The 144179-nt window shown below is 48.4% G+C and overlaps 1 protein-coding gene across 2 annotated transcripts; it reads right to left on the bottom strand.

Moving 5' to 3' along the window:
• Positions 1 to 2344: 2344 nt before the first annotated feature.
• Positions 2345 to 60312, bottom strand: trmt9b (tRNA methyltransferase 9B). Of its 2 annotated transcripts, none has more exons than XM_072477014.1 (4): positions 60166 to 60312; positions 14394 to 14604; positions 10636 to 10809; positions 2345 to 3939 (listed from the first exon to the last, which is right to left on the bottom strand). In XM_072477014.1, the coding sequence occupies exons 2-4, from the start codon at positions 14560 to 14562 to the stop codon at positions 2852 to 2854; spliced, it is 1431 nt and encodes a 476-aa protein (XP_072333115.1). In that variant the 5' UTR covers positions 14563 to 14604; positions 60166 to 60312; the 3' UTR covers positions 2345 to 2851. The 2 variants fall into 2 exon arrangements, with proteins under 2 accessions (XP_072333115.1, XP_072333116.1); XM_072477015.1 differs by lacking the exon at positions 60166 to 60312 and adding an exon at positions 20778 to 21003.
• Positions 60313 to 144179: the final 83867 nt, after the last annotated feature.

Genomic DNA, 144179 nt, shown 5'->3' on the forward strand with positions numbered 1-144179 from the left:
GTCAGAGAGTAGCAGGGGCGTGGAATGCCCTGCCTGCAACAGTAGTGGACTCGCCAACATTAAGGGCATTTAAATGGTCATTGGATAAACATATGGATGATAAGGGAATAGTGTAGATGGACTTTAGATTGGTTTCACAGGTCGGCGCAACATCAAGGGCCGAAGGGCCTGTACTGCGCTGTAATGTTCTATTGTCTTGCATAAGCGATTTACATTTCATTCATTTCATTTCAAGGGGAAACCAAAGGACAAGTGATCATTACTGCAAGCTGCAGAGATTAAACCATCTGGCCTCGTCCATTTGTCCAATCCGGGACCAGTAAACCGTCCTCACCTGTTACAGATCATTATGCTTTACTTATTCTGATTGTGCATTTTATTTGAACTATTACTTTGTTACTTCTCAATATATTCCTGTATCCAATGGCAACTTTGAGTAACCTGTGACACCTGGGTCAAATCCTATGACACCAAAAGCCTGAGCTTTCAGTAGTAGGCATTTAACATGTGGAACTGGTCCTACGCTTTGCATGTTTTATCTGCGATACATGTACACAAGTGCACAGGATTCGCTGTGCCCAGATTTCCAGGGCCAGACAAAAGGGTTAATGAATGACTATGGGGACCATGGACATTGGATTGGATTGGATTTGTTTATTGTCACATGTACCGAGGTACAGTGAAAAGTATTTTTCTGTGAGCAGCTCAAACAGGTCATTCAGTCGATGAAAATAAAAAAAGTAAAAAGAAAGTACATAGTCGGGCAACACAAGGTACACAATGTAAATACATAGACACCGGCATCGGGTGAAGCATACAGAAGTGTAGTATTAATCAGGTCAGTCCATAAGAGGGTTGTTTAGGAGGCTGGTAACAGCGGGCAGAAGCTGTTTTTGAATCTGTTTGTGCGTGTTCTCAGACTTTTGTATATCCTTCCCGATGGAAGAAGTTGGAAGAGTGAATAAGTCGGGTGGGAGGGGTCTTTGATTATACTGCCCGCTTTCCCCAGGCAGGTGAGGTGTAGATAGAGTCAATGGATGGGAGGCAGGTTTGTGTGATGGACTAGGCTGTGTTCACGACTCTCTAAAGTTTCTTGTTGTCTTGGGCCGAGCAGTTGCCATACCAGGCTGTGATGCAGCCAGATAGGATGCTTTCACTGGTGCATCTGTAAAAGTTGGTAAGAGTCAGTGTGGACATGCCAAATTTCCTTAGTTTCCTGAGGAAGTATATGCGCTGTTGTGCTTTCTTTTTGGTAGTATCGACCTGGGTGGACCAGGACAGATGTACACCCCTAGGAACTTGAAGCTGTTAACCATCTCTGCCTTGGCCCCGTTGATGCAGACAGGGATGTGTACAGTACTTTACTTCCTGAAGTCAATGACCAGCTCTTTAGTTTTGCTGGCATTGAGGGATGGATTGTTCGTTGCACCACTTCACTAGGTGTGGAGTATGTAACTGGATCAGTAATCCTGAAGTCCTAGACTAATAATCTAGAAATTCTGAATTCAAATTCTAATGTGGCAGTTTGAGAACTTGAACTGAGGTACCAAAAAATGTAAGTAAATAAATGGTAACAATAAAAGTGGCCATGAGCTTTTGGATTGTTATAAAATCCAACTGGTTCATTACCACACTTTTAAAGAAGGCAACAGGCCATCCTTATCCAATTTAGCCTATATTATGACCCCAGGTAGTGCAACACCAATGTGGTTGACTCTTAGTTGCCCTATCAATTATCCTAGCAAGTAATACAATTATGTCAAGCTCTTACAAGTGGTTCAAAAAGACCCACCACCACCTTTTCAGAGTAATTTGGGATAACAATAAATGTTTACCTTGTCACTGATTATCCTGTGAATGATTATGAACCTATTTTACTTTGTAATTAATGGCAAGTATCCCATTTCAAGTGTCAAAAATAGACAAAGCTTAGATCTCGATTTAAAAAATGACACAAAATGGATGTTAATTTGCAGCAGTAACAGGAAGAAAAACAAGTAGGGAATTTCGGGCCTGTACTGCGCTGTAATGTTCTATAATATACAGAAGTCACAACTCTTACTTTGAACAATGCTTTCCTCAAACACCAAATAAAATATTAAAAGTATATTATGACTTTCATAGGTGCCTTAAGTGGTAGGGCTACAGCTGGGTCTTCAGTCAAAAACTTTGATATTTGTTACGAAGATCATCTGTTGATATGAGGAGAAAGTGTTTATTTCACTGGCAGTAAGATTGTGACCAGTCCTGCCTGGAATCCAAGTCTGTAATTAAGCCAGCTTGGAGACAACCTTGTAGAATACTCCAGTCAGTTTGATTAAATGAGGCAGATATTAAACTCTCAGCAAGGCATGTTTCTTTTTAATCCTAGACAATCAGGAATCGACAGTAGGCATATCAACATTAGGCCAGAAACTGTTCTTGCGACCAGATAGAAAAATATGATAATCATTTCAGCTTTAAGATTTTAACATAAGGGCTTGCAGCTCCCATAATAACTTAAAAAAACACCATCTTTCCTGGTTAAATGTATACTTTATTACAGTGTAAAATAATTTAATATGGTTTTGTTATTAGCTTACCATATTAGTAATCCAAAACATTTGAAGGCAATGAAATTCAAATGTTTGAATTAAGAGTGCAATGTTTTATCATTACAATAGTAACATATGGCAGTGCATGTACTGTTCAAGTATTATCACAATCTGCAATCTTAAAGGCACACCAAAGACACACAAATTAAATAAAATCATATGAAAACAATATGCACCAACACCTCTAAAAGATGCACAAATTATTCACACTAATTACTCGCCTTACTCGTAGGGTACAGTTGTGATATGATGTCATTTCAAATTTGGTAAACTCTTACTTTTTCCACAATAACACACCAGTTAGCATGATCATAATATGTTTGAATCACTTGCAGGCCTTCAGTGTACTTTTCTATGAGTTCAATAAGCTCCCCTTGTTTGAAAACATGATAGTATCTGAGACAAGTACTGTTGTAATTAATCTGGCCCTCTTTGTCCTTTGCCGACACCCGAGGCACCAAAGGCCAGTCACTCGAGTCAGTAGTCAGTTTTCTCGGCATTTGTGGATGCACAGTATCAATATTATTCTCACAGGTGGAGTTGGTTCCAGATTTATTTTCACCAGCGCAATTGCGGAGCTCATTTTGAAACAAAGACTGTGAAGAAAGATCAGGTAAGGAAACTTCAGCGCAGCTACGAAATATGCTGGAAGACTGTTGGATTTCAAATCGTCCTGTACGTGGATATTCAAATAATCGTGCGTGTGACTCTGAACTGCTGTAATGGCTAGGTAATTGTGACTTGGAAAGGGCATCAAAAACGCTTTCAGGCTTTTGTCCATAAGAAAACACATTGGAAGCAAACCTGGCCACATGGTCAGTTTTGCTTTGTTCAAAGGATCTTATCATACTATCTGTTTTAAATGAAGTAATAAAATCCCGAAACATCCACAGATCATTGGGGGGTTTTGTTCTGTTACTGCTGCTAAATTGAAGTATAGGATTCAGCGATTGAGAAAATAGCCATAGCTTTAAAGATTTTTCATCGAGTAATGTATTCTCCATTCCTAAAGAGGATGCTTCCTTTCCTTGTGTCTGTTTTTTATGCATATCCAGTTGATTATTTGGCAGCTTACTTGAAATAAAAGGTTTGTCTTTATGAAAAACACCATCATTATTATTGTGTTGGAATGATTCACCTTCTCCATTTAGCATTTTGGACCCTGATGAATTTGAGGGTGGAGGCGCAGGATTCCACGGAACAAAAATATCTTGCTTTTCAAACTTGCGTCTATTTTGTTCCATTGCCCATACATAGATCATAATTTTCCCTCTTACTCGCAAAATCCTTGCCATTTCCTTTATTGCTTGAATACGGCGTTCTTTTGTGGAAAAATGGTGTATCACTAGAACAAAGGAAAATAACAACAATGATATATTTTATTAAATAATATAATACATTTAAATATATTCATGATCTTGATTCTGGCATGAAATCTGCGGGACATCAATTGCATATCTGTTAAATTGGTACACTTCCAAAGTGTTGATTGGCTTAACCAATTGTTACATGCATGTTAACCAGCTGATCCAGAAAAATAATTTTGCATTGTAAATAATGAATGAGCAATTACCACAAACCTCATTAAGTCAAATCTTTAAAATAAGCTTTCTGAGTGGCTAACTTGGTTCTGTTCAAATCCCACAATACCAGAAGGTTTAACTCGATCAGCGGACATAACTAAATACATTTATGTACCATTATAACTCACTTTCACAGCTCTTCTCTTCATTGCCTTTTTCCTCTCATGGGCTGAGGTACTAATTCGTTCCTTTCCTGGAAATACTCCAGTCTACTCCTCTGGCCTGCATTCTTAGAATCCCTACAGTGCAGAAGGAGGCCATTTGGGCCATCAAGTCCACAACAACCCTTTGTAAGAGCACCCTACCTAGGCCAACCCCCCTGTTCTATCCCCTTAATCCCAGAACCCCACCTAACATCTTTGGAAATGAAGGGGCAATTTATCATGGCCAAGCCACATCACCTGCACTTCTTTGGACTGTGGGAGGAAACCGGAAAACCCACGCAGACACGGAGAGAAAGGGCAAACTCCACACAGACAGTCACCCAGGGCCGGAATTGAACCCGGGTCTCTGGCGCTGAGGCAGCAGTGCTAACCACTGTGCCACCATGCCGTGATTTTATTATGCAAAGCCTTTGCCCCTCAGTGCTTATTTTGGATCTTTGGAATTTAACAAAGGCTAAGAAATAGAGACCTGGGGGTGAGTTCCCGATCAGACGGAGATTGAGTGTCAGGCAAAAAAACAAGATTGCCGCCCGATGCTCTGGTCCCCCACCAGCGGTAGCAGCAAGCTACATGCCCCATGCCAGTGGGAGGATGCAAATAGGTCATTTGAATCGACTTGCCTCTGATTAATGGGCTGGAAGCCTGATTCTCCATGCCCCTGTGAAACTCCTACCCTATTGGCTGGGATTAACACAGTCATGGATTGGTGAAAATATTTTCAAATGTGGCCCTGAAACGCTGGAGCACGTGGTGGGTCAAGGGGTTATGTATTTGATGTTGGTTTCCCCAAAGTCCATTGGAGAGGCCCCTCCCCCGCCTGCCTCTCTGCAGCTCCTGTACTGTCCAGTCTTTCTTCTGGCAAGATTGAGAGATGTTTACTTTCCAAGGTCCTGTCTCCAACTGTCCTGGCTTCCAGTTAAAACGAAAAACAAAGGAATTCCTTCCCTCTGGAAAGTGGCCTCCAGTTGCTAAGCAACCCCTGCTAGTTCTATCTATTCTTCACGCTGTAACCTTCTTAAGCACAATAGAATCACAGTTGGAACCGGAACTAAACCCCACACATACAAACACATTTGTCCAGCAGGAATCTAACTATAGATTTTACCCTCCCAGGCACAGAAGCATTAAATTAAACCCACTTAAAACTATACCTTATTTCTAATGTTTACCAATACACATATAAATTCCTTAAACCTACCTTTGTTTTCCTAACAAACATATCAGGAAGAAGATAAGGAAGGCAAGCCAGGCAAGGCACCCACCACAATGATAAATGTGGCATTCATGGAGGGAAAATTAGGGTGTCAAAAACTCAAAACGCCATATTCATATTTCAGTTTTGAAGCAAATGGCAATTTTTAGGCACATGAAGCTATTATATGCCACAAAGTCCCACAAAACAGCAGAGATGAATGAGTAATTAATCTGGTATTACCTAAGGGGGAGATGTTAACTAGGACATTGTGATAACTCTTTGATCCTCTTCAAATGGTAGCAATGACATTTCTAACTTCCATGTCATGTGTCATGGCATTACTAACATCCATCTGAACCACAGGCAAACTGGAACTCTGACAATGCAGAGTAGCACTGGAGTAATAGCTTGGACTATGTGCAAAGCGAAGCGATTAATTTTATCATCCATATACAATGCCACATGGAGATAACTATATGTTACATAATACATTGTGCGCTTCATGATGTCGTTCTCATAATTTTACTTCATTCAAAGCTCTCATCTGGAATACACTGCCTGGAGGGTGGTGGAAACAGCATCAACAGTGAATTGGATATGTACTTGAAAATTAACGATTTGCAAGGTTAGGACAAAAGCAGAGGGGAGTGAGACTATTTGGACAGCTCTTTTAAAAAGCTGACATAGACATACTGGGGCGAATGGTCTCTTTTTTGCTGTAAGAATTTATGATTATAAAACAGCACACCTTCTGAGTTACCATGAGGAATGCCACAAGAGACATTTTATATACACACACGCAAAACTTTCCTTAGATTTCTTATCACTTATCAAATGGTTAGTTTTGGCAGCAAAGTGTGAAATGCAAATCAGAGAACCATGAATATACATCAGAACCTTTCTTTAAGAAGAGGCAATTTTGCAAATCCATTTGTGAAACATGTTCTGCCTGTCACAGCTATATACAGAAATCTAACACTCCTGCTGTGCAATCAGGTTATGAAATGTGTTCAGAATCGACAACTGAGTGATTGACATGAGGGTTATGGAATCTGGCAGCCAAAAGGAGTGATGTAGAAAGCAGAAAAAGACATTTTGAAAACTTGTGTCAGCTTGCAAACCCATTGGTATTTTTCTAAGAAGGCTCCTGGTGTAGTAGTGGATCCCCTTATGTGTCTTTAAAAAAAATATTTTATACTTTCACAGATTGTGGGAGTTGCTGGCTCAGCCAGCATTTATTGCCAATCCTAATTGCCCTTGAGAAGGTGGTAGTGAGCCTCCTTCTTGAACCGCAGCAGGCCATGTGGTGTAGGGACACCAACAGAGCTGTTAGGAAGAGAGTTTCAGGATTTTATCCTAGTGACAGTGAAGGAACAGCGATATACTTTACAAGTTAGGATGGTGAGTAGCTTGGAGGGAAACTTGCAGCTGGTGTTGTTAACATGCATCTGCTGCCTTTGTCCTTCTGGGTAAAGGCGATGGGTTTGGAAAGTGCTGTTGAAGGAGCTTTGGTAAATTGCTGCAAATGCATCATGTAAATGGTACACACTGATGCCACTATGCATCGGTGGTACAGGGAGTGAATACTTAAAGTGGTGGATGGGTGCCATTTTAGTCTGGAAGACAAAAATGCATTGCATGGTTTTAAAACCATTCTAGCTTTTATAGGTTACTTAGAATAAAATATAATTTGCAAATAACTCATCAGAATAAATCTTAATATTTCATGTTTGTAGTTTTCAAGTAGCCATCCTCTTCTCGTCAACCCAAGTGGTGGGAATATCATAAGCTAGGAATTCATACCATTGCATTTTTACCCAGAGGTTTATCCAACAGCAATGTGACACTGGTTGGAAGCACCCTGGGTGGGATTCTCCGGTCAGAATCCAACCCCCTATGTTAATCAATGCATGTCCTCATTCCAAGCTCAGCCCTTCCACCCACATCCTAGTTCACTAATGCCTCCATGCCACGTACTGCCCATACACCCACCCCTATGTATGCTTATGTATGCTTGGCAGAGAGTCACGATTATTATTATATTATCAGAACACCTGCTTCCCAGAGGAAACATTGTTTGATTGATAGCTCAGGCTCTCTGATGTCTACGGTCAGTCTCACTATGTTTGTTGACACAGGATATGTGGTTTCAAGCATTTTGTGGATTTTGAAATCTCGAAAGGCCTGAATGATTGATACTTCAATTTGCTTGGTCCAGACTTTTTTTCCCCAAACATAGACAAAAGTTCTCAATGGATTAATTTTTTTCAAAACCGTTTTCTTAAACATTCCACTGTACAATGTGATGTTCATTGGTTCTAGAAAGTATACAATGGGTCAATTAGCATGAAAGGGCAGAGTTTGGCATAGGGGACCTGAGGGGCCAGAGGAAATGGCTCGGAGGCATGAAGTGGCCTGGATGGGGTATGAAGTAGGATTGTAGGCTGTGAGGGTTAAGGGTTGGGGGTGTGTGTGTTTTTTTTTTCTCCTCAGTGGAATAAAGTCCCACGGCACCGAGGCAGGACCTTTAAACCGCCCACCTCTGTGGCTGCCTTGCGCACTTCTTGCCCAGCTCTACTGACTTGACTCCAGATCGAACCCAGCCCCGAGCAATGAATATCCTGCCTTTGTGGGTATTTTCTCCCAAGGTGGGCTGGCCGAGCCAGGAGTTTTTCCAACTCCCTCTTCCCGCCTCAGTGCCCTCTCCACAGCTGCTGTCTGATCTGCTGAGTATTTCCAGCATTTCTTGTTTTTATTTCAGATTTCCAGTATCTGTAGCATCCCGCTTTTTGAATAGTAACATTTAGCTTTGTTAATCTATCTTGCATCTTCAGCAGTTGGAGTCTGATCTTTTTCTGCTGTAATTCACTGCAACCAACCGTGCTAAAATTAGCCATATAATTTAATTCAAGTATGTAATTAATATATTTAAGATAGCATTATCTGTCATTAATTTTGTAACTTGTACACACAGATTGCATTAAAAAATTCCAAAAATAATAACCTTAAGTACATTTTTAAGTTGTTAACTATGAATCAAAAAGACTGAACTACCTGTTAATCAGGAAGATTGAAATGCTCCCTCTGTATTGGGGTTTGTAAATTTTATTTACAAAGTCCTACTCTCATCTAGTTTACAATTAGATCATATGGGACTCAGGTTTAAACATGTCTGTAGATACATTAGCAAATGAATGGTTCTAAATTAGAACAAATAAGACATTATTCTAATTTTATTTAAATACAGTAGATCATAGATTATCATAGAATTTACAATGCAGAAGGAGGCCATTCGGCCCATCGAGTGTGCACCAGCTCTTGGAAAGAGCACCCTACCCAAGGTCAACACCTCCACCCTATCCCCATAACCCAGTAACCCCACCCAACACTAAGGGCAATTTTGGACACTAAGGGCAATTTATCATGGCCAATCCACCTAACCTGCACATCTTTGGACTGTGGGAGGAACCCGGAGCACCCGGAGGAAACCCACGCACACACGGGGAGGATGTGCAGACTCCGCACAGACAGTGACCCAAGCCGGAATCGAACCTGGGACCCTGGAGCTGTGAAGCAATTGTGCTATCCACAAGGCTACCGTGATCAAGACAGGCAATTCCTGGTTTTGCTCCCAGTCACCTCAGACCCCGAATCAATGTAGCCAACACATGAGAAGTTCTACTGACACCTTGCCAACAGCTAAAAGCCATGTGGATTTGTCCAGGTTGAGACCCAATATGTACTGGCAAACCAAAAACGAGCAAGGAGCGGGATAACGGGGGAGAAGAGGTCGGAAAGGGACACAGGGAAGCCAGGAATAGGGCCGGCACGTGGACGTGATGGAGGGAGGGGGGGTGAGCAAGGGAGGTGATAGTGGTATGGAGGAAAGGGGTGGGAGGGGAGGGTGGAGCAGGGGAAGGGAGAGTGGCAGTGGGTAGAGAGGAGGCAGGTAGCAGGGGGAGATAGGGTGGAGGTAGGGTGACGGAGTGGGGATGCATTTTCAGGCTGGGAATATGGAGGTCCTGCCAAACTTAACTGTAGGGTATCATTAGCATTTGCCTAGCAACGGGACACATTAATAACTATGTTTCAATGCATATTATAAATATTAAACATGTATGATATTAAAATCCAAATCAAAGCTCAGCGAATTGTTAGCAATGTATCTATTCCACGGTCAACACTCATTTACATATTAATATTTGCTGATCCTTAATAGAGTAAAGAATTTGACTGATCCTATTTATGGCTTCTGGCAACTCACCTGACAGGATATGTTAATTTAGGGCCGTTTGAGTCGCCATCGGGTGGTGACAGATGTTGTACATTCTGCAAGTGTCAGTCAGAGGCCCTGAGTCTTATATCATTGAACATTGTGTTTATTGATAATCCAGAACTATGTACATATATACCAGCTAACTCCACGCTTGCTTGTACACCGGTCTCTGCCCAGTCCACAACTAACCCTCCTTGTCTCAGGTCACGTGCCTCTCTACATCATACTGTGAGTGACACTCTTTCCCAGTCCCACATTAACCCTTGCTAGGCCAGATACCGTATACAACAGGATTGAGGTCAGATAGGATCGGAGTGAGCTCTGGTGGGGTCAGAGTGAGGTCAGTGGGATCGGGGTGAGCTCTGTTGAGTTGATGAGATTTCAATACATGAGGATTTGGACAAGTACTCCAGCCCTGAAGGAAAAGGTATTTTGCATCTACCCACCTTTGCTGATCATGGGTCCTACTGAACAATAATGGGGGGTGGGGAAGGACAGGCATCACTGACTAATTTTTTTAATGGCTCCTTCAACAGGCATCAGCCTAACAACTGTTTTAGGTGGTCGCCAAAACAGTGGACCCCAAGAATTTAGCAATGGGGCCAATGCCTGTGCAAACCCAGCACTGCTGTCCCACTGCTTTATTGATATGATTCATGCCCATATGCTCAGAAATGGTAGCAAATCAATCCAATTTCCATGGCAATGTATCTAACCCGTTGTTTCCCTGCATTTATTTTATGTGTGAACAAATGAACAATTACACTCTATATTTTGGTTGATACAGAGAATTAAAGACAGATAGAAGGAATTAATTTCTTACCTGCTATAGATAGAATGGCATCAAAACACTGATCCCGATATGGTAAATGTAAACTGTCACATACCATGGCTTCGTAGCTCTGTTCCCTTGCTGATTCTACCAGAGGCAGACAATAGTCACAACCTACTTTGTAGGCCTGCTTGTTGATGCAAAGGTACTTTCCATTTCCACATCCTAATTTAAGAGAGAGATGTTGTGAAAATAAATCTGAAACAGCACTTGTTTCATTAAATTACAACATGCAAGATAAAAACCAAATGCACCCAGAGGCAGCAGTGCTACCAGTGAGCCACAACTAACACAATAACCATAGGCTGATGGTTCACCGACTATAATAACACATGGAAAGGTCAAGTGGCAGACGAGTTTCAAGTTGAAAGGAGCCTCATGTCGAATTGTTGTAACATAACTCCAGAGATCAAAACCTTTGGGGTAAAATGTCCACTGTGGTTTTCATTGGGTGGCATGGTAGCACAGTTGTTAGCACAGCTGTTTCACAGCTCCAGGGTCCCAGATTAGATTCCGGCTTGGGTCACTGTCTTTGCGGAGTCTGCACGTTCTCACCGTGTCAGCATAGGTTTCCTCCAGGTGCTCCGGTTTCCTCCCACATTCCAAAAATGTGCATGTCAGGTGGATTGGCCATGCTAACTTGACCTTACTGTCCATAAACGTTGGGTGGGGTTGCTGGGTTATGGGGATAGGATGGAGGCGTGGGCTTGGGTAGGGCGTTCTTTCCAAGGGCTGGTGCAGACTCGATGGGCTGAATGGTCTCCTTCTGCACTGTAGATTCTATGATTCACTGAAGACAGGCAGAAACACCTTTTCACAGGCATGTCCACTGATCATCTTGTGAGGTTCTGGTGGGAGATCAGGAGAATACCCCTGGGGGAGTGGTTGTAGAAAAGGACAAAGACACTTGTTTTTTTTCTCCTATTCTCAGGACAGGCCCTTTTCCTGAAGGGGTTCCAATGGGGTAATCCATCTGCCAGTTGGTGATTATTTACCTTCTTTACCCAGGCAGTAAATGCAAATAGACTACTGAACCAAGGCCCAATTTCCCAACACTCATGCTCCACATGGGAAATTTCTAACATCAATCAGAGGACACCAGGCAAGAGGGAGAATCCTGGCTGGTCTTTGCTTTCCCAACAAAAACAGAAAATGCTGGAACATCTCAGCAGATCCGGCAGTTTCTGTGGAGCGAAAAACGGAGTTAACATTTCGAGTCTGTAAGCCTCTTCTTCAGTAGAGTCCCCAGCCTGGGGACATTGAGGCTAATTGGAGTATTCTGACTACTAATTCAGCTGGGAAGGTGGAGGGTTAGCTCATTTGGCTGGACAGTTGTTCATGATATGGAGTGACGCCAACCGCGAAGGTTCAATTCCCGTACCTGCTGAGGTTATTCATGAAGGCCCTGCCTTCTCAACCTTGCCCCTCACCAGAGGTGAGGTGGCCCTCAGGATAAAATCACCAACAGTCAGCTCTCAAAAGGGAAGGCAGCCTATGGTCCTCTGGGACTGTGGCGACATTTACAATTCTGCAGAAACTGGGAATCAAGCTTGCAAAATTCTGCTTCTTATTACTTAGTTCTACAGATGACCAGAAGAGTCTCTGAAAATCTAAAAAAATGAAACCTTCAAAAAGTATTAGACTCTTTTTTACATATACTTTTAATCGCAACATTATGTTGAAATTCTGACAGTGCTCATATGAAACCATGTTTATACCAGCCCACAGCTGGACATGGAACCTTGGGCGGGATTCTCCCCTACCCGGCGGGTCGTGCAGTCCCGGCGCAGAGGAGTGGCGTGAACCACTCAAGCGTCGGGCCGCCCCGAATGTGCGGAATCCTCTGCACCTTCAGGGGCTAGGCCGGCGCCGGAGTGGTTTGCGCCCCGCCGGCCGGCGCGGAAGGAGCTTGGTGCCACGCCAACCTACGGCAAAGAGCCTCCGCCGGCCGGCGCGAGTTGGCGTATGCGCGGGAGCGCCAGCGTGTGCTGGCGTCATCCCAGCGCATGCGCAGGGGGGTTCATCTCCGCGTCGGCCATGGCGGAGGACCACAGACGCTTATGCGGAGGAATAGAGTATCCCCACGGCACAGGTCCGCCCACGGATTGGTGGGCCCCGATCGCGGGCCAGGCCACCTTAGGGGCACCCCCCGGGGCCCGATTCCCCCCGTGCCCCCCCCGAGGCCGCCCGCGCAGCCAGGTCCCGCCAGTAAGTGCCTACACTAATTTACGCCGGCGGGACCAGCCGAAAATGGGCAGCCACTCGCCCCATCGTGGGCCGGAGAATCGCCGGGGGGGCCGCTGCCAGCAGCCGCCGACCGGCGCGGTGCGATTCCCACCCCTGCCAAATCCCTAGCGCGGAGAATTCGGCAGCCGGCGGGGGCGGGATTCACGCCGCCCCCCGGCGATTCTCCGACCCGGCGGGGGGTCGGAGAATCCCACCCCTTATCTTTCAATATTGCTTTGTTTTGGATACAAATCTGTTTTAATAAAATGTTAACAAAAAAATAACATTCTATTTCCTTCTGACTGCACGCAAGGGGATTTCCCTTCCATAGCTATGTGACAAGCAATATCACTTTGATGCTCCCCACTTCCACTCTATATACTTGGTTCAGGTACCGCATTGGAAAATGCTGTTTCAATATTGTCAATGTTTACAGTGCAATGGAACTACCAAAATCATTGACACATCCAATTTACAGCATCTTCACATAAAAAAAAGTCAATACAATTTAACTAGGAGGTAAAGTTGGCGTCAGGGACCCCAAGCAAGAAGAGAAATAAACAAGGGTTAGAGGAAGTGATCAAAATATGATTAGAGACACGTTTTTGAAGGTGGGATGAAAGATATCAAGGTTTGATGAAAGAATCCCAGAATACAAGTGCATGATATTTGAAGCCTCTACCACAGATGGTGAAGAGGGAGAGAGAGGTAGACCAGGCCCAGTAGAGTGCAGAATGTGCGCTTGGAATGCAGGATTGGAAAACATTGCCTAGTCAGGGATGGATAAAGCAATGGAAATATTTGAAAATCAGTTTGAGGATGCTATTGTCATTGCGTTGGGGAGCTTGGGAACGAATGGTGGTCACTGAGAGTGGAGTTGAAAGGAGTATTGCACAAGTTCTCAAAACTGGTATCTGAGGACCGCTGGAGTCCATGGAGACTTTCTGGGGTCCACAAATTGGTTGTGTTTTTTGACACTCACTCCAATTTGAAGGTTGTGCTCCTGGAGCAGGCTCATGCCTGCCAAGAGTATCCCTAAATACAACAGTGTAAATAACATGGTAAATTTAGGGATGCCAGACCAAGTTTACAAGCTGTCAGGTCCTGGTGGGACCATTAGTAAATAACGCTCCTCTGGAGCCCTTAGGCGACCCAATGCTTCTGGGATTTGAACATAAGTCAATTCCTCAGAGGTTTTGGTGTCATTGTGGCTCCAATAGCAGCAAATGTCTTGGTGTTAGGACCGGAAGATCCCAGCCATTATTTTCTGATGGGAGTTGAACAGGATGGTGTTAGCATTGACGGTGAAGATGTTGGCACAGTGGCCTAGTAACCACCCGAGGAAAAAAAATCGATAATTACAGCAGACAGTTTTTACATCACTGCCAAATGGAAATAAACATTTAGAAGAGCTGGGAAATAAAATCCAAATCACTCTCAGCATATAAAATCAAGCAGAAGACATTTTCTGAATCGAACGTTTGATCACTCAAAATAGATTAGCAACCGGACTATATACTAACCAACGTCAGCAATGAGACTGCCCGATTCTTGTTCCAGCAGAAACTGTCGTACTCGGGGCCAGGCCTTATAACGAGTGTCATTGAAGTGAGGGGCAATCTTCTCATAGACACTATGAACATAGTCCTTCTCCAAGCGGCTTGCCTCTTTGTCCATGGCGAAATCATGCATTCTGTCATGAAATTGTTGAAAGCTCCAAAGGCTTGGGGAAAACTGCAAATAAGATATTAAAATATAATTAGAAAAATGCTACACTGCAGTGAGTAATTTTGGACTCGGTAATTGCTCATAAAAATTCAGAATACACTTTAATTGATTAAGGTTCCCATAACACTCATCGATATAAATGTTTTCAAAAGTTTTATTTACCTCATGTCTGGACAGGGTCTTGGCCAACCACATGCCCATGCCCAACCCAACCCAACAAATCCATTTCTCCCCAGCTTGGGCCCTACGCTCATTCTTAATCTGCTGCCATTATCAGCAAGGTGTTTCGCCTTGGCTTGCGCCCTCCTCCCAGCCCATCTCGAACTTAACTCCAAACTGAAGACCAGCCTCAGCCTTCAGCTTGGCCTGCATCCTCTTCCTCTGCTCAGATCCGAATACAGTTGATAATATTAAGGTCACATTTTACTGACTGTGGCAATGAAGTGACTCAGTAAATATCACTAAGCCAGTTGCTTAAGCAATAACAAACATAAAGGGAAATGTCTCGGCTTATTGAAGACCAATCATCACATTCCCAGGGCTCTTAACGACCCTACACTACCTTGGCGACTAATCATCACTGTAATAATCCGCACGAGGCCCACGGGAGACCCTAATCAATCTCCCCGTGGGACTTGTGGAATACAAAATTCCTTGTGATTGGGCAGAGGCTCGCCCAGCTGGGGTTCTTACTAGACAATATAAAAGTTGGTCCGGACAGGGACGGGCATCTTGGTTGCTCTGACAAGGACGACTTGTTATGTGTGCATGCCGCTGAAGCAGCCATTTCCTTTGACCTAAATAAACTTACGTTTACTTGCCTACTTGGGCCTCCTGGATATTTATACTGGCGACGAGGTAAAAGCAGCAATTAAGATTCTGGATGTCCCAGTCGCATCAGGATATTGCTGCGCGCCCGCCTCGCCATGCCTCGTGAGATTTAATGGGATCTCGCGAGACGTCGCAATCTGAATCCTGCCCATTGTGGACGGGATCAGTTTTTGGCAAAATCTGTATATTAGAGTGAGGTAGCTAGTCTCACTCTAATATCCACCCGCCTGATCTACCAAGGCCCTGGGATATAACTCCTACACCTCGGAGACCTTAGGCGAGTCCTGTTCACTACTGGTCCCCACAAATGGGAACTGTTTTGTTACCTGTGTGGTAGGTAACATGTGCTACTCAATCCTTGGTTAGTGATGAGGTATTCTGAATCCCGATGAAGAAGATTTGAACTCTTCCAGTAGTAACAAAAGGTTTATTGAGTAACTACAACAATATTTACATGAGTTTGTTACTTTAACTTTGATACTAGTGATAAGGTTAACAAGATCTAACTATGGTAACTGTACGTAACTCCACTGGCCATCTAAACTAGTCTGCTGTTGCTTTGACCACAGTGCATCCAAGAGAGAGAGAGAGAGAGACCCAATGTGGCTGCCTTTTATACCCCTGTTGGTCCAGCCCTCCAGTATCATGTGGTGCTACTGATTACACATTAACCCCTTGTGTACATGCACACATAGAGATCACTACATCCCCCTTTTTTTCATGTTACATATTTTCTGTATGTTGTAAAGAAAATTGAACAAACATAATGGATGCAGGTTGCAAAGGCATTACATAAAATCAATGAGTTAGTCCGAAAAATGTTAATACATTTAGTCTCTTAAGTGTTTTTTTTTGCTTGTGTGAAATAGGAAGGCAAATGATGTTATGTACAAGTTGTGATGATCTTGATGATTATACAAAGCCAATTAATATTTGAGAGTCCAATCTTAATAATAATTTTTTTAAATTGTGAGTCCATACTTTATGAGTTTGTTCGGTCGAGTTGCTTTCGTCTTCTGTTGTTGAAGTGGTGATGTTGATGCTGTTATGTCTTTGTGAACATCATCAGTGTTCCTGTGTTTAAGTAACCAAGAAGTCATCAATGAGGTATTTGAATGGTCAAAGTACTTTGTTGTCTGATTTATGCTTTTTTTTTTTCTTTCTATGCTTGTGGTAGTGATTCTATGTTGCATCTTTGTTGTCTGACCTGGACTTTTTCTTGTGTTTGTGGTGTTGATTCTGCATGTCATCTTTCTTGACAGCTGGTTTGCTTGTTTGTTGTGGAGCAAATGTGAATTTGTGAGATTTGTTGCCATGCCATGGCATGTTTGTACACTTGCCATTGTTTTGCAGTGTGCAGTGGCATTGTCCTTCATGTGCAGAGTTGTACCATGTTGTACAGGTCATTGTTTCATTGTTGTCGTTTCTGTCATGGTCGTTTTCGTTGTCGTTCTTATTATTGTCGTTCTTGTTGTTGTTTTCGTCATGCTTGTTGTTGTTTTTGTCATGCTTGTTGTTTCTGTTTTTGTTGTTTTCGCTGTTGTTCTTGTTGTTTTTCTTGTCATGCTCGTTGTTTCTGCTTTTGTTATGCTTCTTGTTGTGTTTGTTGTTCTTGTAGTTTTTGTTGTTCTTGTAGTTTTTGATGTTGCTGTCGTTGTTCTTACTTCTGCAGCGCTTCGTGTTGTTGCTCTTGTTGTGCTGCATGTTGTTTTTGTTGTTGCTGTTGCGCTCAATGAGTGTTCCGTTTGGATGATGTGAGTCATTGTCACAGTTATTGGTGTCAGTGTCCTTTGTGGTAGCTGTTACATTGAGTGTTTCTTCTTGAGAATTGTGAGAATGATCTGATGTTGCACTGATGTTGGTGACATCAGTCATTTGTGGTGGATTTGATTGCTCTGCTTTGCTTCCTTGGTACTCCTCTTCCAGAGTCATTTCTGGTTCACTTGAATCATCTGTGATCTCTTTGTGCTCCTCTTTTGGAGTCAAAATCTTCACGATTTCATTTGACGTGGTCTCTCTGGACTCATGAGTAGCTGTCCTCTAATTATTGAGTGCTTCTGTGCAGACGAGCTGAGATATGTCAGTCTTGCTGTGGTCCTGTACATCCTGTATGGGAATTGTGATTTCTTCGTCATTTGTCTCACATACAGTGGGTAGACATTCTTCTTGTTGGTTAAATGAGCTGGGTAGACTTTCATAGTCTTCTTCATGCATGGCGTTCGCTATGGAATGTTTGCTTGCTTCCATTTTTGAGTCTGTCACCGAGCTGTCTGTGGAGGCTTGTGTCGCTCTCTTTGTGGAGTCTTTCATCGCTCGCTCTGTGGAGTCCTTCATCGTTCTCTCTGTGGAGTCCTTCATCGCGCTCTGTGGAGTCGTGCAGTGCTCTCGCTGTAGAGTCGATCTGTGCTCTCTCAACAGAGTCGTTCTGTGCTCTCTGTGTGGCATTGTCTTCTTCTTGGGTATTGCTGTCATCCAATGTATTGACGATCTGCCATGGCATCATGGTATTGGATTCATCTACCATGAGCAGAGTCGTGTTGAGCTTTGCACCCATGTTGCTGCTGCTGTGATCAGTATATGTGAATAATTCAGCCATGTCTGAGTAGTATTGTGTGTATTGTTCGATAGACACATCATCTCTTTTTGTTTCGGAGGTGTTATCGTTCTCTTCATGTTCAATGAATAAATCATCTTCTTTGGTTTCGGATTTTTCATTGTGCTCTTCACTTTGGGCGGTGCAGACTGCTTGTTCCAGGGTGGTGTGAAAGTTATTTTCAACTGCTGGTGTAAGTTCAGGCATAGTTCTGTCTTTTGAGGTAAGAAAATTGGGTTTTGCAGCTTTAAATTTCTTTTTGTTAATTTTCGTGCATTTCCCTTTTAAGTGGGCATAGTCCTGATCCTCTGACATCATGACGTTCGTGATGTCATGCGTAGGACTCGATTGCGCATGCGCAATACGAGTTTTCTTTACTGTGCGCTCTTGGCACAACTGCGCATGCGCGCAAGTGCAGTTTGCCATTTTGAGAAGTGTGCATGTGCTTACTGGCCGGAACGCTCTAGCTCAAGGTGGCTGCCAATCAAAAAGAGCTGTTGCATCGCATGAGATCCTGCGTCTGCCTCGTGGTAGGTTTTGGCGCCATTTTTACCAATTTTGTTTTCTAGGCAGTGATTCTGTGTTTGTAAAGACTAACCGTATTGATTTTGTTTTTGTTCATAAGCAAGGCATTTTTGTATAGCAGTTTCTAGAGTTAGATGTTTATTTTATGATAGTTCTTCCCTCAGGTTTTTATCAGATAGTCCAGAAATTAATTGATTCATTATCACAGTGTCTCTGAAATCAGCACAATCACAGCCTTGTGGTATTAACTTGAGATTTGTAATAAAATCAGTGATAGGCCCTCTGTTTCTCTGGCATTTATGACAATCGTTAAATCTTTCCAGCATCTCACCAGAGTGACTCTTACAGTACTCATCAAATTTTTTGAGTATTACTTCTATTTTGGTGTCATCTTCACCTTCGAAGTAATTAAAGCAATTATAGATTTCTCTAGCTTCATGCCCTCTTATTGAGAGTAGCAGTGCTATTTTTGTTACGTTAGAGACCGTGCTTAAACCATTAGCTGCGATAAATATTTGGAATATCTGTTCAAATCTTTTCCAGTCATAACTTAAATTACTGGTTGTTTCCAGCTGCCCTAGAGGTCCAATGAGTCCCATAGTAAATCGTTGAGGATCCATTTGCTGCGAAGTCTTTCACAGTCGAATGTCCAGTCTTCTCTTTTTCTTCTCTTTTTGTCTAACCTAATCTAACTAGTTCTGTTAAAACCCACTTGATTGGTACCATGTTTTGTACCTGTGTGGTAGGTAACATGTGCTACTCAATCCTTGGTTAGTGATGTGGTATTCTGAATCCCGATGAAGAAGGTTCAAACTCTTCCAGTAGTTTATTGAGTTTTATTGAGTAACTACAACAATATTTACATGAGTTCTTTACTTTAACTTTGATACTAGTGATAAGGTTAACAAGATCTAACTATGATAACTATACATAACTCCACTGGCCATCTAAACTAGTCTGCTGTTGCTTTGATCACAGTGCACCCAGGAGAGAGAGAGAGGGAGATCCAAATTGGCTGCCTTTTATACCCCTGTTGGTTCGGCCCTCTAGTGATCATGTGGTGCTACTGATTACACATTAACCCCTTGTGTACATGCACATATGGAGATCACTACAGGAACCAGATGGAACGGCACCTTGGTGGGGTCTTCCAGGGGATTGGAAGCCCCCAGGAGGTTTCCCTCTGAGTGGGGTGGCACCCTGACACTGTTAGCACCACCCAGGCATCTTGGCACTGCCAAGGTGTCCAAGTGCTCCGGCTACTAGATGCTATATTCACCCATTTGTCACCTGTATATAGTCACTGCACTGTGTACAATCTGCAAGGTACACTTCAGCAACAGAATATTTATGACAATTTGTTCACTGTCATGGATCAATATCTTACAACTCCAAACTTAAAATGGCTGCGGGAGCACCATCACCACTAGGACATAACTGCTTCAAGAAAAGATTTCATCATCACCCTCTCAGGCTAACTAGAGATGGGAAATAAATGTAGGATTGCCAAGATCATCCACTTCCCAAAGTGTTCTCTCTGTTCTTGAACCTGGACCTTTAAAGGGGGCTCCACAGTGGGAGATCAGTGTAGAAACAATAAACTGCATTTATATAGTACTTTGACCACAGGGTGTCCCAATGTGCTTTACAGCCAATTAAGTCCTTTTGAAATGTAGCAAAGTTGGAAACATAGCAAATTTGCGTACAGCAAGGTCCCAGAATTAACAATGTGATGAAGACTGGATAATCTGTTTCTGTGATTTTGAATTAGGGATAAATATTGGCCAGGATATGAAGGATAACTCCCATACTGTTCTAAAGAGTGCCATGGGATCTTTAACATCCACTTGAAGGGGCAGATGGGACCTCAGTTTAACAGATTATCTAAAAGAAAAACAATGATAATTTCTCTCGGATTTCCACTGAAAATACAGTGGGAGATTGGAAAATCCCCACCCAGTATTCAGGAAACTGTAAACTAATATTTGTAGATGCTCTTTTACAGAGCAGGATCCTGGAGATTTCAATCTTTATAGAGGTAGGCCACTTTCTCATTCTGGCAAAAGATTAAAGTTAGCAGAAACCAACAATGGGGTTGTGGACAAATGCTGAGGGGAAGAGCCTCAGCCAGAATTTTGACCAGCAAAGAAAATTAAGCTGCTTTTCTACACGTAACATTTTTAAAGCATTTCAAAACGTAAATAGTGAAAAAATAATCAATAAAACCTACCTAGTCTGCATCTTCAAGTGCAAAGCAAATAGAGCATGAACATTGTAGCAGAGAAATTAGATGAGGAGCTGGATTCTCCGGTTCTCCTATCACGTGTTTCTTGGCAGTGCACTGTTCGCTGGAGGCGGAGTTCAGTCTTCCCGCTGCTTGTCAATGGGATCTCCCATTGAAGCCACCCCACGTCGCTGGAAAGCCCCCGGGTGGGGTGCACTGCCGGCGGCTGAACTGCAATGAGTGTAGAACTGAGATTTTAAAAATTCTTTCATGTGACGTGTGCATCACTGGCAAGACCAGTATTTGTTACTCATTCCCGATTTGCCTCGAGAAAGTGGGGATGACCCGTTCTCTTGAACCACTGCAGTCCATCTTACACCCATCTTATGTAGTTACACCTACCTTACTTTTAGGAAGGGAGATCCAGGGGTTTGACCCCGTGACAGTGAAGGAATGGCGATATATTTCCAAGTAACGATGGTATGTGGTTTGAAGGGGATTTAGCAGGTGGTGTTGTTCCCATCCATGTACTGCCTTTGTCTTTCTGGGTGGGAGAGGTAGCAGGCTTGGAAGGTCCTATCGAAGGAGTCTTGCCGATTTGCTGTACTCCATCTTGTATGTGCTACACACTGCTGCCACTGTGTGGAAGTATTGAATGTTTAAAGTGGTGAATGGGGTGCCACTCAAGTGGGCTGCTTGGTTCTGGATTGTGTCGAGCTTCTTGTTGGAGCTGCACGCACAAAGGCAAGTGGAGAGTATTCCATCATACTCCTGACTTGTATCTTGTAGATGGTGGACAGGTTTTGGTATTTAGGAGATGAAATACTTGCAACAGAATTGACTAAATCTTGTAGCCACAGATTTCATATGGTTAATCCAGTTAAATTTCTAGGCAATGGTGACCCCCCAGGATGTTGATTGTAGGTGATACAGTGATGGTGATTTGATTGATTGATTTATTGTCACATGTATCGACGTACTGAGAAAAGTATTTTTCTGCGGCCAAGGGAACGTACAGTAGACCAAAAGAATAATCGACAAAGTACATTGACAAATAGTGATTGGTTACAGTGCGGAACTGTGGTAGTACCAGGTATTGCGGTACCGGAGAGGCTGATGACCATTGGTTAGACCCAGGAGTCTACCATTGGCTGTATTACGTAGCTCCGCCCTGAAGGCGGGGTATAAGAGATGGTGCCGTCCCAGCAGCCTTCGCTTTCTGTATCGAAGCTGCTGTGGAAAAGGTTCTAGTAGATTAAAGCCTTCAGTTATGAAATCACTTTATCTTGAGTGTAATTGATTGCGCATCACTAACGGCCAAACAAAGCAAATACATGAGCAACAGTAGCGTAGGGTGTTGTGAATAGTGTTTCTACAGAGAACAGATCAGTCTGAGGGAGAGTCGTTGAGGAGTCTAGTAGCTGTGAAGAAGCTGTTACTATGTCTGGATGTACGGGTCCTCAGGCTTCTATATCTCCTGCCTGATGGAAGGGTCTGGATGGGAGGGGTTTCTGACAATGCTGTCTGCCTTTCAGAGGCAGAGGGAGGTGTAGGCAGAATCAATGGGAGGGTGGCAAGCTGGTGTGATGCGTTGGGCTGAGTTCACCACACTCTGCAGTTTCTTGCGATCTAGGGCCAAGCAGTTGCCATACCAGGCTGTGATGCAGCCGGATAGGATGCTCTCTATGGCACATCTGTAGATATTTGTGAGAGTCGACGCAGACATGCTGAATTTCTTTAGCTTCTGTAGGAAGTAGAGACGTTGTTGGGCTTTCCTGACTATTGCATCAACGTGAATGGACCAGGACAGACTGTTGGTGATGGTGACCCCCCAGGAACTTAAAGCTATCGACCATCTCCACTTTGGAGCCACTGATGTAGACGGGGGTCTGTGTCATACTACGCTTCCTGAAGTCGATGATCAGTTCCTTGGTTTTGCTAACATTTAAAGAGTTGTTGTTTTCGGTACACCATGCAACCAAGTGATCCACCGAATGTCAAGGGGAGATGGTTATATTCTCTCTTGCTGGAGATGGCTATTGCCTGTCAATTGTGTGGCATGAATGCTACTTGCCACTTATCAGCCCATCCTAAATGGTGTCTAGGCTTTGCTGCATATGGACACAGACTGCTACAGTATCTCAGGAGCCGCAAATGATCCTGGACACTGCAACCATCAGCGGACATCCCCACTTCTGACCTGATGACGGAGGTTAGGTCATTGATGATGCAACCGAAAGAGGCTGGACCTACGACGCTACCCAAAGGAACTCCTGCAGTAATGTCCTGTGCCTGAGATAATTGGCCTCCAACAACCCCAACCATCTTCCTTTGTACTAGGTAAGACTCCAATAATAATAATAATAATCTTTATTATTGTCACAAGTAGGCTTACATTAACACTGCAATAAAGATACTGTGAAAAGCCTCTAGTCGCCTCATTCAGGTGCCTGTTCGGGTACACAGAGGGAGAATTCAGAATGTCCAAATTACCTAGCAAGCACATCTTTCGGGACTTGTGAGAGGAAACCAGAGCACCCGGAGAAACCCACACAGACACAGGGGGAACGTGCAGACTCTGCACAGACAGTGACCCAAGCCGAGAATCAAACCCGGGTCCCTGGCGTTGTGAAGCAACAGTGATAACCGCTGTGTTACCGTGCCGCCCAATACCGATAGCAGAGAGCTTTTCCTCTGATTCCCATTTTGTTAGGGTTCCTAGGTGCCACATTTTGTCAGATGCTGCCTGATGTCTGCTACAATCGTGCTCACTTGACAGAACCATTATGGTGCTCTGCTTCCTGCTTTAACAAATCTAAAGTACACTCCACCCTCAGCTTTGAAGACAACAACTTTGAAAGTACCTAATACATCAGCATTAAACATAGTCAAAAACATTTCATGCCTGGAATGCTGTAGTATTGTGGTGAATGGAACTACTGTTAATTCACCAGTGCACTGTGATATCGTGTTACTGCTGTATCGTGTTACGTTCTGTGTTTAACCCTGTAGGATCCACCTATGGGCCATTGTACGGCTTCACCCACAGGGGGATATGTCGGGGCATGTATGGGCTCGCCCATGGCTCCACCCCTTACAGGAAGTATAAAGGCAGCTGACCTGCGGGGCCGCATTCATTGTTGTACCAGTCACAGGCAGGCTCAGTTGTAAGCTGATTAAAACCATGGTTTACTTCTCAACGTGTCTCTCAGTGAATTGATGGTCGCATCAAGTATTAACAATGTTAATATTAAAATGAACAAATTAAAATGGGATTTAACTTTCCAGCCTCCTTCTCCTCTGTGGTGATTTGACATCTCTAATTTAACCACTTTGAATACTGGTTACCCCGTCCTATTTGCAATCGCTAACAAATACTGTGCATAACCTTCAAACCGCACTGACAAATAGTTGTTTCTGTTCTAATGACAGAAAACTGTCCGTAATCTATCAGGGAGGAGGAATGAAGCATTTTCTGTTACTTTCTCCATCCTGAAACCCACACAAAGAAACTGTTCAAAAGCGGTAACTACTGTTGGGGGTGGTGAAGGTCTAATTACCCATAAATGCTACCTTCTGATCATCTCTTTCCTCATATCTCTTCTCCATCATCACCTATTCCCCTTTAAATAAGCACCAGTTTACCACCTGGATCCCACCCCTGAGGTTCCGTGAGAACCTCAGCCCTCGTGTCCTCCACACTGACCCTTGGCCATGAGCAATATATCTGTCCCCATTCCATCAAGCAACAACCTCATGCTGTTCTATCCTAATCACTGAGCACCATGCTGGGCTCCACCGGTCTCATCTGTATATGCTCCTACATCCACCACCATACCCACACATCCCCCCCCCCCCCTCCCCCCAAACTAATGCTACTTCAGTGACTATACTTTGGCCACTGTTTTCTTCCGTTCATAGAATTTACAGTGCAGAAGGAGGTCATTCAGCCCATCGAGTCTGCACGGGCTCTTGGAAAGAGCATCCTACCCAAGCCCACAGCCCCACCCTATCCCCATAACCCAGTACCCCACCCAATACTAAAGGCAATTTTGGACTAAGGGCAATTTAGCATAGCCAATCCACCTAACCTGCACATCTTTTGGACTGTGGGAGGAAACCGGAGCACCCGGAGGAAACCCACGCACACAAGGGGAGAACGTACAGACTCCACACAGACAGTGACCCAAGCCGGGAATCGAACCTGGGACCCTGGAGCTGTGAAACAATTGTGCTAACCACCATGATACCGTGCTGCCTCCTCCAAACAGAATGCTTCCCTGTTTCCATAACCCCCTCCACATTCTCCAACCTGAACTCTGCGGTTTCTCTCTGCCTGCCTCCATCCCCGTTCCCCAAGTGTCCCTCATCCATGCCCTTGTCACCTCCCACTTGACTACTCTAATACTCTTCTGGCTGGTCTCCCATCCTCTGCAAACTTGAGGTCATCCAAGATCCCGCTGGTGGTATTGTACCTCACTCCCCCACACTCCTACCAAACTGACTGTAGCTTTGTTTGCCTGTGCCACATCCCATTGGTGACCCCACAGAGGCTCTGTACTCTGACAATCCATTCATAAGCGCCCCCTTGTCTTCGTAGTTCACTGAAGTAAATTTTTAGACAGCCCTTTCTCTCTCCTTCCCTACACATCCTTCACCCTCCAAACAATAATGGGCAACTGCTGGATTAAGCGTTTACATCAAGCTAATTCATTAATTTCATGGATCATTGAAAAAATCAAATCATGCTGGATTTTCTTCCACTTTTCAGTGATTGCATTGTTGGGTTTGATGTACTGCAGTATTTTATCTTCGGTATTACTAATCTCACATTTTAAATCTATTGCACGCAACACAAGATGAATGAATTCCAGCGCCACAGGAGAGCATATGTAAATAGAATATTCATTGTGGAACTGTGAAATTGTACCAGATTTATCATGTAAAATTCTGAAAGGACTTGATCGGCTGGACGTAGAGATTGTTTCCATTGGTCAGGGAATCTAAAACACGGGGGATCAGACTCAGGATAAGGTGCTGATCACTCTGGACTGAGATGATGAGAAATTACTTCACTCAAAGGGTTGTGAATCTTTGTAATTCTCTATCATAGAATGATAGAATTTACAGTGCAGAAGGAGGTCATTCGGCCCATCGAGTCTGCACCAGCCCTTGTAAAGAGCACCCTACTTAAGCCCATGCCTCCACCCTATCCCTGTAATGCAATGACCCCACCTAATCTTTTGGACACTAAGGGACAATTTAGCACAGCCAATCCACCCAACCTGCTGATCATTGGACTGTGAGAGGAAACCTGAGCACCCAGAGGAAACCCATGCAGACACAGAGAGAACGTACATGCTCCACACAGACAGTCACCCAAGGCCAGAATTGAATCCGGGTCCCTGGAGAAGTGAGGTAGCAGTGCTAACCACAGTGCCACCCTGTATCCCAGAGAGGGTTGTGGATGCTCCATCATTGAATACATTTAAGGCTGGGATAGTCAAGGGGCGGAATTCTCCGAGCCTCCGCGGCGCAATCGCGCTCGGCGCGGGGAATGGGCGTTGACGCCGAAATTCGGTGCGACGCCACTCCTGCAATTCTCCGGTGACCGGAGAATCGGCACCAATCACGCGTGGTCGCGGTGCTGGTCTGGGGCCATTGAAAGAGACCCCCGCGGCTATTCTCTACTGGCAACTGGCCGAGTTCCCCTCAGCGTCTTTCCAACATGGTTCCACCCAGCGGGCACCCGGGGTGGCAGCTGTAGACTCAGTCGGGGCGGGGGATCCGTCACTGGGGGGGGCGGGGGGGGGCCTCCAGAAGGGCCAGGCTCGCGATCGGGGACCACCGATCGGTAGGCGAGCGTTTCTGGGGGGGCCTATATTGTGGGGGGCCGTCCGCTGTGTGGGTCCGCCATGTTGTGCGAGGACCCGCAGCGATATCGGCAGCCGGAGCTGCGCGGAGCACTCTGGCGCCGTACTAGCCCCCTGTGGGCTACAGAATCGCTGGGCCAAGGGGCCTGTTAATGCCGGCGTGAAACGCTCCGGTGTTTACGCCGGCGTCAACACTTAGCCGCCATTTTGAAGAATCCCACCCACTTTTTTTGGTCTCTCTGGGAATGAAGGGATATGGGGGGGTCGGTGGTAAAAGAAAGATGAAGCCCAAGATCAGCCATGATCATGTTGAATAGCAGAACAACTGTGGTCTATACCTACTCCTACTTCTAATGTTGTGATGTAACAACGTATTTTGCAGAAATCAAGACTGCCGACATTAAAAAGGACAAGAGATGTAAAATCAAAGAGAATTTTTGATAATTTTCATGTAAGAGCCCCCAGTTCTAATCACCAATAGAAGATGAGCAATTTTGGACATTAAAAAAAAAATTCACGGGATGTGGCTGGGCCCGGCTATCCTCATTGCTCACCCCCAATAGTTTTTGAGAAGGTGATGGTGAGCCGCCTTCTTGAACTGCTGTAGTTTTCCAAGTAACCATGTTGAACATTCAGGTTCCCCTATCTTTTTGTTCCTTTTAAAAAAAATTAATTTAGAGTACCCAATTCATTTTTTTTTACAATTAAGGGGCAATTTAGCGTGACCAATCCACCTAGCCTGCACATCTTTGGGTTGTGGGGGGAGCGAAACCCACGCAAACACGGGGAGAATGTGCAAACTCCACACGGACTGTGACCCAGAGCCGTGATCGAACCTGGGACCTCGGCGCCGTGAGGTAGCAATACTAACCACTGCGCCACCGTGCTGCCCTAGGTTCTCCTATCTGACAGTAAAATCTGATCATGCAATATCGATGCTGTGCAGAATAAAAATTGGATTTGCTTTTGCATCATCTTTCTTTCATGGAGAAGTACAGATCACAACTGAAATGTCAGCTGTCAGTTCTGATGAAGGTTGATAGTGAAAATGTTGGTCTTTCTCTTTGCAGATGCTTACTGGGAATATTGTGTATTTTGTTGCCTTTGAAGAAATAATACAACTTTTTAAAATGGATATTATAAATATATATTTATTTAAACATTTGCTTTTTGATTGACCACAAATAGTACTAAATGTCCCTCTTGAGGAACACTACCGTCTTACTGGATCTATATAAAAACTTATTTAAATCTTTTTTATAGTAGTGATTAGGAGAAACATCTCTCATTTAACAATTTCTTCTTTGACTTGCCTCATTTCCTCCACATAAAAGCTGATGCTATGGGTATCTGTGTGGGCCCTTATAATGTCTGTCTTCTTTGTGGGCTATTTGGAATATTCCTTGTTCCAGTCCTACTTAGGCCTCTTCTCTTAAGTCTTTTTTTGGCACATTGATGACTGTACCAGTGCTGCTTCCTACCCTCAACTGGACTGGAAAATTTTATCAATTTTGCATCCAATATCCACACATCTCTCACCTTTATGTGGTCCATCTCTGACACTTCTCTTCCTTGACTTCTCAGTCTCCATTTCTGGGATTACGTTACTAACATCATCACTAATTATATTAATCTCATAACTAATATTCATTAGAAGCCCACAGAGTCGTACAGCCACCTCTATTACACTTCCTTACATCCTGCTTCCTCTAGGAACTCCATTCCATTTTCTTAGTTGCTCCGTCTCCATCCATTCATTTTTAAAATTTGTTCATGGGATATGGGCGCCGCAGGCTGGGCCAGCATTTATTGCCTGTCCCTGGTTGCCCTTGTAAACAATCTTTATTGTCACAAGTTGGCTTACGTTAATAATAATGATAACCTTTTCTTGTCACAAGTATGAAGTAACTGGGAAAAGCCTCTAGTCGCCACATTCTGGCGCCTGTTCGGGTAAGCTGGTACAGGAATTGAACCCGCGCTGCTGGTCTTGTTTTGCATCACAAACCAGCTGATTAGCCCACTGAGCTAAACCAGACCTACATTAACACTGCAATGAAGTTACTGGGAAACGCCCCTAGTCCCCACATTCCGGCGCCTGTTCGGGTACACAGAGGGAGAATTCCGAATTCTCAGCTGGTGCGGGAATTGAACTCTCGCTACTGGCCTTGTTCTGCATCACAAACCAGCTGTCTAGCCCACTGAGCTAAAGCAGCGGGGACAGTTAAGAGTCAACCACATTGCTGTGGGTCTGGAGTCACATGTAGGGCAGACCAGGTAAGGACAGCAGATTTCCTTCCCTAAAGGACATTCATGCACCAGATGGGTTTTTACAACAATCGACAATGGTGTCAAGGTCATCAGACTTTTCATTCCAGATTTTTATTGAATTCAAATTTCACCATCTGCAGTGGCGGGATTTGAATCTGGATTCCCAGAACATTTCTCTTGTTTACTAGTCCAGTGACAATACCACTACAGCACCACTTCCCTGCTGATGATGCTACCTTCCACAGTGGCGCTTCCAACGCTTCCTTTTTCCTCACCAACGATTGCTTTCACTGTGGTTGACAGGAAACCACATATCTGATCCATTTTCCATACTTCTGCCCTCACCCCTTCCCTCCTCCCAGAACCATGATAGGATTCACCTTGGCTCCACTTTCCACCTCACCAGCCTCCACGTTTCTTCCAACTCCAGTGTGATGCCACCATCAGACACATCTTCCTCTCCACTCTCCTGTCAATATTCTGAAGGGACCATTCCCTCTGTGACACATTGGTCCAATCCGTTATTCCCCAACACCTCTTCCTCTCCCAGAGCACCTTCCCATGCAATTACAGGAGATGGAAACCTAACCTTTTTACCTCCTCTTTCTTCACTGCTCAAGGCCCCTAATACTCCTTCCAGTGATTTACTTGTCCTTCTTTTAATTTAGTTACTGTATTCGCTGCTCTCAATGTGGTCTCTCTTACACTGGGAAGGCTAAACACAGACTGGGTCCGCTTTGCGGGACACCTTTGCTCATTTTAAATGACCCTAACCTTCCGGTTTCTTGCCATTTTGACTCACCATCTTGCTCTCACGCTCATATTTTAGTCCTTAGCTTATTGAAATGTTCCAGTGAAGTTCAACACAACCTTGAGGAACAGCACCTCATCTTCCATTTAGGCACTTTACAGCCTTCTGGACTCAACATTTGAGTTCAACAACTTCAGACTGTGAATTTGGTCCTGCTTTTTACCAGGGGCTGGTCTGTATCTTGTTTTAATGTTTTTGCATTCTGACAGAGCTGTCCTTTATTAGAAGACATGGGCAGCACGGTAGTACAATGGGTAGCACTGTTGCTTCGCAGCTCCAGGGTCCCAGATTCGATTCCCGGCTTTGGTCACTGTCTGTGTGGAGTCTGCACGTTCTCCCCGTGTCTGCATGGGTTCCTTCCGGGTGCTCTGGTTTTCTCCCACAAGTCCCGAAAGACATGCAGTTAGGTAATTTGGACGTTCTGAATTCGCCCTCCGTGTACCCGAACAGGCGCCGGAATGTGGCGACTAGGAGCTTTTCACAGTAACTTCATTGCAGTGTTGATGTAAGCCTACTTGTGACAATAAAGATTTTTTTTTATTAAGAGACCCTTCAGTGGCCCACTTGGACTTTTCATACCACAGCTGGTATTTCACATGCAGCAAATGGGGCACTTCTCTACGTGGAGGGACCATCAGGTATACCCGGGCAGTCTCCTTGCAGGCTCCTATTCAGGCACCCTTAGCCACAAAGCCTCCCTCCCTTCATGGGCAAGGGGCACTCAGCTAAAAGACCATCTCCCCTCGCCAATTCCTACCTGTTTGGCACAAGTAGCGGCGCCTGTTCGGGGACACTGAGGGATACGTGGGGACTTGAATTTCCTCCTCTAAAGAAAGGAAAGCTCTGACTGCAGGCACTTAGTGACTGATGAACATAAAATGCAGTTGGGTGGAAGACGATGGCATAGTGGTAATGTTACTGGTCTACTAATCCAAAAGAGCAGACTAACTTTCTGGGGACATGGGTTCAAATCCGACTTCATCAGCTGCTAGAATTTAAAATCAATTAATAAATCTGGAATTGAAATGTAGTCTCAGTTATATTGACCAGGAGACCATGAAACAAATCATTAATTGCCATAGAAACCCATCTGGTTCCTTCAGAGAAGGAATTCTGCTGTCTTTACCTGGTCTGGCCTACATGTCTAACCCACAGCAATGTGGTTGACTCTTAACTGCTCTCGGGAGTGGCCCAGCAAGCCACTCAGTTCACGGGGAATTGGGGATTGGCAAAAGTGCTGGCCTCCCAGTGGTAGTGTCGCTCCCTCTGTGCCCAAAACTCCAGGTTCAAGTCTCCCACCCGGACATGTTGGCCATGGAAGGATTGTTCTTGACCGTGTTCAATGGGCATGTAGTCATCAAAGATGGCCACCTGCAAAGGATCATGGGAATTATGGCCAGCCCAGGACTCAGATAGCTACAAAGCCTATGTGTCTCTGAAACACAGGTAACCAGGTCTGATCGAAACCCGCCGCTCGTTTGCATTTCAATGGCCCATTTTCCCAGGACAATAGAACTCCAATAAAGCAACCGGTACAACCATAGACTGATCGGCGCCACTCCCTTTACTCAGAAAGCCCAACTGCCAAGGTCAATGACCGCTAAGGACCCGCCCAGCTAACAAGGCACCCGCCCCTTTATTGGCCGAAATCGAAGACAGTGCTCAGAGCCCTGTCGAACTATTGGGTCCAAGGTTAAGGACCACCCTAAAGAGCGCGAAATCCCAGAGGGATAAAAGAGAGCACAGCCCTGTGTTCTGTCTCTTTTGGATCCGGCCTGTTCCAGCCCAATTGCAGCAGGAACAGCCAGCCAAGTTCAAGACCAACGATCGCTACCTGACGGGTGAGCCAGCAGAGACAGAGCCACTTTCTTTGAACCAGCCAAGTGAAATCCAGATAAAGGCCTTATCCATTTGCACAGTGGCCGGTCGCCCTGAAGTTAAGTATAGGTTATTGTAGCCGATAGGTGTAGTTTAACTCGTAGTAGATATTGTGTTTGCATGTCGAGGTAACTCTTGTGTATGTAAATAAACCATCTTTTGAACTAACTAACTGGTTGTGTGGTCATTTGATCGATATAAGGAAGGCTTGTGGTTCACCAACATTATCATTAATATTAGCAACAGTATTGGCGACGCTGTTGGGATCGAAAACGGGCAACAGGCTGATAATCGGCCACAAATCCATTCACCATCTCCCAATATTCCCAAAAATGTGTCTGAAAATTCACGAAAATGCATTGGGGCCTTCATGACTGGCTGAGGCAGACTGGCACCTAACCTTCTGGCTGGTAGACCATCATCCCATAAAATCCTGGCTGTAGACCCCCATCATTAAGATCAGCTAATTTGAATCATTAGGTCAGGACAATTACATGCGATGCTAAAATGGAGTCTCACTACAGTTATGTTTCATGATGAAACAAGTGGTGCCCTACATTCTCATGTTAAATTTTCATTTTACTAATCAATCTAATATGCTGGTTGTACCATCCGATTGTTGATTTTTCCATGTCTCATTCAGTAAACCACTTGTCACAAAAACATGTAACATCCCTCTTTTTAATTAATACATTGTTTGATGTGCTATCCAGAAACAGGGTTCAAAATAACTCTCCCAACGATTACAGGAACCATCCAGCTCAACATCAAGCTCAAAGGGCAATGCTAATTTGAAAGAAGAAACCTAGGGCAGGATTCTCAGATAATGGGGCGTCGTAAACGCCGGAGCTTTTTACGACGGCGTCATCTGGCCCCTATGAGCAGTGATCCTGCACTGCGCAGGGGGCTGGAATGGCACTGGACTGCTTCATGCATCTCCAGCTGCCGATACGGGCGCCAGCACGGGCGGCGCCGATCCGCGCATGCGCGCCACGGCCTGGCCCAGCGCAGAGGAAAATAGGCACCCCCAGAATTAACCCACCCGCCGATCAGTAGCCCATGATCGCGGGCCTGGCCAACGTGAGGGCCCAACACCCCCCCGGAGTCGGATCCCCCTACCAGGACGGCCGCCGCAGCCAGAACGCTGAGATCCCACCGGGTAGGACCACACATGAACGACGCTGGCGGGATTCGGTCGAAGTCAGCCGGAGCGGCGTCGCGGGATTCGCCTCCCCCCCTCCCCCGTCGATTCTCCGACCCGGTGCCTAAAGAGTTCCCTAAACAGTTCCTAAACAGTACTCAGATCCTAACAAGACCCAAACACTTATGTCACAGAAAGACTTCCTTACATTCATAGAATCCTTACAGTGGAGAAGGAGGCCATTCAGAGGTGCCCATCGAATCTGCACCGACCCTTGAAAGAGCACTCTATCTAGGCCCACTCCCATACCCCATCCCTGCAACTTAACTTGCCTATCTTTAGACTGTAGGAGGAAACCGCAGAACCCGGAGGAAACCTACATAGACGCGAGGAGAATATGAAAACTCCACACAGAAGTCACCCAAGGCTGGAATCAAACCTGGGTCCCAGGCGCTGTGAGGCAGCAGTGCTAACCACTGTGCCGCCCAATTTACCTGGTTCAATTCACCTGATAAGATTCCCTGTATAATTCTATTTTTATTTGTTTAAATCTGAAGAGACATGGATCAATCCGGTGAAAATATCTGACTAGGAAGCAATGGAAAGCTTTCTTTCTGCCTCATACAACATTGCCCATAGCGACCATTCAAGGGAGGAATAATCCAAAATTCTTTAATATCAGCTCAACTATAATCCAACACACCTTGCAAATTGTATTCTTCAACTATTCAGTTGGCCTTGGAGAGTCTGCAGAGGAGAAAACATCCTCTTGCAAACGGCCTTAATAGGACAACAAGCAGAGAAAATTAAGTCCAGAGAACAACTTGAATTTATCTAATGCCGTTAATGTAGTAAAACATCCCAAGGCACTTCACAGGAGAATTATAAATCAAAACATGGCACTCAGGCAAGGCGATATTAGGGCAAATAACCATAAACATGGTCAAAGGAAGCTTTTAAGGATCATCTTAGGGGCTGGTTTAGCACAGGGCTAAATAGCTGGCTTTTATAGCAGACCAAAGCAGGCCAGCAGCGCGGTTCAATTCCCGTACCAGCCTCCCTGAACAGGTGCCGGAATGACTCGGGGTTTTTCCACAGCAACTTAATTTGAAGTCTACTTGTGTCAATAAGCTATTTTCATTTTCATTTCATTTCACTTAGGAAAAACAACTTCAAGTGATGGGTGTATCGCTGCCCAAGAGGTCTCTGATTCACTAACCCCGCCGGCAACTTACAAATTCAAGGTTCCAGGTCACCCTTTTTAAAGGCTGCCCCAGCACACAGTGAGCAAACCAGTTGACCCTGGAACCACCCCACTCCAGCACCTGGCACTACCTGGGCACTGCCCAGGAATGACCAGATATCACCCTGGCACTACTGGGCAGGGATCTAACACGACCCTGGCAACCCTTGCCACTGCCCAGGTCTCTTCCTCCTGAGCGCTGCACTCACTTAAGTTCCCCTGGGAGGTCTGCTCATCAGGTGCACCACCATCCGCCACCCCGCCTTCCTCAGAGACCAGTCAGGCTATGCACTTTCATGCCACTGTTTTTTTTGACAGGGCGTTAGGGTGGGGGGGAGGAGATGATTCTGGCATACGGGCCTTAGAATGACATATAAATGTATTCAAATGAGGTTCCCGACATTCGCCCCATCACTTACTGGTTGGGGGGGGTCAATCACGTCATGCGTTCATGGTGACATAAAATGCGACTTTGCACTTGTCACGATATTTCCGATCCACCTGACACAAAAGTCCCCAGCAAAAGAAGGAAAAAGAGATAGTGAAGCGGAAAGGTTTGGGAAAGGAATTCTGGAAGCTGAAGGTAGAACTGCCAACAATGCAGTGATTAAGATCGGGGCAGCCTATCAGTACTCAGAATTGGGGGGGGCACAGATATCTCTGAGTGCTGTGAAGCTGGAGGAGACGAAATATTATTGATTGTTCAAATTCTGCTACAGACTGTATTCAGTGTTCCAGTCCCATGGCACAAAATGACGTTTGGACCATCTTTAAACTGCACATTTCAAAATGCACACCCCAAAGACTTTTTAATTACTTGAATGTTATTACAAGATACATGTACTCATCCTGTCCTGATCTAATTATTCATGCTCTCTTGTTACTTGGCTGTGTATAACATTTTTCCAAATAAACTAAATGCTGTTTATGGAACTGATCCTCCGGCCATGCTGCACTGGAAAAGCATCTTGCCACGGCGCTGTGATGGCCGGTGAAATATGGGAGACCCTGCTCCCGGGATCTACCAGGCTCGCAACGCCTCGTGAGATTTAACGCAATCTCACGAGACATTGCAAGGCGATCACTTGTTAGCAAATCTGCTAAATCTGGAAGTAAGCCTCACTCTAATGTGCAGATTCCCGAGGTACCTGAGGCTTTGGGATCCAATCCCTTTGCTTTGGGGTCCTTGGGCGAGTGTCGTTCAGCACTGGTCCCACAAACGGGGACCAGATGGAACGGCCTTTGTGGGGGTCTCCAAGGAGATTGGAGGCCCCCAGCTGCGTGCCCTTTGGGCACGGTTGGTACCCTGGCAGTGCCAGCCTGGCACCCTGACACTGCCAGCCTGGCACTGTCATGTTGCCCAGGTAGCACTGCCAGGGTGCCAAGCTGGCATTTTTTTGCGCGTGCGATTGGGCCTGGGTTGACCGCCGTGGGTGTTGGGGGGTGGGGGGGAGCGGGCAGGGGATCCTTTCTATTTCGCGCTTGGGCTAGGGGGGGGAAGTCGGGGATCCTTTGCGGGGCCTCGAAGATCTCTCGCTACAACGGGGAATTCCGGCGAGCGGAGTTCCCCATTGTAAAAAACGGGGCTGTGTGTGGCCACAGCCGCGCATTCCCTGTGTAGGCCTCTTATTCAAAGCGAGTTGCATTGAATAGCCATGTGTTTTTGCCACTGAGTGTGCTGGTATACACACGGCGAAATGCGCTCGTTCGGGGACTTTGTTCCCTTTTGGGAAGATCGTGCCCTAAGAGTGTACTTTCACTACTAGTATTGGTGGGAAACATTGAGGTAAGGTACTGAACTGACACGAATGTCAAGTGCTGTAAGGCTCCCTATTTCAGAATAAGGTCAGTCTACAGCAGGCAATTCACACCATACAAATATCAGTGCAAAGTCTTTAAGCCCATTACCTTTAGTCCAAATGCACCCTTCAGAGACTTTGTTCATAATATAAAAGGTCAAATTTCAAATTCTGCCACCCAGCATAATTGAGCCTGAAAACGATTTAAGATTTGCAGCTAAACCTAGAAGGAGCTTTCTGCTGTACAGCAAGAGTGCTCATCTGTTTTAGAGAGTAGGTTCTTTTAAAATTGGGCTCCAACGAGCCTGACTGTAGCCTTGGCAGACAACTGGACAAAGCGTGTGGCACTCCACCCAATTTTACCAGCTCATCCTGCAGACAAGGCACCAAAGCGGTGACCACCAGGTTCCACAAGTATAACATGGTTTTCTATTGGTCTGGGGCTCGGTTCCCAGCTTTCCCTGCTTCCATGACCACCCATATGGACCTGCCATCCTGCTGGTTAGGTAGGTCTCCAAGGAGCTCATTTTATTCCAGTGGCATGGGAGGGAGATTCATCCATCAAAATAACCAGCTCTCCTGCCAGCAGCATCTGGCAGTTTGTCAGTCGACCAGCTGATAAATAAAGTTGATTCTCATATAGTACTTAAAAACATTCGACTGTTTCATAACCACGCTGAACATGTATAAACTTCAACTTTGAAACAGAACACTATTCAAAAAGTTTCAATGAGTTCAATTTACAAAATTGTGATTGCATTTGTCTATATTGCTTGCATTTCAAAAGGAATTCTTTGCAAATTAGATGGATGTCCGGAGGAAGTGGAAGCTACCACTGAAACAAAAAAACGTATTTCTTTCTTACTATTTATTGTAAGAAGTCTTACAACACCAGGTTAAAGTCCAACAGGTTTGTTTCAAACACTAGCTTTTGGAGCGCTGCTCCTTCCTCAGGAGCACTGCTCTTTTATTCACCTGAGGAAGCAGCTGTGCTCCGAAACCTAGTGTTTGAAACAAATCTGTTGGACCTTAACCTGGTGTTGTAAGATTTCTTACTGTGCTCACTGCAGTCCAACGCCGGCATCTCCACATCATTACTATTTATTGTCCTGGCTTCTGTGGTAGCGCAGCCCCTTTAAGGGAGTGGGCTTGACTGACCACCCGACCGGCTTGGGTTCAACGCGAACACCAGCCAATAGGGACGGGACCTTCGGGGCGGAACCACGGGCAGTGTGGACCCCGGAGCCGAAGTGTTGAGACCGGTTATATTGTGTTCTGAGCTTGTTACATAACTGCCTTTGCCTTTCATCAATAAACCCCATTGATAATTACTGGAAGCCTCCAGTGTTTATCACGAGACTCCACAGCTTCTTTCCATCCTCTTATTTTTCTCATGCTGAAATGAATTAGATAAGTTTCAAAAGCTTCTGTCAAACCGGTAGTAACTCCAACCCTATTGTACTATGCATTTCTTTGTGCGCTAAATGCAACTGCATAACCTTTGGAAGTGCTTTGCCCTGTTTGCCAAAGCATTAATGCCAATACAATCACGAGAATACACAAATGTCAACTGAAGCTTTTTTTCAAAATAATTTAAAAGGTTGCCAGATGCTGCTTGCAACAATGCTTTTGCAGAGAAAGTGCAATAAAGAAAGAGCTGTACTATCCTTGCTGGCAGGGGGCCACTGCTCCTGTAGTGATGATGAATAAAAAGGGGCGTGTTTATGGGCCTCATCACGCCGGACTTGGTGATGCAATGAGGCCATTCGTGAGATTCGGGTCTCTCGAAACGCCTTGTGGGATTTAACAAAATCTTGCGAGACATCGATACCTGGATCTCGCTCTCGCTGGGCAAGATCCATATATACATATTTAAATAAGCCAGTAGGCTCGCCTGGGAGACCTCGCCTGTGCATGGCCTATTTAGCACAGGTCCAGACAAACGTGGACCAGCGTAATGGCACCTGGGGTGGGGGATCTCCCAGGCCTTTAGAGACCGCTGGGCGGTCAGACTCTGGGCAGGGTGGTACCCTCGCGCCCTCGCTGACACGCGGGCGCTTCGTCACTGCCAGCCTAGAACCTTGGCGGTGCCACCCTGGCAGTGCCACCCTGGCACTGCCAGGGTGCCTGTGTGGCACAGTCAGACTGGCAGAGGCAGTGCCAGGGTGCCAGGCTAGCAGTGCTAAAGTGCCCATGGTTCCAGGTTACACTTGCAAGGAATCGGGCCTGGGGTGCCTTGCTCTTAAGAGGTGGGGTGAGGGGGGGAGGCTCGAGGACCCCGTAAGAGTTAAGCTGGGTGCAGTTGGGTGTCTAAAGGCCATGGTGTGGTGTCTGAAGGGGAATCAAAGGATAAAAATCATGCCCCACGTGACCTTGACGAAGCATTCATCGCTGAGGCCAAAAAAGGTCAAGTCCCGTTAAATGACGTTCTCGTGCACAAAGTCCTGGACCTTGGAATCATAGAATTTACAGTGCAGAAGGAGGCCATTTGGCCCATCGAGTTTGCACTAGCCCTTGGAAACAGCACCCTACCCAAGTCCACACCTTCACCCTATCCCTGTAACCCAGTAACCTCACCCCACCTTTTTGGACATGAAGGACAATTTAGTCTGGCCAATCTACCTAACCTGCACATCTTTGGATTGTGGGAGGAAAATGGAGCACCCAGAGGAAACCCACGCAGACACGGGGAGAACGTGCAGACTCCGCACAGACAGTGACCCAAGCCGGGAATCGAACCTGGGACCCTGGAGCTGTGAGGCAACTGTGCTAACCACTGTGCTTCCATGTGTGCTGTATGTGTTTGTTCTGCACCACTCAGTTGTGGACAATTCTTTGCACTGGAAGATTAATATGTTTCAGGCATCCCAAAGAGCATCTTTTACCGTGTTGATGATCCTCCAGCAGCAATTGGTGTTTGTCTCGGTGTGTGTCCATGGGAACAGCCCGGAGAGCACAGCGCCCTGCGGCCTGCGTCACAAGAGATGTTCGGGATATACCTCGACATATACCACTGAACCTCCCTCCAGACCTTCTGTGCAAAGGCACATTCCACAAAGAGGTGTGCAACTGTCTTATCCCCCCCGCAGCTGCTTCGAGGACAGCGTGTGGTGCCACTGAGACTTTGGGAGTGCATGAAGGATCTGACTGGGAATGCCCTGCTCACCACCAGGCAAACTAGGTCTTGATGCTTGTTTGAAAGCTCTGGTGATGAGGCGTTCTGCTGGATGAATCTTGACAGTCTGCTCAGGGAACCATCCGACATGATCCACCGCCTACGTTCCCCCAGGAGCCTGACCAGTTGCACAATCTGTAGGTCAAGGAGCCATTTGGATAAATCACAGTTGACATGCACCCAGCACTTTTTAAGTGATTCCAGAGAGGTCCATTCCTTGTACTTGCCTGCAAATGACATGTAGCCAATATGAAGAGTGGGTAGTTCGGATTGCACATCTGATTGATGATAATTAGCAGGCAGCACAAATGTTCTCTCTTGCCTGGGTTAATGCCCACAGGTGTGTGCAGCGCATGGCCCACTCTGCACACCTAGGTTTCCAGGCCAGTGCACTCATTACATGATTTGTGGAACTTATTTTCCACAAAGATATCAGAATAATAGGCCATCATTCAATTTACCCTTGAGACCTTTTAGTCACGAGTCTTGTGATCTTCTGTTCTCATGGCATCCATGAACATTACCTGGAAGTTTTCTGTAATTCTTTTTAATTGAGGCAGCAGCAGGGGACACAAAGTCACACTATAAAGGAATAATTTCCAGAATTAAACACTCAGCTCCAGCAACTTGAAATCAGAGAAAGGCAGTTCGGAAGAAAGGACTATCCGTAATTATTCTAACGTACTTCTCATTTAAATATCTTTCACACACACCAAGCGTACGTACATAACCAGAAACTGGAAATGGGTAATTTTTTAGTTTGCCTGCTTCAAGCACTGCCAGATACATCTGGAATCTTCATGCATTCCAGTAAACGGTGTGGTTTCCCTTTAACCCCTTGGTTTTGGAGTTTTTCATACAGGCTTGTTGAGGTCCAGTTTCCTTTGTCTCGGTCTTCCCTCTGCCTTTCATTTTTCATCTTCTTCATTCACCTCCTTGCCTCACTGCGTACCATTGTGAGCCCTCACCCTCCCCACCCACCATGCACAGTCATCCGTCCACATTTCCCCCCTTGTCTTTGTTAAGTCACACCCCTCCTCACCCTCCAGGCCTCACCTCGCACCCCACCCCCCCCCCTCCAATCGAACTTCGGGCCTTTGCTGGGTCCCGCAGAATGGTGATGTCCAGATAGACAGTGGTGTGCGCCAGCAGGGGGAAGGAGATCTCTGTACTCCCCAATCCCAGGCGCAGTACTGATCTGACTTGGTGACACAGAAGGGTCCGTGGGTCCAGCAGCATGGTCAAGTCCATGAAGACCAGCTCAGCAGAATTCAGTCTGCCCCGACAGAATGGTGGACAGCGCATCAGGAGCAGCGCAGAACTATGTCAAAGAGTTGTTTTACTCACCCTGGAGGCTCTGGAGAACTGAGAAATTCCTGCTGGCATGACGCAAGATTGAAAGGGCTGACAGGATGTGGTGGACAGCAGTTTTGATCAACATTCATGAGATGCAAATGGAGTTTGTTCATGCCATCTGCCAATGGGTAGAGTGATCTGCCATTAACCCGTCATTGGGAGAATTGCAATGGGATTTTACACCGGCAGACTTTTTGGCTCCCAACAGATTCACCTTGCCTGGCCACCTCCAAACCTGCTGTGGGCTGGTTGGGAGCATTCCGCCTCAGAGTGACTTTCTCAGCAGTCCCTTAGGTAGCACTCCTCAGCCCAACACACAACGCAGCTTCATTCATTCCTTCCTCTCTAGCCCCTCCACACTTCCCCATGTGGGCAGCCAATACTCACTCACCCTCATCTCCATCCTATTGCCCTCTCATACCCCCGACCCACAGTCACCCTCCACAAATATTTACTTAAAACTCTTTCATAAGATGAGGGCATCGCTGGCAAGGTCTGCATTTGTTTCCCATCCCTAATTACCCTTAAACTGAGTGGTTTATTTGGCCACATTGCTGTGGGTCTGGAGTCACTTGTCAGCCAGGCTAGGTAAGGGTGGCAGATTTCCTTCCCAAAAAGAAGTGAACCATGGATTTTTACGACAAACAATAATGGTTGCAAGGTCACCCTCTCCGAAACTAGCTTTTCAATTCCAGAATTAATTTATTAAATTTAAATTTCACGAGCTGCCATGGTGGGATTTGAACCCGTATCCCAGAGAATTCACCTGCGCTCCTCGATAACTAGTTCAGTGAAATTACCACTATCCACTTTGTGGCCTAATGTCATCCTTCCTTCTTATACGCAAATCTGCAAATTATACATAAATTATACATAAATCCGCATTCATTACTTCCAGAAAGAGGTAGAGACCTTGGAGTGAGTGCTGGTCCTCCTGTGATAGGCCACTGGTAATGCACATCCGCCTGATCCACTGGAAAGGTGCAGATATCAGCAGTGACCTGTAATGCAAGACTGAACCTCCTGAGTCACTGGCTCTCACACACCAAGTGAGCTGATCCCCTGCCTGTGTTGGGTCACTACCAACCTGATAAAACAGCATACATAAAGACTGAAGCCACAGAAACTAGTTCAGCTAGAAGCGGAAATCCAATGCATGTTGGAGAATCATTTAATTGTGCCGAGCAAGAGTAGCTGGTTGTGTTAGTCCATAAGCCAGGCGGGGCAACCCAGTTACATATAGACTACCTGAAGATCAATGCCATCACCAAAACAGATTTGAATCTGATTCCCAGGTTGGAAGACTGCATCGAGAGGATAGGCAGTGCCTCGTGCCTTTCGAAAATCAATTTGTTCCTTTAATGCTCAGGGATAAAGAGATATCTGCCTTTGTGACTCCAGGGGGATTACATTAGTGTAAAGTGATATCGTGCGGATTTAAAAACGCGGCAGCTATATTTCAATGGCTTAAACATCAAATAGTGGCTCGGGTGCCTAACTGCGTAGTCTATTTGGATGACGTGGTAGTTTACAGTGACACATGGAAGGAGTACGTAAGGAAGTTATTTAAACTACCACAGTTGGCCAATTTAGTCCTCCATTTGGCCAAAAACAAGTTTGCCAAAGCAAAAGTGGCCTACCTAGGACATGTTGTGGGACAGGACGATTGGTACCCAGAACAGCCATGGTAAGGGTGTTACTAGATTTCCCCGTTCCCGAAACAAAACGGGAGATTAAGAAGTTCCTAGGCATGTGCGGGCACTATAGGAAATTTGTACAGAACTTCAGTACTTTTGACAGTACTTTTGACAAATGTACTGCAGAAACAAGCAAAAATTGGTATGGTCCACAGAATGCCAAACAGCTTTTGAGGGCCAGATGGTGAGAGAACCAGTGTTGGCCTCCCTTGATTTTTCTAAACCCTTTAAAATGGCCACAGTGCCAGCGACCTGAGGGAGGGGGCAGTGTTACTACAGGATGACGAGTCAGAAACTGAGTGGCCAATGAGATACTTTGCAAAGAAACTAAATCTGTGCTAAAGAAAATACTCCACCAGTGAGAAGGAAACCTTAGCATTGCTACTAGCCCTTCAGAATTTTAAAGTTTATGTCCAGCATGATAATAATCAAAGCCAACTCTATACTGACAATAATCCCTTTGTATTTGTGGAAAAATTTAAAACTCAGAACGCAAGATCGTTCTGTTGCAGTTTTGCAATCTTTCACCATACAAATTGTGCATATTCCGAGAAAGGACAATATTATTGCAGATGCACTGTCACAAGTTTAAGTGTTGATAAGTGGCAGATATAAGAATTAGGGGAACTTACATAGTGGGAAAGGAAGGATGAATGGATGTATGTTTTATGATTTGTGTCACAGACCTTGGCCGGGATTCTCCCCTACCCGCACCTTTCTCCGCACCTTTAGGGGCCATGCCCTCACCTTGCGGGGCTAGGCCCACACCGGAGTGGTTGGCGCACCGCCGGCCGGCGGGAAAGGCCTTTGGTGCCACGCCAGCCGGGGCCGAAGGGACTTTGCCGGCCGGCTGAAGTCCGCGCATGCGCGGGAGCGTCAGCGGCTGCTGACGTCACCCCCGCGCATGCGCAGGGGGGTCACGTCCGCGTCGGCCATCGCGGTGGGCCCAGATCGCGGGCCAGGCCACCGTGGGGGCACCCCCCGGGGCCAGATCGCTCCGCGCCTCCCCCCCAGGACCCCGGAGCCCGCCCGTGCCGCCAATCCCGCCGGTAGGTAGGTGGCTTGATTCACGCCGGCGGGATCGGCATTACAGCAGCGGGACTTCGGCCCATCGCGGGCCGGAGAATCGGCGGGGGGGTGCCTGCCGACCAGCACAGCGCGATTCTCGCCCCCGCCAAATTTCCGGTGCCGGAGAATTCGGCGGCCAGCGGGGGCAGGTTTCACGCCGCTCCCCGGCGATTCTCTGACCCGGAGGGGGGTCGGAGAATCCCGCCCCAGCTGATGAAATATCCTTGCAAAGACACTTCATCCCTCTAAGGGGGGGGGTGGGTGGTATTAAAAAGTCCTTCCTGTTTATTTCCTTTGTCTCCATTTCTTTCATGTTATTTTATTATTTTGGTCCATGGACCCACACTCGGAATGTGCTTTAAAGCAGAAGGCTCAAAGTTGAGGCAATCTGTTTGTCAGGACACTGTGTTCCCAGGTTTTGTTTTTAGAATGGAGAAGTCAGATTCCTCGGCACTGAGTGGATCTTAGGAACCAGGTTTGGAGGGAGTCAGATCGATTGGTTGGCTGACAATCAGTGGGTCGTCCAGGGACAGTGTTCTGCTTGACAACTGCCAGCGATGGGTTCCTGTGTGATGTTTTCTGAGAGAACTGGGTAAAAGAGTTTAGACTGTGGAAGTGAAAGCAATTCTATCTCTGTCTCTCTCCTGTTTACTGAAGCAAAATAACTGCTTTATTGTTCTGAAAGCAGTGGGTGCGCCCGGCACTTCCGTTCCTGTGAACCTGAAATGACGCTGAGTCTGCAGAGGTGGGCAACCTTGCCAGAGAAAACCATCTCAAGCCTGGAAGGAAGAAGTATTAATACGAAAGATGAACTACAGAAAGGCATTAACTGTTAATCACCCCATGCAAAGGTCTTTATCCATTTATTTTTATCAATATTTCCTTTCCCTTTCCACCACCATTTTCCATCTGTGTTGTTTGACTGTGTGTGTATATAGAGAGTAGGGGTATTGAGAAAAGGAGGTTGGGAAAGGGGTATTAGTAGTCAGTTACATTTTCAGTCCATTTAATTATAATAATGCGCCTAATAAAAGGTTACTCGTGTTAAAGTTACAAACCTGGTGACTGCAGATTATTGGACTCAATCAAGGACCTCAGGTATTTTAAATAAAATCTTATTTCACCTGTGTTGGGCTCCAGTTCAAGTGGGGCTGGAATTGACTGCACTCTAGCCCAGGACACTATCCAGGACATGCAACCAGCTTGATTGGCATTCCATTTATCAACTTCAACACCACTCCCTCTAGCACCGATGCACAGTAGCAGCCGTGTGTACCATCCACAAGATGTCCTGCAGCAACTCGCCAAGGATTCTTCGACAACACCTTACAAACCCACAGCCTTTACCATCTAGAAGGACAAGGGCAGCACACACTTGGGAACACGGCCACCTGGAGAGTCTCCGCCAAGCCCTCACCATCCTGACTTGGAAATATATCACTGTTCCTTCATTATCACTGGGTAGGATTCCTGGAACTCCCATCCTAACAGCACTGTGGATGTACCTACACCACATGGGCTGCAGAGGTTCAAGAAGGCAGTTCACCACCACCTTCTCTAGGGCAATTAAGAACGGGTAATAATTGCCCATAAATTAATAAACACAATTCCCTATTATCCCCTCATTCTTGGGAAAAAGAACTCCGTTAAAAGTGCATGAAGAACAAAGGAAGCTAAATCAAAGTTTGGCATAACTCACGATTTATGTAATAAGCACAACATATGTTAAAATTTGAACAGATTACATTCAATTCGTTCAAGTCTTTTCCTGGTTCTTGAAAGCTGCTTGGGAGATAAGTGTCAAAAAGCAAGCAGGATAGGGCAGCACGGTGGCGCAGTGGTTAGTGCTGCTGCCTCACGGCGCCAAGGTCCCAGGTTCGATCCCGGCTCTGGGTCACTGTCCATGTGGAGTTTGCACATTCTCCCCGTGTTTGCGTGGGTTTCGCCCCCACAATGCAAAGATGTGCAGATTAGGTGGATTGGCCACACTGAATTACCCCTTAATTGGAAAAAATTAATTGGATACCCTAAATTTATTTTTTTAAAAGCAAGCTGGAGAAATACTCTTCCAGTTCAAAGGATATTTTTAGAGAGAGGTACAATGAGCTGAAATTAGATTGCTGAAATGATCACAACTCACTAAAATATGAATGTTTTCGGTACATAAAATTTGCCATGTTGAAACTGTGACATCTCACTGGCTGAGATTTAATGGGCCGACGGGGGTCTCGCCCACTGGTTGGATAACTAGTGGAGAGGAACCGGTCAGTTCAGTGGGGGAGGCCTGTGGAATTAAGTGCCAAGTGCTCGTCAGGCAGTTAACTGGCTACCATCGGGCCTTCGTCAGGACCCAGCTCCCAGGACTAGAAAGCTCAACTGCTGAGAGCTGCCAGCCAATTAGAACCTGGGAATTCCTCATTGCTGTCTGCATCAATGTGGCAGTCACTGGCATTGGGTCAGTAAGACATCCAGGATCAACGAGGGTCCCCAGGCCAAAGGTGAGGGCGTGATAGCCACCCTTCCTAATGCGATGCCCCTTGGAGTGCCTGACAATGAGGGAACCCTCCACTTCCCCATTCTAGGTGTTGCAGACAAATGCTTTGCTGGGGAACCTTTGGGAGTGGCTGGTGAGCTGTGCAGCTCCCATTTAATCCCCGAGTCACAGGGATTGCAGTGGGATCAGGGATAATTTGTTGTCAATTGGCTCGCTAATGAGCCTAATACCATCCTGCCACTGGTAGGCAGGATTCCTGCATAGGGCCTTCCTACCCCCAGCTTAATTGGAGGCAATTTTCCCCACACCAGGAATCGAATGTATGTACTCCCGCCCAATTCACCAGTCTGCCCACGATCACCCTGATGCAGCAGGTTCCATTAAATAACACCCACTAAGTCTTGTGAACAGTAAGAGCATTAATTGTCTGTAATTCCAGGAGTGTTGCCTAACCTGCTGACGCCCATTTCTCAGAATCATATCCCAGAATTTAACCAGCGCTTTGCTTTCTTAACAGAAGTTGTAGAAACCATTTTTTAAAAATAGAAATCACAGGACCGAAGAGGTAATTCAACAGTTTTTCTGAAACGGAAATTAGTTGGTTACAGTACTTTAATGTCCTGGAGGGGAAGGCAGATCGAGGATAAAGAACACAGAGAACATAAATAAAGGAGATGGGCTCACCCATTCAACACTTACATAATGTGAGACTAAAAAGCTGACAAGACCCTAATCCAGACGACCACCAGGAACTTAATCTGATCAAGGACGGAAAAGGAAGTATCCACAGCAACCTGAGATAAATAAGCTTATCTTCATCAAATATATTGACCATTCCATTCCTGGATCCTATCTGCACGGGTAGAGGGAATGGAATTTGCAATAGCTCCAAGAAATAAAATGCCACCAGTAGAAGAAGGAAACAAATCTAGCAGCTTCATCCAATACTCGCTCATGGTGAACTCTCAGTCCCCTCACCTCTGAACAACCTTTATCATTGGATCCACTGATACTCTGCTCCATAAACATCTCCTGGGCTCACATGTCTAGGCCAACTATCTCTGATTCTAAACATTGGTTCATCCACAAGTCATGCTGAGGACACCCTGTCCACAAACTGATCTCATCCCTCACACAACCACTAACTTCAACTTTCGACTCTCCCATTTTCAGCTGAATTGTAAGTGGGAATGGGATGTGGGCTGGCAGGGATGTTTGGTAACATGTTGGAAACCCAGAGGTAAGTGCAGTGCGTCTGTCAGTGGCTTTTTAATCCAGTCACTGAATTAGCACGTCGGCCAGAATTTTCCCATCCCAAAACGGGACAATATGCAGGCAGGACAATCATAGAACCATAGAATTTTTACAGTGCAGAACGAGGCCATTCGATAGTGCCTATCGAGTCTGCACTGGCCCTTGGAAAGAGCACCCAACCTAAGCCCACACCGCCACCCTATCCCCGTAACCCAGTAATTTCACCTAACCTTTTTTTGGACACGAAGGGCAATTTAGCATAGCCAATCCTCCTAACCTGCACATCTTTGTATTGTGAAAGGAAACCGGAGCACCCGGAGGAAACTCATACAGGCACGGGGAGAACGTGTAGACTCTGCACAGGCAGTGACCCAAGCCAGGAATCGAACCTGGGACCCTGGAGCTGTGAAGGAACTGTGCTAACCACTGTGCTGCCCACCAAACAAAATGGCTGAGTGGTCTGGCCAAAAGTGCCACCTCAGTTTCCACACAACATATGGGAGGTGGTGGCATAGTGTTATTGTCGCTGGACTAGTAATCCAGACACCCAGGGTAATGCTCTGAGGATCCGGGTTCGAATCCCACCATGGCAGATGGTGAAATTTGAATTCAATAAGAAAAATCTGGAATTAAAAATCTAATGCTGGCAACAAAATTGTTGTTGAGAAACCCATTTGTTTCGCTATTGCCTATTAAGGAAGTCCCACCTCCAGGCCAATTATATTAGGGATTGCAAAATCATACTCCCGAGTAGCCCAGAGACAGAAAACATGACTCGCACTCAGTCCCAATTCCCGTCTCCCTGTGAAAATCCCAGCCATTATTTACAGGTTTCCAGCTGCTACCAACGATTTGCGTCAATTTCAACTTGAATGTTTAAGCAGACAACGCGAGCTTGAAATTGGATGGATTCTGGAGTTGAGCAGAGCACAAGGAAGTGATAGAATCGAAGGATAAGGCAGCACGTTGCTTTAAGTAAGCTTGCCTGGGTATGATTGGGTGGCTGCAAGGGCCCCTTCGGGCGCCCTACTAACAAGAGGAAGAAGCCTGCCAGTGAAACCAAGAGTGAGAGCAATGGCATGTGTTGAACAGATGGATGGGGGCCTGCAAGGGTCCCACAGGTCAGCTGGATAATGATGATACTCAGCGGAGATCATCACAGGACTCAGGCAGAGCAAGCAGCCACTCAGATACTCACACTTCAGTGATATCAGCTAGGTTGGGACATGAGTTTTCACTGGTCATTCACAGCGTCACAAGTGAAGAAAAAAGCAGAGGCTGCAAGACAGTCCAACCTCTGCTCAGCTGGAATGCGGATGCTGGGACCATCAATGAAAAGGGAATTGTGATGACTACATTGTGTCAGTAAAATAATTGAAATGAAAAATGAAATGAAAATCGCTTATTGTCACAAGTAGGCTTCAAATGAAGTTACTGTGAAAAGCCCCTAGTCGCCACATTCCGGCACCTGTTCGGGGAGGCTGGTACAGGAATTGAACCGTGCTGTTGGTCTGCCTTGGTCTGCTTTCAAAGCCAGCGATTTAGCCCAGTGCTAAACCAGCCCCTTGGACATTGTTACCCAATTGGACATTGGACACTGTACTTTTAAAAAGTAAGCAACTTGGAATAATGGACACTATACACTCTCAAAATAGTTTGTGGAAAGTAAGGTGACTTTGTGGTTTCTGAACAGACAGACAGACTCAGTCAGTGGGATTCTCTGTTTCCGAGACTAAGTGCTGACACTGGGACTGAATCAGTGGCTTTGATAAAGCCAGGGGAGTCCCATGAGCTTCTTAAAAGTCCTTTATTTCAGCAACAGCATCATACATGCACAGGGCCCGGTTACCTTTCACCGGGTCCTCATTCCCTTTTTTTAGCTGGCTCTACAGCTGCCGGCCTTTTATGCTAGTGCTGGGTTAACTCACTCCAATTGAGCACAGGAAACAATCATCCCCAGCTGGATGAGTCCTGTGCAGGTTACTACAGGTTATTATGCACCTCCTCCCTCAAAGTCCAAAACCCTTCGCAAGAACGACCTTTGAGGAGAGGATAGGAGAGGACCAAACGGGTGCAAACCCGTCAGTGGGCAGACAATACACCCCCCGCAAACAAAACAGATTGGTTCGGATAAAGCGCCACTGATATGCCATCAATCGGCACACGACGAGTGGTGAACGTAACTGAGGCTTTAATACACTAAACAGAAAGCCTCCTGGCCTCTGATCCCGAACTGGATCAGAGGCGGAGACCAGCCACCTTTATACATGAGCCCGAGGGGAGCCAGGGCAGAGTCAGCAGGGACAAGCCCAGGCATGTAACAATACAATACAAGACAATACGTGGTTTACCACATTCACCCCCTGTTTAAAAAAAAAAGAGTCCAGTGGGGGTGAAGTGGGCTTAAAGATCAAGTCTGTCGGGGGCCTTGACCTTCCGCCGTGATCGCCTCAGTCCCGGCTGTGGTGTGGGCACCGGTGTCGAGACCTGCGCGCCCTGGAGCGTGTTGTCCTCTTCTTCACCCAGTTGTTGAGTCGGTGGAGGGGGGGGCGGTGTATGGGCGGGGGTGGTGGTGATGGCCGCCGGTGGGCCTGCGGGTGCCAGTTCTTGAGGTAGGTGGGTAGAGGTTGGGGAAGATGGTGTAGGGTCGGGGGTGGTGGTGATGGTCGCTGGGGAACCTGCAGGTGCCAAATCCCTGAAGGGAGACTGTGTCCTGTTGCCCGTCCTGATGTGCCACGTAGGCATATTGTGGATTGGCATGGAGGAGCAGGACCTTCTCGACGAGGGGATCTGATTGATGGCTCCTCGCATGCTTCCAGAGGAGGACGGGCCCTGGGACTGTCAGCTAGGATGGGAGCGAGACCCCGGAGGTGGACTTCCTGGGGAAGGCAAACATACGCTCATTGGTGGCAGTACACAGGAGTGACCGGATGGAGTGGAGCGCAATGGAGAGCACCTCCTGCCAGCGGGAGACTGGGAGACTTTTCAACCGTAGGGCCAGGAGGACGGCCTTCCAGACCATCGCGTTCTCCCTCTTCACCTGTCCATTGCCCCGGGGGTTGTAGCTGGTCATCCTGCCGGAGACGATGCCCTTGCTGAGCAGGAACTGACGCAACTCGTCGTTCATGAAGGAGGAACCCCGATCGCTATGGATGTAGGTGGGGAACCCGAACAAGGTGAAAAGACTGTGCAGGGCCTTGATGACGGTGGCAGAGGTCATGTCAGGGCATGGGGTGGAAAAGGGGAATCTTGAGTGCTCGTCAAAAATGTTGAGGAATGTTACGATCAGTGGAGGGGAGGGGTCCTTTGAAATCGATGCTGAGGCGCTCAAAGGGGCGAGAGGCCTTTACCAGGTGCGCTCTGTCTGGCCGATAGAAGTGCGGTTTGCACTCCGCGCAGACCTGGCAGTCCCTGGTCACGGTCCTTACCTCCTCGATGGAGTAAGGCAGGTTGCGAGCCTTGATAAAGTGAAAATAACGGGTGACCCCCGGGCGACAGAGGTCATTGTGGAGGGCCTGGAGTCAATCAACTTGTGCGCTGGCACATGTACCGTGGGATAGGGGCTGTTTTGCACATGGCTAAATCGCTGGCTTTGAAAGCAGACCAAGGCAGGTCAGCAGCACGGTTCGATTCCCGTAACAGCCTCCCCGAACAGGCGCCGGAATGTGGCGACTAGGGGCTTTTCGCAGTAACTTCACTTGAAGCCTACTTGTGACAATAAGCGATTTTCATTTCATTTCATAGGGCATCTGGGGGCTCATTGAGCTTCCCAGGTCGATACAAGATATCGTAGTTGTAGGTGGAGAGCTCGATCCTCCACCTCAGAATCTTGTCATTCTTGATCTTGCCCCACTGTGTGTTATTGAACATGAAGGCAACCGACCGTTGGTCAGTGAGGAGAGTGAATCGCCTGCCGGCCAGGTAATGCCTCCAATGTCACACAGCTTCCACAATGGCTTGGGCTTCCTTTTCGATGGAGGTGTGTCGAATTTCGGAGGCATGGAGGGTACGGGAGAAGAAAGCCACGGGCCTGCCCGCCTGGTTGAGGTTAGCGGCCAGCGCAAAGTCCGACGCATCCCTCTCCACCTGGAAAGGAATGGACTCGTCCACAGCGTGCATCGCGGCTTTGGCAATATCTGCCTTGATGCGGTTGAAGGCCAGTCGGGCCTCAGCCGTCAGGGGAAAAACGGTGGATTTAATAAGCAGACGGGCCTTGTCCGCATAATTGGGCATAACCCCAGGCATCTCTTCAGGGCCTTGGGGCAGTGCGGGAGGGGGAGTTCCAGGAGGGAGCGCATGCAGTCGGGGTCGGGCCTAGGACTCCGTTTTCCACAACGTAGTCAAGGATGGCTAGGCGGGTCGTGCGGAAAACGCATTTTTCCTTATTGTAAGTGAGGTTCAGGAGTTTGGCAGTGTGGAGGAAGTGCCGGAGGTTTTCGTCATGGTCCTGCTGGTCATAGCCGTAGATGGTGACATTATCTAAATACGGGGAAGTGACCCGCAGCCTGTACTGGTCAACCATTCGGTCCATTTCCCGTTGGAAGACCGAGACCCCATGGGTGACGCCGAAGGGAACCCTGAGGAAGTGGTAGAGGCGGCCATCTGCCTCGAAGGCAGTGCATTGGTGGTCCTCTGGGCGGATAGGGAGCTGGTGGTACGCGGACTTCAAGTCAACTGTGGAGAAGACTCGATACTGTGCAATCTGATTGACCATGTCAGATATGCGGGGGAGGGGTACGCATCGAGCTGCGTGTACCGGTTGATGGTTTGACTGTAGTCGATGACCATCCGGTGCTTCTCCCCAGTCTTGACGACCACCACTTGGGCTCTCCAGGAGCTGGTACTAGACTCAATGATCCCCTCTCATAGGAGTCGCTGGACCTCCGACCTGATAAAGGTCCTATCCCGGGCACAGTATCGCCTGCTGCTTGGAGCGACAGGGTTACAGTCCGGGGTGAGGTTAGCGAAGAGCGAGGGTGGGGCGACCTTAAGGGTCACAAGACTACAGACGGTGAGGGGGGCAGGGGTCCGCCGAACTTTTAAAGTAAGGCTTTGGAGGTGGCACTGGAAGTCGAGCTCCAGTAATAGGGCAGCGCAGAGATTGGGAAGGAAGTAGAGTTTGAAGTTAGTGTACTCTACGCCTTGTACAGTAAGGGTCGCGACACAGTACCCCCGGATTTCTACTGCATGTGATCTGGAAACCAGGGAGATTTTCTGGGTCGTGGGTAAGATTGGGAGGGAGCAGCGCCTTACCGTATCTGGATGTATGAAGCAGTCTGTGCTCCCGGAGTCGAAAAGGCAGGCCGTCTCGTGCCCGTTGATCCGGACAGTCATCGTCGATTTTGTGAGGTGATGAGGCCGGGACTGGTCGAGCGTGATGGAGGCGAGCTTCGGAAGGTGATGGGTAGGCCGGTCGGAGGTAGCGGCGGCCAGCGTATGACCGGGTGAGCAGGGCTCCCGGGAGGCTGCGGAGTGGTCCCAAGATGGCGGCCCCCATGGGTCGCGCGTGGCGGGTGAAGTACAAAATGGCATTAAAGATGGCAGCACCCACGGGTCGCACATGGTGGGTGGCGCGGCAGCTGGGGGCGGCCCCGACAGGCAGCAGGCAGCGCTGCTGGGCCTAGAAGCTTTAGGGAGAGATCGGGCCTGGCAGGCTTTCGCAAAGTGGCTCTTCCTCCCACACCTGTTGCAAGTCGCGTTCCGTGCAGGGCAACGTTGTCTGGGATGATTACCCTGGCCGCAAAAGTAGCACTTGGGCCTTCCGGCGTTGGCGGGCTGCTGCGCGACACAGGCTTGCGCCGCACCCGGGTCGGTTGATGATGGCACCCACGAGGTCCACAAGGGTGCCGCGCGGTCGGAGGTGTAGGCCTCCATGTTCTGGAAAGCCGCACTGTCTCTGGGAGGCCGAGTGTACCCCCTTCTAGCAATCGCTGGCGGACGTAGCTCGAGTTCATGCCCGCGACATAAGCGTCCCTGATCAATAGCTCCGCGTGTTGGGTAGCCGATACCGCCACAGCTCCGGCAGAGTACCCACAAGGCACACAGGAATTCTGCTGGTGACTCCCCAGGGCGTTGTCATCTCGTGGCAAGAAGGTGCCTAGCGTACACCTCGTTCACAGACTTAGCATAATGTCCCTTCAGCAGCATTATCGCCTCCGTATATGAGGTGGCGTCCCTGATGAGAAGAAAGACTTGCGGGCTCAGCCGTGCATGGAGGATCTGCTTTTTTTGGAGTTCGGTGAAGTCTTCGGTGAAGGATCCGAGGTACGCTTCGAAGCAGCTTAGCCAATGCTCGAAAGTTGCAGTGGCGTCGGCTGCCTGTGGGTCCAGCTCCAGGCGATCAGGCTTAAGTGATGAATTCATTTAGATGTTTAGTGTATCAAATTGAGATGCCATCAATGAACACACGACGAGTGGCCAATGTAACTGAAGCTTTAATGCACTAAACAGAAAGCCTCCTGGCCTCTGATCCTGAACTGGCTCAGAGGTGGAGACCAGCCACCTTTACACATGAGCCCGAGGGGAGGAGCCACAGGAGTCAGCCGGGACAAGCCCAGGCATGTAACAATACAATACAATACAGTGGTTTACCACAACCACCGAACGCGGAAGCAGGACGGGCCGGCGGGTACTCCACCAAGCATTACATCTGGCCCAACACCCTCACCTGTCACACAGGGGGCGAAGCTGCCAACAGCCAAACCCGGGGATGGCATGCGCCACGGCACCAGACCCATCAAGCCAAGGCCCAATCGGCATGGCATGCCTTCCAGCCACAGAGGGAACAGGTGGGGGGGGAAACATCGGACAACGTCCCGTAACTCCCAAAAGCCCTTAATTAAAAAAAAAAAATCAGGCACTCTAAAGTTTACCTAAAATTAAAGCACCTACCAAAATGCCCAGGGAGCTGTCGCCCTGACATTCTTACAGTACCTCTACAGTCACGACCAGAATGACGTTCCAAAAGGGCGGCGGAAACTCGAGAACGAACTCCCCGGTGGACCACTGTCAGCATCACAAAACAATGGCAGACAGAGACAGAAGTCACTCAGAAGATACCGCTTCCTGTACTGCCAGACACGTCAGGCTCCATCCAGCAGACACTCACAAGCCGGCAGCAAAACCCAACCCGGCATTCGCCTTCCATGACATCACAGGCTCCGAAAGAAAAAACACAACAAAACGAAAACTCTGTACCGTAGTCCACATGTAAAAAACAAATTCCGGGTAGGTAGCTCAGCCGAACAAGCAGCACGCCAACAGCTCCAATTCATCATCGTCGCCAGTTTGATAAAGCCAGGGGAGTCTCACGAGCTTCTTAAAAGTCCTTTATTTCAGCAACAGCATCATACATACACAGGGCCCGGTTCCCTTTCACCGGGTCCTCATTCCTTTTTAGCTGGCTCTACATCAAATCTGTCAGCACATGACCAAAACAAGGCAGACGCATGGAAAAGCCATGGGGACCAAATTCGCACCCCAATACGCCAACATCTTCATGCACGAGTTTGAACAAGACCTACTCACCGCACAGGACCTTCAACCGACGTTATACACCAGATACATCAATGACATTTTTTTCCTTTCGACCCACGGCGAAGAATCACTGAAACGACTACACGATGACATCAATAAGTTCCATCCAACCATCAGGCTCACCATGGACTACTCTCCAAAATCAGTTGCATTCTTGGACACACTCGTCTCCATCAAGGACGGTCACCTCAGCACTTTGCTTTACCGCAAACCCACGGATAACCTCACGATGCTCCACTTCTCCAGCTTCCTCCCTAAACACATTAAAGAAACCATCCCCTATGGACAAGCTCTCCGTATACACAGGATCTGCTCAGGCGAGGAGGAGCGTAACAGACATCTACAGACGTTGAAAGATGCCCTCGTACGAACGGGATATGGCGCTCGACTCATCAATCGACAGTTCCAACGCACGACAGCAAAAAAACGCACCGACCTCCTCAGAAGACAAATTTGGGACACAACCGACAGAATACCCTTCGTCGTCCAGTACTTTCCCGGAGCGGAGAAACTACAACATCCTCTTCACAGCCTTCAACACGTCATCGATGAAAATGAACATCTTGCCAAGGTCATCCCCATACCCCCACTACTTGCCTTCAAACAACCGCGCAACCTCAAACAAACCATTGTTTGCAGCAAACTACCCAGCCTTCAGAACAGTGACCACGACACCACACAACCCTGCCATGGCAATCTCTGCAAGACGTGCCAGATCATCGACATGGATACCACCATTACAAGTGAGAACACCACCCACCAGGTACGCGGTACATACTCGTGCGACTCGGCCAACGTTGTCTACCTCATACGCTGCAGGAAAGGATGTCCCGAAGCGTGGTACATTGGCGAGACCATGCAGACGCTGCGACAACGAATGAACGGACATCGCGCAACAATTACCAGGCAGGAATGTTCCCTTCCAGTCGAGGAACACTTCAGCAGTCAAGGGCATTCAGCCTCTGATCTCCGGGTAAGCGTTCTCCAAGGCAGCCTTCAGGACGCCCGACAACGCAGAATCGCCGAGCAGAAACTTATAGCCAAATTCCGCACACATGAGTGCGGCCTCAACCGGGACCTGGGATTCATGTCGCATTACATTCATCCCCCACCATCTGGCCTGCGAAATCCTACCAACTATCCTGGCTTGACACAATTCACACCTCTTTAACCTGGGGTTACCCCATCTCTGTATCTGTAAAGATTTAATCACCTGTTAATGCTCGTATTCCAAGCATTGTCTGGCATCTTTGAATCTGTCTATATATATGTTTCTGGAACATACCTCTTCATTCATCTGAGGAAGGAGCAGCGATCCGAAAGCTAGTGACATCGAAACAAACCTGTTGGACTTTAACCTGGTATTGTAAGACTTCTTACTGATCTCACCCCAGTCCAACGCCGGCATCTCCACATCATGGCTACTATTATTAAGAAAGAACCTTGTCCAAATCCTACAGTTAACTCAGCCAGCGAAAAGAGGCAAATTCATTTCACATGCAGGATGACATGGCCGTTAGGTTTCTGTGTCCGCTGGTAGTAAGTTAATTAGTTGATGTTATAAGTGGCTGGATGCTTTCCTGTAAAAGTTGGGCTATTGTCTCTACATAAATTGCAATTGCGAATGATCTGGCGGAAGTTTTTATAGTTCTGCATTAAGGTGCAGGTGGACAGAGATTTACTTTTTCTGTAATTCATGCTTACCTGGAGTGAGTGAGTGAAGTGAAGTTTCATTCTTGCAAGGATTCATTGCCAGTGGGAGTTTATATTAATGCTACCTACTTTTAGAAGTTGAATATAGATGGATGCTGAGGAAGACCATTTTAGTCGAAGTGTGAACAATTAAGTTTCTAGTACAGATGTGCTCACTCCTCGAGTAACAATTAACCACATTCCACAGCATGAGACACGATGATGGGCTTATGGATCATATTCCTTAAAATGTAGCTCTCCAGGAACCAGTGCTAAACAGCCCATCAAACCAAGACAGTATCAGAGGAAATATGTTGATGACCGCTTGCTGAAGTAGTAGTAGATGGAGATGGGTACAAAAGTGTGAGAAATCCAGATGTTTTTGTAATTGTCTGATTAGTATTTAAATAGAATATGTTGAGACGATACCATAAAAATGTATTAATACGCGTGTAGGAGCGGTTTCACGACCTGTGTATTGAGTCAGCTTCCATGTGGGGTTATTCCCTATGGCTCAGCTCAGTACAGAGAGGAACAAACACAACAACCTGGACATAGATGGCTTATTTAATCAAGCTTGTTACATGTACACGGAGAACAGGCTGGATATCGGCCAAGACCTGTTCTGCCGAACAAAGACCCGAACACAGTAATTATACAACGTTCAAAAATCAATAGCCCACCCCAGTTCAACGTGATCCAATCCCTGAAGCTGCTTCTATTAAACTTATCCAATAGAATTGCAAGCAGTGTTTAAACTTCACCCAATAGAGTCGCAAGCAGCACATGATTGATCCTCATCCTGATCCTCATCATTTGCGTACAATCCCAGCAGCTTGCTGACTGTTTGTGATAAGCAGAACAACAGAACCAGCACCCTGAATTGTTTCACAAAGACAAGGGGCGGGATTCTCCCGTACCCGGTGGGGCAGGGGGTCCTGGCAGCATGGAGTGGCGTGAACCACTCCGGTGTCGGGCCGCCCCAAAGGTGCGGAATCCTCTGCACCTTTAGGGGCGAGGCCCGCACCTTTAGGGGCTAGGCCCGCCCTGGAGTGGTTGGCGCCCCGCCGGCTGGCGTAGAAGACCTTTGGCGCCACGCCAGCCGGGGCCGAAGGGACTCCGCCGGCCTCCGCGAGTCCGCACATGCGCGGGAGCGTCAGCAGCTGCTGACGTCATCCCCGCACATGTGCAGGGGGGGGGGGTGTCACCTAAGCGTCGGCCAGGGCGGAGGCTGATGGTCAGCGCGTAGGAAAAGAGTGCCCCCACGGCACAGGCCCGCCCATGGATCGGTGGGTCCCGATCGCGGGCCAGGCCACCGTGGGGGCACCCCCCGGGGCCAGATCGCCTCGCGCCTCCCCCCCCCCAGGACCCCGGAGCCCGCCCGCGCCGCCAGGTCCCGCCAGTAAGGGACCTAATTCAATTTACACCGGCGGGACGGGCATAGTACCAGCGGGACTTCGGCCCATCGCAGGCTGGAGACTCAGCGGGGGGGGGGGGCGATCCGCGATTTCCGCCTGGTGACGCGCGGGAGCGTCATCCCTGCGCATGTGCGGGGGGGGGGGGTGTCACCTAAGCGTCAGCCATGGCGGAGGCTGATGGTCAGCGCGTAGGAAAAGAGTGCCCCCACGGCACAGGCCCGCCCATGGATCGGTGGGCCCCGATCGCGGGCCAGGCCACCGTGGGGGCATTGGCATAGAACCAGCGGGACTTCGGCCCATCGCGGGCCGGAGAATCAGCGGGGGGGGGGGGTTGGCGATCCGCGATTTCCGCCTCCGCCGAATCTCCGGTGCCGGAGAATTCGGTGGCCGGCGGGGGCGGGATTCACGCCGCCCCCAAGCGATTCTCCAACCCGGCGGCGTGTTGGAGAACCCCGCCCCATATGTCAGAAGTAATGTCCTTTTGGTCAAGTTAGCTATGCTAAATCCCATTTGATTACTTATTGCTGCTATGTCCTAAAAATACATGTTTAATGGTTAATAATGATTACTCAGTCCTATAATTCATCTCAACCCTTAATAAAACAACTTATGTAAAACTACTCTAGTGGCATGCTAACGATTCAGTTTTAAGAGGTATCATCGCTGAACCCCCCCCCCCCCCCCCCTTCAAAGCGTTGTGTACAGTGACATTGGTAACAGGCCAGTGAAAAGTTATAAGGCTGATCATGAATATTAAAATGCTTTCTGCATTCACAGAGAATAAGACATTTTCATATACTGGACACATGTTTGTTCACTGATTCACTACGTATGACAGTAACTTAACCACTGAAAGCTCAGTACTATGACCTGAGCAAATATGGTGAGACAGAAGCATGGAGCAAATGTCATGTTTGCTGTAGAATACAGGTTACTTGATTCCGATGCTTTAATTATATTAAATACTGCCAGTTTTACATGAATGCACAATGGTTAGGATGTCATTTAGTGGAAAAATGGGAACATAGAAAATAGGAGCAGGAGTAGTTCATTTGGCCCTCTGAGCCTGCTCCGAATTCAAGGCGATCATTGCTGATCCTCAGCTCCATACTCCAACGCTCTCCCAATACCCTTTGATATCTTTAGAGTCTCGAAATCTACCTGTTTCCTTCTTAGATATATTTAGTGACTTGGCCTCCAGAGCCTTCTGTGGCAGAGAATTCACCACCCTCTGAATTAAGATGTTTCTCCTAACTTCAGTCCGAAATGGCCTACCCCATATCGTGGGACTGTGACCCCTGTATATAGATCCCCCAGCCAGAGGAAACAACATCCCTGCATCCAGTCTATCCAGCCCTATCAGAATTTTATACGATTCAATTAGATCCCCTCACATTCTTCTAAATTTGAGTAAATACAGGGCCAGCTGACCCAATCTCTCCTCATGGCAATCTTGCCATGCCAAGAATGGTTCTGGTGAACCTTTGCTGTACTTCCTCTAGCTAAGTTTTATCCTTTCTTAGATAAGGGAACCAAAACTGCACACAACACTCCAGTGCCCTATCCAGCTGCAGTAAGGTACTCTTTCTCCTGTACTCAAGTGGTCTTGCAATGAAGGCCAACATACCATTTGGCTCCCTAACAGCTTGTTTTACCTGCATGCTTGCATTCAGTGACAGGTGTACTTCACAACTATCCCTGTTATACTGCATCTGCCATGTATTTACCTATTCATGCAACTTGTCGAAAGCCCCTTGAAGCCTCTGAACATTCTTCTCATCATTCACATTCCGGCCACATTTCATGTCATCAGCAAACTTGGAAATATTACTTTTGGTTCCCTCATCCAAATCATTGATATACCTTGTGACAAGGTGGGTCGCCAACACTGATCCCTGAGGGAGCCTGCCACTTCGAAAATGATCCATTCATTCCTACTCTCAGTTTCCTGCTAGCCAAATCTCAATACATGACAATATATTACCACAATCCCATGTGCTTTCATTTTGTACACTAATCTTTTATCTGGGAATTTATCAAAAACTTTCTGAAAATCCAAATACACCACATCCACTGGTTCACCCTTATCTAGTCTACTAGATAAGTCTGCAAGAGAAATTCCAGTAGGTTTGCCAAACATGATTTCCCTTTCATAAATCCATGTTGACTTCGTCTAATCCGGTTGATATTTCCGAAGTGTCCTGTTATTGCACCCTTTGCAATAGACGCTAGCATTTTCCCTAAGACTGATGTCAGGCTAACCAGTCTGTAATTCCGTTTAGTCAAGTACTGAACACACTAACACCATGGGCCCTGAATACAATAGTAGGTCAATGCTCACAGTTAAAAAAAAAGGAACATTTAAAAAAAATTCACCTGTAAGATAAAAAGCACGACTGGATAGAGTCGCGCAGGTTATTAATTTTTATGTTTTAAGATCAGCGTTCGCCGGGTTTTGGAAACCAGACTCAGTTTGGTGTGACTTTCAAACATGAGCGTCGACTGGCTCTGTTTAGCAACAAGTCCATCTCATTGTTCCACAATGGACGTGTGTTTTCAGCTTGCTTTGCCTATTCCCTACACAAGTTTAAATGCAGTTGAGTCACCTTATTTTCCTGAGTGCTCACTCAGAATGTGAACTTTATTGAACAAAACAGCGAGCGGCGTATTAAAACCACAAAGTCCACGTACCTGCTGGAATATGGTGAGTCGATCTGAGGGCTGCTGCTGGAGCGTGTTTGGAACGTTGACCGGAATTGGAACGCGGTCGGTTTCTGTAACTTAGCGACGGCCGCGAACTGTCACACAGAAATCGACAAAACAACCCCTGGCGAGCGCTCATTGGACTGCACTGTCACCTGATTCCAGCAGCTGCTCAGCAACGGCCCAAGTTTGCAACCTCCCCATCATTCAAGAAGTGGAGGTGGCTGAGAGCGAGTACAAAGTTTCAACAATTAGACCGTCGTCTGTTTAACTTCAGCAGCTTTGCGAGAGTTTCTTTAGGAGGAAATAACAAACTGAAGTGAGCTGAAACGGAGGCGGGCAGGAACTCACAGGACTTATCCATTCACCCAGACAGAAAATAGGAATTGTGGATGTCTGATACGTGTCTGGACATGATGTTAATTGTTAAAGTTTAGTTCATATATGCTTTCTGACGACTTGTTTTGTTTTGACTTTATAATGTGTGATTTTGTGATCTTCAAAGAAAAGTCTCATGTTGGCTTTATCAAAGATAAGTAGAAATTTAATCTGTCCCTAATTTTTCTTTAAAAATGCCAGTTTTCTTTGGCAGTCAAGTTATTCAGATGAAAGTTCAGCTTGCTTGCAACAGCTCCTGCAGTAATAAAAGGGCAGAGAGGAGGGAAGTCTGAAGTGTGTTTACGAGAACATCTTTATTTGGCATCATTATTGTGTAAGTACTGAGTTGCAATAACTGGCAACCAGGGACTAACAACGTAAAGGCTGAGATAATACTGAGCAGCTCTTACATGCTATGTGTCTGCCCGTACCTAGGGGAGAACTGTGCTCCTGACAGGTTTCCCCTTCTGTAACTGCGTCGTCCCAGCATCCACGTGGCCACCCAGTCTACATCTTCCCAGTTTAAGTTGGGACAACCAATGTAAGAGAACAATCGCAAGATGTAAACTAATTACAACATATAAAGTTGAACAGGGCTAACAACACATAACTATTCACACGACAAAACACTGATTGGGCTGGTGCATAGCCCATCGCTTCTATCCCCCCCCCCCCAGTTTATAAAGACAAAGTCCATTTGTAGACTAGTTCATCACAGTCCTTGAACCATGTATTTAGTTTACTTGTTGCCCTGGGTGTGTAATTGTGTCAGTTGGCTATGCTTGAGATGCCCTTTGGTTGATGTCCTCAGTGTGGATGGCATCAGCGTCTTTGCGGTGGACCCAGTGGCTGCAGGCCTTACTGTGTTGGCCTCTGACAGAACCTCCATTTCCACTGGTGGAGGGAGCCTGAATTGCTGGTTCAGTTACCTGCAGTCGTTTTGTACACAATGAGCACCGTCCTAGGCAACCAGATTGCTGTTTAACCGTGGGGCATGTCTGTATACTACCGCCAGTTTGTTATGACCGCATGTGGTCTAGATCCTGACTGTTTGACCAGGTTCTAAATGGAAGAGGCTGCGAGCATTTCAGTCATAATACCTCTTACCCCTTTGTTCCCACTTCATATGAGCGGCACTCATGTTGGCATCTACCTTTGGCTGCAAGAGGGCCTTGGCAACAAGGTTCATGGTCCTGGTGCACTTGGAGAAGATTCACTGTGCTGATGAGGGTAGACCCTCTCTCGACACATTTCACAGGCCGAGGAATGCAGGATAAAAATGGGTGTGGTCTCAGGCACATTTCTCAAGAGGGCGCTTGGCTACGCGTACTGCCCATTCTGCCTTGCTGTTGGACTGTGGATACAGGGGACTACTCATAATGTGCTCAAAGTCCCATGTGAGTGCAAAGTCCCTGAACTCACCATAGATGAACTGGTGAGCTTTGTCTGTCATGATCCTCTAAGGGATGCCGTGTGTGGTGAAGTGTCTCTTGAGCTTGCCTATGACCATCTCGCTCTTCATGTCTGACAGGTAAATTTCAAACCAACCAGAGTATGAGTCGACAAGGACCATGTGCTGTTTTCCGTGCTATTCGAAAATATCAGGTGCCGTGGGAGACCATGCGCGGTCCGGGACATCATGTAGGTGCAGTGGTTCTTTGGCTTGAACACATTACACGATGCGCACCTGGATACTTCTCTCTCCATGTCCGCATATATCGAGGGCCAGTGTAGGGATTCCATTGCTCTGCCTCTGCTTGCTTCCGGTTCTGGGCGCCCTTGGTGGGGTTGATAGGTCTTGTACTTCGGCAGAGAGGTGGGGATAACTGGCCACACGATGTCAGTCCGCCTGTACGGTCAGCTTCTCTCACAGAGAGGAATGTGCAGAGCTTGTGTGGAATCTCTTTGCGGACTCAGGCCAGCCTTTCATAATGACATTGTAGAGCTGCCTGCATGTGAGGTCTGTCTGTAGGGCATGTGAGACATCCTTAAATTGCTCAATTCAATGAGATGAAAGTACCTGTGTGTCAATGTCCTCCTTATGATATGATCTGTTTGGACAGTGGTGGATAAGAAGGCTCTGAAGAGGACACCAGCAAGGTACAACTCCTTATCACTTTGTAAATGACACTGAGGTTGTAGCACTGCAAATTCAGCATCATGCACTGCAGTCGTGCAGACGCAATGTGAAGAGGCTTTTTAAGAATAGTTATAAGTGGCTGATGATCAGTTTCAACACTTACGGGATGACCATATATGAAGTCATTAAATTTCTGACTAACGAAGCCAAGGGCAAGGTGTTCCTTCTCGATTTTGGCATAACAAGCCTCAGTGTTAGAGAGACCTTGATGCGAAGGCTATTGGTCTGCTATTCTGGATGCAGACTGCACAAAGTCCATGCTGGGAGGCAAGTGCTGATAGAAATACCGGTGCTTCACCAATGTATTGTAGCACCGGAAGGGCTGAGACTAGCTGTTTGGGTCTGTTTAACACACCAGTGTTGTGCCCCTACCAACACCATTTCACATCTTGGCGGATGAGCTGACAAAGAGGTCCAGTGACCTCATTGTAGCAAAGAATGAATGTGGAAAGATAATTTGTAATACTAAGGAAGTGCTGCAAAGCATGCTTGTCCTTGGGAATGGACTTCTATCATATAGCCATTGTCTGGTCTGGATCTGGCTTTGCACCATTGGCTGTGAGCAAGTAACTCATGTAGGGAACCTGGTTGACCCTGAATCTATATTTAGTGGGGTTGAGCTTAAACCGTATGGTCCTGATTCTGTAGAAAACAAAACAAAGACGAGTATTGCATTTTTGTATTGTACGACACCAGACTAGGATGTCGTTAATGATGATTTTGCAGGGTTGTCCTACAAAGAATTGCTCCATGTATTATTGGAAGACCTCACTGCCGTTGAGATCCTATAGGGCATATGGAGGAAATGGTATCTTCCTGCTGAAGGTATGAATATAGTGGATTTTGAGGATTCTTCATCCAATGGGATTTGCCAGAACCTGCACCCAAGGTGCTGAAAACTTTGGCATTGGGCATGTCAGCAATAACATGTTCAACCATCTTCATCAGGTGATGAGGTCTGAGCAGCAGCTCGTTTAGGTGAACTGGGTCACTGCAGATCCAGACAATGCCATCTTTCTTTACCGCAGCCAGCACTGCTGAAATTCTGTGGCCTTGTCTATGAAGGCTATGACACCCAGTGTAGCCATCCAGTCCAGCTCACTGATTACTTCCTGCTTCATCACGAGAGGAACTCTTCTCAGAGCACAGACCCGTGAGTGGTACCGAGTTATTTAACCTCATGATTTATTACATGTGCTTACCAATGTCATTGCAGTTGACTAGGTCTTTATATTCTCTCATTTCTGCGTCTTGTTGCTGCAGAGTGTGTACGTCTGGGTAAGGTGGATTAACCTCAGTATGAAGCTGTCCTGAAGACTCAACAGTGGCCTGACGTTTTGGTCAATAACATGAAACTGGAAATTTCCCTGAATATAATGGACAGTGGCCTCACCTTCCGGGCAGATGGCTTGTCTGTCTAATGCCACTAGATCCACCTGAGTGTTAGGCTCTGATGCAGCATATGGGCCAATTTCCTGCAGCATATGGGTCAATTTCCTGCTGCCTGGAGCAGCATGTTGCACTTTGCACTTTCTGACTGCTTGTTCAGCATACAAATGCAGATTCCAGCATTAGATCTTTATCACAAAAAAGCTGTTTGCGGCCAAAATCACTGTGGATCACACAATGCATTCTCTCTCGGGTTCCTCAGTGAGGGAGTCAAACATGCATTTCTTTGCTAGGATTTTTTTAAGAGTTGTGGTGCACACTGAATAGATCCATTAAATTTTGGTTAGTTGTATTGAACGTGTGTCTATCAACGTGTGTCTATCCAATATATTGTTCTTTACCGGCATGCATATGTGTTCAAACCTTTCTTTCGCAGTATCTCTGAAACCTCCTTCTCTTTCTCCATTTGAAATACAAAAGTATCACATTTCTCGACCACTTCATGGTCTGCTAAATTTAAGAGAGTGTACGCTTCTCAGATTTGTCTAATAGGCCGGCACCACAGCAGATAGGCCACTCTTTTTCGAATTTTGTCAAGTTTTCTGTGGCGTGTCGTCAAACACAAGCGGGTCAATGCGGTGCAATCCCTGTGCCATTCTGCCAACTCCTGACACCATGTAAAAGTACTGGGTTGCAATAACTGCTGATCAAGGATTAACAATAAATGTTTATTGATAATACTGAGCAGCTCTTGCATTCTGTGTGTCTGCCTGCGACCAGTAGAGAACTCCCACACGCAACCCCTTTTGTAACCACATCATCCCAGTGTCCACGTGACAACCTGCTCTACAAATATGTGTCCAGACCATTACTGGATCTAGTTCTTGGGAATGAGGTAGGACAAGTGGAGCAAGTATTAGTAGAGAAATGTTTAGGGGACAATGATCATAATATCATAAAATTTAGGCTAGCTATGGAAAGGGCAAAGAGCAAATCAGAACAAAAATAATTAATAAGGGTAGAGTCAAATTCACTGGGGTGAGAATTTGGCCCAGGTAAAATTGGAATCAGGTAAATTTGAATCAAAAATTGACTTAAAACTGTGGAACAATGGGCTACCCTTTAAGAGGAGATAGTGAAATATGTTCGCATGAGAAGGAAAGGTAAGACAAACAAAGCCAGAGCTCCCCAGATGATGAAAGACCATAAGATATAGGAACAGAATTATACCATTAAGCCCATCGGGTTTCTCCTCCATTCAATCATGACTGATACAGTTCTCATCCCCGTTCTCCTGCCTTTTCCCCATAGCCCCTTATCCCCTTATTAATCACTAACCTATCTATCTCTGTCTTAAAGACACTCAGTGTCTTGGCCTCCACAGCCTTCTGTGACAATGAGTTCCACAGATTCACCACCCTCTGGCTGAAGAAATTCCTCCTGCCATCCAGTCCGGGTGATTTATATACCATCAGATCTTTCCGTTTCCCCAGCACCTTCTCTGATGGCCACTACACTCACCTCTACCCCCCAGAACAAAGAAACGTACAGTAAGAAGGCTTACAACACCAGGTTAAAGTCCAACAGGTTTGTTTCGATGTCACTAGCTTGCGGAGGAACTGAAGAAAAGGATTTGTGAAATGTCTACGAGACGGATGTTTGGAGCAGCTTGTGGTAGAATCCTCTCAAACTACAGGGTTAATTCTATCATATTGTGGTCACTGCCCTCAAGGGTTCTTTCACCTTAAGCTCCTTAATCAAGTCTGCCTCATCACACATCACTAAATCCAGAATTGCCTGTTCCCTAGTGGATTCTACCACAAGCTGCTCCAAAACTCCATCTAGTAGACATTTCACGAATCCTTTTCTTCGGATCCACTTCCAACCTAATCTCCCCAGTCCACCTGCATATTGTAGTCCCCATGATTATTTCAGGGGCTGGTTTAGCACAGGGCTAAATCGCTGGTTTTGAAAGCAAACCAAGGCAGGCTAGCAGCACGGTTCAATTCCCGTACCAGCCTCCCCGAACAGGCGCCGGAATGTGGCGACTAGGGGTTTTTCACAGTAACTTCATTTGAAGCCTACTAGTGACAATAAGCGATTTTCATTTCATTTCATATTGTCTTTTTTATATGCCTTTTCTATCTCCTGATTTATTTTCTGCCACACATCCTGACTACTGCTACGGGGCCTGTTCATAACTCCCATCAGGGTCTTTTTTCCTTTGCGATTTCTCAAATCTACCCACACAGATGATGCAGAATGAACAATGATATCTATAATTCATCTGCAAACTGTATATAAGTGCGTCTCTGGTGGTCAGTTTAGTTTTGGCAACGAGTTGACTGAGGTGAAGAGTTTTTGATTTAGGCAGCATTTAATACTGACACCAGAAGACAGTTGACCTTTGAGGTGAGTAACCACTGTCCGGTAGATTGTAAATAGTCCCACAGCCTTGCTTGACACCCGTCCATATTTTGAAGGCGCCAGTTGCAGATCTCCCACTCAAGGCAGCTGCAGTCATATCATCATGAAGCAGTTGCATGATTCAGATGAAGTTTCTTGGAAATCCAAATCTCTGGAACACAACTCACAGAGCCTCATGATTTTACTCACCCAGATTTTCACCATGACAGTGAGCCTCTCTTTTGTGGCAAAAATGGCAATGAGCCTGGAAATCCTAGGTCCTGTTGCCGAAGACGGTACTTGCTACCTTCATCGGGGTGGGACTGGAATCAGCCCGGAGTCCATGCATGCATGGTTTACAGAGGCAGCTGGCCACTTAAATCATCAGTTGCCACAACTGAAGTGGGATTTTGATAGGCCAGCAGTGTGAAATCCAGAGTGTGCAGATTAGACCAAGTAAGCGCTGGTCAGAAATTGGTGGATTTGTTTTGAAAAACCAGAATAACCCCTTTGGATATTTTTGTGAGGGCCACGAGTTTTAAGGATACAAGGAAATAACTTTTATTTACAATAACATATATACACAGCAGCAACTTTGCTTGCTGCTCACTCCTTTTTCTGCTGGTTCCAAACTGGCCAGTTTTATTTATACAGGGAGTCTGCTAATGAATTCTCCGCCCCCCTCATTGGGGAAGCTCATACTCCCACAGTATTGTTGGATTGTCATTAGTCCCCAGCCAATGGTAAGCAGGCAGGTTATAACACCCCCCCCCCCCCCCCCCCCGCAAAGTCCAAGGAATCCATCGAAGACCTTGGCGAAGGAGGGCGTCGGACGTGTTTTGCCACAGGCCGGACACCATTTGCATGAGGCGCTGGATCGGGCGGCGTGTAACGAGATGGAGACCGGCGCTTCCGTGATGAACGGCGTAACGGTTGTACATCCACTGCCTGTGGGCCCGAGGATTCCCCCTCTGATGCATCCTGTGTCTCCATCTCGGAGTCAGAGTCTGCTGCCTCCATCATCTCGGCGTCTCTATCTCCATGCGGTTCTATAACGACCTGCGCAGGCTTTGATTGAGGTACCATAGGAAGATTGTGAGGACTACTTTCCATTGTCTCTGGTCTCTGTGGCTGTAGAAATGCGCTCCAGGGGCGGGGAATCTTTGGAAGGGATAGTCTTCTGGACCGAATGTGGTCTGCATGTTTGTGCTGGAGACGACCATGGGCTTGCACCTGGTAAGATATAGGGCCCGTTTGTCGAAAGATTATGCCAGGAACCCACTGGGCACCACCAGCAAAATTGCGAACGAACACTGGGTCACCGGGCGCAAACTGCCGAATCTGCCGATGCCGAGAAAAAACACGTCCCTGCCTGTGGTAGTATGTATTAGGGGTCATGTGGGACTGGAAACCCTAATGTCATTGGCTGACAGATCCCGGGTCCTGGTTGGCCGTTGACCTCTAGCTCCGCCCTGAAGGCGGAGTATAAGAAGCCGGAGTCCTCCCCCGCAGGCCATTCTACTATCGAGCTGCGGGGGAACAGACACGCTTAATAAAGCCTCATCGACTTCACTCTATTCGTCTCTCGGAGTCTTTGTGCACTACAATTTATTAAGCGTGCCTAAAAAGGACTATGGAGCTCAGGATCATCCCGGAATGCCTGAGGATCAGCCCCCACGCAGTGAACGCGGCAGCAGCCTTCAAGCACTGGCAGACTTGTTTCGAGGCCTACCTCAGAACGGCCACCGGCCGGGTCACAGAAGACCAAAAACTACAGGTCCTGCACTCGAGGTTAAGCACGGAGATTTTCTCCCTCATCGAAGACGCGGAGGATTTCCAGACGGCGTTCGCAGCACTGAAAAGTCTCTATGTCCGCCCAGTTAACCAAATCTACGCTCGCTATCAGCTTGCGACGAGACGGCAAAGTCCCGGAGAATCGATTGACGAATTCTACGCCGCGCTGCTGATTTTGGGACGAGCCTGCAGCTGCCCTTCGGTGAACGCAAATGAACACACGGACATGTTAATGCGCGATGCTTTTGTGGCAGGTATGAATTCCTCCCAAATCCTCTAGAAAAAGAGTCGCTAGGACTCTCAGAGGCACGGGCCCTAGCAGCCTCCCTAGACGTGGCCGCGCGGAATACCCGCGCCTACGGCCCCGACCGCGCGGCAGCCCATTGGGCTCCGTACGTACCCGTCGCGACAAACCCACCTCCCCCCCGGACACCCCACAGGCTTGCGCGGTCCAAATGCCAAGTCGCACCGGGGGCGCCCGCTGCTATTTCTGCGGCCAGGCGAAACACCCCCGGCAGCGCTGCCCGGCCCGCGCAGCAATCTGCAAGAGCTGCGGGAAAAAGGGCCATTTCGCGGTTGTGTGCCGGTCACGCGAGGCCGCCGCTGTCCCGGGAGAACAGGGAGCCCTGCATGCCGCTTACGCTCCCCAACCCCCCCAGCGCCCCATGTACGACCCGCAGGCGCAGCCACTCTGGGTGCCGACCACCGCGGTCCCGGGAGAACAGGGAGCCCTGCACGCCGCTTACGCTCCCCAACCCCCCCGTCCCCGTCCCCACGTATGACCCGCCGGCGCTACCAATTTGGGTCCCGACCACCGCTGTCCCCAGAGATGAGGGAGCCCCGCGCGGTCCTAACGCTTCCCAACCCCCCCAGCGCCCCATGTGCGACCCGCAGACGCCGCCATTTTGGGTCCCGGCCACCACGAGGGGAGGAAGGGCGCCGCCATCTTGGACCACCCCAGACCTGTACGACGCATGGGGGTGGCCATTTTGTCCACCCCCGCCGCCATCTTGTGACCCCCCAGCCATGTGCTATGTATGGGGGCAGCCATTTTGTTCATCCCCGACGCCATCTTGGACGGCAACAATGGACCCCAGTGTCGACGGCTCCACGGGGTTCGAGGAAGACGCTCCACTACTACAACCACGTCTCGCTTCAATAACGCTCGATCAAGCTCGGCCCCGGACACTCCAGACGACGACGACAACGGTGCTAATAAACGGGCACGAGACACCATGCCGAGTCGACTCCGGGAGCACGGAGAGCTTTATCCACCCCTACACAGTAAGACGCTGTTCCTTGACCACCTATCCCAGCGCACAAAAGATTTCCCTAGCTGCAGGATCCCACTCCGTACAGATCAAAGGTTTCTGCATAGTTACCCTAACGGCGCAGGGGAGGGAGTTCAAAAACTACAAACTACACGTCCTTCCCCAACTCTGCGCCCCCACATTACTGGGATTAGATTTCCAGTGCAATCTACAGAGCCTTACGTTCAAATTCGGCGGCCCAATACCCCCACTCACTATCTGCGGCCTCGCAACCCTCAAGGTGCAACCCCCGTCCTTGTTTGCGAACCTCACCCCGGATTGCAAACCCGTCGCCACTAGGAGCAGACGGTACAGCGCCCAGGACCGGACCTTCATTCGGCCCGAAGTCCAGCGGCTGCTAAAGGAAGGCATAATCCAGGCCAGCAATAGTCCCTGGAGAGCACAGGTGGTAGTAGTGAAGACAGGGGAGAAACAAAGGATGGTCATAGACTACAGCCAGACCATCAACAGGTACACACAACTAGACGCGTACCCTCTCCCCCGCATATCCGACATGGTCAATCGGATTGCCCAATACAAAGTCTTCTCCACCGTGGACCTCAAGTCCGCCTACCATCAGCTCCCCATCTGCCCAAGTGACCGCAAGTACACAGCCTTCGAGGCAGACGGGCGATTATACCATTTCCTAAGGGTCCCATTTGGCGTCACAAACGGGGTCTCGGTCTTCCAATGGGAGATGGACCGATTGGTTGATCAACATGGGTTGCGGGCCACGTTCCCGTATCTCGACAATGTAACCATCTGCGGCCACGACCAGCAGGACCACGACGCCAACCTCCAAAAATTCCTCCGGACCGCCAAAGCCTTGAACCTCACGTACAACGAGGACAAGTGCGTTTTTAGCACCAACCGGCTAGCCATTCTGGGCTACGTAGTGCGCAATGGAATAATAGGCCCCGACCCCGAACGTATGCGCGCCCTCATGGAATTTCCCCTCCCGCACTGCTCAAAAGCCCTGAAACGCTGCCTGGGGGTTTTTTCATACTACGCCCAGTGGGTCCCCCAGTACGCAGACAAGGCCCGCCCCCTAATACAGACCACGACCTTCCCTCTGTCGACAGAGGCTTGCCAGGCCTTCAGCCGCATCAAAGCGGATATCGCAAAGGCCACGATGCGCGCCATCGATGAGTCCCTCCCCTTCCAGGTCGAGAGCGACGCCTCCGACGTAGCTCTAGCGGCCACCCTTAACCAAGCGGGCAGACCCGTGGCCTTTTTCTCCCGAACCCTCCACGCTTCAGAAATCCGCCACTCCTTAGTGGAAAAGGAAGCCCAAGCCATAGTGGAAGCTGTGCGACATTGGAGGCATTACCTGGCCGGCAGGAGATTCACGCTCCTCACCGACCAACGGTCGGTAGCCTTCATGTTCGATAATGCACTGCGGGGCAAAATCAAAAACGACAAGATCTTAAGGTGGAGGATCGAGCTCTCCACCTTCAACTACGAGATCTTGTATCGTCCCGGAAAGCTGAACGAGCCGTCCGATGCCCTATCCCATGTGCCAACGCACAAATTAACCGCCTCCAAACCCTCCACGAGGACCTCTGCCACCCGGGGGTCACTCGGATTTTCCACTTTATCAAGTCCTGCAACCTCCCATACTCTTTAGAGGAGGTCCGTACAGTCACAAGGGACTGCCACATCTGCGCAGAATGCAAACCGCATTTTTTCAGGCCGGATGGTGCGCACCTGATTAAGGCTTCCCGCCCCTTTGAACGCCTTAGTCTGGATTTCAAAGGGCCCCTCCCCTCCACCGACCGCAACACGTACTTCCTTAATGTGATGGACGAGTACTCCCGCTTCCCATTCGCCATCCCCTGCTCTGACATGACCGCAGCCACAGTCATTAAAGCCCTGAACACCATCTTCACACTGTTCGGTTGCCCCGCATACGTCCACAGCGACAGGGGGGGTCCTCTTTCATGAGTGACGAGCTGCGCCAGTTCCTGCTCAGCAAGGGCATAGCCTCAAGCAGGACGACCAGCTACAACCCCCGGGGGAACGGGCAAGTAGAGAGGGAGAACGGCACGGTCTGGAAGACCGTCCTACTGGCCCTACGGTCCAGGGACCTCCCAGTTTCACGGTGGCAGGAGGTCCTCCCGGACGCTCTCCACTCCATCCGGTCGCTATTATGTACGAGCACTAATCAAACGCCTCATGAGCGTCTCCTTGTCTTCCCTAGGAAGTCCTCCTCTGGAACGCCGCTGCCGACCTGGCTGGCGGCCCCAGGACCCATCTTGCTCCGAAAGCACATGCGGGCACACAAGGCGGACCCGTTGGTCGAAAGGGTTCACCTCCTCCACGCGAACCCGCAGTACGCTTACGTGGAGTACCCCGACGGCCGACAGGACACGGTCTCCCTGCGGGATCTGGCGCCCGCCGGCAACACACACACCCCCCCGACACCATTCACCCAAACCCCCCCCCTTCCTGCCACCGCCGCACCCCGCGACCGCCCCCTTCCCAGGAGGATCGGTTCCCCTCCCCTGAGGCCCGACCAAGAATAAAGCCCAAGCTGAAACCGTAAGGCTCCCGGAGACGACAACACCGGTACAAGCACCACCACCACCACCGGGGCCGAGGCGATCGACACGGACGACCAGACCGTCCGACCGACTCGTGGCGTCGATCTAAATCAATATATGGACTTTTCACAAGAACATTTAGCTTTTTCTCCCGATACCTTCTGTAAATAGTTGAAACAGGACAAAATTGTACATACTGTATTGCCATATGAATGTTTTCCTCCCAGGACCAGCCCTGTAAACCCTTACCACCATGCGAAGCATCACCCCGCCGGGTTCATTTTTGACAAGGGGTGAATGTGGTAGTATGTATTAGGGGTCATGTGGGACTGGAAGCCCTAATGTCATTGGCTGACAGATCTCGGGTCCTGGTTGGCCGTTGACCTCTAGCTCCACCCTAAAGGTGGAGTATAAGAAGCCGGAGTCCTCCCCCGCAGGCCATTCTACTATCGAGCTGCGGGGGAACAGACACGCTTAATAAAGCCTCATCGACTTCACTCTATTCGTCTCTCGGAGTCTTTGTGCGCTACACTGCCGTTCTTGTGTGCGGCGTACTTTTGCGCCAATGTCTGGGAAAACCATGCTAAGGCGGGTGGGAAGTCTCCGGCCCATTAGGAGTTCTGCGGGAGCTACCCCAGTCACCGCATGGGGGGTGGTCCTATACGAAAACAAAAAGTGAGCCAGTCTCGTGTCCATTGACCCGGAAGACTGCTTCTTTAGGCCTCGTTTGAATGTCTACACTGCGCGCTCCACCAACCCATTTGAAGCCGGGTGGTAAGGGGCAGTGCGGATATGGCGTATGCTGTTCATCTTCATGAACCTCGCAAACTCCTCACTGGTGAATGGAGTGCCGTTATCCGTGACCAGCACCTCGGGGAGGCCATGCGTACTAAAAGACAAACGTATCTTCTCAATTGTTGCGCAGGACGTTGTGCCTAGCATCCTATGCACCTCTAGCCATTTAGACTGGTCGTCGATTAATAAAAGGAACATGGATCCTTGAAAAGGGCCGGTGAAATCCGCATGCAAGCGGGACCAAGGGCGCCCTGGCCATTCCCAGTGATGTAGGGGTGCGGCCGGCGGAAGCTTCTGATGCTCCTGGCAAATGGAGCAGTTTTGGGCCACCTTCTCAATATCGGTGTCGAGGCCTGGCCACCAGACATAACTCCGGGCCAACATTTTCATTTTGGTCACACCTGGACGCCCATTGTGCAAGTCTCTTAGTATCAGCTCCTGTCCTTTTTCCGGGACAATCACACGCGTCCCCCACAAGAGGATTCTGACAGCTTGGAGGGAAATGCCCGCAACTCGCCTGGGAGCTGTCTATGCTGCCCACCATACAGGACTATGTGCCGAACCTTTGACAGGACTGGCTCCGTCTGGGTCCACTCACGGATCTGTGATGCCATGACAGACAAGGTGTCCATAAAGTGTAGGGTTGCAACCACCTCACCAGTCATGGGGGTCGACATGGGGACAGTCGTTAAAGGCAATCGGCTCAGTGCGTCGGCATTCACTATCTGCGTTCCTTGTTTGTGCTCCAGATAAAACTCGTATACAGCAAGCAACAAAGCCCAGCGCTGGATCCGTGCGGAAGCAATGGGCGGTCTCTGAAAAGTCCCAGTAGAGGCTTATGATCAGTCACGCTAGTGAAGTGGCGGCCATACACGTACTGGTGGAAATGTTTCACTATAAAGACCACTGCCAGGCCCTCCTTCTCGATCTGCGCATACTTTTTTTCCGCTGCAGTCAATGTGCGGGAGGCGAAAGCTATCGGTCGCTCGGCCCCGTTCTCCATCATGTGGGACAGGATGGCCCCAATACCATACGGGGATGCATCACATGTGACGAGCAAAGGCTTTCCAGGATCATAGTGGGTTAGTAACCCAGACGATGACAATTGTTGTTTTACCTGCCGGAAAGCGGTTTCTTGCAGCTGACCCCAAACCCAGGTGTGATTTTTTCTTTTGCAGAAGGTGCAACGGGGCCAGTGTAGTTGCCAGATTGGGGAGGAACTTCCCGTAATAGTTTACGAGGCCGAGAAAAGAACGAAGATGCAAAGTGTCAGTCGGGGAGGGGGCCTGCGTGCACATCTTCTCTGCGACGGGGTGCAAACCTTCGCGGTCCACCCGATAACCCAGGTAGACTACTTCCTTCGCCTGAAAGACGCACTTTGTGCGACGTAAACGGACTCCAGCCTCCGAAAAGCGTCCAAGGACAACCTCCAGATTTTCCAAACATTTCTGCTCCGACGTCCCGGTGATCAAAACGTCATCTAAGTAGACAGCGACACGCGGTAAACCTCTCAAAATGCCCTCCATAACGCACTGAAAAATAGCGCAGGCAGAGGATACTCCAAAGGGCAAACGTGTATATTCATACAGACCCTGGTGTGTATTAATCGTTACATATGGTCGGGAGGCAGGGTCCAGCTCCAATTGTAGGTAGGCGTGACTCATATCTAATTTTGTGAACGAGAGTCTGCCTGCAAGCTTCGCGTAGAGATCCTCTATGCGAGGCATTTGATATCGGTCGAGTCGGGAAGCCGTATTCACTGTAGGTTTATAGTCGCCGCACAAGCGAACTGTGGCATCTGGCTTCATTACAGGTACAATTGGTGCTGCCCAGTCAGCGAAACGGACGGACCTGATAATACCCAAAGTCTCCAAACAAGTGAGCTCCCCTTCTACCTTCTCGAGCAAGGCGTAAGGCACCGGGCGCGCCAGGAAATAGCACGGCGTGGCTCCTAGTTCGACTTGGATACAGGCTGCGGCCCCTTTTATTTTCCCCAAACCGGGCTGAAATACATCTGGGTATCATCCGAGCACCTCAGTCAACCCTCCAGAAACTGTTTGGAGGATGTGCTGCCACTGCAGCCGCAAATGGCGCAACCAGTCCTGACCCAACAGGCTGGGCCCATGACCACGATAAGTGGGAAACGCCCCTCCTGGCATCCATTTTTTAAAAAAATAATTTTTATTAAAGATTTTCATAAAATATCAATAACAAAATGAGAAAGAAAAAAGAACCCAACAGGGTTAAGTACAAAACACAATCTAAGAAAGAAACCCCACAAACCCTTCCCCCCCTGTACCTAAATAATAAATTAACATTAACACCCCGACTTAAGACAACAGGTGTATACACCCCCTCAGACCCTTCCAGTGTAAATACCATTAACAAAAATAAAGTAACCCCCCCCCCCCCCACCCCCACCCCCCGACCTGCTGCTGCCATTGACCAATGTCTATCGTTCTGCCAGAAAGTCTAAGAACGGTTGCCACCGCCTAAAGAACCCTTGTACCGACCCTCTCAAGGCGAATTTCACCCTCTCCAATTGAATGAACCCTGCCATATCGCTGATCCAGGATTCCACGCTTGGGGGCCTCGTATCTTTCCACTGAAGGAGAATCCTTCGCCGGGCTACCAGGGACGCAAAGGACAGAATTCCGGCCTCTTTCGCCTCCTGCACGCCCGGCTCCTCTGCCACCCCAAATATTGCGAGCCCCCAGCCCGGTTTAACCCTGGATCCTACCACCCTCGACACCGTCCTCGCTACGCCCTTCCAAAATTCCTCCAGCGCTGGGCATGCCCAGAACATATGGGTGTGATTTGCTGGGCTCCCCGAGCACCTAACACACCTGTCCTCACCCCCAAAGAACCTGCTCATCCTTGTCCCGGTCATGTGTGCCCTGTGCAGCACCTTAAACTGTATGAGGCTGAGCCTCGCACATGAAGAGGAAGAGTTCACCCTCCCTAGGGCATCTGTCCACGTCCCCTCTTCGATCTCCTCTCCCAACTCCTCCTCCCACTTACCTTTCAACTCCACCACCGATGCCTCCTTCCCCTCTTGCATCACCTGGTAAGTTTCCGAGATCTTCCCCACTCCCACCCACCCCCCCTCCGAGAGCACCCTGTCCTGTACTGTGTGTGGCAGTAGCCGTGGGGATTTCACCACCTGCCGTCTGGCAAACGCCCTTACCTGTAAGTACCTGAAGGTGTTCCCTGGGGGGAGCCCGTACTTCTCCTCCAGCTCACCCAAGCTCGCGAACTTCCCGTCCACAAACCGGTCCCCCAATTTTCGTATCCCTGCCCTGTGCCACCCCGAAAACCCTCCACCTGTTCTTCCTGGGGTGTACCGGTGGTTCCCCCGTAATGGGGTCCACGCCGAGGCCCTAACTTCCCCCCTATGCCGCCTCCACTACCCCCTAATTTTGAGGGTCGCCACCACCACCGGGCTCGTGGTATACCTCCTTGGAGGGAGCGGCAGCGGCGCCGTTGCCGGCGCCCCCCAGACCCGTACCCACACAGGACGCCGTCTCCAGCCTCTTCCATGCAGCCCCCTCCCCCTCCATCATCCACTTGCGCACCATTGTCGCATTGGCGGCCCAGTAGTACCCACAGAGGTTGGGCAGCGCCAGCCACCCCCCCCCCCCCATCTCTACTCCGCTCCAGGAACACCCTTCTCACCCTCGGAGTCCCTCGCGCCCACACAAACCCTGTTATACTCCTGTTAACCTGCCTGAAAAAAGCCTTCGGGATAAACACGGGGAGGCACTGGAACAGGAACAAAACCTTGGGAGCACCATCATTTTGATTGACTGCACCCTACCCGCCAGGGACAGCGGCAACGCGTCCCACCTCTTGAACTCCTCCTCCATTTGCTCCACCAGCCTTGTAAAGTTAAGCCTATGCAGGGCCCCCCAGCTCCTGGCCACCTGGACCCCCAAATATCTGAAGCTCCTCTCTGCCTTTTTTAGTGGGAGCTCGCCAATCCCCCTCTCCTGGTCCCCTAGCTGAACTACGAACAGCTCGCTCTTCCCCATATTGAGCTTGTACCCCGAAAAGTCCCCAAATTCCCTAAGCATCCTCATTACCTCTGGCATTCCTCCCACCGGGTCCGCCACATACAGCAGCAGGTCGTCCGCATAAAGCGACACCCTATGCTCCTCCCCACCCCGCACCAACCCCCTCCAGTTCCTCGACTCTCTCAGTGCCATAGCCAGGGGTTCAATCGCCAGTGCGAAGAGTAGGGGGGACAGGGGACACCCCTGTCTCGCCCCTCGGTGCAACCGAAAGTATTCGGACCTCCTCCTATTTGTGGCCACACTCGCCATCGGGACCTCATACAACAGCCTAACCCACCTGACAAACACCTCCCCAAACCCGAACCTCTTCAACACCTCCCACAGGTACCCCCACTCTACCCTATCGAAGGCTTTCTCAGCGTCCATCGCCACCACTATCTCCGCCTCCCCCTCCCTCGCCGGCATCATGATAACGTTCAAAAGCCTCCGCACATTCGCGTTCAACTGTCTCTCCTTCACAAACCCCGTCTGGTCTTCATGGATGATCTGCGGAACACAATCCTCAATCCTCGTGGCTAAGACCTTCGCCAGCACCTTGGCATCTACATTTAGCAAGGAAATCGGTCTGTAAGACCCACATTGCAGGGGACCCTTGTCCCGCTTCAGGATCAAGGAGATCAGTGCCCGGGACATCGTCGGGGGTAAAGCCCCCCCCTCCCTTGCTGCATTAAAGGTCCTAACTAACAGCGGGCCCAACAGGTCCATATATTTTTTATAGAACTCGACCGGGAAACCGTCCGGCCCCGGTGCCTTCCCCGCTGCATGCTTCCTATCCCTTTCATCAGCTCCTCCAGCCCAATCGGGGCCCCCAGTCCCGCCACCAGTCCCTCTTCCAGCTTTGGAAACCTCAATTGGTCCAGGAAACGGCCCATCTCTCCCTCCTCCCGTGGGGGCTCGGATCGGTACAATTCCTCGTAGAAGTCCCTGAAGCCAATTGATGCCAACCCCACTCCGCACCACGCTCCCTCCCCTGCCCTTAACTCCCCCGATCTCCCTAGCTGCGTCCTACTGGCATCCATAAACAACAGGGGTCATCGTAGTTCCTGCAATGTCAAATGGTTCCCCCGTATAGGTGGCCAACCTGGCCTGTGTGTCGGTTAATGTAAGGGTCTGTATACCCTGTTTGATGCGGTCGAATGTCCTCTGGGTGATCACGGAGACCGCTGCGTCAGTGTCCAACTCCATCTCAAGCGGGTGACCATTGACCCGTACTGTCACCTTAATGGGGGCCACACGAGGAGCTGCCACACAATGCAGCTGCAGGCAGTCGTCCTCCGTCTCCACGCCCTCAGGAGTAGTTGCCGTAGGTTCATCCACATGGAAGGTACGGTCCCTGGGCTGGTCCCAGTTTTGGTCGGAACAACGGCGCCTCTGGCGCCCCCAGGACCGTCGTCCGCGACGGGGTCAGCGCCTACAAGTCTGACACGGACATGGCTTCTCATCCATTGGTTCTGGAGAAGGCTCCCTTCGGGGAGGAATGTCCAACGGCCACTGGCGTCGATCCGGACGTCGCCTCGCCCAAGGTACCGCAGGAGTGCGGGGGACATTTTTGGATGGAAGGGGTTGCGCCCCAAGGCATGCACCTCCATTCCCTGTAGCTCCTGCACTCCTCATTCTGCGCTCTCTCGGGACAATACTATTTGAATGGCCTGTTGAAAAGTCAATGTTGGCTCAGCTAACAACTTTCTCTGGGTGGCCGCATTGTTAATACCGCAAACCAAATGGTCGCGTAACATTTCTGACAAGGTCTCACCATAGTCACAGTACTCCGCAATCCTGCGTAGCCTGGATAGAAAATCGGCAAGGGATTCTCCTGGGGTCCTCTCAGCGGTATTAAACCGGTAACGTTGGACTATCGTGGACGGGGTTGAGTTAAAATGTTGCCCCACTAAATCCACAAGTTCAAACGTTTTGGAGTCCAGCGCAGCTGGTTACGTAAGGCTCCTAATCACCCCAAACTTATGCGGGCTGCAGGCGGTGAGCAATATGACCACCTGGCACTCGCTTTCGGTGATATTGTTTGCCCGGAAATAGTAACGCATTCGTTGTGCGTGCTGGTTCCAGCTTTCCAGCGCAGCATCAAAAACATCCAAACGTCCATACAGAGGCATGGCGTAATAGAAAACAACTTCCAACCTGTATCCAACAAAAATTCAGGGAGGTGGCTTCAGCAGTGTAGACAGCTATTCACTTTAACACTCGTCGCCAGTTTTGTGAGGTCCACGAAGAATCCAGCATGAGTTTTAAGGATACAAAGAAATAACATTTATTTACAATGACATATATATACAACAGCAGCAGCAACTTCACTTGCTGCTCACTCCTTTTTCTGCTGGTTCCAAACTGGCCAGCTTTATTTGTACAGGGAGTCTGCTACTGATTTCTCTGCCCCCCTCATTGGGGAAGCTCATACTCCCACAGGATTGTGGGATTGTCATTAGTCCCCAGCCAATGGTAAGCAGGCAAGTTTTACAGATATGTTCCTGGAGAAGTTTTGAGGTAGGTGAGGCACCCTTTGGAATTGTTAAAAGTAAACAGGACTGTGCATAAAAAGTGCATAAATTCATTGGAACTATCAATGCTGTCAAAGAATTGTCAAAGGATATTGGATGAGTTGGCCTGGTGGGGGTAAAGGCAAAGGAAGATGGGTGGGAGGCAAGAGTTGGTCCAAGTTGGCAAAGGGGCTATAATGGCCGTTTGGACATGGGACGCATAGGCAACATGAGGGGCAATTGGGATTGGGTAGAGGGGCATGGTTGGGCATTGGGGTATGGTTTGGTTTGGATAGGACATAGGGAGTGTGTGGGATGGGGTGGCGGGGTTGGGGCTGTTTTGTTTCAATCGTTTTTATTGAATTTAATGAAGTGTCGGAGCACAGAGGCAGGCCTTCCGTCGTAACCATCTCTGCAACTGACAGTCTTAGCTCTCGTTCGGGTTTGTTGTCTTCGAATCCAACCCACCCAGACCCCCTTGCCTGCCCTCCCCGCCCCCCCCCCCCCCCGTGCTGAGAATACAAATTAGAGCTGTGGGTGGCCATTTTTTAAAGGGGGTTCACTGATTTGGGAATTCTCCCGTCACCACACCCATGAGTGAAAATCTGGGCTACTGAGTCAGGTTGATGAATACATTGAAGAGTTCCTGGTGCTGTTCCCGTCATTTTTCTTGGATTTGTCTGAAAAAAGAGACAATGTTAGAGGTTCTGCCTTAAGGTCTAAAGCCAACTGTGCCACTGGGAAGATTTCCTCAGCCACAGGAAGCCACAGCTTCACAGGAGCAGATTGCCTGGTCACTATCACTTGACTGTCTGTTAGCGCTGGCTCTGCATAAATTGGCTGCTGTGTTTCCTACATTACAGCAGTGACTAGACTTAAAAGGAGCTACATTGGCGGCAATGTGCTTTGACACGCCTTGTAGTCATTAAAGTTACTAAATGAATGCGAGTCTTTACTTTTTTGATAATCAGATTCATAAACAAATTGAAGAGGTGGATCAATTAGAAACTAATCATCTCATTTATTTTACAAAAAACAGAGGAGGCTTTAATTGCCAACCATCTGTTCCCTTCTTAAAAATAAGCATCCAGCAGTTGAAAATCTATTGGGCACCTTGAGCATTTATTTGTCTGCATAAAGTAACTTTCAAGTGAACCGGAGTACAAAATCATAGGATCAACAGTGTAGAAGGAGGCCATTCAGCCCATTGAGTAACTCAGCAATCCCACCTTACCTTTGGACACTAAGGGGCAATTTAGTATGGCCGATCCACCTAACTGACATCTTTGGACAGTGGGAGGAAACCCACGCAGACACGGGGACAAAATGCAAACTCCATATAGACAGTCATGCGAGGCTGGAATTGAACTCAGGACCCTGGAGCTGTGAGGCAGCAATGCTAACCACTGTGCCACCACAAAAGTGTGCTTTTCATTTTCAGGTCTGGAATGCACTACTTGGAAGTGTGGTGGAAGCGGGTTCACTCGAGGCATGAAGAGGGCATTAGATGATTATTTGAATTTTATTTTTTCATTCATGGAGTGTGGGCATCACTGGCCTCACCAGTATTTATTGCCCATTCCTAATTGCCCTTGAATTGAATAGCTTGCTAGGTCATTTAAGAGTCAACCACATTGCTGTGGATCTGGAGTCACATGTAGGCCAGACCAGGTAAGGATGGCAGATTTCCTTCCCTAAACGACATTGGTGAAGCAGATGGATTTTTCTGACAATCAACAATGGTTTCATGGTCCTCATTAGACTTCAAAATTTAGTTTTTATTGAATTCAAATTTCACCATCTGCCAATAGAAATAGAATAGATATGATGTGCAGGGGTACAGGGAAAAGGCAAGGGAATGACATTATGTCATGATGTTCATTTGGAGAGTCAGTATAGACACGATGGGCCAAAGAGCCCCTTGCTCTGTAAACATTCTGTAAACATGCTTGCAAAGAATATTGGGGAAGGATCCTTATAAATGCTGTTTAACTGGGTGAGGCGGTTGGAGGTGGGAGGTCATACAATGAAAGCTCCAACACTACTTCCAATCCAATTTGGCAAATCTAAAATCAACCCATAAATCATGCTCAAAACTTGAATGTTCAGAGTAACATTTGGACTGAATTCCAAGCCATTTTATAAGACTCTCCATAATGTGCCACGCTGTCTAATTTAACAAACAAAATACACTTTAATAAGCTGTAATATCTTTTGAAACAGGTCAGTACTAAGCTTAAGGAGAAAGCTTTCTCTCTCTCTCTCCAATTCTGACTTCCTTATCAGTCCTAGCAGACTAACACCTTTTGTGTTTCTGTGGGTCCTTTCTTCGCTGAACAAGGAACCGAAAGCTTGATCCCTTTTCGCCCGACATTCCTGGGGAGTGGCCAGTGGAGCTGCCTATCTATCTGCCTACTTTGTTCATAGGTGGGATTCTGTACAAGACTCTGTGTGGCTCATCTGAATGTAACTTTCTGTCTGGGATGTGTTAATGAAATTTATTATCTTAAACAAATGTAGGAAATAAACCCTAGTTGGGCTCTTTGTGTAATCTGCTGAATTCTAACCTTCATCCCCAACTGCTGCATATTGTGGATTTATTCTCTGAATTTAATGACAACTTCAGTATCGTGATATGAAATATCCAAAATTTCGCACGGGTCATTTTTGCTTTGGGCACGGGCAAAAAACAGGCAGACTGGTTACCTGTTATAAACCTCTATCAAAATGGGCAACAGCCTGAAAAACTAGGCCAGATAGAGAATTGGACAACCTAAATTAAACAGCAGCCAACAGCTTGAATCGTATGGCTTGCTGGGAATTCAGACAGGCCGAATAAACACAGACACTGATCAGAGGCGAACAAGGGCAAGTCTGAAATTGTCCTCGAAGTTGGGACCGGAAGTACTCAACCTTGGCCAAATAATTTTGTGTATTGGCTACCATTGGTCAGACCGCAGGCGCATCAGGTCCAGTATTGATCAGATTCAACGGCATCACTAGACCATATATGTACAAAGGGCTAGGTGCGCACCGTACACCTGAGAAACGGGGGGCTTCTGGCATCTCCGTATATGATATCGGCAATCCCATTGGGTGCTGAGACCCCCCTCTCCAGTAAGCCCATTGGTTGGAAGCCGGAGAACTTTTCAGAGCGGCGTGAAAGAGAGAAGGGTATAAGAAGAGACAGCGAAGACTCCACCCCTGGCGAAGGCCCCACCACGAGTGAAGGCTCCACTCCTAGTGAAGATGCCAACCTAGCGAAGACTACACCCCAGCAAAGACTCCACCCCAGTGAAGACTCCACCACCAGCAAAGACTCCAACCCCAGTGAAGATTCCACCCTGAGTGAAGACTTCACCTCCAGTGAAGACACCATCCTCGCAAAGACTCCACCCCAGCAAAGACTCCACCCCCAGCAAAGACTCCACCCCAGTGAAGAGAAGTCAGGGTGACAGAAGGTGATGTGCAAGACCCACCTTCGCGAAAAAGGCCATGAGTTCAGAAGCAAGATCAACGGAATCAGGAGAGCTCAACGAAGAGTCATAACCGGTGGTGCAGCCTGACAAGGTTTAACTGCACAAGTAGTATCTGAGTCTCAGATAGACCATAGTAATTATAAGTTAGTTTAAGGATTTAGAGTTTGTTGTGTGAATAGAGTTTGGATCATAAGATTCAGTAATAAAATCAGGTTGAACCACTAATCCACTCTTGTTCTTTGTTTGTCTCACGAATAAGGGCACCTAGATAAATGAATTTTGAGATAACTGGTTGAAGTGTCTGACATTTACAGACAACAAACCCTACCCAACTGTTCTTGCCATCGATCTCCATTCACACTCCCAAGTTACAAATCCCAAAATGTGAGGTAGCCAAGAACAGTTCATAATGTATTTTCAGATCTTTATCATGATTGATGTGTTGATCAGGCACTGAAAGAGAAAAGGATAGGTTCAGGTTTGGCCGTTTATTTGAACCACCTTTCAGGATTTGCTTCAATCGTATTAAATTATTCTTAACTTTCGCCAATCTACTGAAAGGATAAATGTGTTTATTCAAAGTAGTTAAATCAGCCTGCGCTCAATCCAAGTAATAGCCTGCTCACCAGTCTCTGGATTATCACGGAGGGCAGTCAGGAACAACTGCGATACTGGGCTAGGTTTGTCTTGCGAATAGGCAATGTGATTAATATCAGCTGGGATGATTGTTGGTGCATGTCTAAAATATTGCAGTTTATAAATTAACCTGATGGATTGAGGATTGAATTCCCCAATGGAAGAATCTGTGACAGAGTAAAGTTTCACTATGAAAAGAAAATTTGCATTTAGCATCTTTCAACATCTCAGGGTGTCCAAAAGTATGTTGCAGCCAATTAAGTACCGTTAAGGTGTAGTCAATGATATCATGCAAGAACCATGGCAGTTAATTTACACACAGCAAACTCCTATAAAGAGCAATGTCTTCATCTGTTTTGGTAATGTTGATTGAGAAATAGGTATTGGCGTGGATGCCAGGTGAAGTTCCTCTGCTCTCCTTCAAAGCATCTTGGAATCTTTTATATCGCCTTGAGAAGGGCTGCGTTTAATGACAGATTCAAAAGAAGGCACTTTCAAAAGTGCTGCACACCCCCTACACTGCACTGGAGTGTCAACTTGTACTTCTGCGTCCTGATTGAGCCCACACCGCCAGCCAGCAACTTTGTTTCTCCAAGATCTGGGGCCTTTTTAATGGTCACCCCAGTACACAATAGTTCACCGGAAACCAATACCCCCACCACATACCCCCGCCCGGCACTGCTCCAGGCAATACCCTCTGACACTGTTCGGGTAGTGCATGGACATGACTATCTCCCCCCCCCCCCCCCCCCCCTTGAGAAATGCATTCACCAGAACTCCTCTCGAAGGTCTTCTCGCTAGGTACATGCCTTGGGAGACCAGTTGGGTTTTACTCTGTTCTGCCCTATTGTCAATGTAAATGGACTTTCTTACAGGGGGATGATTTAAGTGTAGATGCCAGATAATACCAGATAACCCAGTGCTACATGGCTGGCAGGGGAGGGTACAATCAGGTCACTCGTTTACATCAGTGTGAAATGCACTTTGGACTTCTTGCAAGACTTTCCGCTCTTACATCCTAAAGGTGAAGGAGTCTTGATGGTTTCACATCTGATGTTGTTCAAGAAGATACATTTTCACATATGACTTTTTGCCAAGAGCATTATTTTGAAGTTCAAGTTAGCGAGATACTTGGAAACAGATGTCCCACCTACCAACTGAAACATGAAGCTCAGAGAAGTGATTTGGACAATTTGTAATGGTGATGGAGACCAAAGCACAAATCTGATAATCTCTCTAAAAATCACACAGAAGGAAAGTACAAGGATAGTACGTGCGAAAAATAGAAATGCTGGACTAATACAGTGAGGGTTGCTACAATAAGATTGAGGCAAAGTCACACTGATCTTCTTCTGTAAACCGTTATACAAACTAATCCTGTGAAAAGCTTCACATTGATTTAAGAAGGTAAGGAAAATAAATCTTGTGAATGTATGAATAAGCTATTATTTGTCTCTCCCTGCTTTATCTAGTTTTCAAGCAGATTTATTGAATGACTTCATCTCAGCAGATCAGTGTTGCTATGGGAAATGGATATGCTGTGAGCTGCTTTATAAAAAAAACCTTCATCAACCTGATACATAAATCTTTTTTAAAAATGTTTCACCTGGACAGTTCATTAAAACCTTGGCTCTCCTTCCAACTTTGATCTTGAATTGATAGCCAAAGGAAAGTGTTCATAAACAGAGCACATCTCCAGGGAAATGAAGCATCCTTATTATTGACTTTAATGGAATAGTATACCACATAATTAACAGCACAAGACTAGAGACCACACACTCTTTGGGCTGCTCACTGAATTTTTTTGTCCACATTGAAAAGTGATAGATCACATTGGCAGGTCGTTATGTTCAGGCTAAAAATGGAATTATTTACAAATCAGATATCATCGGGGAAAAATAATTGAAGAAAACAATAGCACACAGCTTGATTTGCACAATACTTGATTTGTTCCAAAAAATGTGGCATCTGAAATATTAATTAATCTTTTCAGTAACTTTTAATTGAGCCTCTGATGAATGTAACACTTATATGACCTCTCTCTCAGTGCTTAGAGTTTAATATACGCAGCCCAGAGGAAATCGGACTCCAGCATCCAGAAAGTGGGTAAGTTGGTGATAGATGCAAGTGGCCTTTGATCCGAAGAAGGAACATTCTATTTCTTAATTTATGTCAAGCCAAAAGGAATAATCAAATGTTAATTGTTTTATTGATAGATACTTGATTCGCCGTCCATATATAAACAGGAGTCTTCTCTTACCCTTCCAACTGAAGACTGCACTTGATCTTGCCTTCACCTGAGCACCAACAATGGAAATTGACGAATAATGAAGCGCAGCTGGGGCTCAGTGGCACTGTTCTTGTTTCTGAGTCTGAAGGTTTGGGGTTCAAGTCCCACTGGAAACTTGAATGGCCCAATGTAGGTAGCCATCCTAGTGTGGTACTGAGGAAGTTCTGCATGGTCTGGGGTCCTGTATTTTGGATGAGATGATTAACAGACGCCCTGTCTGCACTCTCATCTGGACGTAAAGGATCCCATGACACTATTTTTATGAAAACCAGGGAGTTCTCTCTGCTGTCACGACCAATATTTATCTCTCAATTAACATCACTAAAACAAAAATGGGCCAAATCACCTGATGTCCAAAATTGGACTTCAGTCTGTGTTTCACATTGGGTCCCCACGGAGGTCCTGGCACATGCACATGAACTGATATTTTCCGGGACATTAAAGTTTCCAATGGGCTGATTTGCACTGCCAAGGACCCCCCTCGTTCCCCCACCCGGCCGCCTCCCACCCCTGTGAATATCTCCAATACTGAGCTCAGTGCCAGAGACTTTGGCGAGATAGTCAGGACTTAACCAGACCCTTCCCAGGAAATGTTACCCTCGGTAATGCCTGGTCTAACTGAGATTAGCCAGCATAACTGAACTGACCATCACACTCAACCCCAAAATCTCCTCAGCACCCAATCTGACTAACCCCCAATGATACCCAACCTGACTAACCCCCCCAACCCAACGACCCCTGAACTTACTAGACACAGACCTGTCTCTCTCCCACCAACACCCCTTGACCAGACCAAACTGCCCAGTCTACCTGACCCGAATGCTCCCCACCTGACTATCCACCCCAAGTACCCAACCTGACTACCTACCCAACCCGACCGCCCTAGACCCAATTCTCTCCAACATAACATCCCCACAACCTGATCACCTCTTACCTGGGGTGGGACAGTGGCACATTGGTTAGCGCTGCTGCATCACAATGCCAGGGACCCAGGTTCAATTCTGGCATTGGTTGACTGTGTGGAGCCTTTGGGGAGTTTGCCCGTTGTGGGCGGCACGACGCCTGTTCGGGTACACAGAGGGAGAATTTCGAATACCCAATTCACCTAACAGCACGTCAATCGGGACTTGTGGGAAGAAACCAGAGCACCCGGAGGAGACCCACGCAGACACGGGTGAGAACGTGCAGACTCCACACAGACAGTGACCCAAGCTGGGAATCGAACCTGGGACCCTGGAGCTATAAAGCAACAGTTCCTCCCACTGTGCTACCGTGCTGCCCCTGTGCTGATGTGGTGTTCTTACAGGAGACTCACTTGTGGGTTAGAGATCAGATCAGGCTGCGGAGGAGTTGGGTGAACCAGGTGTCTTTCACTCAGGCATTGATGGAAAAGCTCGAGGAGCTGCAATTCTGGCAATAAATGGGTCTGTCTACCAGTCAGTGGTGATACATGGTGGTCAGTGAGTCATTGGCGAGGACATTGGTGGTGCTGGTGAATGTCATTGCTTCTAACTCGAATGATGTGGCATTTGTAAAAGGTCTGTTGGGAGCCATCCCAGACCTGGATATGCATCAACTGATTCTTGGAGGGGACTTCAATTGTGTGCTGGAGCCTAAAATGGACCGGTCCATATCTAAACCATTGGCTCTTAGGGGATGGCGAAGGCACTTTGGGCCTTTATGGAGCAAATGTGGGGGGAGGGGGTGGAATCATTGGAGATTTCTTAACTCAAGGGATAAGGAATTCTCATTCTTTTCACATGTTCATGGAGTATATTCCAGAATTGATCTTTTTCTGATGGGCAGGTCTTTGTTCCCTTGTGTAAAAGGAGTGGAATACACAGAAATAATAATTTCTGACCATGCTCCACACTTTGTGGGTTTGGTCTTGAAGATGGATCCCATTCAGTGCCTGCCGTGGAGGTTAGATGTTATTAGCGAAGAAAGGGTTTTGCAAACACACGGCTATGACTATTGAAGAGTATATCAAGTTTAATAAGAATGACTCTGCTCTCCCTGAACACTGAAAAGCCCTTAAGCCAGTATTACGAGGGGAGATAATCTCCTACAAGGCTCATCTAGATAGAACTGCAAGGGGAGACCGGCAGCTACCAATATGTGCGATTTTGGAGGTGGATCAGCGACATTCAGATAACGCTACCCCTGTGTTGCTAGCAACCAGGAATCAACTGCAAATGCAGTTTGATCTGATGTCCACAGGGAAGGTGGTTGGCCAGCTTCAGTGCGTGAGAGGAGTGGTTTGAGAGAGGGGGAGAAGGCAGGCCATCTTCTGGCTCACCAGCTGAGGCTGCAGATAGCTTCCCGGGAGATTGTTCAGATCAGGGACGTGAGTGGCAGTTTGATCTCTGCCTTGAGAGAGGTCAGTGCAATATTTAAGATATTTTACAGGGATCTTTACAGGTTGGAGCCCCCAGAGAAAGGGTCGAGCATGTTATAGTTCTTAGGTTGTCCATCCCGGTGGTGGAGAGACGAGAGACGGGAGGAATTGGAGGCCCCATTAAGCCCTGAGGAGGTGTTGAAGTGCATTGGGCTGATGCAGTCAGGGAAAGCTCCCAGTCCTGATGGGTTTCCTGTCGAATTTTACAAGAAGTTTACAGATCAATTGGTACCACTGATAATAGACATGTTCAATGATTCTTTGGCTAGGAGGGCATTGCCCAATACATTATTACAGGTGTCCATCTCCATCATTTTGGAAAAGGATAAATTCCAACAAAATGTGGATCATATAGGCCCATTTTCCTTTTGAACATGGGCGTCAAGCTGCTGGCCAAGGTGCTGGTGCTGAAATTGGAGGCATGTGTCCCGAAGATAATTGCAGAGGATTAGCCAGGTTTTGTCAACGGCCGACAATTATCTGCTAATATACGGCAGTGCTGAGTGCTGTCCTCTCCCCCTCCTCAGTTTGTGAACCAGAGGTGATTAGCTCGATGGATGCGGAGAAGGCCTTTAAAAGAGTAGAGTGGGAGTACCTCTTTGAGGTGCTTAGGAGGTTTGGCCTTGGGCAGAACTTTATTTCATGGCTTCAGCTATTGTATAGATCACCCTGGGCAAGTGTATGCACTAACATGGTGAGCTCGGGGTACTTTCTCTTTGAATAGAGGCATGAGACAGGTGTGCCCATTGTCGCCACTCCTGCTTAGATGAGCAAATGAACCCTTGGCCATTGTGTTGAGGTCTCCGGGGGAATGGAAGGGGATAGAGCGGGGGGTGCGGAAGGAACATAAGGGGCGGGACTCTCCCCTACCCGGCTGGGCGGGCGGTCCCGGCGGGATGGAGTGGCGTTAACCACTCCGGCGTCGGGCCGCCCCAAAGGTGCGGATACCAGCACGGTAGCCTTGTGGATAGCACAATTGCTTCACAGCTCCAGGGTCCCAGGTTCGATTCCGGCTTGGGTCACTGTCTGTGCGGAGTCTGCACATCCTCCCCGTGTGTGCGTGGGTTTCCTCCGGGTGCTCCGGTTTCCTCCCACAGTCCAAAGATGTGCAGATTAGGTGGATTGGCCATGATAAATTGCCCTTAGTGACCAAAATTGCCCTTAGTGTTGGGTGGGGTTACTGGGTTATGGGGATAGGGTGGTGGTGTTGACCTTGGGTAAGGTGCTCTTTCCAAGAGCCGGTGCAGGCTTGATGGGCCGAATGGCCTCCTTCTGCACTGTAAATTCTATGATTTAGGGGCAAGGCCTCACCTTTAGGGGCTAGGCCTGCGCCGGAGTTGTTGGCGCGCCGCCGGTCGGCGGGAAAGGCCTTTGGCGCCACGCCAGCCAGGGCCGAAGGGACTCCGCCAGCCGGCAGAAGTCCGCGCATGCGCGGGAGCGTAAGCGGCTGCTGATATCATCCCCGCGCATGCGCAGGCCGGGGGTCACCAACGCGTCGGCCATCGCGGCGGCTGATGGCCGAGGAGGAGGGGAAAGAGTGCCCCCACGGCACAGGCCCGCCCGCGGATGGGTCGGCCCTGATCACGGGCCAGGCCATCGTGGGGGCACCCCCCAGGGCTAGATCGCCCCCCCCCCCGCCCCCAGGACCCTGGAGCCCGCTCGCGCCGCCTGGTCCCGCCGGTAAGGGAGGTGGTTTAATTCACGCCGGCGGGACCGGCATTACAGCAGCGGGACTTCGGCCCATCGTGGGCCAGAGAATCGCCGGGGGGGGGGGGGGGGGGGCCCGCCGACCGGCGCGGCGCGATTTCCGCCCCTGCCGAATCTCCGGTCCCGGAGAAATTGGCGGCCTGCGGGGGCGGGATTCACGCCGCTCCCCGCCGATTCTCCGACCCGGCCGAGGATCGGAGTATCCCGCCCCAGGTATCATTCTATGCTGACACCCTTATATGTTACGGACCCAGTCTCCCCTATAAAAGAAATAATGAAGCTACTGAGGAACTTTGACTCTTTTTCAGGATACAAGCTGAACCTGGAGAAGAGTGAATACTTTCTGCTTAATTACCTGGGGAGGGGAGCCTATTTGGGACTGTTGCATTTTCGTCTTGCCCAGAGGCAGCTTCCGTTATTTGGGTATCCAGGTTGCTCATGATTGGCGTACGCTTCATGGGTTAAATTATACAAGTCTGTTGAGTAGAGTGTTGTCAGATCTGCAAAAGTGGGATAGCTTTCCACTGTCCCTGCGGGCAGAGTCCAGACAATTAAGTTGAACATTCTCCCAAGATATCGTTTTTGTTTCAATGCCTCCCTGTTTTCCTCCCTAAATCTTTTTTTTGCCAGGATTAACAGGTTACTGACCTCTTTTATTGGGGCAGGTAACTCACCGAGCATCCATAGGGTGTTCTTTCAGAAGGACCGGCAGTCGAGGGGGTGGGGGGGGGGGGGGGGGGCGCTGACATCACCCAACGTGCTCTCCTATTATTGGATGGCCAATATTGAAATGGTGCTGGGTGGTTGGGGGAACCGAATTGCATGTGGGGTCAGATGGAGGAGGATTGTTGTGGGGCTCATGTTTGCTGGCTTTGGTGACGGCCTCACTCCCGTTCTCCACAGTGAAGTAATAATAATATAATAATCTTTATTAATGTCACAGGTAGGCTTATATTAACACTGCAATGAAGTTACTGTGAAATTCTCCTAGTCGCCACACTACGGCACCTGTTCGAGTACACAGAGGGAGAATTCAGAATTTCCAATTTACCTAATAGCACGTCCTTCGGGACTTTGTGGGAGGAAATCCACGCAGACACGGGGCGAATGTGCAGATTCCACATGGACAGTGATCCAAGCAGAATCGAACCTGGGACCCTGGCGCTGTGAAGCAACAGTGCTAACCACTGTGCTACCTTGCTGCCAAGTATTCCTCGAACCAGGTAGTGATCTCTACTTTAAGGATATGGAGGTAGTTTAGGCAGTATTACAAACTGAACTTCATGTCACAATTGGCCCCATGTGTGGCAATCATTTGATTGTCCCGCCGAGTCTGGATGTGACGGTTGAGCCATGGTGAGGAAAGGGCCTTGAGAACTTTGGGGATCTGTTCATGGAGTGATGATTTGCCAGTTTAGATGAGCTCTCGGTGAAATTTCAACTGTGAGGGACGCACTTGTTTTCACCTGGAAGGCCTGTCCCACAAACCACCCTGCTTCAGTGAATCTTATTGCTGGTGGGGGCGGGGGGCGGCATTTCAAATACTATGGGCAGATCATGTCAATGGAGGGAGCTTCACTAGACCGGGTGAGAGCAAAGTGGGTGGGGGAGCTAGGTCCTATTCTGGATGAAGATGTGTGGTGTGAGGCCTTTTGCAGGGTGAACTCCACTTCCTCCTGCGCATGAGTGGGTTCTTTGCGGGAATGGAGCACAAATGTGGACAGTGGTCTTGGGGCCCACTCACCATGACAGATCCCAAATTTCTTTACCCGTCAGTCTGGCCTCAATAAAAGTCGAGATGGATTTGCAGGTACAGCATTAGTTATTTTATTTGGCTTGCAAGCTTGATTCATTTCACAGAGGCATAAGACACATCCAGTCTCCTACACCCCGGAAAGCGAATGAACAAAGAGACAAAGGGATCTCTGCAAATCAATTCAAATGGTATCAAGTTTCACATACACGATTCCCATAGGTCATCCTATACCCCTCCTGACCTAGTCAGACATTCTGATTGGCTCACTTCCAATCCCTTCCTCTGGCCCCTATTACCCAGCATCCTTTTCTCCTCCTTTGGTGGACACACCTCCTCCTTGCTTTGCCATGCAGTCTGAAATCCTTTGTCTGTGAACTCACCAGAATGAGACTGGCCTATCTCTACATTACAGTAACTAATATCTCTCAAGTAACTATTTTATATCACATTCGTCATTCCCTCCTTTTATCATTCCATGATAACCGAACTATCCAATCCATAGCTATGGTCCCTCATCTAAAAAGATCTGTCACTGCATTTCCAATTCCTGGTGTAGCCCCCCTTCATCTGCTGCACCCTCATGGATTTTGACAACTAAGATTTTAGGGGCGTTGATCTGTTCCAGTGTACCCCGCATTCTACCCATCACACATTTAAGGATGGCTGGGCCCACAAAGATACAGCCGATAGCCACCACTAAATACATGACCATATTTATCAACCAGTCCTTCCAACCTCCAAATCCCCAGTTACCCCAAGTGCCAAGTTCCTGCATTCCGTCCAGGTGATCCTGTATGTGATCCATAAATTTAGTGATGTTAGCGGTCAAGTCCTGAACTCCCATGATACACTTGCCCTGCACTATGGCGCATACCCCACCCTCACGGGCCAGAAGATAGTCAAGAGCATACCGGTTCTGCATTGCAAACAACCGTAGCTGAGACAATTCCTTGGTTATTGCCCCGAGGGCTCCCAAGGTTTCATTTCCCAAGATGGTAAGGCCACAAATAAAATAATTCCTATTGCTGACAGCCAAGGAACCCCCCAGTAGCCCAGTTTATCTAGCTTCAAAACGCCCATTTGGGCCGCCTAGCAATGCGGAAAGCCCTCGTCCCAACAGTGATATGAGAGACATTCCCCCAGCCACAAAGGAGCTGGAGGCCAGCGTTCAATGGAACGCAAGTGGTGTTGTAACAAACGCATTGGCCAGACGCCTGGGTGATATGGCACCTCCTGTCCGTACAGGTGGGGAACAGACATGTTATATTCGTTTCCACCTCTACCAGCAAACAGCCGTATCCTTCACTGCTGAAACAATTCTCGTACGACCGGGAATCCCTATTGGGAGTGAAGTGGCTAGGTATAGATGCCCTCCACCGTTGCAGCCTATCATACTGTGAATGGGAATTATCCCGAGGAAGGGGAAGGCAAATAGCCGGTGGTGCTGAACCCGGATCGTAAGGAAGAGTGACTTGCTCGGGCGGTGGCTCGGAACGCTGACAATGAACCACCGTTTGGGGAGTGCCCCAAAGCGGTGAAACAGAAAATAACCTAGACACCGCTGCGGGGTTCGGGTAGCAGACAACCCGTCCATGGCCATACAAGCAGTGGTAAATCTGGTAGAAGTGATTCATACTACCCAGGTTTTCCTCAGTATGGCCTTTAACTAAATTAAGTGTATCTCCCGATAACCTACGTTCTAGCTGTACTTCCCTGCTCACACGCCCCGTCCTCTCTCTCGTCCCTCTCTCTCTCTCACAATCTCTTCCTACGCTCTCCTGACGGCCTGATGTTACCTTTATCGCACCAATCTTAACACATCCAAAATCAAATTTACATGTACTCCAAAAACAAGGCAATGTCCATATAATGTTCCCTTCCCATCGCCGGGACCGGTGCAATTGCTTCATAACTCCTGCATTCTCCTTAACTTTGACGACCTTCCATGAGTCGATACCATGTCTTCGTATATGGGGGCAGCGAAGAACATCACCTTTACATAGGTGATGTATCCTTGTAGATTGGTTGGGGTTACAAATATAGATAATATTCCCCTTTTCCATGTCCGTCGCCAATAACACTCCAAGCGAGGTGAGGCCAAATATCACACAGACGGTGCGTAGCCACCCCATCATGCTCCACACATGTAAAATAGCACTGGAGGAGGGAGGCAGGTTAATCTGTCCAAGAAAATGAGGCCTGTTATCAGAACTCAACTGAGCTGGTCTACTGTACCGGGGAATGATTTCCCAGATCAGAACTTTAACCACAGTAGCAGCTTTATTATCGGTAGTCAGATACGCCTCAACCCATCTGCTGAACCCATCCACAATGACCAAAACATATTTATAACATTGACACCTTTCCAACTCAATGTAATCCATTTGGAGCGTCTCAAAGGGACCACTGGGCAACGGGGTTTGCCCCATCCCACAAGGGATACCTTTTCTGGTGTTATATTGCTGACAAATCAAAAACCGATTACTGATACTCTGGGCCAACCCCTGCATTTTAGGGTGCCACCAAGTGTCCAGCAACAAATCACTAGTCCCCCGAGCCCCACAATGAGTTGCAAAGTGTACACATTCGATGACCCATAAAGCCAGTACATCAGACATACAAGTCTGATGTGCTGGCGTGGTCCATAAAGAGGAAACAGAATCATATGTACAACCTAACCGTTTCCACATTTGTTTATCACTCTCAGGAGCGTCCTCCTGTAACCTTATGACGTCTTGGATGGTTGGCATTGACTTGTCAGAAGCAGACATATTTATAGTAGATCGTTTAGTCTGACTTAACATTTTAGGCACCATCACTTGCTGAATTTGCACGGCTGTCCGCGCTGCACAATCTGCTTGTTCATTACCAACGTCAACTGGGGTCTTACCATTTGTGTGGGCAGCGCATTTAATAACGGAAATCTGCGCGGGCATAAGGAGGGCCTGCAGTAAGTCATTAACTAAACCCCGGTGGGATATTTGACCACACATAATCATGTCAGGTTGTTCTGACGAAATGTCACTCAAATCGTCCCTTATTGTGGTAGTTTCCTGAATCAAGGCTAAACAGTCGTGGCCAGGTGCGTCTTCATGGACAGGCGGACCACTAAGAAAAGAGGCTGGATTGATAGTGGTACAGTGTTTAAATGTCAGACGTGGATTGTTCAAAAGGTATACCTCATACCTATTCTGACGAGCTGCGGTAAGATGCTGAGTCTGCAGTTGCCTCAGTAGTGCGATGACCGAGTGGGAGCTATACACCGTAATATCCTGTTGGAGGGTGAGAGCATGTAACGGCTATGCGATGGCATTGATTGAACGTAAATCCTGTACTAATCGGTACTGGTCTGGTTTGGCTGGTTTAGGCACCGCAAGTATGGGGGTGTTACATTCTGATTGGCAAGGGACCAAAATACCCTGTTGCAACAGCTCTTGAATTAATTTGTCTATAGACGGAACAGCTTGGGATTTCAGGGGGTATTGCCAAATGGAAGGTAGCTTTACATGATCCTTAACCGTTACCTTAATAGGTGTAACATTTGTCTTTCCCACTTGTGATGGGTATTTCGCCCAGACCTGTGGATTGACATATTCCAAAACATCATGTTCCCAGTGATGCTGCAGTCGAGTGTTAATTGTTTCAGGGACCTCAAAATATTTTATGGCAGTGCCGTCCGGCATGACATGAAGTGCATACTCTGTTGGATCCGAATGATCCACTGCCCTCCTTACCATTTGCCCCAGATCCCTGGCATGGTACTGGTCGTGGACCTGACGTGTAATATGAGGGCTTACCGAAGCTGACAGTGGCCATAAATGTGGTGGTATTGTAACAAAATCGGCTGTACCTTCTTTTCCCGTGACTGTGGCTGTACCTTTGACTGGCCATTCGGTCCCAATTAATGACCGGTATTTGTCCTCCAACTCCCTGTTTTGTCCGGTTCTGTCATAGGCCAGGGTAACGTGATACAGTGAATGTTCAATGTCTAACGTCCACCACTGGGGGTGATAGAAATATAGCACTGTTGTCTCATCCTCCATGATTGGACCGTTACCCCTTCATCTCCATACTCTAGCTGTAGCTGGAAGATACACAGTAAATCTCGGGCCAACAAATTACAGTCCAATCCAGTAGTCACTACAAACTGATGATCTGCAGACTTATTCTCGTAAGTGACTGTCACAGGTTCAGAAATAGGATACTCACACACCTGTCCTTGGAACCCGACAATTGCTGCGTGTGGTCGGATAATGGTAGTCGAAGTTCTGATTGCACAGAAGACATGGCTGCTCCAGTGTTGATTACAAATGAGTGATGTTAATCTCCTATCTGCAGAGAGATAATAGGTTCCCTGTCTGATTGGAGAGTCCTTATGACTAAATTAGCTAGTCAATCCTGTGATGGGAAAGGGTTTGCCTGGGAGAAGTCAGTGTATCTCGTCTGTCCTCCCCTTGGTGGGTACCCCCTCCTTTGGGTCGGATAATCTCCTTCTGCTGCCTGTCTTTTAAAGGGGCATTCCTGTTGCCAGTGATCTGCACGGCCGCAATTAAAACATGCATTGCTCCCTCTATATCTGCCCCGTCCTCTTCTCCCAGTAGACCAATGGCCCCTCAGAGGGGGCGGCGGTTGTAAAGCTGTTGGTGCATACGGTGGGCCATAAAAAGGAGCTGCGGGTCCTTTGGGTGGGTTTGATATCCTCCCCCTCGCTGATCCACCCACCCAAAGTCACAATAAACTACCATTTCTGCAGCTTGTTGGGGTCGCAGATCATCCTTTTTCATTACATACTCAGTCTTAACCTTTGTAACTGAGCCTCCTTCCTGGCCTACACCCTCCTTCCAATAAAATCTGACATCCCTTGCCATCTGGGAAGGGTCGTTCTCTTTCCAATTCATGTTATTACATTTCACAGCAATAGCCAATGAAGGTGGTAGGCAATGCATTAACATAGCACAATATTGAGGAGAATTCTGACCATTTTGATATGGCAAGTCGCCTGACTGCCCACGGTAGATTTCATTAAAACGCTCCAGAAATTCCTCTGGCTCTTCAGTCTTCTTAGGTTTTAGGTCTAAGATAGCAGAAATATTTATGGGCTTTTGAAATGTGCTATTCAACGCATTCAGGATCTGTGTCCGTCTATCGTCGTCTAACGCATGGGCTTGCTGAAGTGCGGCGTGGCTAGCATAATTCAGGTGATTGGTATCTTCCTAATCGGCAACTGTCTCCGAGTCTCACCAGGGGGCACTGTAGCTATTTCCTCTGGTTCTTCCAAGACTTCGATGTTCCTCCCTGTCACTAGAGGGAGTTCTTTCTCTTTAAAATCATCTGTTGCAGCTCCCTTTGTTCTCGAAATTTGCGGTTTCCCCTTGGTCTGGAGGGATTTTGGTGGTATGCTTAATTGTTTCTGGTTAGGATCAAGCCCTTCTCTCGCTGTCCGAGATCTGGTCCTAGAGCTAACTGGGCTTGCGGAACAGAGCTCCTCTTTCTCTACTGATCGTGAAGATGGTAAATCGGGACCCACACTATCAACCAAAAGGGCTGGAGTTACTGGCATGATTGGAATCTGGGGAGCAGTGACTGGATATAAATTATTATACTCTGGTGGTTCTGAGACAATGCTACAGGTGCAGTCAAAACTTTTACTGACATTTTTAAATTATTGAATTAATAATTTTCTGTCAATTCAAGGCCAGCCATTGAACTACGTAGCTCATCTTTTGTTTGACCCGAGCCTTTCCTGTCTCTACTTGCGCATTTTTTTTCTTCTTGGCAAAACGATTGAAAAGGTTCTAACAGTGTTCTTTTAAAACTTAAAAATGTTTGAAAATTCAAATTGAATTACTGCAACTTGCAAGCTTAGCTCTGATCTCAACTCAGAACTAAATTTACGATTTGCTTAACACAAACTTGTATAACATTTACAACTTACTTAATTCTTTATCTTAACAAGTTTTTCTTACATTCACAAAAATGTTGGCAAAGTCAACTATCATCTCCAGATTTACACTTTTTAAAATGCTGCCAGGGATCTTCTTTAAGTTTCTATTAATTCACAAATAAAATGAGATAAACATTATTTCAAGTAAGTAAAACTTAAGATTCTGGCAATTTCAATCAATTGCTTTCGAAAATAATAACTTTTATCAAAGAGGTGGAGAAACCCACTGGTTTCCTTTAATTAATTCAAAACGTAACTTTGCTGGAGTTCACTGACTCAAAGGAAAGGTATCCGATTACACTACAGGCTGCTGCTGTTGTCTCAAGGCCTGAGTGAGAAGCACTGTCTGTCGTCTTTAACTTTGGCTGCTGCTGTTAACCCTTTGAGAGACTTCTGCTTCAACCAATATGCAGCATTCCCCACAATCTCAACTAGTCCTCAGAACTGCGCCCTTCGCCACCACAGTCCAAGGGTACAATTTTAGCTTAATCAACTATAGATTTAAAACACTCACACATGGAGTTGAACCATCTTCAATTTTAGATGTCACATCAACCCATAACCTAACCCAAGCCGAATCAGAACTCACACATGGAGTTGAACCATCTTCAATTTTAGATGTCACATCAACCCATAACCTAACCCAAGCCGAATCAGAACTCACACATGGAGTTGAACCATCTTCAATTTTAGATGTCACATCAACCCATAACCTAACCCAAGCCGAATCAGAACTCACACATGGAGTTGAACCATCTTCAGATTTAAAAACACTTATTTAACTGACCCCTCATCTGCTGAAATCACATCAGTCGTCAACAACACAATTAACCCAAAACTGAACTATCAATTATGATATCCCATCAGTTTAATTTGCTAATCCCCAGACTGACCTTTGATTTCGTCGAGACGATCTTTCCGTACCAACTGCGAGTGACCAGACTAATCAGACGATAAGAAGAGGGGAAAAAGCAATGCGCGGTGATTTTCCAGCTATACATTGTGGGCCCCTTCTTCCCACTCTCCCTGTTCATAATCAGTCTAATTCTGATTTCACAGTTGGTCAGAACCGTCTTGAGAAATCCCGGGTTTTCGGCACCAAATGACAAATCCCAAATTTCTTTACCCGTCAGTCTGGCCTCAATAAAAGTCGAGATGGATTTGCAGGTACAGCATTAGTTATTTTATTTGGCTTGCAAGCTTGATTCATTTCACAGAGGCATAAGACACATCCAGTGTCCTACACCCCGGAAAGCGAATGAACAAAGAGACAAAGAGATCTCTGCAAATCAATTCAAATAGTATCAAGTTTCACATACACGATTCCCATAGGTCATCCTATACCCCTCCTGACCTAGTCAGACATTCTGATTGGCTCACTTTCAATCCCTTCCTCTGGCCCCCTATTACCCAGCATCCTTTTCTCCTCCTTTGGTGGACACACCTCCTCCTTGCTTTGCCATGCGGTCTGAAATCCTTTGTCTGTGAACTCACCAGAATGAGACTGGCCTATCTCTACATTACAGTAACTAATATCTCTAAAGTAACTATTTTATATCACATTCGTCAACCATACCCACATTTTCTGGCCGTGCCCTTGGATGGTAAGCTTTTGCGTCTCCTTCTTTAACACCATGTCAGTGATTCTTTGGAGCCTTGTCCATTGGTAGCCATTTTCGGGGTTTTGGACTGGCTGGCTGCAGACCCGGGTAAAGCCTCACTGATAGCCCAGTGGCAGGTTCTGCTGGGATGGAGATGCTCCACTCCGCCCAGTGCCTCAGCCTGGTTGGGTGACCTTATAGGGTTTCTATTTCTGGAAAAGGTCAAGTGCACTGTTTGCAGATCGATGGAGGATTCCTACCTGAGGTGGCAGCTATTCATTTCCTACTTTGAAGAATTTGTCATCATCAGCTGCTAAGTGAGGGAGGATTATGGGTGCAATTTACTAGCTGTTCACGCTGGCAGGAAATTCCAGTCCCATGCCAGTGCATGGGTTTCCCTGCATTGAGGGGTGCTGTCAATGGGAAATCTCATTGACAATGGCGGGACCGGGAGATCCTGTTGGCGGGCTACCTGTGTACTTTTGTTGTTACATTATACTGTGTAACATTGGCCATGTTATTTTTATTGATGTCCTGTTTGTTATAAGTGAATATTTTCAATAAAAATATTTTAAAAAACAAATTGGTGGAAGGATCAAGAACCAGAAGACACTGAGTTAAGGTACTTGGCAAAAGAAGCAATCGCGACATGAGGAAAAACTACTTTATGCAGCAAGTGATTAGGAGCTGGACTGCACTGCCTTAAGAGGATGGTGGAGGAAGGTTCAATTGAGGCATTCAAAAGTGAATTGGATCATTATCTGATGAGGAAACAGGGAAAGCTGGGGGAGGCAGTAGGTGAATTATTAATGCAGAGAGCTGCTGCAAACACGATTGGCTGAATGGCCTTCTTTGCTGTAACCGTTCTATGATTCTATGACATCCTCTGTTGTAGCTTTGCCAGGTTGACACTTCACCTTTCAGTTCCCCCATGGTTCAGAAGCATATATTAATAGCAGAACAATGCAGCACACCAGAGGTTTTGGAATGACTTGAGTTGGTTCAAAACAAAAAGGTATGAACACAACCTCTACAAATCTTCAACTTTTACTCTCTGAATTGCAGAAATTCCAGGAAAGCTTTTTTTTCAATGTTTTGGGGATTTTTCTTATGAAATCTCTTTGCAACTGTGAAATTCAAAGAAGAAAACAAACTTGCTGGTTAGAACAGATCAAAATCAATTTTTTTAATAGACATTCCTTTTGCAATTTTGGCCCATTTCTTTCAAATCTAACTAGAAAAACGGAATCTACAATTAGTGTTGTGAGAGATTGACATTTACAGGAATTTGCATAACAATGTTCCAAGCTGTTCGTCATAACCTTATGGAAAATCTGGAGAATTGACACGAAGCTTATCAGATAATATAGTTATTTTTAACTGAATAGTTGCAATTTGAAATGCGTTTCCACATTGGAATGCAAATTCTATTCCACACTGTGCATTAACTTCATATTCCAGTCACAAAGAAATAACAATTACATCAAGTCCGGGTACTTGTTTAGTCTGTGTTTTTTTTGCACGGTCTCTGACCAATGATTTCATACCTGAGTAATTTGTATTACTGAGTATAAATTGAAAGGAGTAATCTGGACCTTGAATATTTCAATTGGCTCAGCATTCACAGCGATTTCAGATGAGAGGTTATCTCCAGGCACCGTCAGCCTCTCAAATGGACAAGAATGATCCCATGTACTAATCAATGAAGAGCAGAGGAACCTTCCCAATGTCCTGGCCAATATTTAGTCCTCAATCAATGCCTAGAATAGGTGACCTGGTCATTTATTTCATTGTTATTTGTGGAACCTTGCGCACAAATCAGTTGCCATGTTTACTACGTTACAACGGTGACTACACTTCAAAAGAACTGCAATAGCTGTAAAGTGCTGTGGGATGCCCCGAGATCATGAAATGTGTGATTGAATGCACCCATCATCACCAGGAAACCGGTGGCGGGGCTGCGCCGATGGTGGGACAGGATAATCCTGTTGGCGTGAAGAGCCTGTAACTTCCGCCCTTTATATTTGGCATTCCTCTATCAACCCCCCACCCCGCCAACCATCCTGATAGGGCTAAAGAAAAGAAACAAGCTTGTTAAAGTAATATATCAAATATATGACATAGATGAATGTTGCAATAAATTTTGAATCTTGAGCATGATGTTCGTAGTTATGGAAAAGCTTGGGAGAACTAACTTTCACAGCTTTGCTTTCTACATTTGAGCAAGTATGTAAGATTGTTCTTTCAATGGAGATAGTATGAAAAAATGCTCAGGACTTCCCCCCCCTTGCAAGTGATTAGCATAGCTTTTGTCCACTATCAGAAGGCGAAAGTGAGGCGAGCTAGTCAGAGGTGTGCGGCTGATGGTGAGTTATCGACATGTCATCACTGTAAGGACGCCCACACAACACAGGTAGGTCAGTACAGCAATGCCAAATGCATTAATTGCCAAAAGAACGACCCTGTTGCTACTGCTTGCTTAGCGAATTAATAGGCCAAAGCAAGGAAGGAAATTTATTCCAATCTTTAAATTAATCCAGAATGTCAAAGCAAAGGAATGCTGGAGTGAGAATGTATTTATGTCGCTAAAAATCACTCCAATAGAGAGTGCGATATATCGCGCAAAATCAGAGTCCCGTTTTGGGCACGTATAATGGGGTGTTTCTCGGCATCTGCAGCGGCAGGGATGACCCCGCTATCTAATGGGACTCTGTCGATTGTTTTGGCCTCGTTTGGCAGCTGAGGCTGCACTTATATAATTTTCTCCACCGACAAGCTCAGCTCGCCAGTGCGGGAAGATGACTCGTAGATCGGGGCACCATTTTTAAATGCTGTATCGATCTTTCGACCCACCTCAGGCATTCTACCAAGGGCTCCGGACCTCCCACCACCCCAACTTAACACTTAAGGGGTCCTGGAGCACCCCCCCCCCCTCACCCCACTTCTGAAGGGCAGAACACCCCTGGCAACCTGGTACCAGGGCACCTTGGCACTGCCAGTCTGGCACCCTGGCAGTGCCCCTGGCAGCCTGGCAGTGCATGGGTGGCAGTGTCAAGGTACCCGGGTTCTAGCTGGAACGTCAGGATACCACCCTGTCCAGGGCCCAACCACCCGGGAGCCTCCAATATCCTGGGGACCACCCCCACCCCCCCCCATGTGCTATTATGCCTGGTCCACGTTGTGTAGACCAGTGCTAAAAGGCGCCATGGCGAGGACTCCCAGGTGAGGCCGTTAATTCCTGGGCCTCAGCAGAATGCAGCGTTGACATGTTTAAATTAGTCTAGCTAGCTCGGTCAGGAATCCTGCAGGCTGCATGTGTGCTGGTCCATTTGCATGACCTGAATTTCAAGGCCGGCACGCCTCATGGGCGTGTGCGCAGTTCCGGCGATTCTTCTCCAGCGGCAGCACTTAGTCCCCAGAATGGAGAATCCAACCCTACACGTGTAAAGCGCAAGTTTTCAAAGAATATGGAATCTTATTATACACACAATCCTAGCCTTTGGAAGATTTATCAGAAAAAAGCATCAGTGTAATGTGTTCTTACATTATGTTAATATTTTTCTTTATTCTTTCATTGGATGTGGGTGTCATTGTCAAATCTAATGTTTGTTGCCCATCCCAAATTGCCCTTGAACTGAATGGCTTGCTAGGCCACTGCAGAGGGCAGTTAAGAATCAACAACATTGCTGTGAACCACACTAGGCCACACCAGGCAACGATGGCAGATGTCTTTCCCTAAAGGACATGAGTGAGCAAGATGATAATGATCACTGAGACTAGCTTTATATTAGTGATCAAATTTAAATTCCGGAATATCCCGCAGGCCGCCAATGGCGAGCCGCCTCTGCCGTCCGGAAATATGTTGTGGCGGGGGGGGGGGGGGGGTGGGGGGGCTCGAAAATCCCACCCTTTGTTATTTCTGTATTTTAGTGTACTGCCCATAAACCCTTAGAAGGCAATGAGCTTGGTCTAAGTTTGTGCAGGCCTGCCATCCGAACAAGGAAGAAAGTGGAGCAGAGCGAGTGAGTGGGGGATGAGATTAAAGTCGAGGATCTGCTCAGAGTGATATGGGAGGAGGTGTAGGATAAAGGGATACAGAGATTTGAAAACCAGAAAGTGAGTTTTACCACTGTGAATGTCATAACAATGTACAGGGCAAAATAAAATATTACGATTTCTAGCTAAAACAGTCATGATGATGTTTTATAATGCACTGGTCGGGTGCTTTAGTTTGAAAGTTGTGGATAAGTTTAGTCACCATACTTCACAAAGAACATATAAGAATTCGATACTGCAGAGTTTAGCAACAAGAATGACTGGAAGGGTAAATAAATCAAACTATGGAGATATTAGGCTCACAACTCCTCAGGCTGTGATCCTGGCAGTTTTCCTGGGATCACATGCCAGGCCCTTCTGTGCTGCCCCTCTCAAGAGTGTGCAGTGTCCATGGGAGAGTAGTATATTTGCACGAGCTCAATGTGTGCCAGCAATACAACAAGTGGATCTCAGGAGCCTGTGAAACCCAGCCAGATAAATTATAGGAGCGATTTTCCCACTGTGTCGTGCCCAGCTGGTTGGGGTACCAGGTTGGGCCTGGGTGGCCATGCACATGAAAGGGGTAATGGGGGAGATTTGAGGGGGCCGCAGAAAGGTTGGGGAGTGAAGTGGGTGATCCTGAAAGTGGGGGACCCTGAAAGGGGGGGGGGGGTATAGCGATCAGGGCAGCCTTTCAAAATGGCGCCCCTAACTGTGAGGAGTTCATCCTGCTGGCGAGCTCAGCTCCCCAGTGTCGGAAAACTTTCAATGTGTGACCTCGACGGGGAAAAGCTCCCCGAGGCCCAAAAACACGGCTAACTGTGGTTGAATAGCAGTGTCAGTCACGGCCCTGCGGCAGTCGTGAAGCACCCCACCAAATGACCCTGAAATTAGACTTTGACAATTTTCCGGTGAATCGCACCCTATATGTGTGTCTCTTTCTGCTGACTTACCAAGGAAAATGGTGCTATAATCTGTGTTATAATTGTCTCGATAGTTGGATAGGTTGCTTCCCTGGCCTGGAATCCCCTCTGCACTACGCTCTGCACTCTTCCCCTCCCCAACTACCTTGGTGGGTTCTGCTTGTACCTATCTAGAGATCTGTAAGTCTCATCTAACTCGGCATAATGGGCTCAAAATATGCTCAGCGTTCCATTAGCACAAGGAAGTTTGCCTTTGGTGGAGGCTCTGATCGAAACAAGGCCACTAGAAATACTATTTAAGACTGGGACACAGTGTATCGGAATCTGGTGTAGTATCTAGCCAATCCACATTGACTGCATGGTTCCACATGAACAGGCAAGTAAATGTGGCCTCATGCAGTACAGTGTAGAAAGAAGGTAGTTGGTAGAGCCTATTCAAGGTTGCAAGAATATATCATAGAATCATAGAATTTACAGTGCAGAAGGGGGCCATTCAGCCCACCAAGTCTACACCGGCCGCTAAAAGAACACCCTACCTGAACCCACGACTCCTTCCCTACCCCGTAACCCAGCAATCCCACCTAATTTTGGACACTACAGGACAATTTAGCGTTACCGATCCACCTAACCCATACATCTTTGGACTGTGGGATGAAACCGGAGCACCCGGAGGTACCCATGCAGACATGGGGAGAAAATACAGACTCCGCACAGACTATGACCCAAGCCGGGAATCAAACCCGGTCCCCTCGCACCGTGAAGCAACAGTCATATCCACTGTGCTACCATGTCGGTAGAGTAAATGTACCAGAATATTATATCAAAACTACTGTAGATCCAAAATACAATAATTATAATAAATGTAGGAAAGCATAACTATACCTAAAGGAAAATATTTGAAATAATTTGTTGTGAATTAGTAGCGTCAAAGAAGTTCAGGCTATTGAAAGTATCACTGAGTGCTAGGCTGATGAAATTAGAGTGTGAGATGAGCGTTGATTGGTGAATGATCTCCTATTCTGTTGCAGCAATAAAACCTGCAAAAATATTCTTACTGCAGCTTGGAGAAGATAGGGAGTGATTGATGTAGATACTATCCGTCCTTGACAGAACAATACAAAGTACATGCTGATGGCAAGACATAAGTCATGACAAATTAAGCAGAATGGCTCTGAAGATGTATATTTTGGAAACTACACCAACTTGCAATTATATAGTACATGTGTTAAAAAAACAAAGGTAGTTCTGAGGGATTTATATTTGTATTGGTAAACATTAGAAATAAGGTATAGTTTAAGTAGATTTAATTTAATGTTTCTGTGTCTGGAAAGGTTCATGCTGGACAAAGTTGTTTGTATGTGTGAGAGTTGATTCAGTTCCAACTGTATTTCTCTTGTGCTTATAAAGGGTTACGGCATGAAGAATAAATAAAAGGCATGTGGGTGTTGCTTAGCAACTGGAGGCCCTTTTAAGCGAAAAAAGCTTATTAAGCTTATGAGTTAGATATTTCGCAATTGGAGACAGGTCACTGGGGAGTGAACCTCTCTCAACTCTGCCAGGAGAAGCTGGACAGGACAAGGGAGTTGCAAAGATGCAAGCTTCCTCAGGAACAAGTTACAGTCCAGATAACCAGGGAATGGGAAAGAAAGAACGTTCAAGATGACTGGAGGGAAGAGAACAGAGATCAAGGTATTTATCAGAAGAATTCAAGGCAGAGTAAACAAAGTGTTCTGAGTTAAGAACAAAGAACAAAGAAAATTACAGCACAGGAACAGGCCCTTCAGCCCTCCCAGCCTGTGCCGATCCAGATCCTTTATCTAAACCTGTCACCTATTTTCCAAGGATCTACTTCCCTCTGTTCCCCGCCCGTTCTTATATCTGTCTAGATGCATCTTAAATGATGCTATCGTGCCCGCCTCTACCACCTCCGCTGGCATGGCATTCCAGGCACCCATCACCATCTGCGTAAAAAACTTTCTACGCACATCTCCCTTAAACATTCCCCCTGTCACCTTGAAATCGTGACCCCTTGTAATTGAAACTCCCACTCTTGGAAAAAGCTTGTTGCTATCCACCCTGTCCATATCTCTCATAATTTTGTAGACCTCAATCAGGTCCCCCTCAACCTCCGTCTTTCCAACGAAAACAATCCTAATCTACTCAACCTTTCTTCATAGCTAGCACCCTCCATACCAGGCAACATCCTGGTGAACCTCCTCTGCACCCTCTCTAAATCCTTCTGGTAATGTGGCGACCAGAACTGCACGCAGTATTCCAAATGTGGCCTAACCAAAGTCCTATACAACTGTAACATGACCTGCTGACTCTTGCACTCAATACCCTGTCCGATGAAGGCAAGCATGCTGTATGCCTTCTTGACCACTCTATCAACCTGCGTTGCTACCTTCAGGGTACAATGGACCTCATCTCCCAGATCTCTCTGTACATCAATTTTCCCCAGGACTCTTCCATTGACCGCATAGTCCGCTCTTGAATTAGATCTTCCAAAATGCATCACCTCGCATTTGCCTGGATTGAACTCCATCTGCCATTTCTCTGCCCAACTCTCCAATCTATCTATATTTTGCTGTATTCTCTGACAGTCCTCCTCGCTATTTGCAACTCCACCAATCTTAGTATCATCTGCAAACTTGCTAATCAGACCACCTAAACCTTTGTCGAGATCATTTATGTATATCACAAACAACAGTGGTCCGAGCACGGATCCCTGTGGAACACCACTAGTCACCTTTCTCCATTTTGAGACACTCCTTTCCACCACTACTCTCCGTCTCCTGTTGCCCAGCCAGTTCTTTATCCATCTAGCTACTACACCCTGAACCCCAAACGACTTCACTTTTTCCATCAACCTGCCATGGAAAACTTTATCAAACGCCTTACTGAAGTCCATGTATATGACATCTACAGCCCTTCCCTCATCAATTAACTTTGTCACTTCCTCAAAGAATTATATTAGGTTTGTAAGACATGACCTTCCCTGCACAAAACCATGCTGCCTATCACTGATAAGTCTATTTTCTTCCAAATGTGAATAGATCCTATCTCTCAGTATCTTCTCCAACAGTTTGCCTACTACTGACATCAAGCTCACAGGTCTATAATTCCCTGGATTATCCCTGCTACCCTTCTGAAACAAAGGGACAACATTAGCAATTCTCCAGTCCTCCGGGACCTTACCCGTGCTCAATGATGCTGCAAAGATATATGTTAAGGCCACAGCTATTTCGTCCCTAGCTTCCTTCCGTAACCTGGGATGGATCCCATCCGGACCTGGGGACTTGTCCACCTTAATGCCTTTTAGAATACCCAAAACCTCCCCCTTCCTTATGCCGACTTGACCTAGAGTATTTAAACATCCATCCCTAGTCTCAACATCCGTCATGTCCCTTGGTGAATACCGATGCAAAGTATTCATTAAGAATCTCACCCATTTCCTCTGACTCCACGCATAAATTCCCTCTTTTGTCTTTAAGTGGGCCAATCCTTTCTCTAGTTACCCTCTTGTTCCTTATATATGAATAAAAGGCTTTGGGATTTTCCTTAACCCTGTTAGCCAAAGATATTTCATGACCCCTTTATTTAAGGAGACAATTGCAGTAACCAGATTTAAAATGGGACAGGAGACTTTAAAGGTAACTCAAATGTCTGATGCCATTTTAATAAGAGTCTGGGAATCGAGAGTTAAAGCAATTGTGAACACTTTGTACCAGACAAAACAAATAAATCTTAAAGGGGTTGTTGTAAACTCCTGGACTGGATTCACTGTTAAACATGGAGTGAAAACTTTGTTTAAAAGAGTCATTTGGAAAACATGGTCAGGATTTCGGAGTGCATCCGCTAATGGAAAACATAATTGCGTGAGAAGAATTAAAGCGTGCCTGGGAGTGGAGTTTTGAAACTCTCATGTGACAATCATCTGGGGGGCTTCTGAGGAGAAAGCCATGGACACTAACTTGGGTACAGAACAGAGTGCATGTATTTGACCATAGCAATTTTGTGTGCTTAAAGGGACGTTGTATGTTAATAATAATAATAATAATAATAATCAACTTCCGGGTGCGGCGATGACCAGCTGAGTCGCACGTTTCGGCACCTCCCGTTGGAACGGACTTTTGGGCTCTTATTAGGAGCCCCAACGGCAATTTTTGACGGCTAAAACTTTTACGCAGAGGGTAGTGGGTGCCTGGAACTCGCTACCGGAGGAGGCGGTGGAAGCAGGGACGATAGTGACATTTAAGGGGCATCTTGACAAATACATGAATAGGATGGGAATAGAGGGATACGGACCCAGGAAGTGTAGAAGATTGTAGTTTAGTCGGGCAGCATGGTCGGCACGGGCTTGGAGGGCCGAAGGGCCTGTTCCTGTGCTGTACATTTCTTTGTTCTTTGTTTGTTCTAAAACCATTGTGCGGTGAAATAGACGGGAATCCCCCCAGATATATATGGAGAAAGGAGAGAGTAGTGGCTGGATTGCAGAGGATCCTCAGGAGCAGCGGCAGGGAAGGGAAGCACAAAGCAAGATGGCGGCGGAAGGAGGCTGTTCGGTGTGGGGCCCGGAACAGCAAGAGTTCCTGCGGCGCTGTGTGGAGGAGCTGAAGAAGGAGGTGTTGGCCCCGATGCTACAGGCGATTGAAGGGCTAAAGGAGGCACAGAAGACCCAGGAGCTGGAGCTTCGTGATGTGAAGGCAAAGGCTGCCGAGAATGAGGATGAAATACAGGGCCTGGCGGTGAAGACAGAGACGCACGAGGCACTGCATAAAAGGTGTGTAGCGAGGCTGGAAGCCCTGGAGAATAACTCGAGGAGGAAGAACTTAAGAGTTTTGGGTCTTCCCGAAGGTGCAGAGGGGGCGGACGTCGGGGTATATGTGAGCACATTGCTTCACTTGTTAATGGGACCGGAGGCCCCGACGGGCCCCTTGGAAGTGGAGGGAGCATATTGAGTCCTTGCGCGAAGACCAAAGGCAGGAGAAATACCTCGAGCCATAGTGGTGAGGTTTCACCGCTATAAGGACAGGGAGATGGTCCTGAGATGGGCGAAAAAGACACGGAGCTGAGGTGGGAGAATGCGGAGATCCGCGTGTACCAGGATTGGAGTGCGGAGGTGGCGAGAAGGAGGGCGAGTTTCAATCGGGCCAAGGCGGTGCTACATAGAAAGAAAGTTAAATTTGGAATGCTGCAGCCAGCGAGACTGTGGGTTACACACCAAGGGAAACATCACTACTTCGAGACGGCAGAAGAGGCGTGGACATTTATTGTAGAGGAGAAGTTGGACTAGACTGGAGAGAGAAAGAGTTTCTGTAATAAAGTAGTGGGTGGATTGTATGGGACGGGGAAGGGGGAAGGGGGGGGAAATTTTCTCTATTCCCCTCATTGGGGGGGGCGGGGGGGGGGTATGGTGAACTGTGGGCGCCGGTGGGGAAGGAGAGGGGGAAGGAGAGAGGGAGCTGCGCCATTAGGGGCGGGGCCGAGTGGGAAACGCGGGCTTTGTTCCCGCGCTATGGTAATTGTGGCGGGAAAGGGAGCGCAGGAAGGAGGGGGCCTTACACAATGGGGGGCCAAGGATAAACGGGGGAAGCCGAGGTCAGCCAGAGTTTGCTGACTTCTGGGAGCAACATGGGGGGAGCAATTACGCTAAAAAGGGATCTAGCGGAGGGGGGGGGGCGGTTAACTGGGTTGCTGCTGCTAAGGGAAAGGGGGAGCTGTTATGGGGTGGGGTGGTCGGGACGGAGGACACCGTCGGGGGGACAAACGGGAGCGTGGGAACCGGGTGAGGAGCTGGTCTAAAAAAGGGGATGGCTATTCGACATGGGGGGGGGGCAAAGGGCCCCCCGACCCAGTTTATCATGTGGAATGTGAGAGGGCTGAATGGGCCGATTAAGAGGGCAAGGGTACTCGCGCACCTAAAGAAATTAAAGGCAGATGTGGTCATGCTACAGGAGATGCATCTGAAACTGGCGGATCAGGTCAGATTACGTAAAGGATGGGTGGGACAGGTATTTCATTCGGGCTTGGATGCGAAAAATAGAGGGGTGGCTATATTAGTGGGGAAACGGGTAGTGTTTGAGGCGAGGACCATAGTAGCGGACAGTGGGGGTAGATACGTGATGGTGAGTGGCAGATTACAAAGGGAAGCGGTGGTTCTGGTGAACGTATATGCCCCGAACTGGGATGATGCAAACTTCATGAAGCGTATGCTGGGACGTATCCCGGACCTGGAGGCGGGAAAGTTGGTAATGGGGGGAGATTTCAACACGGTGCAGGATCCAGGGCTGGACCGGTCCAGGTCTAGGACCGGGAGGAGGCCGGCAGCGGCCAAGGTGCTTAAGTACTTCATGGAGCAGATGGGAGGAGTCGACCCCTGGAGATTCACTAGGCCCAGGAGTAGGGAGTTTTCCTTCTTCTCTCATGTCCACAAGGTATATTCTCGGATAGACTTCTTTGTCCTGGGAAGGGCACTGATCCCGAAGGTGACAGGGCCGGAGTATTCGGCCATAGCCATCTCGGACCATGCCCCACATTGGGTAGATCTGGTAGTAGGAGAGGAAAAGGAACGGCACCCACTCTGGAGATTAGATATGGGACTGTTGGCGGATGAGGGGGTGTGTGTAAGGGTGAGGGGATGTATCGAAAGGTACCTGGAGATTAACGATGATGGAGAGGTTCAGGTGGGAGTGGTCTGAGAGGCACTGAAGGTGGTGGTCAGAGGGGAACTGATTTCCATAAAGGCCCATAAGGGGAAACAAGAGAGTAAAGAGAGGGAGCAATTGTTGAGAGAAATTTTGAGGGTGGATAGGCAGTATGCAGAGGCTCCGGATGAGGGACTGTACAGGGAAAGACGAAAGTTGCATACGGAATTTGACTTGCTGACCATGGGCAGGGCAGAGGCACAATGGAGAAAGGCACAGGGAGTACAGTATGAGTACGGAGAGAAGGCGAGCCGGTTACTGGCCCAACAATTGAGGAAGAGAGGGGATGCGAGGGAGATAGGTGGGGTGAGGGACGAGGAGGGTGAGATGGAACGGGGAGCAGAGAGGGTGAACGGGGTGTTTAAGGCATTTTATGAGAGGCTGTATAAGGCTCAACCCCCGGAAGGGAAGGAGGGAATGATGCACTTCCTGGATCAGCTGGAATTCCCGAAGGTGGAGGAGCAGGAGAGGACAGGATTGGGAGCACAGATTGAGGTGGAGGAGGTGGTAAAAGGGATTGGGAGCATGCAGGCAGGGAAGGCCCCGGGACCAGATGGGTTCCCGGTGGAATTTTACAGGAAATACATGGACCTACTAGCCCCGCTTCTGACGAGAACCTTTAACGAGGCCAGGGAAGGGGGGACGTTGCCCCCGACGATGTCGGAGGCGACGATATCGTTGCTCCTGAAGAGGGACAAAGACCCGCTGCAGTGCGGGTCTTACAGGCCTATCTCCCTTCTGAATGTAGATGCCAAACTCTTGGCCAAGGTGATGGCGACGAGGATAGAGGATTATGTCCCGGGGTGGTTCACGAGGATCAAACTGGGTTTGTTAGGGGAGACAGTTGAACACTAATATACGGAGGCTGCTAGGTGTGATGATGATGTCCCCGCCGGAGGGAGAGGCGAAGATAGTGGTGGCGATGGACGCTGAGAAAGCATTTGATAGAGTGGAGTGGGATTACCTGTGGGAAGTGTTGAGGAGATTTGGATTTGGAGAGGGGTTTATTGGGTGGGTTCAGCTTTTATATAGGGTCCCGGTGGCAAGTGTGATAACAAACAGGCAGAGATCTGACTACTTCCGTCTATATAGAGGGACAAGACAGGGGTGTCCCCTGTCCCCGATACTGTTTGCATTGGCAATTGAGCCACTGGCCATAGCGCTGAGGGCCTCTAGGAAGTGGAGGGGAGTACTTCGGGGAGGAGAAGAGCACCGGGTGTCATTATACGCGGATGATTTGTTGTTGTATGTCGTGGACCCAGTGGAGGGGATGCCTGAGATAATGCAGACACTCAGGGAGTTTGGGGAATTTTCGGGATATAAACTGAATATGGGGAAGAGTGAGCTGTTTGTGATGCACCCTGGGGAACAGAGCAGGGGAATAGATGATTTGCTGCTGAGGAGAATAACAAGGGATTTTCGGTACCTAGGGATCCAGATATCCAGGAACTGGGGAACTTTGCATAAGCTTAATTTAGGAAGATTGGTGGAGCAGATGGAAGAGGATTTTAGGAGATGGGACATGGTGCCCCTGTCACTGGCGGGTAGGGTGCAGGTGGTCAAAATAGTGGTCCTTCCGCGGTTTCTTTTTGTGTTCCAGTGCCTCCCTGTGATGATTACCAAGGCTTTTTTTAAAAAAGTGGATAAGAGCGTTATGAGCTTTGTGTGGGCTGGGAAGACCCCAAGAGTGAAGAGGGGGTTTCTGCAGTGTAGCAGGGATAGGGGGGGACTGGCACTGCCGAGCTTAAGTGACTATTATTGGGCCGCCAATATATCAATGGTATGCAAGTGGATGGGGGAAGGGGAGGGAGCGGCGTGGAAAAGACTAGAGATGGCGTCCTGTAGGGGAACCTGCCTGCAAGCATTAGCGACGGCGCCTTTACCGTTCTCCCTGAAAAAGTACACCACAAGTCCAGTGGTGGTGGCAACACTGAAAATTTGGGGGCAGTGGAGACGGCATAAGGGAGTGACGGGTGCCTCGGGGAGGTCCCCGATAAGGAACAACCATAGGTTTGTCCCGGGGAAGATAGATGGGGGATTTAAAGTCTGGCAGAGAGCAGGGATTGTGCAATTGAGGGATTTGTTCCTAGACGGGACGTTTGCGAGTCTGGGAGCACTGACGGAAAAATATGGGTTGCCACCGGGGAATGCATTTCGGTATATGCAACTGAGGGCGTTTGCGAGGCAACAGGTGAGGGAATTTCCGCAGCTCCCGGCACAAGAGATTCAGGACAGGGTGATTTCGGGGGCATGGGTGGGGGATGGTATGGTGTCAGATGTATACAGGGAAATGAGAGACGAGGGGGAGATCATGGTGGATGAGCTGAAGGGAAAATGGGAAGCGGAGCTGGGGGAAGAGATCGAGGAGGGGCTGTGGGCAGAGGTAAACTCCTCGTCCTCATGCACCAGGCTCAGCCTGATACAATTCAAGGTTCTACATAGGGCGCATATGACTGGAGAAAGGTTAAGTAGATTTTTTGGAGTAGAGGACAGGTGCGGGAGATGCGCGGGAAGCCCAGCGAACCACACCCACATGTTTTGGTCATGCCCGGACTACAGGGGTTCTGGGTGGGGGTGGCGAATGTGCTTTCGAAGGTGGTTGGGGTCCGGGTCGAGCCAGGCTGGGGGTTGGCTATATTCGGGGTTGCAGAAGAGCCGGGAGTGCAGGAGGCGAGAGAGGCTGATGTTTTGGCCTTTGCGTCCCTAGTAGCCCGGCGAAGGATATTGCTTATGTGGAAGGAAGCTAAGCCCCCGGGCGTGGAGGCCTGGATAAACGACATGGCAGGGTTTATAAAATTGGAGCGGATAAAGTACACACTAAGAGGTTCGGCTCAAGGTTTCACCAGGCGGTGGCGACCTTTCTTTGACTACATCACCGAACGATAAAGGAAATGGGGAAGGTAGCAGCAGCAACCCGGGGGGGAGGGTGGGAGGGGGGGGAGGGGAGGGCCCACGCGGGCCCTCAGGGGTTTCCTATAGTTGTTTGTATATTAGCTATTTATACTGGCGTGTGGGACTTCATTGTTTTGGAGAGTTATTATTTTGTTGTTGGCAGTTGCCGTTTAGTTAATATATTATTTATTTGTTAAAAAACGGTCATTATTATTTATATTGTTTTAAAGTTATAATCCTGGGGAAATCCTGTACTGTTCTTGTTTGACCGAAAAAATGTGAATAAAATATATATATTTTTAAAAATAATAATAATAATCAATTGTCACAAGTAGGCTTCAATGAAGTTACTGTGAAAAGCCCCTAGTCGGCACATTTGGCGCCTGTTCGGGGAGGCCGGTACGGGAATTGAACCCGCGCTGCTGCATTACAAGCTAGCTGTTTAGCCCGCTGGGCTAAACCAGCCCCTTTAATAAGACAATTGTATCTTAAGGTGTACTTTGGAATCCACATTAATCTTAACACCTTTGTGTAGTGATTAAGACAAAGAGGGCGCGATGGAATATTATAATATAATCCAAATTTTTCATGTTTAAATTTTTTTTCTTGTTGTTAAATCTAACTGGCAGCCCTGTAACTCTGTTCCTCCATGTTTTATAAAAAAAAGTAAAAGTTATGGTCTTTGAGCCATGGTTCCATTTTGGGATCTTCATGTACAGCTATAACTTCAACTGCGATTGCAGCACATATAATGTAATAAACATCCCAGAGCAGAAAGCGTGGTGGTGGGTGATATTGACGTTTTGGTGCAAAAGTGGTAATTGTGAGGATGAGGATGGTGACAGATAAGTAGAGATGGATGTCACCTGCAGGTATATGGGAATTGATCCCATGCCTATGGAACATATCATCAAGGGGGAAGATGGAAATGAAAAAGAATGAATACATTTGAATCACAAAATGTAGGGCGCACACAAATTTCCAAAAATGCATACTGAATAAAACTAACACCTCAATTTCTGAGCACATTACCTGTCCAGTTATCAAAACTTATTTGATAGCAACAATGTAAGTGTGATAGTTGAACATTCCAATAATGGCCATTTGCATCATGTCGTTCCCATCAGAGGTCTGTTAAATGTTCATGCGTCACTACTTGTGGTCACCCCTTTCCATTTGGATGCAACAACATTTTTCTTCTGGAGATAAAAAGAAAATACATAAGTGCTGAAGATTTGAAATAAAAAGTCGGAAATTCCGAAAGTGGCCAGTGGGTTAGGGGGATATCTGATTGCATTTCATGTACAATATTAATATCTTTCTTATTTAAAGTTGGCCAACATGCTCTGCATTTTTACAATGTTTGTTTCTAAAATAATTCCCCATTTCAGCTTTGCATTATTTTATCCCCCTGTTTAGATTTCCACACATTAAGTACTGTCCACTAATTTAAAAAATGACCAGACTGCCTCTGTCAATGGTAAGCAATTGATTCTCGTCCGGGTGTGCTGTGTGGGAGTGAGAGTGGCCTGGTTTGACTTGATTCCCTAGAAAATATTAAATTATTTGGATTTTATTTTGTAAGTGTGAATGTGATGCTGTGATGGGATCTCATTTTCTGTTCAATGTCATTTGCAATGTCGTAAAATAGTATCCAAAAAATTAAGGTAATGTTGAGCCTTGGAGTGATACTGTGACTCATGAAAGGCATTTTAATTCCACTGTGTTTCCTGACAGAGTCCAGAATTCCTCCCCGGGGAGGAAGGAAAGAAACAGAAGCAGAATTGTCCTTGGATGAAGGAAGCATTTTTCTTTGTGGATCTTCCGGCAGATATTTTCAGGAACCATTTGCATGGCTGCAGACCACCTGTCAACCCTGCAGACAGAGAGACTATGAGGGAAATGAAGGATTCCACACCCTTTAATTCTAATGTGAAATGCAGTAAAATTGCCTTAGTGCTTTTATGCAGCAATACTTTGAAAGATGGCCAAACATTTCCCATGTATTTGGGATATTTTATCCCAAAAAGTCTGGATTTGTTGTACACATGTGTTATAAAATGCTTTTCACTTTTGCTGTTTTTAATTTTTCTTATCACGAACTTCCAAACTAAAATGAACAGTGGGACAAGCAGAAGGAGGGAAATTCAATCTGTCTACGTTAGGATTTATATTTTAAATAGTGCCAATACTCATTTAAATAATTGCTTAGTCGTACAGACCTTGGAGTATTACTGAAAAAAGAGATATAGGGTGGAATTCTCCCATCCCTGCCCACCAGTGGGTTTGGTGGTGGGTGGGGGCAGAGAATCAAGTGGGTGCCATAAAGTTGGAAACCTGCCAGTGTAAAATCATGTTGCAATTTCCAAATGGCGGGTCAATGGCGGGTTGGTCTTCCCGTTGGCTGGTGGCGTGAATGCCATTTGCATCTCATGAATGCTCATTAAAACAACTGTCCGCATCCAGCTGTCAGTCTTTCAATTTTGTGTCACACTAGCGGGAAATTATGTTGGTCTAAATCGTGACTGATAAAGAGTGGCATGTGCAAGGTGGCCCTCAATTCACCAGTGTAGAAGGGACTTTAGTTGGCGGATTAGCTGCCTCAAGACTCTGTATTCATTTTAAACAGGCTGCTTGACTATATTTCATGGAAATAGACACTTGGCAAAGCATGATGGATATTTAGCCTTATTTTTAGTCAAGAGGTTCTGTATGAAACAGTCAGAAGGTCATACAATGTAAACAAGCATACAGCTGCACACAGTTTTGCTGACAGCAAACAATTATTATTTTTCTTAGGCGAGGAACTCAAGGCCTGTTATTAAACTCTAACTCTGGCCTGTTCGTATTCTGTCTTTCTGCTAATCTAAAGAAAGCATTTTTGTCCTCGATATTGCTGACTGTAACATATAAATTGCTTGCCTTACCTCAGTAATGCGGGACATTTGGAAAGACTGTGGTCATTCTAATTCCCTCCACGAACTTCGTGTTAAAGAAAGGACCTTTCGCGAAAACTCGAAGTGCTGACTATTTTATTTCTTCAACAACCAGAGACTTTGAAGTGAGTCTGGGTGCTCCCGTTTCCTCCCAAAAGTCCCAAAAGACGTGCTGTTGGGTGAATTGGACATTCTAAATTCTCCCTCTGTGTACCCGAACAGGTATTGGAATGTGGTGACTAGGGTTTTTTCACAATAAATTCATTGCAGTGTTAATGTAAGCCTACTTGTGACAATAAAGATTATTATTATGAACATAACATTCCAGCCATTCTGCTGCATTGGGTGGGGGTCCAAATGGGGCATAGGCACCTCACAGGTAATGGGCGTGGAGGGGAGGGTGGTTGAATCGAGGAACAGACTTCTTCTTGAGGCTGCTAGCCTTTTTCCTCTGGGTTGCTGACATCCTGTATGGTCTGGTGAGGACAGCTGGGTTGGAGAGAGTGATATGAGTGTGGTGGACTGGTGTTTAAATGTAGCAGCAGAACCTTCAAACCCATCAGCTGAAGGCGGGTGGACAAATCAGCTGCTGGCCCGCCAGGAGAATTGGCCTGTGCATTATTAATGAGCCTACAAGCACAAAATTTGGCACAGGATCCTACCATTCCAATCAGGAGGAAAAGGATTGCCGGAGCGGCCCACAACTGCATTTAGTTTCAAAAATGAAGAATTTTACTGTTGAAGCTTTTCATCTTGCACTCATCAGGACAGATTCAAATTAATACCAAATTTCAAAAGGGAACAACAATTTATATAGCGTGAGAAGAAGGTCCTGATTGGTTGACATATGAGCACTTATTGGTCGAGGCGTTACTATGGAGCATGCACCAGGGAACAGTAAACTGTCAAGCTTTTGTTTGAATTCAAATCAGGTAGGTTGACTCTGATTGGTCAAGGTATTGCCATGGGGAATTAACCAGCATTTAACAGTGATTTTGCGCACAAGCTGATATTTTTGATCTTGCATATCCTCATTTAAAAATTCTGAGCTGATGGTGCATTCAGTTTCACAAGGGTCTGCCCATTCACACTAATAAAGGAATCAACATGAACCTCTCAGGTAAGCTGTCTTGACTTCATTTTGTTACTGCAGTTTAAAGTCATAGAATTTACAGTGCAGAAGGAGGCCATTTGGCCCATCGAGTCTGCACCGACTCTTGGAAGGAGCACGCTATTTAAGCCCAAGCCTTCACTCTATCCCCGTAACTCAGTAACTCAACCTAACCTTTTGGACACTAAGGGCAATTTAGCGTGGCCAATCCAACTAATTTGCACCTCTTTAGATTGTGGGTAGAAACCGGAGCACCCGAAGGAAACCCACACAGGCACGGGGAGAAATGCAAACTCCAAATGGACAGTCACCCAAGGCCAGAATTGAACCTGAGCCCCGGGTGCTGTGAGGCAGCAGTGCTAACCACTGTGTCACCCTGCCGTGAATGGAACTACCATGTTGTGTTGTCGGAGTCCCGCAAAGTTGTGGGAGTCAAGGGAAAGATGCTGGAATTTACCAATGAGTTCAATGAAGTTTGAAAGCCTGTCAGCAGAAAGCCTGCTCTCGCTCATGGGGCTCGAGCATCTTGGGTTATAGCAGGTAGCAGAGAGACAAGGCAGTGCGCATTCACAGGAGGGGGAGGGCTCTCAATGCAAGACCACAAGCAACTAAGGTAATCAGGCAGCACTTAACCTACTTCTGCATCAGCCATGAGCAGTCAAAGAGCTGGGCAAGGACGGCACGATCAGAGGCCATCAAGATCACCATGGCCCTCTAATTTTCATGCTGGAGGATACTACTAGATTGAAGCCAGGGCTTTGCCAACATCTCACACTTTGCCATGTAGCATTGCCTCATGGCAGTAACAGAGGTTCTGTACACAAGGAGAGCGGACTTCATTGTTCCCTCTTCAACAAGAATAATAATCAAATAATCTTTATTGGTGTCACAAGTAGACTTACATTAACACTGCAATGAAGTTACTGTCAAAATCCCCTAGTCACCACACTCCCGCACCTGTTTGGGTACACTGAGGGAGAATTCAGAGTGTTCAATTCACCTAACAATAAAGCAAGAGGAGTGACCACATGGTCTGGTCAGGGTACCAGGATGTGAAACATTATAGAGAGCCAATGATTGCATGCATAAGGCTCTGGGGTGCCAAATCTCAATGAGGAGATGTAACTCAACTGCAACGGATCTCACTTTAATGTACACTTTGTGCAAGGCCATGTGCAGATCATCCTGCAGGATTCTCCTTCGGTGGGATCCTCCGCTTCGCCGGCAGCACACCCACGCTCGTGGGTTTCCCGACGGCATGGGGGTGACCACAATGGCAAACCCCATTGGCCAGCTGCTGGAATAGAGAATCCCGCTGTCGGCAGGGGCATGCCACACTGGGAAAATGGGGCTGGCGGGACAGAGAATCTTGCCCATCATGTCAGTGAATATCCACTGTTTGGACAGCAGCCATGATGCTTTCCACTGGCACTGATCAGCTGCATGTGCCATTTTCAAGCTACCACAATGAGCTAGAGGCTGGTTACTTGGTGAATCAGGAGGTGGTCACTGAACTCTGTAATTTCTTCAATCAGACCAGCAGCCTCAAATAGGCTGCCAATTCATTCTTCCCATTCAGCGGTCAAATGTTGCTGTTTTGTATGGTTCAATACACACAAAACTGCTTGAGTTGCACAGGTTAAATCGATGGATGGAAGACTGTGGTAGTCTTTGTAGAGGTATTACGGTACCTGGTAATGCTGGAACACCATTGGTAGATATTGTACGTTTCCTATTGGTCAAGCTGTATGGTAGTTCCACCCTGCAAGGCGGGGTATAACAGCCCGTGCCGCCCCAGCAGCCTTCTTTCTGTACCTGAGCTGCTGGGGGAAACATGTAGCTTATTAAAGCCTTCAGTTGGACTACAACCTCACTTTAGTGGTCATTGATCGTGCATCAAAGACTATAAGTAGCTCAAGTCATGTAGGGCTCTATATCAAGAATACTAAAGATGAAAAATTTACCCAAATACCTTCAAACCAGTGGAACCCTGAGCCTTAACTTATTGAGTGGCATTTAAATCTCTGCCCTAGCAGATAAATTGCAGAAATATACATTTTAATCTGATGTACACAGATTTTCCATTTCAAGAGTATTCAAGGGCCGTATGTTTTATGCATTTGTATGGTTGAGCTGTCAGTCAGTAATGAGGAACATGCATATTACTGCTTGATTTTAGCAGCTAGCTCTCTGGGACTAAATGTTAACAGTACCTGAACATGGTACATAAATAGATAGGTTTGTTGTCAGCTGCCTGTTAAAATAATACCAGTTGGCTTATATAATACACAAACTGGATAATTTGAATGGTCATTGTTACCGACAGTAAAAATGAAAAATGCACCTAAATTTTAGCTGTCTTCCATTTTGCAGTTAGAATATCCTACAAAGAGATTTAATTCACAAACATATATTAGTGGTTGACAGGACTGTTCAAATGGAGAGATATGGCATTAAAAAGAATTTAGTCATGCACTATTTACCTTTTGCAGCGTATTTTAGGATCTAATTTAAATTTTATTATTTGACAATATTAAAAATTTCTTTCTAGCTCCTAAATGCTAATTGCGATGACTCTACACATAAAGTAAGCATCCACATCCAATAGTGCTAAACATTCACAGACATATAAAAAAATATATTTATTTCCACTAAAGAAACTGGCAGATATCTATATTCGAATGACACCGACCACACAATGTCATATTCTGTAGTACTACTGTCTTTAATCGACATTTTGCCCCAGTGTAACCCTAAAAATAAAAATGATTTTGAAGTTAAAAAAAACTACTGACTAGAAACCAGTATTAAAATGAATAACCATTTGACTGTGACATTAAAGCGGAAATCCAATAATGGAACTTCATTCTCAATCAATAAAATTGTCAGGAACACTCAACTGAATTGCAGCCTTGCAGCCCATTGCCAGCTATCTATTATTTTCTGTATTCTCCATTATGTTAATGGTGCATTTATATTACAGCCTGCAATGTTTCTATCAGCTTCGACCTTCTCAGAGCAAACAATGTCCCAGAACACCTACAACTGGAAAAGCATAGTACGAAGTCTTACAACACCAGGTTAAAGTCCAACAGGTTTGTTTCGATGTCACTAGCTTTCGGAGCGCTGCTCCTTCCTCAGGTGAATGAAGAGGTCTGTTCCAGAAACACATATATAGACAAATTCAAAGATGCCAAACAATGCTAGGAATGCGACCATTAGCAGGTGATTAAATCCTTACAGATCCAGAGATGGGGTAACCCCAGGTTAAAGAGGTGTGAATTGTGTCAAGCCAGGACAGTTGGTAGGATTTCGCAGGCCAGATGGTGGGGGATGAATGTAATGCGACATGAATCCCAGGTCCCGGTTGAGGCCGCACTCATGTGTGCGGAACTTGGCTATAAGTTTCTGCTCGGCGATTCTGCGTTGTCGCGGGTCCTGAAGGCCGCCTTGGAGAACGCTTACCCGGAGATCAGAGGCTGAATGCCCTTGACTGCTGAAGTGTTCCCCGACTGGAAGGGAACATTCCTGCCTGGTGATTGTTGCGCGATGTCCGTTCATTCGTTGTCGCAGCGTCTGCATGGTCTCGCCAATGTACCACGCTTCGGGACATCCTTTCCTGCAGCGTATGAGGTAGACAACGTTGGCCGAGTCGCACGAGTATGTACCGCGTACCTGGTGGGTGGTGTTCTCACGTGTAATAGTGGTATCCATGTCGATGATCTGGCACGTCTTGCAGAGATTGCCATGGCAGGGTTGTGTGGTGTCGTGGTCACTGTTCTGAAGACTGGGTAGTTTGCTGCAAACAATGGTTCGTTTCAGGTTGCGCGGTTGTTTGAAGGCAAGTAGTGGGGGTGTGGGGATGACCTTGGCAAGATGTTCATCGTCATCAATGACGTGTTGAAGGCTGTGAAGAAGATGACGTAGTTTCTCCGCTCCGGGGAAGTACTGGACGACGAAGGGTATTCTGTCGATTGTGTCCCATGTTTGTCTTCTGAGGAGGTCGGTCCGGTTTTTCGCTGTGGCGCGTTGGAACTGTCTATCGATGAGTCGAGTGCCATATCCCGTTCGTACGAGGGCATCTTTCAAAGTCTGTAGATGTCTGTTACGCTCCTCCTCGTCTGAGCAGATCCTGTGTATACGGAGCGCTTGTCCATAGGGGATGGCTTCTTTAATGTGTTTAGGGTGGAAGCTGGAGAAGTGGAGCATCATGAGGTTATCCGTGGGTTTGCGGTAAAGCGAAGTGCTGAGGTGACCGTCCTTGATGGAGACGAGTGTGTCCAAGAATGCAACTGATTTTGGAGAGTAGTCCATGGTGAGTCTGATGGTTGGATGGAACTTATTAATGTCATCATGCAGTCGTTTCAGTGATTCTTCGCCGTGGGTCCAAAGGAAAAAAATGTCATCGATGTATCTGGTGTATAACGTCGGTTGAAGGTCCTGTGCGGTGAGTAGGTCCTGTTCAAACTTGTGCATGAAGATGTTGGCGTATTGGGGTGCGAATTTGGTCCCCATGGCTGTTCCGTGCGTCTGGATGAAGAACTTGTTGTCGAAGGTGAAGACGTTGTGATCCAGAATGAAGCGGATGAGTTGCAGAATTGCGTCTGGAGATTGGCAGTTGTCGGTGTTGAGTACTGAGGCTGTTGCAGCAATACCGTCGTCATGGGGGATGCTGGTGTAGAGTGCCGAGACGTCCATTGTGACGAGGAATGTTCCTGGTTCAACTTGTCCATGGGTGCTGAGTTTCTGTAGGAAGTCCGTCGTGTCGCGACAGAAGCTGGGTGTACCTTGTACGATGGGTTTCAAGATGCCCTCGATGTAGCCAGAGAGGTTCTCACACAGGGTCCCATTGCCTGAAACGATAGGGCGGCCTGGTGTGTTGGCCTTATGTATTTTCGGGAGGCAGTAGAGATCTCCAATGCGGGGAGTACGTGGGATGAGAGCACGTAGGGTGCTCTGAAGATCTGGATCCAAGGTCTTGATCAGTCTGTTAAGTTGGCGGATGTGTTCCTTGGTCGGATCTGCGGGTAACTGTCTGTCGTGTTCTTGGTTGTTCAGTTGTCTGTATACTTCTTTGCAGTAGTCCGTTCTGTTCAGTACGGCAGTGGCCCCCCCTTTGTCTGCTGGTTTGATGACGATGCTGCGGTTGGTCTTGAGAGCGCGGATGGCATTGCGTTGTGCTTGGGTGACGTTCGGGGCTGTCTTGTGAATGCGACTGATGAATCTGGCATTGACGCGACTCCTGACGGCTTGAGCATACATGTCGAGTCTAAGGCAACGGCCTTCCGGAGGGGTCCAATTCGACTCTTTCCTCTTCGGTTGCCGCACCGCAGATCTCTCGGTCTGCTGTTCCGGTTCATTGGTAGTCTGCTTGGGTTCGCTGTTGGCCTCTTGGGGTCTGTGGAAGAATTCCCGGAGCCTCATTCGCCTGATGAATTCCTCCGTGTCTGCCGCGAGACTGATGGGTCCATTTTGGTGGTGGTGCAGAAATTGAGCCCTCTGCTGAGGACTTCGATTTCGTCTAGTTGAAGGGTGTAGTCTGACAAGTTGACAATAGATTTCCCTGTATTGTTTTCTACTGTGACACCGGGGGTGGCTTGGTTGCTGCCGGTGGTGATGCCAAGTTTCTCAAGCTTTCTGTTCTTGGTGTGCATATAGGTGGCATAGTATTGTTGTCTCATCTGTTTGGCGGTGTTCCGCAGCTGGTCTGCTGCGTCCTGAGCGCAAGTTGAGAATATGGCCTCTATCTTGGTTTCCAGGTTGCGTCGTCTGCTGTAGAGCTGGCGGACGAGGTGGTTGAGGAGTGTGAGAGAGGTGCGACGGCAGAGTCTCTCAGCATAGTCTGTGTTGTAGGTCGACTTGAGTGGCTTTGTGATCTGTAGCCCTTTCGGGATCTTGTCTGCTTTCTTGCATCTTTGTAGAAACTTCCCCCCCCCCCCCTCCCCCTCCCTCCCAGTGACATCGAAACAAACCTGTTGGACTTTAACCTGGTGTTGTAAGACTTCGTACTGTGCTCACCCCAGTCCAACGCCGGCATCTCCACATCATGGAAAAGCATAAACAGGGTTGGTTTTTGTATAGTTTTTGCATTACAGCAGTGACTACAATTAAAAAGTACCTGATTGTTTAGAAAGTGCTTTGGAGCAATCTGTGGTCACAAAGTGAGCTTCAAAGATGTCAGTCTTTCCATTTTCTCTCTTCTTTCTTTTAGTTTTAGCTGTTTATTTAAGGATTTAATATGAAACTGGATCTCAAATTCATATTTGTCTTCTATTTATTTATGTTATGTGAGCCAGTCATTCATTTAAATCTTCACCTTCTTTCAAACAGGCACTGCATTTGTGAGAAAGTGTTCAGTTCATTTAGTGAGAACAGCTGAATGTATTTACAAAGAACAAGAACAAAGAAATGTACAGCACAGGAACAGGCCCTTCGGCCCTCCAAGCCCGTGCCGACCATGCTGCCCGACTAAACTACAATCTTCTACGCTTCCTGGGTCCGTATCCCTCTATTCCCATCCTATTCATGTATTTGTCAAGATGCCCCTTGAATGTCACTATCGTCCCTGAATGTGGCAGATTACCCCCAAAGTGCCTCAAAGGGGATAGGGAAAAAAGTGGACAACTGAGCAAAGATTTAAAATTATGAGGGGCAGTGACCAACGGGAATGTTAATGATGGCTTTTGAAGATGAAAAGATGTGGTGGCAAATGGATTTAGGGAGAGAATTCTCGAAGGTAAAACCATGGGGTGGGATTCTCTGAGCCCCCGCCGGGTCGGAGAATCCCCGAGGGGCGGTGTGAATCCCCCCCCCCCGCCACTCCGACGCCGGCTGCCGTATTCTCAGGCGCCAGTTTTCGGGCGGGGCGGGGATCACGCCACGCTGGTCGGGGGCCGTTGGCAGCGGCCTCCCTGGCAATTCTCCGGGCTCCAATGGGCCGAGCGGCCCTCGTTTTCTGGCCAGTCCCGCCGGCGTGGATTGGACATGGTCGGGGCCCACCGATCTGTGGGTGGGCCTGTGCCGTGGGCGCGTTCCTTCCTTCCGTGCTGGCTCCGGCATGGGCGGCTCGGAGAAGACACCCCCCCTGTGCATTCGCCAGAATACGCCGGCTGGTATGTGCATGCGCTAAACCACTCCAGAGGTTCTACGCATGCGCTAACCTGCGCAGTCCCTTCGGCGCCGGCTGGTGCAGCTCCAACCCCTCTGGCACCGGCTGAGCCCACGGAAGTGCGGAGAATACCGCAACTTCCAGTTGGCCCGACGTCGGAGTGCTTTGCGCCGTTCTTGCCGCCGGCGTCGGGCCAATTCGCCAAATGCAATGAATCCCGCCCATGATTTCTGAAGTTGGCACAGTGAAGGTAGCAACTGCAGTTGGGAAACTTGGAGATTGAGATCAGAATACGAGGTCGAAGTAGGTTGGTGGATCAAGGCATTGGAAAGATATATAAATCATCAGAAAGATGTTGAATATCAGTTGGGGTTCATGAATGGAGGTCATCAAGCATATCAGCAATCCTGATAGGATATTTGCAAAGAAGGTCTGGATGATTTGACATTTATATGGTGCCATTATTGGGAGGCCAAAGAGCATTGAGGTGAAACATTGAGAGCCTGGAAGTGAGAAAGCCGTAGATGAGGTTTTAATGCAGTGGGATGGAAGGCAGGGTGATTAGTTTGGTCATTCATGAGTGGAATAAGAACAGGGTTGATGCTCTTGTCAAAATAAAACATGACGGGCACGTTCTCCGAGCCCCGCGCCGGGCCGGAGAATCGCCACAACTGCGCCACGAACGCCCGACGCCGGCGCGCGATTCTGCGAGCTGCGGAGAATCGTCGCCATTTTCGCCGCTGCGTTTGACACGCCACTGGCCGCGGGCCACTGGAATCGTCAGGGCCGCCGATTCTCCGGTCCGGATGGGCCGCGCGGCCGCACGCTGGTCGCTGCCGGCGGGAACTCTGTGCGAAGGGTCGGGGGGGGGGGCGGCCTGTGGGGCGGGGAAAAGCGCTCCTTCACCGGGGGGGTGCTCCGATGGGGTCTGGCCCGCGGTCGGGACCCACCAATCGGCGGGCCGGCCTCTCCCCCCCGGGCCTACTTTGTTGCGCGGCCGGCCCTTGAACCCCTACGCCATGTTGCGTCAGGGCCAGCGCGCTGAAGAAGTCCCCCGCGCATGCGTAGATTGGTGCGGCCCAACTGCGCATGCGCGGTTTGGCACAGCGCCCATTTGGCACCGGGGAGGGAGGCTGGAGCGGCATGAACCGCCCCAGCGCCGTGCTGGCCCCCTGTGGGGGACAGAATCGGTCGTTCCCGTGCCCGTTTCACGCCGTCGTAAAATGCGACGGCGTGAACACATTGTCTCCATTTTGGAGAATCGCCCCCGACAAGTATCGCTGATTGTTGGGACTACCCTGAATCAGAAGCAGCCTGAATCAGGCTGATATGCACTGTGAAACCAAAAGGGTGTCTTTGGTTTTGCCAATGTTTGACTGCATATTTCTGGCTCAACCACAGCAAAATAATCTAATAATATTAAACAAATCAAGATACATTGAACCACTTATATGTTAAAGGAACTTGGGCCGTGATGCTCCGTAAAATGTTCTAAGTGTGATAGCGAGCGAGAACTGCAGCGAGCTCCCAGCGCGCGGCCTACTGAGGCCAGCAACGCTATTCAACGTTAATTGGTCCACTTAATGAGATCCCACGAGCTTCTTACCACAAAGGAAGGCTCACCAGCTGATTTGCCCGCACCAGGCCCGCCAGCCCCCCGCTAACAAGATCAAGCAGCACTTAAGCAGCACTTGCTCAGCCTACCCCAGCCAGCTCACACCAATTGCACCCAGGAGATCAGCCTCAAGATTCGGAGATGGAGATCTAGGGAGGCTCCGAGACACAGTGGAGGCCGGTAGGGATGTCCTGTTCCTCTGAGTGTCCATGAAGGTCAACCATAGGGCAGCCAGTACTGCCTGGGATGAGGAGGTGGCAGCTGTGAGTGCTTGGAGTGTGACCAGGAGGACTGGCCGCCAGTGCTGGAAAAAGACTTCCACCGGGCAGCATGAGTGAGTAGACACCAACGCGTCCCAATTCCCCCCCCCCACCCCCACCCCCCCCACCCCATGCATGCAGCCACCCCCAACTCCCCATGAGGCTCTCAACCCTCTATCCACCCCCACACTCTTTTCAACCCCCCAACCCTTCCGTCACACACCCCTACCACCACCACTGTGAACCACACATGCGGCTAATGATGCCCTCTCTGTGACTCCTCAGGAAAAGCTCTCACACGATGGCTGGGAGAGGGCCCAGGCTAGCGGTGGTGTGCCAGACATAAGAATCGTCATCTCCTTCGAGGAGCATGTCCTGGAGGTGACTGGGATGGCCAAGGGCATGCGGTCACCAATGCGGAGGATGGAGGACCCATAGAGGTGAGGAATCACCAGGCTCCACCCAGAGGACCTCTCAAATGTGAGTTGTTACTGCTTTACTGACTGACCCATCCCTCCCACTGACCACATGTCCAATCTGCCGCAGGTCCTCCAGCTGACTGGGCCGGTCCATCCCGGGTGGCCCCCTCTCCAGCCTCCCAGGAGAACACCTCAGAGGTGAACTTCGAGGAAGCCACCATAATAGTCGCGGCACAGCTGTCATCCCCACCCTCCAGCAGCGCAGGTACACGCACCTCGATGGAAATGTTAGTGGTCAGGCATCTGGGGCACAATCTAGTGAGCACCACAGTGCTGCGGATGTACATCAGGAGGAGGCAGGAACACCCAGGCGAGACAGCAGTCAGAGGTCTGCTGGATCCCAGGACCCAACTGGGACCCAGCCTGATGCTGAGCCTGTGGAAGAGGTCACCCCGGAGCTGATGGGGACATTTGGGTGCGACCATGACATTCAGAGGGAGGTGTCAGCGACACTCCGGCAGGTCCATAGCCGCTTGAAGGGTCCCAGAGGCTAAAGGTGCAGGAGATGGCGCCGGCAGTGCATGGCACTGAGGCCAACACTGGGTGGCGACCGCAGTGGAGAGCCTGGTGCACGACGTCGGCACCATGAGGGAAGGTGTCCAAGGCATCGTGCAGTCGGTGACGGCCATGGCTGAGGGTCTCGGCAGTATGTTCGCCTCACTGGCGGTTGTGGCCCAATACCAGGCTGACGTGGATGAGGTTCTGTGGGACAGTTCCCGCTCTCAGACGGGAATGGCCGAGGCGATGAACAGTTTTTCCCAGTCGCAGGTGGGCATTGCCGAGGTGCTGCAGAGCATGTCCCAGTCGCTGAGGAGCATCGTGGAGGCCGTCGACGCGATGGTGCAGACATTGGGGAACCGCCACAGCTGGCAGAGCCAGATGATGCAGGGGAAGCCAGGATTCAAACCAATTGTCCTCCATCCCAAAGAGAACCCCAGGCCCCTGTGGGCACTGAATGGGAGGAGGGGCGCTGAGAGCCAACCCGGGCCCGTCCCATGGAGTGGCGATGGTGGCCACCAGTTGTCCGAGTTCTACCCCTCTGATCAGACCGAGTTTCACAGCCAGCACATGGGACAAGGCTGTGCATGTGCCGCTGACAAGTGAGCCGGGGCCCCCCAAAAGACACACCCGCCAGGGGCATCAAAGGCAACAGGACAAGGTTGGCAGCTGGCTGCCTCCACCTCAGATGTGGATCCTGGGGACACATCTAGACGTAGGGGTATAGCTAGGAAGGCAAAGCACATTGAGGATCACTGAAGGCACTGGGGGAGGGGGGATGGGGTGGGGGCAGTAAGTAGGGAGTGAGAGGCAGACGGGCAGGGTCAAGAGTTGCCCCCGAATGGGTATACACGATCCAGGGGTTGGCATGGTGACGCCACGTGTGGTTGCCCCCCCCCCCCCCCGGTTGCCTCCCCAGCGCCTCCCCCCCCTCCCCCCCCTTGGTGGCCCATCCCTGCGCAGGGTCTCTCACCACCAGCTGAGGGTCCCCCCACCCTCTGCCAAATACTGGGGTGACAAGCTCCTGCCTCTTTGCCTGTGAGCAAAGATGGCTACTCACCTCCTTGGCTCCCCACAGAAGCCCTTCTGCAAGGTCCACGTTTTTAAAAAGGAGTACTAATCGGCCCCAGCGTGAGCACTTACTGGGAAGGCTGCTGAATGGCGGGTGGCCATTGGATATAATAATAATAATCATAATCTTTATTATTGTCACAAGTAGGCTTACATTAACACTCCAATGAAGTTACTGTGAAAAGCCCCTAGTTGCCACATTTCAGCACCTGTTCACAGAGGGAGAATTCTGAATGTCCAAATGACCAAACAACACGTCTTTCGGGACCTGTGGGAGGAAATCGGAGCACCTGGAGGAAACCCACGCAGACACGGGGAGAATGTGCAGACTCCGCTCAAACAGTGACCCAAGCCAGGGATCGAACCTGGGACCCTGGAGCTGTGAAGGAACAGTGCTATCCACTGTGCTACCGTGTCGCCCAGATGCGCCCGCCCACCAAGCTGCAGGGGTTTGCTCCTGGGAGACAGGGGTTATCCACTGTGGTCGTGGCTGATGACACCTATCCGGAGGCCAAAGACCGCCACCAAGACCCGCCATGCATCGACCTGGGGTGCGATCGAGCAGTGCTTCGGCATCCTGAAGATGCGGTTCAGGTGCCTGGACAGCTCTGTCGGGCCCCTCAAGTATGATGCTGAGAGGGTTGCCCCCGTCGCGGTGGCCTGCTGCGTCTTCCACAACATCGCGTACAAGAGCGGTTACGTGCTGGAGGAGGATTCATTTTGATCTCGGAGAGTTTCATTTGAAGTGAATGATTTGGCCTATAACTTCTTAAAATAGCCTGGTTTGGTAATCAAACATCTTTTGGCAGGGAATGGCAGATGATGTATAGCCCTGATTTCCTTCTGGAAATGATTAGTTTTTCAACCCATCTATTCATTTGTTTCCTTGAACTGTGGTATCAAAATACATCAGTATAAAAACACGATCGACCTGTTCTCCAGATCATAAAGTGAAAGCCAACCAATTTTGTCTGTCTGTGAAAGTAAAAACAATAGGATATTGCTTCTCTTCCCGTTATCTCAATGGCAAACAGCAGGTGCAAAAACCAATAGCGTGCATGGCTGGTTTCATTATGCTAGCCCCTATCTGCTGCTTGGATTGATTATTTATGGAGTAAAATTGCATCATAACACTGGGCATAAAGCAATAACAATGCATATTTGGCTAGCACTGTTGCTTCACAGCACCAGGATCCCAGGTTCGATTACCGGCTTGGACCACTGTCTGTGCGGAGACTGCACGTTCTCCCCGTGTGTGCGTGGGTTTCCTCCGGGTGCTCTGGTTTCCTCCCACAGTCCAAGGATACGCAGGTTAGGTGGATTGGCCATGCTAAATTACCCTTAATGTCCAAAATGGTTAGGTGGGGTTGCTGGGTTACGGGGATGGGGTGGAGGTGTGGACTTAAGTAGGGTGGTCTTTCCAAGGGCCGGCGTAGACTCGATGGGCCGAATGGCCTCCTTCTGCACTGTAAATTCTATGATTCTATGATATAAGGTCTACACCATTTTGTTCAGGATATTAACACACACATGGGAACATTTGCCTGAAGTTTGCAGGTTGCTTCATACAGCTGAGCGGGTGTTCAGCAGCAAGAAGGATCTCACCCAGAACTATGATGGCAGCAATCTGAGCTCAGATAAGCAGCAAACTCAGCTTGCAACACTTCAGTCTGGGCTTCAACTGCAGCACCCAGATGTTTGGTGTTTTCCGCCTCTGCTGCATTCTAAGCTAAGTTGCTGAATCATGGATGGGTGACCAAGTGTTCCCATGAAATTGGTCGTACTTTCTCACTGAGGAGGATGGGTTTCAAGCTTCAAAGTCCTGTATGAAGTTGGCAGCAAACTCCTCTCTGCTCTGTGACATTTACTGCAGGTTTGTTGGCAGGCAATGCCAATACACCAAGCCTTTCAGGCATCTCATTTCTAGGCTGCTCCATCAAAGTCCTCACCTGAGCCCTTGCAGCAAAACTCTTGTCTCTCCTCAGCCTCCAGTGCCCAGCACCTGTATTTCCCTTGTCCCTATCCTGACCACATCCCACTTGTATCTAATATCTCATCTTTCCTCAAAGAAATCCTCCACCTACAGAAGCACTAGGTGCAGGATGAGGCCATTTGGCCCATCGAGTCTGCACTGACCCTCCGAAAGAGCACTCTACCTAGACCCGATCACTTGCCCTATCCCCATAAACCTGTGCATTGATCATGCCCCAACCGACTCATCTTTGAACACTAAGGGCAACTTAGCATGGCCAAGCCACCTAAGCTGCACATCTTTGTGGGAGGAAACCTAAGCACCTGGGGAAACCCACAAAGACACAGGGAGAACATGCAAACTACACAGACAGTCACCCAAGGTTGGAATCGAACCAGGACCCCTGGCATTGTGAGGCAGCAGTGCTCAGCACTCTAAGATATGAACACCTCTAGTTGTTAGTATCTGTGCTGGAATCTGCAAGTATGACAGCAAATTATAGTATTTATTCTTCATCACCATCCTCCGACTCTTTCTCCAACAACTTGTCCAGGTCACATCTTGGGACTAAAAGGAGAATGGCTCAAAGGTGGGGTTGTGGTGAGGGAACGGCAGGAGGATGCAAGAGGCAAAGTTTACACTATATATATACCACTTGTAAATCAGAAGTGATTGCGCAAATGTGAAAAGGGGGAAGTGAGGAATTAAGATACCATCACCTTTGATGGTTTCAGCTACTGGCCACGGTCTCAGTCATAGCTGTTCTGGTGGAGTTATGGAAAAGCAGCTATGCCTTGTCCTCCGCTGGTTAGACGCTTTTGCCTCCGGTTTAGTGGTTCCTTCTCTTGCAAGAATATGTTTGGGGGATGTGGCTCTCATGGTTGATTAGCTGGCAGTGTGCGCAACCTGTAAGATATGGGCGTGTGGCTTGCACTGTGTATGCGAGGGTGAGGTGAAGCTATGATTACACGAGTCCTGATTGACATAGATTGTTGGTAAGTAAGTGATGGGCTGTGGTGCATTGAGCAGTCTGTGAGTCTTGTGATACAGTTGGTGGGGATGACATTTAAAGATGTATTCACTGACCATGGCCACCCATGAGAGGTGATGGAATTTCTTGTTGCATTGCATTCAGGTCCTCAGGGCTCCACTCTTGGTGTTGACCTCCAGGGCTATATGCTCCCACTGCCCTCTCAAAATTGGAGTGGAGGACATCCTGACATCTCTCCTCCTCCCCATCTCCTGCACCAAGTCCTTCAATGTAACTTTGGATAATCTGGGAGCACACTCGCTGCCATATTGTGCCATTCCCAGTTAAACTCAATTTCAGAATAACTTCTAGAACCCGCTCCAATCAGAATGCCCCTCTCCTTTAAGAGTGAATGGCTGGTTTTGGTTTTAAGTTCCACAGCCTAGATTGAAATGACAGCCTCTTACCATCTTACAGTCCTTGCTCAGGTGTGCAGCCACTCAACAGCACGGTTAGTGCTGGATGACGCTACATTCATTTAAACGAGCAGCAATACCGTGTTTGTGTATCCCCGCGTCGGAAGCAATGCGAGCGAGTCAATAACACATAATGATCGGTGTCCTGTTTTGGGAATTTATTTTTTTGCAGTTTAAGACACTTCAAAGAACAACTACATTACTGTTTAAAATTCAACATACCGCTACAAAAAGTTTAATGACTAAAGTTCAAATGAACACTTCAACATAATACAGGATGCTCATTCCTACATTACCATACAGTACTCCACATCCCTCCCTTTTTGCTTCACTGGATTTTCACAACTTTCCTGAGGTGAGAAGAAAGATTTTACAAACATGATGGCCTTCTCTTCGCATGAGATTGTCCCTGGTGATTCCCTTTCCATTTCAACTTTCTTTAGGCCCACCTCGTCTGCCTCCTCTTATTTGCAGCACTTTCTGTTCTGCTTGAGTCTGTGCTGCTTTACCCACCAGCTTCTTAATGAGTAACCAGGGACTTCAGCTATGATGCACGATCAATGACCACTAAAACGAGGTTGTAGTCCAACTGAAGGCTTTAATAAGCTAGATGTTTCCCCCAGCAGCTCAGGTACAGAATGAGGGCTGCTGGGAAGGCACGGGTTCTTATACCCCACCTATCAGGGCGGAGCTACTATACACTCTAGCCAATAGCAAACATATAGGTTCTACCAATGGCACTTCAGCCTCTCAGGTACCGTAATACCTATAATACCACATTCACCCCCTGTTAAAAAAAAGTCTGGCGGGGGTGGTGGCCAGCAACTACAAAACATAACAACATGGTATAATTAGTTATGGGGCTACCATAATACCTCCGTACAGTGTTTAGTAACTATTTACAAGTCTGGTAGCTATGTACATTTGGTGTTTTATTTTTTCAGATTACAGTTAAAATGAAGCAATCAGTCGATCGGGGGCCCTGGTTGACCTCTGTGATCGTCAGAGCCTCGGTGGTGACTCCGGTGTAGGCTTGGGTGTCTGCGACTCCGGGAGCGTGGCTTCGATCTCCATGGCAGCTTCGTCACCCCTAGATAGTGCTGGTGGGGAAAACGGCTGACCTGGGAGGGAGCGCCTGCGGGGGGCGTTGGTGGGTGGGTGGGCCTAGGCAGGGGCAGTGGAAGGACCGATCCTCCTGTAAGGTGCTGCAGTGGAGGGGAGGGTGGGACTGGTGGCTGGAATGTGCGTGGAGTTCCGGCGGGCGCCAGGGGTTAGCATAGAGCAGATGGACCCTCTCGACCAATGGTTCCGACTTGTGCGCCCGCATGTGTTTTCAGAGCAGGATGGGTCCGGGTGCTGCCAGCCAGGTCGGGAGCAAGGTCCCAGAGGAGGACTTCCTAGGGAAGACAAGGAGACGTTCGTGAGGTGTCTGATTGGTGGTTGTACAAAGTAGTGACTGGATGGAGTGGAGGGCATCCGGGAGGACTTCTTGCCAGCGGGAGACTGGGAGGTTCCTGGACTGTAGGGCCAGTAGGACGGTCTTCCAGACCGTTCCGTTCTCCCTCTCTACCTGTCCGTTACCCCGGGGGTTGTAACTGGTCGTCCTGCTCGAGGCGATGCCCTTGCTGAGCAGGAATTGACGCAGTTCGTCGCTCATAAAGGAGGACCTCCTATCGCTGTGTTTGTAAGTGGGGAACCCGAACAGTGCAAAGATGATATGGAGGGCCTTGATGACGGTGGAGGCGGTCATGGCGGGGCAGGGGATGGCGAATGGGAACCGGGAGTACTCGTCAATCACGTTCAAGAAGTACATGTTGCGGTCGGTGGAGGGGACATGGCCTTTGAAGTCCATGCTGAGGCATTCAAAGGGACAGGAAGCCTTTATCAGGTGCGCTCTCTCTGGCCGGTAGAAGTGCGGTTTGCACTCCGCGCAGATTTGGCAGTTCCTGGTGACTGTCCTGATCTCCTCGATGGAATAGGGCAGGTTGCAGGTCTTGACGAAATGGAAAAAGCGAGTGACGCCCGGGTGGCAGAGGTCCTCGTGGAGGGCTCGGAGGAGGCATGTGCCGCGGGACAGGGCGTCAGGAGGCTCATTTAGTTTCTACTATGGCCTGGGCCTCCTTTTCGACTGAGGAATGGCGGATTTTGGAAGCATGGAGGGTACGGGAGAAGAAGGCCACGGGTCTGCCCGCTTGGTTGAGGGTTGCCGCCAAAGCTACGTTGGACGCATCGTTCTCGACCTGGAAGGGGAGGAACTCGTCGATGGCGTGCATCGTGGCCTTTGCAATGTCTGCTTTGATGCGGCTGAAGGCTTGGCGGGCCTCTATCAACAGGGGAAAAACTGTGAATTGGATCAGGGGACGGGCCTTGTCCACGTAGTTGGGGACCCACTGGGCGTAGTAGCTAAAAAAACCCAGGCAGCGTTTTAGGGCCTTAGAGCAATGAAGGAGGGGGAACTCCATAAGGGGGCGCGTGCGTTCAGGGTCGGGGCCTATAACCCCATTTCGCACTGCGTAGCCGAGAATGGCTAGACGGTCAGTGCTAAACACGCACTTATCCTCATAGTATGTTAGGTTAAGGATTTTAGCGGTCTGGAGAAATTTTCGGAGGTTGGTGTCGTGGTCCTGCTGGCCGTGGCTGCAGATGGTGACATTATCGAGATACGGGAATGTTGCCCGTAAACCGTACCGGTCAACCATTCGGTCCATCTCGCGCTGGAAAACCGAGACCCCATTAGTGACACCGAAGGGAACCCTTAAGAAGTGATAGAGCCGCCCGTCTGCCTCGAAGGCAGTGTATTTGCGGTCCCTAGTGCGGATGGGGAGCTGTTGGTAGGCGGACTTGAGATCCACCGTGGAGAAGACCTTATAGTGCGCGATCCTGTTTACCAGGTCGGATATGCGGGGGAGGGGGTACGCGTCCAGCTGCGTAACCCTGTTGATGGTCTGGCTGTAGTCGATGACCATCCTATGCTTCTCCCCGGTCTATACCACCACTACTTGAGCTCTCGAGGGGCTGTTACTGGCTTCAATGACCCCTTCCCTCAGTAGCCTTTGGACCTCTGACCTAATAAAGATCTGGTCCTGGGCACTGTAGCGTCTGCTCCCGGTGGCGACGGGTTTGCAATCCGGAGTGAGGTTCGCAAACAGAGAAGGCGGGTCGACCTTAAGGGTCGCGAGGCCGCAGACAGTAAGGGGGGGTATAGGGCCGCCGAATTGGAAGGTCAGACTTTGAAGGTTACACTGGAAGTCCAAACCCAGGAGTGTAGCCGCGCAGAGGTGGGGAAGGACGTAGAGATGGACATTTTTGAACTCCCTTCCCTGGACTGTGAGGTTTGCTAAACAAAACCCCTTTATCTCCACTGAGTGGGAACCGGAGGTCAGTGAGATTTTTTGATTAACAGGGTGGATGAGGAGGGAACAGCACCTTACCGTGTCGGGGTGTATGAAGCTCTCCGTGCTCCCAGAGTCAATTAAGCAGGACGTCTCGTGCCTGTTGATGAAAACGGTCGTCGTAGCGGTTGAGAGTGTTCGAGGTCGAGATTGATCCAGAGTCACCGAGGCCAATCGCAGTAGTTGGGAATTCTGTTCAGGCAGTGTGTGGTCGGCCGAGCTGGGGTCCTGGGGGTTCATCCAAGATGGCGTCTCCCATTGGTCGCACATGGCCGGGGGTGCACAAAATGGCGGCGCCCATCCCTCAAGCGTGGTGTCCGTGGAACAAGATTGCGGTGCCCGGGGTCCGCACGTGGCCCTGGGATATGGGGGTGGCAGCGACCGCTGGCCACACGGGGCCCATGGAGAAGTTTGTGGTGGCGGTCCGGATTCGCCGCTGGAGACCGCAGCGACCGCTCGGGCCCGACATACCCCCACAAAATGGCCCTTTTTGCCGCATCCCCTGCAGGTGGATGCGCGGGCCGGGCAGCGTGGCGGGAGTGCTTGGCCTGCCCGCAAAAGTAGCAGCGGGGCCCCTCGGGGTTTCCAGGCCGCCTTGCAGCGCAGGCCTGCGGGGGAACAGGGTAAGTCTCTGGATCGGCCGCTGCGGGGGTTCCACGCTGCCCAGGGGGCTGCCGCGCAGTCGGGAACGTAGGCGCGGGCGGTCCTGGAGGCCACCTCCAGGGAGCCTGCAAGGGCCCGTGCCTCCCTAAGACCCAGGGTGTCTTTCTCTAACAGGCGCTGGTGGATTTGTAATGAAAGCATACCTGCAACGAAAGCGACCCGGACTAAGAGTTCCGTGTGTTCGCTTGCCAAAACTTGCGGGCAGCCGCAGCTTCTGCCCAGCACCAGGAGTGCGCGGTAGAATTTCTCCAGGGGTTTGCCATCTTGTTGCAAGCAGATGCTGGGCGTAGACCTGGTTTACCGGACGAATATAGTGTCCTTTTAGCAGCTCGATTTCTGCATCGAAGTCTTCCGCTTCCTCGATGAGGGTGTAGATCTCCGGGCTCACCCTTGAGTGCAGGACGTGCAGTTTCTGCTCTCACGTGGGTGCGTTTTCTGCCGTCTCGAGATACCCTTTAAAACACGTCAGCCAATGCTTAAAGATCACCGCTGAGTTCGCCGCGTGGGGGCTAGGTTGCAGACACTCCGGCTAGATTCGGAGCTCCATCCTTTCATCTTAAAATCCAACTTATTAAATTGATGCACAATCAATGACCAGTAAAACGAGGTTGTAGTCCATCTGAAGGCTTTAATAAGTTAGATGTTTCCCCCAGCAGCTCAGGTACAGAATGAGGGCTGCTGGGACGGCACGGGTTCTTATACCCCGCCTATCAGGGCGGAGCTATTATACACTCTAGCCAATTGTAAGCATGTAGGTTCTACCAATGGTACTTCAGCCTCTCAGGTACCATAATACCTATCATACCACAAGCTACTTATCCAATTCCCTTTTTAAAGCACAAATTAAGAGAAGGTTAAGAGAAGATTTACTGGAGGTGTTCAAAATCTTTTGAAGGCAGAAAGTGGTTAGTATCTGCAATACACGGCCTGAGTGTGTGACCGAGGCAGATACAATCAGTGCTTTCAAAGGGAATTGGATAAGCACTGAAGACAAAAAATTGCAGGGCGGCAAGAAAAGGGCAGAGGCATGGGACTAGCTGAGTTTGCCTTGCAGAGCCAGTATGAACACTATGGGCCGAATCACACATTTAGCAATTATGGTAAACCATTGTGTTCTGATATTAGACGTTGTACGGTAGAACCTGTACTACAGGTTCACCTGGGCCCCTGCATGCTAGCTCCGCCCAGGAGTCGGGTTATAAATATGCGTGGCCTGCAGCTCGTAGCCATTTCGTCAGCCGCTGTGGGAGGCCATACATCTGATACTAATAAAGCCTCAGTTTGGATTCAATTTCGTCCCCAGTCAAATTGATCGTGCCTCAATTTATTAGTATCAGATTCAAAAGATGGACCTCCGGATTAAACCAGACCGCCTGCAGCTGAATCCACACGCAAGCGACGCCAGAAAGGACTTCCAGCACTGGCTAGCTTGTTTTGAAGCGTATATCAACGCGGCGCCGACCCCTGTTCCAGAGGTTCAGAAGATTCAAATATTGTACTCCAGACTCAGCTCCAAAGTCTTCCCGCTGATCCAGGATGCACCCAATTACGCTGATGCCGTGACTCGACTCAACGAAAATCATGAGCAGAAGACGAACACGCTCTTCGCCAGACACGCGCTCGCAACGCGTACTCAACTACCTGGTGAGCCAATCGAGGACTTCTGGAGGGCCCTGATCCCACTAGTTCGGAACTGTGACTGCCAGGACATTACAGCTAAGGAGCACTCAGATCTCCTTATGAGGGACGCTTTTGTAACTGGGATTGGGTCTGATGTTATCAGGCAGCTGCTCCTAGAAGGGGCCACGCACGACCTCGCAGAGACTAAAACACTAGCGCTTTCCATGACCCAACCGCGCGGCCCACTCCTCCTACGCTTCATGGGCCCCACAGGCAGCCGCCCAATACGCCTGTGTTACGCACCAGCCAGTGATCTCTGGGAGGCCCCGATGCTATTTTTGCGGCCAGCAAAAACACCCCCGCCAACGCTGCCCGGCCCGCGCTGCCCTTTGTAAGGCCTTCGAGAAGATGAGCCACTTCGCAGCGGTGTGCCAGGCCCGCTCAGCGGCCGCGGTCGCCCTCCCCCACCCCCCGGTCACGGACAATGGGCGCCGCTATCCTCCTCTCCTCCCAGGCCATGTGCGAGCAATGGGCGCCACCATCTTTTCCCCCGCACAACACGTGCGTTTCATGGGCTCCGCCATCTTGCTCCACCCCCGCAACGTGCGTTCCATGGGCGCCGCCATTTTGTAATCCCCAGGACCTCCGGGCGCCGCCATCTTGTCTACCCCGCAGCACATGGATACCAACGCCGTTTCAGGACCCCAACTCAACGGCCGCCTCACTACCCGACGATCAACCACGGCTCGCATCCATGGCAATCGTCCAGTCCCGACCACATACTCTGACCAACGCATCCACCAGCATGAAAGTCAACGGCCTTGTAACCTCCTGCCTACTGGGAGCACCGAGAGCTTTGTACACCCGAATACGGTAAGGCGCTGCTCCCTTAAGGTACACTCTACCAATCAAAGTATCTCCCTGGCCTCCGGATCCCATTGCGTAGCGATCCGGGGATACTGCACGGTCACGCTCACAGTCCAAGGTGTAGAGTTCCACGGCTTTTGCCTCTACGTCCTTCCTAACCTCTGCGCTGCACTCATCCTCGGCCTGGACTTCCAGTGCAATCTCCAGAGCCTGACCCTGAAATTCGGCGGACCCTTACCACCCCTCACTGTGTGCGGCCTCGCGACCCTAAAGGTCGATCCTCCTTCCCTCTTTGCCTATCTAACTCCAGATTGCAAACCCGTCGCCACCAGGAGCAGATGGTACAGCACCCAGGATAAGGCCTTCATCAGATCCGATGTCCAGCGGTTGCTTCGGGAGGGAGTCATCGAGGCCAGCAACAGCCCCTGGAGAGCTCAAGTGGTAGTGGTTAAGTCTGGGGAGAAAAACCAAATGGTCGTGGACTACAGCCAGACCACCAACAGGTACACGCAGCTCGACGTGTACCCCCTCCCGCGCATATCTGACATGGTTAACCAGATTGCACAGTACTGGGTCTTCTCAACGGTGAACCTGAAATCCGCTTACCACCAGTTCCCCATCCGTAAATCGGACTGGCCATACATCACCTTCGAGGCAGACGGCTGGCTATATCACTTCCTTAGGGTCCCCTTCGGCGTCACCAATGGGGTTTCGGTCTTCCAAAGGGAGATGGACTGAATGGTCGACCGGTACGGCTTGCGGGCCACGTTTACGTATCTAGACAATGTGACCATCTGCGGCCATGATCAGCAGGATCACGACACCAACCTCACTAAATTTCTCCGCACCGCTCTCCTCAACCTCATGTATAACAAGGAGAAGTGTGTGTTCCGTACAAACCACTTAGCCATCCTCGGCTACGTAGTCCAGAACGGAGTTCTGGGGCCCGATCCCGACCGCATGCGCCCCCTCATGGAGCTCCCCCTCCCCCACTGCCCCAAGGCCCTCAAATGCTGCCTGAGGCTATTCTCATATTACGCACAGTGGGTCCCAAACTATACAGACAAGGCCCGCCCACTAACTCAGTCCACTCATTTCCCCCTGACGCCCGAGGCCCAACAGGCTTTCGCCCGGATCAGAGCTGATATTGCCAAAGCTGGAATGCACGCTGTAGACGCATCGGACGTCGCCCTTGCCGCCACCCTCTACCAGGCAGGCAGGCCCGTGGCATTCTTTTCCCGCACCCTCCATGCCTCCGAGATTCGGCACTCATCCGTTGAAAAGGAAGCCCAGGCTATCGTTGAGGCTGTGCGATATTGGAGGCATTACCTGGCCGGCAGGAGATTCACTCTCCTCACCGACCAACGGTCGATAGCCTTCATGTTCTGCAACACACAGCGGGGCAAGATCAAAAATGATAAAATCTTGCGGTGGAGAATCGAGCTCTCCACCTATAACTACGAGATTAAGTATTGCCCTGGCAAACTCAACGAGCCCCCAGACGCCCTATCCTGAGGTACATGTGCCAGTGCACAGGAGACCGACTCTGGGTCCTGCACGACAGCCTTTGTCACCCAGGGGTCACTCGGTTGTACCACTTCATTAAGGCACAAAATTTGCCCTACTCCGTCGAGGAAGTAAGGACGATCACCAAGGACTGCCAGGCCTGTGCGGAGTGCAAGCCGCACTTCTACCGGCCGGACCGCGCGCACCTGGTGAAGGCCTCCCGCCCCTTTGAATGCCTCAGCGTGGATTTCAAAGGCCCCCTCCCCTCCTCCGATCAACACACATATTTCCTCAGTGTGATCAATGAATACTCCCGGTTTCCCTTCACCATCCCATGCCCCGACATGACGTCTGCCACCGTCATTAAAGCCCTTAATTCTATCTTCACTCCGTTCGGCTTCCCCGCCTACATCCACAGTGACAGGGGATCCTCATTCATGAGTGATGAGCTACGTCAGTTCCTGCTCAGCAGGGGTATCGCCTCCAGCAGAACGACGAGCTACAACCCCCGGGGAAACGGACAGGTAGAAAGGGAGAATGGGACACTATGGAGGGCCGTCCAGCTGGCCCTGCAGTCCAGAAATCTCCCGGCCTCCCACTGGCAAGAGGTCCTCCCTGATGCACTACATTCCATTCGCTCATTACTCTGCATTGCTACTAACAGTACATCACATGAACGTCTTTTTGCCTTCCCCAGGAAGTCCACATCCGGGGTATCGCTGCCAACTTGGCTCACAGCTCCGGGAAACGTGCTTCTCCGTAAACATGTGAGGCTCCACAAGGCGGATCCATTGGTGGAAAGGGTGCACCTGCTCCACGCAAACCCACAGTACCCCTACGTGGCGTTCCTCGACGGCCGCCAGGATACCGTTTCCCTCAGGGACCTGGCACCAGCAGGTTCCACCCCCACACCACCCTCGTCGCCCCCGGCGCCACCCTCCCCTCCCCCACCGCCCTCATCACTCCCCCTAGGACCGTCTGTCTGCCCCCCTGCCCACCCCCGTTGATGAAGAGGTTTTTGGCACGCTCCTGGAGTCAACTTCGACCACGACAGCACGAACATCGCCGGCTCCACTTCGTCGATCTCAAAAGACCATCAAGGCGCCGGACCGGCTGAACCTCTGACCGGCCCGCCGGATGACCAGAGACATTTTTTTTACTGCTCTGTAAATATTAAAAATTGCTAATTGTATAGTTATCCTCCACCCCCGCCAGACTCAATTTTAACAGGGTGTGAATGTGGTAAACCACTGTGTTCTGATATTAGAGGTTGTACGGTAGAACCTGCACTACAGGTTCACTGGGCCCCTGCATGCTAGCTCCGCCCAGGAGCCGGGTTATAAATATGCGTGGCCTCCAGCTTGCAGCCATTTTGTTAATTGCTGTGGGAGGCCACACATCTGATACTAATAAAGCCTCAGTTTGGATTCAACTTCGTCTCCAGTCAAATTGATCATGCCTCAGCAATTATCCATACCTCCTGAACTGGAAGAAACCCCTTTTCATGGCATACTGATAGGTTGAGCCGAGATAACACGTTAACATTGATCCTCTTCCTGGGCCTATAAATCACCTTGAATTCAGGCACATGTGCTCGCAAAGCAATACACAATCCCATTGACACTTTGGAGTAAACAAATATAAATGTCGGCACGGTAATATAGTGGGTACCCCTGCTGCCTCACTGTGCCAAGACCCAGGTTCAATCCCAACCTTGGGTGACTGCCTTTGTGGAGTTTGAACATTCTCCCCGTGTTTGCGTGGGTTTCCTCCGGGTGCTCTGGTTTCCTCCCACAGTCAAAGATGTGCAGGTTAGGTGGATTTGCTATGCTAAATTGCCCGTAGGTGGGGTTACAGAGATAGGGTGGGGTTACAGAGATAGGGTGGGGGAATGGGCCAAGGTAGGGTCACAGCAGACGCGATGGTCCGAATGGCTTCCTTCTGCACTGTAGGGATTTCATGATTCTATTTTATGATTCGACAAAATTCTTTATCACCCATGTCCAAATCACACTTCTGGCCCACCTACAGATCTGTTGAAGCACTAGCATGTCCACAGCGCAACTAATACTTTCTTATTCTTCTGCAAGTATCATTCCACATCCATTAGGCTCCTACTCACATAACTATTAGCCTTTCACATTCCAGCCCTTTTCTCTATTAGTACCATTCCTGAACCTGTCATACCCATATGTGCTGTGATGGGACTTCTTGGGCGGGATTCTCCGTTGCCCGACGCCAAAATCGTATTCGGCGATCAGGCGGAGAATCCCCACTTGCGACCGAATCAGGGCTGGCGCCATTTTTCAGATGTTCTGCCCCCCCCACCAAATCAGCATCAGCGAGTCGCTTTGAGACCCACCCCTGGTACTCCGCCCCCGATGGGCCAAGTTCCTGACCGCGCAGGTCGCGTGTGGTCTGAGTTTTCGGAAACCCGGCGTGGCGGCTGTGGACTGTGTCCAGTGCCGCCACATCTGGGCGGAAGCCACCATGCTGCTGGCAGGAGGGGCTTCGGTGAGGGCTGAGGGCACTGTTGGGGGCTGTCCAGTGGGTGGCGAGGGGGTGTACTAGGGGACACTATTTGACTGGCCGTGTCCGCGTGTGGCCAGCGCCATGTTGTACGGCGCGACTGTTGCAGGTTGTCGCTTATACGTGGCCATGGATCTGGCAATTCTCCGGTCATTTACATCGGGAATGCCGGGAGTTTTATGTGGGGCGGTGGTAGCCTCCCATCGGGTGGAGCATTGGTGCGGGGGCGGAGCCGACTTTTTCATTGTAAACTAGATACTTCCTCCGGACATAGCCTCAAAAGCGGAGAATCCAGCCCTTGTGCCTTTGTTAAAATATGATGATGATAAATGTTTGCATAAACCTAACAGAAGATCAAAAGTTTCTTGCTGCATTTAACCCCAGATTTCTTCTTCATCAGCTATTTGCAATGGCTCACCTACAACTTTGGGATAATAGCAACAAACCCAGAAAGTTCCATTCATCCAATATATATTTGGGAGTTTCTGCCCACCCAATGAATGCCACTCACTGACTGCCAGCCAATATCTGGATAAGCTCATTTCAGCTCATCAAAAGATGCATTTGCCCAGATTTAATCATCAATTTCACATCCAAATTTCTGCTGCAAAATGCCACAAAAAAAAGGATGTTTGTCATCTTCTGTCACAATTTCTGCCTGGACAGTAATATTTGCCACCTCCTTATAATTAGCCAGTGCACTCTGAATGATCTGATTGTGCTCCGTGACACTAGATTGTCAATTATTGATATAACTGAATGCCATGAATCAATTGATGGTGTGTGCAGAACGCACAAAATGGTTCCTAAAATTAGCTTTTTCAATTTAGAAAAAGCAATAAAACATTGAAATTACTCACTTCTACTTTGTACTTCTGATAAACATTTCCCTATGTACTTCATTAGCTTTAAAGCACTTTAAGGTATCCAGTGGTCATAAAAAGCATTACATAAGTGCAAGTCTTTCTTTCATTCTGGTAGAACCATATCTAAATTCAATATTTGTTGAACAGTGTGATAATACATCCAGATGCAGTCACCTTATTCAATATAATGGGAACCCTGAATAGAAGAAGGACTGAGTGACACTTGACGTTGATTCTGTGTCATTGGAGAATCATTTATATGCAATACTCGGTGGTCGCCATGATATAAAGGAGAACTAATCTTTTGCACAATAGGCATATTGCACGGACAACTGATTTTACTTATATTCTGAGACATATTTTATTTCTGCTTGA

This window comes from Scyliorhinus torazame, chromosome 15 (assembly GCF_047496885.1).
Source record: "Scyliorhinus torazame isolate Kashiwa2021f chromosome 15, sScyTor2.1, whole genome shotgun sequence".
In the NCBI taxonomy this organism is placed as follows: domain Eukaryota; kingdom Metazoa; phylum Chordata; class Chondrichthyes; order Carcharhiniformes; family Scyliorhinidae; genus Scyliorhinus; species Scyliorhinus torazame.

Coding starts and splice junctions, on each gene's coding strand:
- trmt9b (XM_072477014.1), bottom strand. CDS start 14,562: ATGCATGATTTCGCCATGGACAAAGAGGCAAGCCGCTTGGAGAAGGAC. Junction 10,810..14,393: donor CAGTCTCATTGCTGACGTTG/GTTAGTATATAG, acceptor CTCTTAAATTAG/GATGTGGAAATGGAAAGTAC. Junction 3,940..10,635: donor TGCCATTCTATCTATAGCAG/GTAAGAAATTAA, acceptor CCTTTGTTCTAG/TGATACACCATTTTTCCACA.